The 144,179-nt window shown below is 33.6% G+C and overlaps 13 protein-coding genes, 6 long non-coding RNA genes and 2 pseudogenes across 23 annotated transcripts in view; 14 read left to right on the top strand and 7 right to left on the bottom strand.

Moving 5' to 3' along the window:
* Positions 1 to 2,185: 2,185 nt before the first annotated feature.
* On the bottom strand, positions 2,186 to 2,719 carry LOC146958927 (uncharacterized). Its single transcript, XM_085752797.1, has one exon. It carries the CDS (start codon positions 2,717 to 2,719, stop codon positions 2,186 to 2,188), a length of 534 nt encoding a protein of 177 aa, XP_085608923.1.
* A 4,465-nt stretch (positions 2,720 to 7,184) lies between these two features.
* LOC146958928 (uncharacterized) lies at positions 7,185 to 11,298 on the top strand. Its single transcript, XM_085740427.1, has 3 exons — positions 7,185 to 9,486; positions 9,709 to 10,248; positions 10,612 to 11,298. The coding sequence occupies exons 1-3, from the start codon at positions 7,185 to 7,187 to the stop codon at positions 11,283 to 11,285; spliced, it is 3,516 nt and encodes a 1,171-aa protein (XP_085596553.1). The 3' UTR covers positions 11,286 to 11,298.
* Positions 11,299 to 12,265: 967 nt separating this feature from the next.
* Positions 12,266 to 20,060, top strand: ABCG7 (ABC-2 type transporter family protein). Its single transcript, XM_085740429.1, has 12 exons — positions 12,266 to 12,624; positions 12,839 to 13,029; positions 13,133 to 13,283; positions 13,620 to 13,752; positions 14,591 to 14,792; positions 15,637 to 15,913; positions 16,438 to 16,569; positions 17,453 to 17,673; positions 18,579 to 18,791; positions 18,962 to 19,046; positions 19,451 to 19,745; positions 19,817 to 20,060. Exons 1-12 carry the CDS (start codon positions 12,355 to 12,357, stop codon positions 19,825 to 19,827), a joined length of 2,181 nt encoding a protein of 726 aa, XP_085596555.1. The 5' UTR covers positions 12,266 to 12,354; the 3' UTR covers positions 19,828 to 20,060.
* A 5,888-nt stretch (positions 20,061 to 25,948) lies between these two features.
* Positions 25,949 to 28,416, top strand: LOC146958930 (uncharacterized). The gene is made up of 5 exons (XR_015021969.1): positions 25,949 to 26,313; positions 26,420 to 26,689; positions 26,913 to 27,093; positions 27,399 to 27,764; positions 27,981 to 28,416. It is a non-coding gene; the product is annotated as an uncharacterized LOC146958930 (long non-coding RNA).
* Positions 28,417 to 29,485: 1,069 nt separating this feature from the next.
* On the top strand, positions 29,486 to 33,056 carry LOC146958931 (uncharacterized). The gene is made up of 4 exons (XR_015021998.1): positions 29,486 to 29,991; positions 30,325 to 30,388; positions 30,615 to 30,658; positions 32,718 to 33,056. It is a non-coding gene; the product is annotated as an uncharacterized LOC146958931 (long non-coding RNA).
* A 6,389-nt stretch (positions 33,057 to 39,445) lies between these two features.
* LOC146958932 (uncharacterized) lies at positions 39,446 to 40,283 on the top strand. Its single transcript, XM_085740430.1, has one exon. It carries the CDS (start codon positions 39,529 to 39,531, stop codon positions 40,126 to 40,128), a length of 600 nt encoding a protein of 199 aa, XP_085596556.1. The 5' UTR covers positions 39,446 to 39,528; the 3' UTR covers positions 40,129 to 40,283.
* A 1,723-nt stretch (positions 40,284 to 42,006) lies between these two features.
* LOC146958933 (uncharacterized) lies at positions 42,007 to 42,742 on the top strand (annotated as a pseudogene).
* A 10,553-nt stretch (positions 42,743 to 53,295) lies between these two features.
* Positions 53,296 to 54,259, top strand: LOC146958934 (uncharacterized). Its single transcript, XM_085740438.1, has one exon. The coding sequence runs from the start codon at positions 53,463 to 53,465 to the stop codon at positions 54,063 to 54,065; it is 603 nt and encodes a 200-aa protein (XP_085596564.1). The 5' UTR covers positions 53,296 to 53,462; the 3' UTR covers positions 54,066 to 54,259.
* A 1,312-nt stretch (positions 54,260 to 55,571) lies between these two features.
* LOC146958935 (uncharacterized) lies at positions 55,572 to 57,210 on the bottom strand. The gene is made up of 3 exons (XR_015024758.1): positions 56,924 to 57,210; positions 56,587 to 56,725; positions 55,572 to 55,902 (listed from the first exon to the last, which is right to left on the bottom strand). It is a non-coding gene; the product is annotated as an uncharacterized LOC146958935 (long non-coding RNA).
* Positions 57,211 to 59,385: 2,175 nt separating this feature from the next.
* On the top strand, positions 59,386 to 60,442 carry LOC146958936 (uncharacterized). Its single transcript, XM_085740440.1, has one exon. It carries the CDS (start codon positions 59,753 to 59,755, stop codon positions 60,332 to 60,334), a length of 582 nt encoding a protein of 193 aa, XP_085596566.1. The 5' UTR covers positions 59,386 to 59,752; the 3' UTR covers positions 60,335 to 60,442.
* Positions 60,443 to 62,965: 2,523 nt separating this feature from the next.
* LOC146958937 (putative RNA-binding protein C1827.05c) lies at positions 62,966 to 66,237 on the bottom strand. 2 transcript variants are annotated; one of them, XM_085740441.1, is made up of 9 exons: positions 66,046 to 66,237; positions 65,846 to 65,960; positions 65,673 to 65,728; positions 65,130 to 65,177; positions 64,939 to 65,036; positions 63,860 to 63,929; positions 63,655 to 63,765; positions 63,512 to 63,563; positions 62,966 to 63,156 (listed from the first exon to the last, which is right to left on the bottom strand). In XM_085740441.1, the coding sequence occupies exons 1-8, from the start codon at positions 66,139 to 66,141 to the stop codon at positions 63,516 to 63,518; spliced, it is 642 nt and encodes a 213-aa protein (XP_085596567.1). In that variant the 5' UTR covers positions 66,142 to 66,237; the 3' UTR covers positions 62,966 to 63,156; positions 63,512 to 63,515. The 2 variants fall into 2 exon arrangements, with proteins under 2 accessions (XP_085596567.1, XP_085596568.1); XM_085740442.1 differs by having other exon boundaries at positions 62,966 to 63,399.
* A 1,486-nt stretch (positions 66,238 to 67,723) lies between these two features.
* On the bottom strand, positions 67,724 to 71,247 carry LOC146958938 (uncharacterized). 2 transcript variants are annotated; one of them, XR_015024759.1, is made up of 2 exons: positions 69,785 to 71,247; positions 67,724 to 68,366 (listed from the first exon to the last, which is right to left on the bottom strand). It is a non-coding gene; the product is annotated as an uncharacterized LOC146958938 (long non-coding RNA). The 2 variants fall into 2 exon arrangements; XR_015024760.1 differs by having other exon boundaries at positions 67,724 to 68,377.
* Positions 71,248 to 75,094: 3,847 nt separating this feature from the next.
* LOC146958939 (uncharacterized) lies at positions 75,095 to 75,494 on the bottom strand. Its single transcript, XR_015022101.1, has 2 exons — positions 75,442 to 75,494; positions 75,095 to 75,366 (listed from the first exon to the last, which is right to left on the bottom strand). It is a non-coding gene; the product is annotated as an uncharacterized LOC146958939 (long non-coding RNA).
* A 17,873-nt stretch (positions 75,495 to 93,367) lies between these two features.
* On the top strand, positions 93,368 to 95,302 carry LOC146958940 (protein PIN-LIKES 2-like). Its single transcript, XM_085733996.1, has 2 exons — positions 93,368 to 93,524; positions 93,704 to 95,302. The coding sequence occupies exons 1-2, from the start codon at positions 93,409 to 93,411 to the stop codon at positions 95,115 to 95,117; spliced, it is 1,530 nt and encodes a 509-aa protein (XP_085590122.1). The 5' UTR covers positions 93,368 to 93,408; the 3' UTR covers positions 95,118 to 95,302.
* Positions 95,303 to 95,942: 640 nt separating this feature from the next.
* LOC146958941 (uncharacterized) lies at positions 95,943 to 97,849 on the bottom strand. The gene is made up of 2 exons (XR_015024761.1): positions 96,430 to 97,849; positions 95,943 to 96,341 (listed from the first exon to the last, which is right to left on the bottom strand). It is a non-coding gene; the product is annotated as an uncharacterized LOC146958941 (long non-coding RNA).
* A 3,235-nt stretch (positions 97,850 to 101,084) lies between these two features.
* RSW10 (Ribose 5-phosphate isomerase, type A protein) lies at positions 101,085 to 102,542 on the top strand. The gene has a single exon (XM_085740443.1). It carries the CDS (start codon positions 101,337 to 101,339, stop codon positions 102,141 to 102,143), a length of 807 nt encoding a protein of 268 aa, XP_085596569.1. The 5' UTR covers positions 101,085 to 101,336; the 3' UTR covers positions 102,144 to 102,542.
* Positions 102,543 to 102,690: 148 nt separating this feature from the next.
* Positions 102,691 to 108,858, top strand: LOC146958943 (exonuclease V, chloroplastic pseudogene; annotated as a pseudogene). Its single transcript, XR_015024762.1, has 2 exons — positions 102,691 to 106,116; positions 106,781 to 108,858. The product of XR_015024762.1 is annotated as an exonuclease V, chloroplastic pseudogene (transcript).
* Positions 108,859 to 109,622: 764 nt separating this feature from the next.
* On the top strand, positions 109,623 to 112,118 carry LOC146958944 (uncharacterized). Its single transcript, XM_085752807.1, has one exon. It carries the CDS (start codon positions 109,623 to 109,625, stop codon positions 112,116 to 112,118), a length of 2,496 nt encoding a protein of 831 aa, XP_085608933.1.
* Positions 112,119 to 128,913: 16,795 nt separating this feature from the next.
* On the top strand, positions 128,914 to 133,555 carry LOC146958945 (uncharacterized). Its single transcript, XM_085740455.1, has 9 exons — positions 128,914 to 129,272; positions 129,494 to 129,675; positions 130,447 to 130,625; positions 131,068 to 131,352; positions 131,437 to 131,495; positions 131,597 to 131,633; positions 131,738 to 131,809; positions 132,067 to 132,388; positions 132,912 to 133,555. The coding sequence occupies exons 1-9, from the start codon at positions 129,146 to 129,148 to the stop codon at positions 133,329 to 133,331; spliced, it is 1,683 nt and encodes a 560-aa protein (XP_085596581.1). The 5' UTR covers positions 128,914 to 129,145; the 3' UTR covers positions 133,332 to 133,555.
* A 107-nt stretch (positions 133,556 to 133,662) lies between these two features.
* On the bottom strand, positions 133,663 to 135,003 carry LOC146958946 (putative fasciclin-like arabinogalactan protein 20). The gene has a single exon (XM_085740457.1). It carries the CDS (start codon positions 134,853 to 134,855, stop codon positions 133,833 to 133,835), a length of 1,023 nt encoding a protein of 340 aa, XP_085596583.1. The 5' UTR covers positions 134,856 to 135,003; the 3' UTR covers positions 133,663 to 133,832.
* Positions 135,004 to 142,310: 7,307 nt separating this feature from the next.
* Positions 142,311 to 144,179, top strand: part of LOC146958947 (RING/FYVE/PHD zinc finger superfamily protein) — a 4,120-nt gene continuing 2,251 nt past the window's right edge. Inside the window, exons 1-2 of one of the 2 annotated variants that reach the window (XM_085740444.1) lie at positions 142,311 to 142,518; positions 142,995 to 143,344. In XM_085740444.1, the coding sequence (XP_085596570.1) occupies positions 143,099 to 143,344 (246 nt within the window). In that variant the 5' untranslated portion in view covers positions 142,311 to 142,518; positions 142,995 to 143,098. The remainder of the gene's footprint in view (positions 142,519 to 142,994; positions 143,345 to 144,179) is intronic. The other variant, XM_085740445.1, reaches the window with a different exon arrangement.

The raw sequence follows: 144,179 nt of genomic DNA on the forward strand, positions 1-144,179 counted from the left end.
AATGGTGTATTGAAGTTGAAAAAAAAAAGATGACACGGATAAAGTAAAAGAGATGGTTTATTTCGATTTTCATATATAAGCATCAGATTGACTATATCATTAGTTGTCGACATGTTTAAACAATGAACAAATTTTTGCGTTTAGATTGCGAAGGAGAAAAAAAGGTTCAAAACCGTTTGGAAAGAAAGGAAAAAGAATTAATTGGTTTTTAGAAAAGGGAGTTTAATATTGGATATCATGTAGTGAAGCCAAATGATATCATAAAAACAGTAAGTGGCTTGGTGGTTAAAATGTTTTGAAGTAACCAATATGTCATGGGTTCGAATCTTGGAGAGAATTTGTCATGGGTTCGAATCTTGGAGAGAATTTTTTTCATAAATAATTAGTTGTTGTAAATAAATTTTGTTTATACGAGTAATGAGATTTTATCAACTCTCTTGTGATCTTCAATCTTCATAAGAAGGAAAAATGATATTATATACGAGTAATGAGATTTTATCAACTCTCTTGTGATCTTCAATCTTCATAAGAAGGAAAAATGATATTATATTAAAATGATATTATATTGTATGTTATTTCTTAATTATTTATAAAAATAATATTGTATGTTATTTCTTAAATAAATTTATATTGTATGTTATTTCTTAAATAAAAATAATATTGTATGTTATTTCTTAAATAAAATTGTATGTTATTTCTTAAATAAAAATAAAAGATATTGTATGCTATTATTGATAAAAAAAATATAAACTAGAATATAAAAAAAGTTTTATAAGGGAATTTATATGGTTTTTTTAATAATTTAACCAATAAAATATACTCTAACAAAGTAACAATGTCTACTCTAACAAAGTAACAATGTCTTCTTGATCATAACTCAGTTGATAGAAATATTGTAATATGTAGAGTTGATATTTGAATCTAAATTCCTCATTTATTATTTCCATTAAGAGATTATATTCTATCCATTATATTAATTGGAAAAAAAATATACCTTAACAATTGTGCCAGAATAATGCGACACATCAGTAGTTGCTTTTTTTTTTTTGAGAGACACATGAGCAGTTGCTAGTAGTATGTTTTGCTTTGGAAATTAAAATGACTATGTATGTGTTTGGTTGGATTTAAAATGATTATGTATGTGTTTGGTTGGATTTTTTTTCCGCTGCAGTCATACGTCGGTTCAAGGGTGAAACGCCGTTAAAATTGTGAAGCTACTTTTTCTTGCAACACACGTTTTCAATTGGAGAAATGATATTTGTACAACCATTCGTGACAACTTTTTTGACAACTTTATCTTTCATACTCATATGATGTTCTTTTTCTCTCTATTCCTTTTTCTTTCTCCATTGTTTTTGAACAATAAGAAAAGAGAAAAACAAGGTTGTCATGAAAGTTGTCTTGAAATAGATGTCCATATATCACTACTTTTTCAATTGTTTTTTGAAAGAAAGACGCTTATAGCATTTCATTAATAATAACGTTTTCAATACAACGAGGAATATGATAATAAATGATGGGACTAGCTAATAATGTGGCTGCCCCTGCTAGAATGTGAGTCGTCTCATTTGCTTGTCGCCTGCCGAACTCAACCTTAGAGTTTGTAAAATGTTACTCTTTCAATTGTTGACGTGGAAACAAACAATAAGTTTAATGAGTTGAATTATGTTGATTTGTCTGAATAGATTCAATTTAGAAGGTTGCTTTTCTGACAATGAATACTTCCAATTGACACATGGAAATGACCTTAATGCCCCCAGCGGTTGTTAACTGCCGCTGGGAAACACGCCGGCTGTTAACTGCCGCTGGTACCCAGCGGTTGTTAACTACCGCCGAAGCTGAAGGTAGCGGTTGTTAACTGCCGCTACGTGCTTGCCCATTTTCCAGAAGCTCATTTCCATTTTCCTGAAGGTTTCCTAACCAATTTTCATTTTCATATTCATTTTCATCTAAAATTTTTATCAAATAACCAATTGAAAATTCTTCTAAATTTTTCATCTAATAATACCTAAACATATTCATCCAATATTTAACAGGAACATGGTAAAATTAAAACGCAAGAAATAATATAAAACGAACGAACGTACGTATATGTCATATAAATAGGAAAATGCATCGAACATGTCATAATAACACATCATGATCATCATAGTCAAAAAAATACAAAAAAAAATCCTAATACTAATCAGCCCTGCCTACCCTGCCTCTGCTGCCCCCTGCGCCGCCTGGAAATCTGATAAGTAAGGACGGGCTCAGTAGCACTAACTATCCGCAGGACCTCCTGGACAACCTCCTCTTTGGTCATCTCGCCATGCCTGGCCGCAATATCTCGGGCTATGTGAGCCACATCCCGGACGATGGTCAGTGTGTCAGGCATCTCCCTGGCATGCTCCTCCTCAATCAGCTGCTCCACGTTCGCCGGTCTGGGAGGGGATCCCTCATCAGGTGGGAGAATGCAAGGGTGAGAGACTGTGGCAAACCAAGCTATGTAGCCAGGAACATGATGCCATGGTGTCTGACACCCATCTACCCAACCACCTACTAACCATGCAGTAACGTCCATCAAAACGGTAGTCAGCATCTGTGTAGGCACCTGAGGGACAGCTGAAGGATGTATGGGAATGTCCTGCACAAAGGAGAACTGCCTCTTCACCCGCTCAGGCAAATGACGGTACACCCTCTCCTTCCCGCACATGAGCCATCCAGAGTAAGTGCACATCATGCTAAATGGGCGCACGTCTCTGCGATCACCATAGGTGCATTTTAAAATACTAGCACAATTAGTGTTATTTCAACATCAAATTCAACTACATTGAACATAAACCTACTCTAAACAACAATGCCAGCATAACCAAGCCTAAACAACATCTAATTCTATCATAATTTCCAATTTTCATACCTAACCTAAACCTAACCTAAACCCTAAACATTTTGCTAAAATTATGAAAACTAACAACCTAAACAGCCTACATTACATGTAAATAGGAAGAAAGTTACTTACTTGTGTAATTACTTGAAGAAATTTGCTTCAAATCCGTGCAATTGAATGTGGGATGAAGTTGGGTTTGTCTTGGTTTGAACTTGGTTGGAAGTCTGTGTTGTAACTTACTGGAAGTTTGCTGCGTGCTTAAGATGCAGAACTCAGCGGTTGTTAACAACCGTTGGCACTCAGCGGTAGTTAACAACCGGCGTGTTTACCAGCGGTTGTTAACTACCGCCAGGGGTATTAAGGTCATTTCCATGTGTCAATTGGAAGTATTCGTTGTCAAAAAAGCAACCTTCTTCAATTTAAACTAGGTGTAATGGACTATGACTTAATGTATTAGTAATTGATGAGAAGCTTGCAGCCATTGTATAAGAGTGTGAGATGACAAACCCCTCAATGAAAATGGCAATGGCCGAAAGTATAAAGTAATTTATTCCCAAAGAAGAAAATGTTGAAATTTAAGAACAATATTGTGAAAGAGTACTCGGAATCTGACATGTCTATTAATTGTGGGGAAAGGTTCATGTATATGTCAAATAAAAACTTATTTATGCATCAAATAATACTTGTGGTGTGGCTTAACGTGCCATTGTGTCAAGGAGAAACACTTGTGTGGACCAGGACCAAGAATTTTGGTTTGGTCACACACAAAGAGAGAAGAGAGAGAAGAGAGAAGAGAGAGAAAATGGAGAAGAGAGAAGAGAGAGAAGACAAATTCTTGTATGTGTGACCAAACCAAAATTCTTGGTCCTGGTCCACACAAGATTTTCTCTTGTGTCAAGTATTGTGCAGAGATTCATTTTGACCCAAACCTTAAATTGTTATCTCATCTCTATCTTATTCTTTTTTAGTTCAAAGATATTTTTCTCTTCGCATTTCTTTGGCATCTATTTTTCTCATCTCATTTTCTATCGTCACTCTCAATATGGGATTGTTTTGGCTTTGTATTGAAGCAAAGACCCACCCAATTGAGATTATGATCTACTCTCATTATATAAAAACACAATACTATCAAAATTACTTAACTACCCATACCTCAAACTTTTCCTTCAGGGTTATTTTTGTCAAAACGTTTCCACTATCAAAACCCACTTTACTAACCCACTTTCTCACTTTTCTTTATTTAATACTCCCTCCGGTCCTATTTATAAGAGAAAATTAGGTCAACAAAAGTTAATGTATTTGGACTGAATTTTTAACTAGATACATTAACTTTTGTTGACCCAAGTTTCTCTTATAAATAGGACCGGATGGAGTAATAAACTTTTCTCTCTCATCTTTCTTTATTTATAATAATAAATTTTTCTCTATCATCTTTATTTATTTAATAATAAACTTTTCTCTCACCTTTATTTTTTAATAATAAACTTTTATCTCTCAATCTCACTCTCCTCTCTTATCTTTTTCTTACCAACTTTCTTCATTTTTCATTTTCTCTCTTCATTTCCAACTCCATTTTCTCTACTAATTTTCAATTCGGTTTTACTAACAAGTTTTTTTTAAGAGGAAACTGACAAGTGTTGTTATAGCAGAATATGATTTTGTATTTTACGATAACACTATTATATAATACGTTAATTATATTTTTTCACAGGACGCATATTAATATTTTTCACACTCAAACATGTTAGTAAATAAAATCTGTGATTATTTTTATTTATTAGTTTTTTTCATATTGTCAATACTAAAACAAGAACAATATTATAATATACTATGATTAATCATACTTTAATTTTTTCTTTTTCTTTTTAAATGTATCACTAAAAACCCCATTGCAGTGTACAATTGTAACACGAGACTCATTTTAGTAACTACAACAAGTGATCAGTTTTAATTAGTATTTTTTTTTAATATCTCTAATTAAACACCGCGATTGTCTAAGTTTTATTAATATATTAATAAAATATATGTGAGTGTATGAATTATATATTAATAAAAATATATATGAGTATATGTTTGTTTTATGGGGATATTGTTTTATGGGGATATAGTAATAAATTCTTATTTCTGAAATATGGGGATATAGTAATAAATTCTTATTTCTGAAATTTAATGAGAACTATATATTGATAAAATACAAATGAGTATATTTTTTTTTGGTAGTGGCCGGAGTTTGAACTCCGGACCTTGCATATTTTTATGCATTGTCCAACCAACTGAGCTAAGCTCACGAGGACAAAATACAAATGAGTATATGAACTATATATTAACAAAAATATATCTCACTATATGTTTTTTTTACGGGAATATGTTAGTATAAATTTATTTATGAAATGTATTTTCATTTATTAGCTTTTTTAATATCGTCAATATTAAAACAAGAACAATATTATAATATAATATGATTAATCATACTTCAATTTTTTCCGTTGTTTTTTTTAAATGTATCACTAAAAAAATCATTGGAGTGTACAATTGTAACACGGGACCCATTTTAGTAACTACAACGAGTGATCAGATTTAATTAGTATTTTTTTAATATCTCTATTTAAACACCGCGACTGCTTAAGTTTTATTAATATATTCAAAAAATATATGTGGGTGTATGAACTATATATTAATAAAAATATATATGTGAGTATATGTTTGTTTTACGGGAATATATTAGTATATTCTTATTTCTGAAATCTAATGGAAACTATATATTGATAAATATATATGAGTGTATGGACTATATATTAATAAAAATATATCTCACTATATGTTTTTATACGGAAATATGTTAATATATGTTTATTTGTGAAATGTATTTTCATATTTTTTTAAATATCGTCAATAATAAAAAAAAACAAAAAAATTATAATATACTATGATTAATCATACTTCAATTTTTTCCGTTGTTTTTTTTTAAATGTATCAATAAAAAACTCGTTGGAGTGTACAATTATAACACGAGACCCATTTTAGTAACTACAAAGAGTGATCAGTTTTAATTAGTATTTTTTAATCTTTAAAAAAAATTAGTATTTTTTAATATCTCTATTTAAACACCGTGACTGCCTAAGTTTTATTAATATATTAATATTAATAAAGTATATGTGGGTGTATGGACTATATATTAATAAAAATATATATGAGTATATGTTTGTTTTATGGGAATATATTAGTATATTCTTATTTCTGAAATCTAATGAGAACTATATATATATTGATTTTTTTTGACAAGAACTATATATATTGATAAAATGTATATGACTGTATGGACTATATATTAAAAAAAATATATCTCACTGTATTTGTTTTACGGGAATATGTTAGCATATGTTTATTTATGAAATATATTTTACGATAACAATATTATATAATATATTAATTATGATTTTTCACACCAAAACAATATTAGTAAATAAAAACTATGATTATTTTTATTTATTAGCTTTTTCATATCGTCAATATTAAAATTTAATATATATTGGAGGTCTCATCAGATGCAGCGGGAGGAGTTGGAGAACCCCGTTGTAACTAATGTTACCAATTCGTTTCTGGATAGTGTGCAACACATTCATGAGAGACCTATGGAGCTGGGGGAGAGTCCTAAGGTTTCTAATGAACGCGGAGCACATTCATCCCCTCCTGGGCGTGAGGACGTACGACCTAACGGGGTGGATCAGACACATCAGACATCACGGGAGGTGTTGGAGAACCCTGTGATCGAAGATAAGTCTGAAACACTTCAGGATGGTGTGGAGCATGATCATGTGAGCCCACGGGAGCTGGAGGAGAGTCCCAAGGGTGCTCGTGATAATGTTCCAAGACCATTCACGGATGCGCATGATGACATGCATGAAGAGTTGGAGGATATACAGGAAGACCAAGAAAATTCAGCCCGTATTATTGATGTCACTGTTGAGAATTTTAATGGGTCTTTGGAAGGTACGGTTGAGGTTCCTATTTCTCACAATCCACCTTTGCCAACCGAAACAACTTCTAGTGTTTCAGTAGGGGGCAGCAGCGCAACACATGGCCAGCAGGTGGTAGTTTTACAAAGACAGGAAGTTCATCCCAGTAAAAATATCCAGCATGGGTTAGATTTGTGGGAGAAAGTTCGTGAGTATGATGCTCGTTCAGCAGCTGAAGCTTCGGAGGGTAGCATACAGATTCTCACTAGAAATCAGAAACAGAAGGTTAAGGTTAAGCAAGTTCTCAATCAGCAGTCAACCAAAACCCGTGCACGGGGAGATAGAAAACCGCCTTCCCAATGAATTTTCTCTATTGGAATGCTAGAGGTATCGGTAACAATGATACTCAGATTGCTTTAAAAAATTTATTTTTGTCTCATAAACCTGTGGTTATTTTTATTGCGGAGCCAATGGTCAATTTTGATCGCATTCCTTCTTGGTATTGGCCGTCTATAGGTGTTACAAAATATTGTATTAATAACAGGGGCCCCTTCTTGCCTAATCTCTGGGCTCTGTGGGGAAATGATTTTTTAGCAACAGTAATATTTGTGTCTGATCAGTGCATTGCTTTGGAGATATCTTGTTATCAGTCAACTGTTTTTATTGCTGCGGTTTATGCAAGTACCTATTATTTGAAACGGAGACAACTTTGGGCCGACCTCACACATCTTCAAGGGTGTTTTCAAGGACCGTGGATTTTTGTTGGTGATTTCAATGCGGTTTTAGGAGCTCATGAGAAAAGGGGCAGACGTCCTCCTCCTAATCTTTCATGTGACGATTTTTTAAATTGGTCAAATGCTAATACTCTCCATCATCTTCCAACATTAGGTTCTTTTTTCACTTGGACAAATGGCAGATTTGGTGACGATAATGTGGCTCTTCGGCTCGATAGGGCTGTTTGTAATGATGATTGGTTAAATTTTTGGCGGAACTCTACTTGTACAGCTTTGGTTAGACATCAGTCTGACCGCAATCCATTGTTGGTCTCGGTTGTGTTCTCAGTGGTTAAGCACGCAACTCCTTTCAAGTTCTTTAAAATGTGGGCTGCTCATGATGATTGTCGAAATTTAGTGATGGAGGCTTGGTCCAAAGGTGTGAGAGGGCAGGGCATGGCTCGTTTACAAGCTAAGCTTCGAAATGTTAAAAATGCTTTTAGAGTTTGGAACCGTACGGTTTTTGGTGATGTGGATAGACAGGTGAATCTTGCTGTGGATGAAGTGAATAGAATTCAGCACTTAATTGATTCCGAAGGGTTTTCTGATCAGCTGTATATGCAAGACTTGGAGGCGCAACTTATTCTGACGAAGGCTTTAAATTTACAGGAGCAATTATGGAAAGAAAAGGCCCGTGATCAAAACTTTGTTAATGGTGACCGCAATACGGCTTATTTTCATAGAGTCGCTAAAATTCGCGAAGCTACGAAGACCATTTCTTTTTTGCAGGATGGTAACAATGTTCTTACGGATTCCGCGGAGATAGAATTGCATGCTCTTTCTTATTTTCAGGCAATCTTCAGCATGGATAATAATTGTGTTCAAAATACTCTGGTGGATGAGGTGATTCCAACTCTGGTGACCGCGGATGAGAATGATATGTTGGTGCGGCTACCCTTGAGAAAAGAGATTAAAGATGCCGTATTTTCCCTAAATGGTGATGGAGCTCCGGGTCCAGATGGTTTTGGTGGGCATTTCTATCAAACATTTTGGGATGTGATAGGCGATGATGTGGTCAGCTCGGTTGAAGGTTTCTTCCGGAATGGATTGCTTCCAGTAAATATTAATTCTAATATGATTGTGCTGCTTCCGAAGTGTCCAGGGGCTAAGTCTATGGGAGATTATAGGCCTATAGCTCTCGCAAATTTTCAATTTAAAATTGTCACGAAGATTGTGGCGGATAGGTTATCTGTTATTACTTCGAGGATTATATCTGTTGAACAAAGGGGATTTGTGCGGGATAGAAATATTTCAGAGTGCATCATCCTGGCTTCAGAAGCGATAAATGCCCTTGATAGGAAACAATACGGTGGTAATATTGCTCTCAAGGTTGACATCTCCAAGGCATTTGATACGTTAGATTGGAATTTCCTGGTAATGGTGTTGCATAATTTCGGCTTCTCTTCTATTTTTGTGAATTGGATACTTGCAATTTTGCAATCAGCCCGTCTGTCCATTTTGATCAATGGGAAAGCAGTTGGTTTCTTCAGTTGTTCTCGTGGAGTTCGTCAAGGAGATCCCCTATCACCTCTTCTTTTTTGCTTAGCCGAGGAGGTGCTAAGTAGAGCTATTTCGGTTTCGACAGCAAGTGGTCGCCTCATTCCTATGTCATACTGCCGGGGTACTAATCTTCCAACTCATGTTCTTTATGCTGACGACATTATGATTTTTTGCACAGGGTTAAAGAGTAATATCCGTGAACTTCTTCATATTTTTCGCAAATATTCCGAGGTGTCGGGTCAGATTGTGAACAATGCTAAAAGCCGTTTCTTTACGGGTAACATGTCTGTAGCTCGTAAAAATATGATTGCTGGTCTATTGGGTTTCAATGCAGGGGCTGTTCCTTTTCTTTATCTAGGGTGTCCTATTTTTCAAGGAAAACCAAAGGTGGCTCATTTCCGAATGATTACTGACAAAATTAAGAACAAATTAGCTACTTGGAAAGGAAATATTCTCTCAATTATGGGCAGGGTGCAGCTTGTTAAATCAATAATACATGGGATGCTGGTTTACTCCTTCCATGTCTATCTTTGGCCTAGACGTTTGCTGCGTTTGCTGGACACTTGGTTAAAGAATTTTATCTGGAGCGGTGATGTGCTTACTAAAAAAATCTGCACTGTTTCGTGGAGTGTGATGTGTCGTTCTTGGGAGGAAGGTGGGCTGAATCTCAAGCCTACGAGATTGATTAATGAAGCGTTAATTTTTAAGTTGTCGTGGGACTTATTGGACGGCAATTCTCAATGGTCCATGCTTTTCAAACGGCGTTACTTCTCTAATGGTAAGCCTATTTTACGTTATTTTAAATCGTCGGTTTGGTCGGGCATCAAGGTACAAGTTGGCACAGTCTTGGCAAATTCTTTATGGATTATAGGAACGGGGGAGAATATTAATTTTTGGATGGACAATTGGCTAGGGGAGCCGCTTGCAGATTTGCTAAACATTGATAATAATCTTCATAGACATCTTAAGGGGACTGTTGCGGAAGCAATTGTAGATGGTAAGTTGGTGATGCCTCAATCGGTTTTTGATCTTGGGGATGTGCAGGAGCGAGTGCATGGTTTAGTGCTGCCTAGAGGGCAGCTGCAAGATGTTTTGATTTGGCCAACAGCTGCTGATGGCAAACTGAGTTCGAAACAAGCTTTTTCTTTTCTTCGACCAAGGGCCCCTTTGCTACCTTGGGCGGATTCTATTTGGAGTTCAGCAATACCGCCTTCGCATTCTTGTATTTATTGGAGACTTCATCATGGTAAGATGCCTACGGATGAAAATCTTCGAAGCCGTGGCTGCTACATGGTATCCATTTGTTTGAATGCAGAAGAGTCATCCGAACACCTTTTTCTCCGTTGCTCCTTTTCAATGCAGCTTTGGAACTAGATAGGCAACATGCTCCACCGAGTTATAGATCTTTCCTCGGTAGATTCTCTTCTTTCTTGCAGGCCGGCCACATGCTCTTCTCAGGTTTCGGATATTTTTTTGGCGGCTATTTTACACACGCTTCAGGTTATTTGGTGGGTTAGAAACTCTTTGAGATTTTCTTACTCGACGCCATCGTTGCATTCCGCCAAAATTCGTATACACTCCTTTATTGCAATGTCTGGAAATTTATCCAAAGGTAAGTGTATTCCTTCCGATATAACTTTTCTTGACTCTTTTGCGGTTTCTCCTAATTGTCGTCAAGTCAAAGACATTATTATGGTTTTGTGGAAAGCACCTACAGCACCATGGCTTAAAGTAAACACAGATGGCTCTGTAATTGGTGCGAATGCCGCATGTGGGGGGCTGTTTAGGGACACTCTAGGTACTTTCCGTGGTGCTTTCTCCTGCAACATTGGTTCTCACTCTGTGTTCTATGCGGAGGTCCTTGCCATTATTATAGCCATAGAATTTGCGGCCAGCAAGGGATGGAGGCATCTATGGGTTGAAAGTGACTCATCTAGTGCTATTTTGATTTTTTCAAATTCTTCTTTGGTGCCGATTAAGTTACGTAACAGATGGTATAACGCTAGACAGTTGGGGATTCAGGTTATTTCATCTCACATATTCCGTGAAGGGAACTGTTGTGCTGATAAGCTAGCTAATATGGGACACTCCATGGTAGGAGAGATTTGGTTAAATGCACTTCCGGCTGATCTCAAATATGACTTCTTTCGCGATAGATGTGGCTTACCAAATTATAGATTCCCCTAGTTGGTTTTTGTAGTTTGGCGGTTTTTTTTTTTTTATGTTGTTTGTAAATATGTTTATTTCCTTGGAGGGTTTTGGTTTGGTCCCCCCTCCTTTTGTATTTTTCCCCCTTTTTTTTAATAAAATTTTGAGTTAGGCGGTATAGGATGGAGGTCTCTCGGGGTGCCAACCTAGTTGGGATGTCGACGAGGCCTCTTGATGCTTGTCCTTTCTCCCGGTTTATCAAAAAAAAAAATTAAAATTTAATTATTTTATAATTTTACTTTACTACCGATCAATATATACATTATTATGCTTTAAATACTCAGGGCCGGCCCATAGCCCGTCGAAGCTGGGCTATGACACCGGGCCTCAATTATTTTGGGGCGCAAAATATTTTTTTTATATATACAAGGCCATAAAAATCGAGTTATATATGTTCAGTGTTGCAATGATAACAAAGGTTGCGCAGTGGTCCATCGGTTTTCTCTTTGTTTTGTAGCTTTATTGACCTGTGTTTTCAAGGCCTGGCAGGCTCCTTTTTTATAATAAATTTAGTCTTTTTTTTCGGCTAAAAATTTTATTTATTTTCAACATTTAACCCAATCAAAACCCTTTGTTTTTTGTACCCCAATTTTTTTTTTAGACCATCAATTTTTTTGTGCTTTTTATTTTGGGGCCAATATCCTAAATTATAACGGAGTCTCTAAATTGTTTAAGACGGTCCTGTAAATATTTTACATATTTTCACTATGGACAAAAAAAATCACTATGCTAAACGCAACCGAGACGCGACACGCGGCGGAGCCGCGGTCATACAGCGCGGCGAAGCGGCGCTACCCGTGCTTGTAGCACGTGTATCTCGACTAGTAAGGAAACGATAAAACAAAAAACAGTTCCGTTTATAGTTTTTTCTACCCGTCTTATCTATCTACCCACACAATTTGACACGTGTCACCCATGCTCTTCACTCACAAAACGCCGTCGTTTTTACTCTGATTTTTATTTTTCCTCATTCTCATTTCTCTGTTCGAAGCTCAAACTTCACTTCACTAGTCAGTAGTCACTTCAGAAACTTCAGAAGGAAACGATAATGGTGGTTTTTGGCGGGAAAAAGGTTCATCAAATCGTCACCGGCTTCGGCGGAAGCGGCCTTGGCCAGCTCGCCCTCGCCGTCGCTGTCTCTTTCCTTGTTCGTATCTTCTCTGCACCCGGTCCCGCTCTCTTGCCGGAGAACGACGATGACGATGACGATGCTTCAATCAACGACGGTGAAACTCCTCCTTCCACCGGAAAGGTTACTCCGGTCACAATCCGTTGGAACAATATTAATTGTTCACTTTCTGATAAATCCTCCAAGTCCGTGAGTTTCTATTCCTTCTCTTTCTGCAAATGCTGAATTTGGTTACTCTGACTGAAGGAAAAAAAATCAGAATCTAGTAAAAATCATTGTATTAACTTTGGATATTTATTTTATTGCTGCATGCACGTAGTTCTGTTACTTTATGGAGATTTTGATTATTTTATTGTAATTTTGATTTTGTTGATGATGGAGAGATTTGATTTGAAATGAATAGGTGAGGTTTTTGCTTAAAAATCTGAGTGGAGAAGCAAAACCGGGAAGATTATTAGCAATAATGGGACCTTCAGGTTCAGGGAAGACAACATTGCTCAATGTTCTTGCTGGTCAGCTATCAGCGTCACCTCGGCTTCATTTGAGTGGTCTTTTGGAGTTCAATGGAAAGCCGAGTTCCAGAAACGCTTACAAGTATGTGTTTGTTTAGTTGTTTGATACGAATTTGCTGTGATTTTCGTGATATATATTTTTGTAGTTTTGTTTGAAGATCGATTGAATTGTTGGTTTGATGTAGGTTTGCTTATGTGAGACAGGAGGATCTCTTCTTCTCACAGCTTACTGTGCGGGAAACATTGTCTCTTGCTATAGAATTACAGCTTCACAACATATCTTCTTCCGAGGAGAGGGATGAATATGTCAACAATCTCCTTTTCAAAACAGGCCTGGTGAGTTTTTCTATATCGTATAATTTGTTTCAGTCGCAAAGTAGTTGCTGGTTTTTAAGTAGGTTTTTTCAACAAACCTTTATATCTTCCTTGAAGATTGATGAATTTCGGTCCTTCAACCATGATTGACTACTGCTATTATATCCGTTTTATGCCTTCCATATTTGGATGCTTGCTCACCTTTCTCCCAAGTTCCAAAAATGAAAATTACTATCGAAGTTACTTGTGTAATTATTTTTAGCTTTCCTATATCAGATTCATGATTGAAAATGTGTTAGTCTCATTGGACAGTTCTATGTTACTTATCTTACTCCCTTTGGCATCTGTGTGCTTAAGGTCAGCTGTGCTGATACTAATGTTGGTGATGCAAAAGTTCGTGGAATCAGTGGTGGAGAAAAGAAACGTTTATCCTTGGCATGTGAACTGCTTGCAAGCCCATCTGTTATATTTGCTGATGAACCCACAACAGGTAAGCATGCACATGCAGCATTGCTTTGCATTGGATTCAAACTTTGATTATGATATAGGGCACAAAAGTAAAGAAGAAATCAATAAGAAATTCATCTTGTGGTAAAAGAATTTCAATTTGAATATGCTAGATTGTTTGTACACATTAGGAACCCACATGCTAATAGAGTAAAGAAAGGACTGATTTTATTTCTTGACTGAAAATGAACAGAATGAAGGGGAATATATCTCCAATGGTTCTTTTTTTCACAACTGAGCACTTGCATGGTCCTTTGAATGATCAAACTCTTGTCTCTTCATATTTGTTAATCTAAATAACCCCCTCTGAGTAACCAACTATTCCAACTGTCTAAATTAACTAACTCCTCCGTGATCCCTAAATTTTTGGAATGCTTCTCAAAAACTCCCTAGCAATTTAAAACTCAAAAGCTCATCTCTTCCAACTTACGACACTTCATATTGATTCCTTACAAAGGGTATTTTCCTGCATACCCAAGGGGTTGATTTTACACTAACATTGCACCATTTGATTTGTTTAGGGAGTCAATTTTTTGTGTTGAATCGCAATGGGTCTTTCTAACACTGACCTATACTGGAGGGGTTCCTTGTGCATCAACCTATATACTGTAATAATATATGCACAGATAGAACTTCCTTTCTTCTTTTGATGATTTTTTTTTGCCAAACTCTTGTTTTCTTTTATTAAGTGATAATGCATAAATGACTTCTCCTTGCCGTTTACTGCTGCCATGTGTGGTCAATTTTCAGAGAATTATAACCTCTCTCTCTCTCTCTCTCTCTCTCTCCCCCCACTAATTTTGTCATGAAGTTACTTTCAGGACTTGATGCCTTCCAGGCTGAGAAGGTTATGGAAACTCTCCGACAACTTGCACTTGATGGTCATACTGTAATATGCTCTATACATCAGCCAAGAGGATCAGTATACAGCAAATTCGACGACATTGTCTTGCTAACTGATGGTTCACTTGTTTATGCTGGTCCTGCTGGTGATGAACCATTGACGTACTTCTCAAAATTCGGGTAGTTGTCTTAACCTTATTTACGTTTTGCTGTCTTACATTCTTAATTTGGGAATCCTCTCAAGTGTTGGAGTACTTAAGAAATTATGGCCCAATTAACTTCATATACTATTAAATAACCTATTTCGTTGTGACCGATTTCTTTATAATAAGTTGATTACACAAGTTTTCTGTCTATTATTTGAGAATCTTTAATGAAACAGTAAACTCCTTGAAAAGCCAAGAAATCTAGATTATAGAAGCTTGTCAGAACTTCAAATATGTTCACATTCAACTTATCATTCCATCAAGTTTTGGCTTGATATTGATAATACCATTGTGGTAAACGATATTCTTGGTGTAACATTGTGCATCTTTAGTTATTCTACTTATCTTATTTGAGTCTCCTTATCAATATCTAAGGTTTACTTTTTGTAGTCAAGCCACAATTTTATGTGGTGTACGAGGGCTGAAGAGCATAATCTCAAAATTGGAATAGATATATTTCTAACTTTCTGTGAGGAGAGATTATTTCACCATGTTCTGCATTTAATTTCTGCTTAATACCTATATCTTGTGTAGTAGGTAATTCTGTTTTAGCTTTTATTTGAGGGGGTATTTGAAAAATATATTTTACATTAATCTGATGAACTTTTATTCATTATTATCTAATAAATTCAAGTTGAAAATCCTTCTGCATTTGTTCAGTCAACCCAAACACATGATTTCTTTCTCCATGCTTTTTATTGTTAAAATCTTACTAGAAGTAAGGGATAGTACATTGAAATGGAAATTTTGTTTAACATCTGTCATGGATTCTTGAATGTTTATTCTGAACAGTATGTTGATAATTTTTTATGAAACAGGTACCACTGCCCAGATCATGTTAATCCTGCAGAATTTTTGGCCGATCTTATATCCATAGACTACAGTTCTTCTGACAGTGTCTATTCCTCGCAAAAAAGAATCAATGGGCTTGTTGAGTCATTCTCATTAAGACGATCTACAATAATATATGCTACTCCAATTACTCTAGATGACCTCTCGAAAAGTAGAAAGAGAATCAGCAGGAGGACTGTAGCAAAAACGAAAGGGGGCTGGTGGAAGCAATTTCGGTTGCTTCTTAGACGGGCATGGATGCAGGTTTCTTTTTCAATTCATTGTCTTTCTACTTATTGAAATGGCTGAACTTGGGTATATTGCATGATGAGTAGTGCTAGGAACACTCCTCCTAACACTCGCTCTGTTATTGGGTATAACCACGTGGGCCCCACAATTTATGTGGGACCTACTTCCAAAATTGTGGGACCTGCATGAATTTCTTCTAATAGAAGACTGAGTGTAGAAAAGAGTATTACAGTGAGTGTTAAAGGAAGACTTATGAGGCTTGATTAAGTCTTGTTGCAAGACATAATCACAAAAGTGGTAATACTGTGTATTGTTTTCATATCTTGTATTTTGTGAAGTAAAGAAATATTTTCTGTGTATCAACTTCAACCATATCACCTATTGTCTTTATATTCTTTACCTCTGGACCCTGGTCACTAGATATTAGACAGCCTTATAGTTTTGGAACTTAAAAAGGGATGATTTATATCTTGCAGTCGGTGTATGGAGAATTAAACTTATTTCTCATTTATTTGATTCATGATTCTCTGTCTGACTAGGCTTCCCGTGATGCACCTACCAACAAAGTTCGGTCAAGGATGTCAATTGCATCAGCAGTTATCTTTGGGTCAGTTTTTTGGAGAATGGGAAAATCTCAGACTTCAATACAAGACAGAATGGGGCTGCTTCAGGTTTGTGATGTTCTTGATTCCTGCAAGATTATTTCTCATAGGCCTGTCATACGTATTATTATGTATATAAGTAGTTAGTATTATTATTAATTAAATATTATATATAGGTAGTTACTAGTTAGTAGTTTTATGGAGTTAGGAAATGGTGGTTAATAAACTACCTCTTCTACTATATAAATATGTACTGTATGTGGAAGGAAAATATGAAGAAATTAATAATGAAATTCTAGTCTTTCCCCCATTTCTATGGAGACCTATTCCTTCTCGAATTGGAGTAATTATCTGTATCATATATCTTATTAGTCTGCTGCTAATATGCATCGCGGAACAACTTTAAACTGTTTTAATGCTAGATATTCAATTTTTAATCTACTACGGCTGTAGAAAATAATACCCGTCTATATGCAAATTCGTACATCATTGGCTGTTGGGGAATAGTGAAATTTATCATGCTTATTAAATTGTTCTTCTACTAGGTAACGTACTAGAAGTCATTTTTAGATGCCATGCTGTGTGGCTTTTGACTATTATGCATTTGATTTTTTTGGTACAGACACCTTCTGCAAGTATGTATCAGTAATGTGTGTACCTTAGACATGATTTTATTAGACTCAAGCTCTTAAAATATTAGTGGATTTTTGATTATTACCCTAAGGTAAAACTGAAAATAATTAAATATTATGGGGACCATCAATTAATTGTGCTGGGATAGTGCTCTCCTAATCTAGTAGACTTGAGTTCCATCTTTTATTTTAATTATCTCAACAATCGTTTTGAAATGCTTTAAACTCAAAAATCTAATAAATCTTTTTATTATGTTATTAAAATGACAGTTTCACTTGGCTAAGTTTGCCTTCCTGAATTACATGGATGACATTCACAGGTTGCTGCTATAAACACAGCTATGGCTGCTCTCACAAAGACTGTAGGCGTGTTTCCGAAGGAACGGTCAATTGTTGATAGAGAACGTTCTAAAGGCTCCTATTCCTTGGGCCCCTATCTGTTTTCAAAACTATTGGCTGAGGCTCCCATTGGAGCAGCATTTCCATTAATGTTTGGTGCTGTTTTATACCCAATGGCACGTCTCCATCCCACTTTGATGAGGTTAGTTTACTTAGTTGGTCTCTGTGAGCTATATAGTTTGAGTCAGTTCTCGATTTCATTTCATTTTGTTTGTTTTTTGGGTAGTAGGTTGATTTTTTTGGTATTGCTTTATACAGTGTCGTGCAAGAAAGGTGCATGATTTGCCAAATTTTCGCATAATCCATAAAGGGGTTTGCTAACTTAGTCCAAGTTAGCAAAACTGCACCTTTTCATTTGGACAAAAATATCCTTCATCTTTATTATTTAAAACTAATAGCTTGAGGGTTACTTTAGTAATTTTCAATAAAACATATTTGTTTTTTTTTTTTTGAGCAAGTTAAAACATATTTGTTAACTTGCACCAATTTGGTAATTTAGACCCACTTTTATTTTATTACAAATAATATGAGGGATAATTTAGTAATTTTTCCGGAAAATTAGGGAATGGTTGTTGGATGTTTTTTTCTTGAAAAATAAAATTAAATGAAATTTACTAAACTATCCCTTACTTTAAATTGGTTTACGCTAGTGGACCTCCATGTTTTTTGTTGGTCTAAGTTAGCAAACCCCATCCATAAATGACTTTGTTTATTTATTTGGGCGTTGGATTAATACATTTTTCATTTCCAAGAATTAATTATTGTTCAAAATCCAAATGGCATAAGGGTATACATATACATAGGTGATGAAAAAACATTCTGTATAAGCAGAAATGACAAATTTTATATTTTTCATCTTTCTATTGATTTTTGACATCTTCACTATGAAAAGAACCAAAAAAGAAAATTGCAAGAGGGAAAAAAGTTCTTTCTCTATGTCGCTGTCTCTTTTCTCACATCTGCTTTGTGTCTTTGTCGTCGTGAGGATTTTATTTATAGTTGATTATTTCCATCTCATTATATAACTAATTTATTTTGACATTTTAGATTTGGAAAATTCTGTGGAATCGTCACTGCAGAATCCTTTGCTGCATCTGCCATGGGTCTTACTGTTGGTGCTATGGTTCCAACCACTGAAGCAGCAATGGCAGTAGGCCCCTCTCTTATGACAGTATTTATAGTATTTGGTGGCTACTATGTCAACCCTGAGAATACCCCAATCATCTTCCGCTGGATTCCTAGTGTTTCTCTGATTAGATGGTAAGTACAGTTCTGATTTATTAATATTCGAGGGGAGTAAAACTGTCAAATATATAACCTGAACTAAGAAACAGAACATTATTGAGTCAAAGGGCTAAGCATCATTGCAAATGTATGTTTGTCAGACTCTCATACTATTGGATACCAACTTAATTTATGCACACTTTCAGGGCCTTTCAAGGACTTTGCATCAATGAATTTCGTGGTCTTCAATTTGATCATCAGCATTCATTTGATATTCAAACTGGAGAACAGGTGAGGAGCCTCAATCTTTGAAATTTCACCTGGAACTAAGATTGTTTGATAAAATTATATAAAATACTTATATATTATGAGTTTTGACCAGGACGTATGAGTGAAGTGAATAAACTGAACCTGTGAGGCTATGAACTCAGTTTTTACTCAAGTTTTTATGTTTTAATATTACTGTAATTTAGCTGTTCCTGGAATAGAAATGCTTTTGCTCTTACACCGTCAAATAAGCGATCAATTTAGAAATTAATATATCCCCATTCAACCATTTATGTTGAGTTAAATTAAAATTAAACTATGATATACTGTCAATGTTTCTTGGATAATATAAGATTGGTTGTTTAATTGGGCGTGCTTTCTTGAATGCTGATCTGTTTCACTTGCTTGTCCATTTCTCTATTTCACAGGCACTAGAGCGTCTTTCCTTTGGAAAAAGTACAATTAGGGATACACTGCTAGCGCAAAATAGAATATTGTTATTTTGGTATTGTACCACCTACCTTCTTCTTGAGAAAAACAAGCCCAGATACCAGCAACTTGAAACAACCCCTCCTGATCACAGTAAACCACATTTAAAACTCGAGGAGTTAAATCCTGAACAAGTTGATCAGACACATGAAGCACCAGAGGTCAGCCAAGTTGGTACGGACGAGCCCCTTGAGTCACCTGAAGTAGACCCTATTGGCTCCTTTATCCTAGAAGGTTTGTAATCAGCTGGGCACTACTACTGTTCATATCAGACATTCATCTATTTAATAATTTATCTAATACAGGTGCTCAGTAGAGTGATATCTTTGCAAAGGATGACCTGCAATTACTGAGAAGTGAGCCTTTTCCTATAGAACAAGACCACAGTCACTGATTTCCACGATATCATTATCGGACATCCAAAAAATAATAATCATAAAGCTTATGTTATCAGATTCTTAGCTGGCTGTAATAGTAAACAGTGACAGTGGATCATTTGAAGCAGTTTCATGTTTGGTTCATTTAATCAAAGCAACTATTTTTTATTCAGTGATAGGAGTATGTGGAAATCGGTCTAATAAAAGAGTTTTTTTTCTTGATTGTGAATAGTGCTATGACCAATGATGTCTGAAAATTGAAGCAGGCAGGTTATTTTTTATGACCCTAGTTTAAAATTGACCTAGTGGACACTAAACCTTCTAGACTTTGCTATTTCTTGCCCAATGTTGGATCATTTTTAGTCATCTTTTTGGGTTGGAATGAGTGACAAGCTCACCTTTTCAATTTAGCATTTAGTAATTTTTTCAATTTGTTCCCTTTAGTCACTTAATTTATCTCTTAGTAATCATTAAAAGGACAAAACTTATGTGTATTTTCTTAGACACTTTTCATATGGATTCTTAACAAAAAAAATACATTTTTTGTTGTTATAACAAACTTTAAAAAAATTATTGATTTGAAAAAATCATACAATTTAGTCAAGTCGTATGAAAAACAACATATGCACATTGTCCTTACGAAAATACTATTTTTATGTAGTGACATCATGTTAAATAAATTAAGCAAGGCTACTAGTTATTTGACGTATCAACATTGTTTTTATATTGGCATCGTAGCGTTTGCGGCTTTGCCTCATGATAGTTATTTAAAATATTATATTTGTCGTCCAATATACTATGATGAGGATGATATCAGTGATTTGGACAGGAAACAAATCCAACGTGATGCAAATTGCAAACAGAAAGACAAAAAGAAGGTTCTTTCTTAGGCGTAAGGAAGATTCAAATTAATCGACACGCTTCCTCTAATTTCAAATATATGATGTGACGTGATCCACAATCTCTCTTTCTTGGAATTAAACTCTATTTTACGCCCCAACTTCCACTCCACCGCCCTTAAAAAGTACCAACAGAATACGCGCAAAATCATATCTTATATGGGTGGCAACTTCTTATATATATGCACTAACATAATCAGCAGCATAAAAATATTCAACAATACCTTCCAAATACAAATTGCAATTCAAACCTAGCTATTGCTTTCTTGCATTACAAACCTTTATCACTTTGAAGATTTTCAAGTCCCAGAAAATGCAAGCAACATTTATATCCTCGCATGTCCTTCTATCAAACCCTTCTTCAGGAAATATAGTGCGCCGAAGTGCACCATTCAATTCACATAATAACAAGAGTTTTATCTGTGCATCAAAAAGAGACCCATTTGGCCAACAATATGATGGCAAGTTGGTGGATGAGAACATGATCATTCTTAGAATGCGAATCCGTGAGATTGAGATGGTGGAAACAAAGACTAAAGCTCATTCTGATTGGACTGAATGGGAGAAGAAGTATTTTGAGAATTATGGTTCGGATGTATGTGATGCAGTTGGATTGTTGCAAAGAATGTTGATGAACACTAGACCTGCCTTGGCTGTGGGCATATTAGCTCTGTTTATGCTAAGCATGTCAATGTCCATGTCACTACTTATGATTCATCTCGTGGAGTTGGCAAATACCTCAGTGATAACTTTTTCATCAATCTAATTTGGAAACAACCAACGCCTGGTGAAGAAAACTGCCAAATGTGCCATATGGATTACTATGTCACAAATATTATTTGTTAATACTATCATTTCACCGATTCCATGTACCAATTACAGTAAAAAAAACAATTATCTTAGCATTTTTTTTCCCCTAAAAAATTTCTCTTAGCATTTTTAAAAATTATATGCAATTAATGTCGAATTCCCAAATTATTTGGAAGTAGCGTTACAATTTTTTTAGAAACTAATTCCCCGTGTCAAACTCTCTCTCTCTCTCTCTCTCTCTCTCTCTCTCTCTCTCTCTCAATAAATTCAATGATGCATTTCAAAGCTAAATCCAAACTTAAGACCTTAGAATAGTCTAGAAGAGATTGAAATTATCTCATTCGAACTCTCTTATGTCAACATGAATAAAACCTATGTTAATTATTGACAAATGCCATTTAGTTACTATTTTTTACACGAGTTACCTTTTCTTTTTGAAAGTGCCATTACTTACTTTAGGTCAAAATGAAATATTTTTCTTCACACACTAGATTGCTGACCCGTGCGCCGCACGGGTCTTATGAGCTAATATCATTTTATAATGTATTTTGTTTTGGGGTAGTTATATTGTAAATATGAAAAAATACTTAATACCCAATGAATGTTTCAATAATCAAGGATTATTTTTAGCTTAACAGACCCGTGAATCAACAAACTTTTCAATGTCAACTTCATACAAATTAAAATAATTTCTGAATGGTCAAAAAACTTAAGTAAACAACTTAAAAAGATATTGCAAAATGATCTGAAAGTTGAAGTTGAGACAATATGTGGCATTTTCTTTTGACATTTTCAAAATAGCAATGAACATAGTATCAAGGGTTAATTATGTTTCTAGTCCCTATAAAATAGCGACCTTGTAAGTTTAGTCCCTACTTAATTTTAATAGCATTTTTAGTCCCTATAAAAAAAAATTTACTTATAATTTTAGTCCCTGCTAAAACAAAGTTTGATTAATTATCCTTAAACTCTTAAATTTTTGAACGATTTTTTTGAGACAAGATTAGAACACTATGAAAGGTTCGTTTACTAAAATTTAGAATTTTCTGACATGAAATGAATTAAATATGAATTTTTTAAAACGACAAAAGTTAAAGATAAAAAGTAATAAAATCTGGATGTAGAAATCAAATTTTGCGATAATTTTTTGCGGACGAAATTTTAGTAATGTTCTAAACATGTCTGCAAAAAATTGTTCAAAAATTTAAGAGTTTAAGCATAAATTAAACAAATTTGAATTGAGTAGGGACTAATACTCAGTGCAGAAAAACAAAATTAGGGACTAAAAATGCTATTAAAATTAAGTAGGACTAAACTTACAATGTCGCTATTTTATAGGGACTAGAAACATAATTAACCCTAGTATCAATTGTTGCACAAAATACCAACTGTGGTTGGATAAACACAGCTGCACCATTCTTAAAAGTTATGTGGTGTTATAGTTTTGTGGTAAAAAAAATTAAGAGATTACCTATTAAAAAGTTAAGCTGCATAAACTTATTTCTAACTTGTACGAAAAAAACTATTATATTGATTGTAATACTCATTGTTGTAAGATTATAATCATCTGAACTTTTTTTTATTAGTTGTTGTTTGTTGAAAAATTTATCCGGACTAACTCTTTATCAATGTAGTTTCGATGCTGAATAATTTTTTCAAAGAATAGGAAAATAATTGAAGAACTTTGTCTTTAATGTGCATTATCATTTGTTTTTTAAGAAGCTTGGAATTAAATTAACAAACAACCACATCCCCTAAATGAACAATGCAGCACACCAAAAATTAGACAGCTAACAAACATGGTAAAAAATGCTGCTGCTCAATATTTTGAGAATTGTTAATTAGAATTATACAACCATAAGTGCGATAACTATCAAAATTTCTATTTAATTATTATAAACAGTCCCATCCAAATGTTTAAACTAACTATTTCTTGCATTTTGTGCTTCAAAAATCCTATTAAGACCCTTTCTATCACGACCTTAATATGATTTCTCTATTTAATCTTTTGCTGTCACTTCAATTGTATCTTAGAGAAGATGGCAGCGTTCACAAAACTTAAAAGATGTTACAGGATTCTAATACCTAAAACCAATTAATTAGTTCCACATGCCTACTTTGGTAAAAAAAAAAGTTCCAAATGCCTACATTGAACAATTTACTAATGAATTGAATATCTACATTTTTATGTGGAATGAGTTATAATTTATTTTTTACATAGTATCAAAGCCTCAATGACTTATAGTGACACAAAAAGGAATAAAAAATGAATAAAAGTATCACAGTAAGGATGCAACATGCCACATTATATACAACTCAATCAACTTACTATCAATGAAGCCTCACCAAATTAACCTCTCAACCAACAAAATCTTCCTTTGGATATATCAACTTGATAGCAGCCCCACATTCCTGTAAGAATCCAATCAAATTTGCAGGTTGCATGAAAATTTTATACTTCGTTCATGCCCCCTCCAAAAAAACACTTCTGGTAGTCGGCTCTAAAAATAACATAAACAGAATCTCAAAAGCACCAATTACAGCCAGGAAACAAAAATTGAAACTGGGAAAAAAAAAACACCATTCAAGACAGTCACAAAGATTAAACTACAATTGATGAAAAATCTGTTCGAAACACTTGAACATATCTGGAAAACGACAACTACAAATGAGTTGAAAGAGTTAAAAGACTAAAATTCAAATCTTAGTGAAAGCGGAAAACACTAACACTTGTTAATTGTTTATCCATAAATGATGCAGGAGGGTTTTATCAGTAATTTAGTAGAATTTATTATTTACCCAAATCTTAGTAATTTTCAAGAACTTTCTATTATTATTTTGTTTTATTTTATTTCGGCCCACGGGTTTGTTATTTCTTTCACTATATAAGCAGAACTCATGTAGCCTAAGAGGCACACTTTTTGATTCAATAAAATTAATCGAGATTTTCTCTCAATTATGGTGGATTCCGGAACCCTATTTTCACAAGTTTGTCGCTTGCGAACTTGTTCTTTTCTATCTAGGTTTAGCGCTTGCTAACCCTACGCTTCCGTACTGCGTCAGTTGGTATCATAGCAGGTTTCTCCTATTCTTTTCCTAACGGATCAGCCATGGGAGATCAACTGATAACGAGGGCAGAGTTTGCCGGCATAACCGCGACTCTTAACTCGACCATCAAAGCTCTGTTAGATCAGATGGTGGCGTGGACAGCTAAGGTTGACAACAACAACAACAATCCGAACAGAGGAGGACCAATTTCGGTTATTAGGGTTTGTAATAACAACCATACTATTGTTACGTACCGAAAATCAAAATATGCCAATGAATCTGATTTGGAATATTATGAGCGTAGATATTACAACAAGTTGACGGATGATTACTACAAGTTTAAAATCTCTGATTCGATATATCGTTGTCCGTTTTGTTACAACAAAGATTACTCCTTGTCCGACCTTTTGAGACATACTTCTAGAATATCAGGTAACTCACGTAAGCCGATTAAAGATATTGCTAGACATACTGTTTTGATTACATATATTCTAAGAATTCTTACCACGTTGAAAGAGGAGATTGATGTTTCCAAAGTGCTTCCGACGTCAGACGAAAGTGTTGCGTTCGTAGAAGCAGTCGAAGAACATTCGGCCACTGATGAATATGTCAAGGTGAAGAATTTAACAGAGGCAACTCCTGAAATTTTGTTCGTAGAGAAAGAAGTGGCAACAGAAAAGTTAGCAATTTGTGATTATGGTGGATTGGAAGGACCTCGAATTTGAATTGCTACAGGGATGCTGGAGACTTTATGTTAGTGTCAGCCGGTGCATCTGAATATACTTGACCAAAGATGTCGTTTTGAGTACTCCTATTAATGAAATACCTTTAGTTGGTGGCACATCAATTGAAAATTCCGAACAGCTAAATACTTTGTCCATGACCGAATCACTTAAGGAGGCATTATCAGAGTCATGTTTAATTGATGGGAAATATGAGAAGGCCTACTCATTGTATGCAGATCTTATGAAGCCAGAGGTATTTGATATTATCATACTTATCTTAATATATAATACTAAGGTTCACAATGCATGCTCATTGTGAAACCCTAAACCTAAACCTAATCCTGCCTTTTTTGAGTTAAAAAATCTTTCTGAAAAAAGTCTCTGCAGGGAGTTGAACTCACAACCCATAGCCTCCATCCAAGCAATTTAACCACTTGACCAGTGGCTGTTTTGGTGTTGTAATTTCGCTTCCACTAATGCTTATCCTGTACATCTAATGCCCTAACCCTAGATTCCCTTGCGGTAATTCCCTCACTCTAATCCATTTAATTCTGATTTTTGAGTCCTTTGGTTTTCTCCATTATGCAATGAATGCCTTACGGTTACAAAGGCTATGATTGAAATGCACACAGCCACAGTCCTTTGGTTTCTCTATTCTGCAATGAATGCCTTGCGGTTACAAAGGCTGGTTTCTATCAGTTGAGAGTTTTGCTCTCCTTTGCTACAACACAACGTATTGATTAAGAATTTGATTCCAAACAAAAAACAACAAACATAGACCTTGGTTCTTCTTATTTTCTGAAAGGATGTATTGCATCTTTCCAACACACTCCGCTCTGATTCCTCTCCATAATTCCAACCCCGTACTTGCATCAGCCGAAGACGGAGAAGACCTTTACAATGGTGGTTTTCAAAATCAACTCAAATAAAAATAAAATTGGAGGTATTAAATTCGTTCTTTGTCAATTTCATATTTGATTTTTTTCTTTCTCATTTCGATTTCGGTTAATGATTTCATTCACGATATTCATATTTGTTTTGTTTTGCAGTTACTTATTCACAGCGTTTCGGAGAACTCATTTATTCTACATGCCACTTTCTCAGATGATTATCAGTGTTTTAGATGCGTTTCTTTTAATTAAAAAATTGATGATTTCACCGGCGATTCCGTTGTTGGTTATACTATCTCAATTCGATTTTAGTTGATGATTCCTTTGATGATTTTGATTTTTGATTCGTTTCTACTTTAGGGTTTATAATAGATCGCATCTCACATGGTGTTGAAATGGACGGGAAGATCAACGCTGGAAGTTACAATTGTGAGTTTTTTGTTCATTTTTGTAGAATTATTATTATTATTATTATTATTATTATTATTATTATTATTATTATTATTATTATTATTATTATTATTATTATTATTATTATTATTATTATTATTATTATTCCATTCTTCCTTTAAAAAAATTATTCCATGAGTTAACATTGAATTGCTTAATTTTTTGTATTTTTTTCTAATGTGTAAACGATAATGTTGTCCAGAATTTCCAGTGACAAAAAGAATGGTGGGTTCCGGTCTAATCAGGATAAGTTGTTAAGTGACTTTGAAACTATGAATAAAGCTAAGTGTGTTTGAACATAAACACTTGAAGGAATTCAATTTCTGATTCGAATTCTCAGAAGAACGATTTTGACTCGAGTTGGCAACGGAAGAATCGCATAGGTAACAAATAACAAGTAGTAGACATGAATACCGATACTCATTATTCTGTGCCATGCCATGTTATTTTTCTGTCGTGTTTTAATCGTTTTTATGGTTTTTTTAGCTATATTTAAAAACAACAATCTATTTAGGCATTACAGTTTCAATGGTTTTTGTGTCCAAATCAAGTTCTTCATCTTACCTAATAAAAGGCACTTTAATATTATGTATTGTTATTAGTTCTTCATCTATTTATTATTGTACTACTGCTATTATAATTCGTCTTCTTCTGTGTTTATTTGCGGTTGCTTATGATGCTATCTTAGGAGGCGAAGGAGCGTCGGAAGGAGCGCGTGTCGGAGCCGGAGCGCCTACTGTATCAGATTCTGCAGGTCAGGCGACAGAATAAACCTGCTCTGCTCTTGATGGACGTGGTTGTTGTGCTGCTGGTGTCACTGCTGCAGCAGATGTGTCTCACATGCCTCCGGTCAGGCCAATGGTTGAGATTGAAGATCACCATGGCCTGTGAGTGCGATACTTTGTTGATAATGAAGAACACATTTAACTTCTTTCTCTGCTGAAGTGAAATTTGTAGTTAATTAGGTCACTCTTATCCATGGAGATAATTAACTCTGCTAATGTGTTGACTGTTCAAAGCTACCAACTTGAATGAAGAGACCTACTCTTGCCAAGTAATTCCAGCTTTTTATCCATTATTACTATGCTTATATGATTTTTTATTGTTTAATCAACCTTTTTAGTTTGCATATTCTAAAAGTTGTTTGCTAAAAAATCAAGGTCATTGTATATGCATGCTTCAATGTCCATGTTCATAGGGTCCCATGCATTCCCCATTGATCAATTCATTTATTGTCCTTATTGTTCACACTCTTCTTTTATTCTTGCAGCAAACTCCTGTTCATGGTTCTGATATCAACTAGATTTATGGTCAAAGAAGGATTTTGTGGGCTCTATTTTGTGTTGGCACGCTTCCTTTCTGACACCAATATGTTTTGATCCACATGGGGAATACATTTGCTGCCTTCAGTTGTTGGAAGAACAGACGGTATCCATTATTTTTTGAATCCATTTGTCTATTTGAGTTTTGATTATGTCATAATTCTTTTATTCTTGGTCTTATTTAATCTAAAGATTCTATTCAAAGAATGTAGTGGAGCTGGATTTTCAACGTTCAGTCATTGAATTTTTTCCTTACTATTTGGAAAGATAATTATCCGAACTTCATTTTATTTTCATTTAAAGCCATTTTTCCGATGAGACTGTTGAAGAAACACTTAATAATGTAGATCATATGACATTGATTGCTTGGCTACTTCACTTAAATATGGTATACTTGAAGATGCTCTCTTATATATTTTTTAATTTTTGTTCTCATTTGCTGCGTGTGAATGTTAAGTTTTGGCTCCTTTTTCATAGTTGATGATACCAAGCTATTTTTCTTGATGAATTATGTTTCATGAACAAATCAACAAATGGAATATGGTTATCGGTGGATATTGATTAACATGTAAGTAAAATAAAGTCTTCTAATAGTATGTTATGATGAAATTTATATGTTCTTTGTTGACTTAGTTTTAATTTCTTTTTTGTATTCTTTAAATTTTTTGTCAAATGAGGAAAAACTGGAAAAATAAATTCTGAAGGGATGTTACTTGAATAACTGTTGAAAGCTTTTGGCAAAAAACTATAAAAGACAAAATCAATGTAACTTTTAGTTGTCATTGACTTAGCAGTAATTTTTCTTTTTGTCTTTCATAGGTGTTGTAACGAGGTCTTTTTTTTCTCATTTTCTATACATATCATATGCGTAGAAATTTATCATATGCGTAGAAATTTACAAAAGTATGCTATTTTTTTTTCTTTCTTTGTCTCATCTCATATGGTTTTAGAGGTTTGGTAATGTGTTTTGGCTTTTAAGATATGGGTAATTGAGGAGTCATTTGTTAATTACTATTAGTAACTATTTTTTTTGAGCTGTGTATGTAATATGTCAATTTCTTTTTGAATGTGAATGTAAAACTTGCCACGATGGGGCTTTCAACAATACTTTAAATGTCGGTTACAAAGAAGTTTTTCGTAATTTATCATGAATTGAATTTTGTTGTGCCCCAATTGTATTAACTCACTTATAAACTTTGTGTTTCAAGGTTTGATACTTACTATTAAAATTGGCTTTTAGGATTTACACATATGCAATTTGTATGACCCGTGCGGCAGCACGGGTGCAGGGACTAGTTTCTAATATGAATAACATTGCTAACAAATTGTGTCAACCCTAATCCTAATGGTTTTGGCTCCAAAACTGTGCTGGCCATTGGATGCATCTTTGCAAATCTCCACGTGATCCTATTGTTCCCAATAAATTGGAACAACTCTGATTCTACCTATTTTGGCGCCTTGCATTTTGCTGTTTTTTGGAAACGCTTTGCTTCACCTCTTTTTTTTACGTCATTTTTACTAACACAGATTACAATACAATGATACATCTTTTCTAATATCCCTCCTTTTTTGATTGTTTTCAATGCATACATTGAAGGACTGTTATCGTAAAACACACGCCCACCAACTATTGCTATCCCAAACGTTATTCAATGTCTGGCAGTTTTCCTTTTGTGCTTTTCTCACACAACTCTTCTACTCCATCGCTCATTCATTCTTCTTTTCTTGCAAGAGTTTTATGAATGAATTTAAGATCTCATCTCTGCTCACTCACAACATTGAACCAAGTTTTTCATTTGCCTCTTTCATTTCCCGACCTTCTTCTTCCTCAGATATGTTCGGCAACGCCGTATTGTTCTATGGCTACGAGAACAGCGAGACTGAGAGCGAAAGTGATCAGATCGAGAAGAGAATCCCACATGAGCTCCCAATATCGAATCTCCTACATATTCATGAGTTGTAATTTCTCTGTTTTTATATTTAATTTTATGCTAATTTTGTTTGATTTTGCAATAAAAATCTGGGTGGTTCTGTTTCATTTAAGTTACGGGCAATATACTATTTTTGTATGGGTAGAAGATGAGGCTGTCGAAAAAATTCCCAGATTAATAGTAATGTTAATATGCTATAGAAGTAGTTGACATATAGATAATGGTTTTTAATGTGAAGATCGCATGTGTTCTGTTGCTCTTTCATTTGCGTATTAGGTAAACAAGGAATGAATTTTGTTTCTATATTTTTCTTTCCCAACATATCTATTTAATATATGTTCCATTTTTTGTTTTGTTTCAGCCTTGGCAAATTCTCATGAGAACAAGCAACAACCACTGAATGCGGAAGACATAAGCTACAAAAGGTGAATACAAATTCCTCTTTGTGAATAGGTTTTTCTTCTTCCTTTTGTCCACCACCTGTTTGATATATTATCTCTATGAATTTTCACCTGTAATTGGTTTTTTATTCAAAGTTTTAAAAGCTATTTCAAATTCAAAATACTCTCTATATCATTTTTAGTATATGCAACTGTATGTGCGTATTGTACTGAGAACTAATGAAACTTTGTGCGTTACTTCCTTATGCAGAACTAAAGTTGACATTGGGTTGTTTAGTCCAATTAGGAATTAAGGTATGGAGATTTCATGCTTTATTTTGATGATTTCCATTTCTACTACTTCTAATTTGAAGTTTACTAAGTTGTAAGTTGATGTTAAAATCATTGCACTTTGTCTATTCCCCTGTTGGAAGAAATTAGATATGTACATTTTATGCTTATACGATGTCACTTCCTACACACAATTTCTCATTACTTTTTATCTTCTAATGAGATCTGGTGTTAAGAAAGTATTCCAATATTAGGTATGAAAGTTTTTTTTTTTTTTTAAGGAATATTAGGTATGATAGTTCTATCAATAAAACATGTCCATAACTAAGCATAGATAAAATAGACATGTGTTTGACTGAGTTTTCCATAAAAAAAATGTGTGGACTATTTTATATTTTTATTGTTTGTTGATAGGTTTTCAATTGCCTAATATATCATAGCCTGCAATTAATTAATTCCTCCTCATTTTTTTGGTTGTTGTTGATCTCCGTTTTTGGAATTTATAATTTTATCACTGATTGTAGTGTTCTTCTAATGCTATATGTGTTCATATATATGAGTTATTGATCTCACTTTTATGTCCTCTATCTTGAATCGTTTCAATGCATTGGAAGTTTACAAGCTTTCAAATTCAGATTGGCTTTGTAAGGCTTTGAATCATATGTGAGGGACTTTTAAATTGTGGATGTCGGTGTATGTTATGCTGCGCTGTGTGGTTTGTTCATTGAATTTTTTTTCTGTGCTGCTACTTCAATTTCAATTCTGCCTTTGGTGTTTCTGTTTAGCCGTTTACGATAGAATTTGTTTGTTCAGTTTTACTATTTGCCTAATCGTTGTTGCATGCTTGAATCCATGACCCTCTTCTTTATGGACCATTTGTTTTATTTTGATTCACATCATCTTAAAATTACTTATATCTTTTCTTTTTGTCACTCTTTCTAAAACTTCTTTGTTTGGCCTTTTAATGGATTTGCATTTGCTAGAATTTAAGCCCCTGGTTTGGTTTTTTTGCTGACTATTTTCCCGGGATTATGTGATTAACGGAGCATAACCCTGAAAGGAGAATGGCAAGGTCCTGATACATTACTTTCCTTCTCTTCCTTGACTTTAGATGTTCGTGAATGTGATTGTTACGTGATTATATTGCTATAAATCCCAGGCATTTAAAATTGAAATTATGTAGGTCTATATAGAATCATCCCCAAAGTTAGTCTAATCACGTGTGTTGTTGTCTTTTTATATTGTAATAATTTATAGGCTGGTACAATGTTTGTAGCCATAATAAGGTTCATTTTTGTGTATGTTTAGTTGTTTTTTCATCTGGCTATGTTTTCTGTTTATATATGTTCTGAAATAATTGAGTTTACTAACAATGCTCAATGAATTCTTTCTGCTACTATCTAGGACCAGAAATAACTTATCATTATATCCAATTGTACTGAACAATAGCAAACCATGACACATGGTCTGCAACATTATTTTGTCCATATGAAGTTGAGTTTTTATGTATCCAATTGTACTGAACAATGGTGTTTTCTTCATAAAGGTAAATAATACATCATAGGATTTGCATCAGTATCCTAATCAAATGTGTATGAGCTCAATATTTTGTTAGTCACCTATAGTTGGAAAATTTTGCATTTTATTCATTTTATTTTGAGCCATAGAATACTTCCAGCTATAATATGATTTGTGTTTGGAACAATTGGGGTTAGCAATAGCATATTACATGAAGAACTATAAGGCATTCGGATCTTTAAGCCGTAGATGATACTACTTCTCCAAAAAAATATAATGTCACATAAATTGCCATAGATGTTTAACAACTGCATCTAACATCACTCTATGTTCTGTGTTTCATATTTTTCGACCACAAGTAACACTCTATCTTATATGAGTGTTCAAGGAACCCAAATAATTGTTTGGTGCGGTAGCGAATTTCTTTTGTTTCTATTCGGCTGCTGAGATTTTGTTGTATGTAGGGACTGCTGTGCGCTTTTGCTTTTGTTGCTGAGTTTTCTGCATCTCTTTAATGGGTTAACAAAGTTTTAGTTCAATATTTAGCTTTCTGGTGTTGTTGCAGGGTTGGACTATTTGGAATTTGTCCAATTTTTTCCAGCGGCTTAGCTTTGGTTCTGGATGTGAAGACCGGCAAGTGTCGAGTTTTTGAGCCTATCTTTGTTACTTAGTTTGTGGATCTGCTGCAGGAGGGTGTTCTTGAGAATCATTTTTGCTGTATTTTCATTTCTACTTGATTTATTCTTAGGTTTTTGGGTTTAGATTTGTTGTGTTTTCTTTTTGGGCTTTTTCCTTTCGTGTTACTGTAATTTTGTTTATTTATATATGTAGAAGTATAGATTTTGGCTAAATTTGTGTATAATGCTACTCTTGCAAGCTTATTTTAGCTAAAGTTTATTATCTTATCTGCATTTGTTTAAAAAAAAAAAACCTTTTTCGTTGCATGAAGAACAAGCACAATAACCCCCAAGCATATTCTAAGACCAACATAATTTCTAGACCTTTCAAAGTTGTTCATAAGTCAACTTTTTTACTAGATATATGTAGCTTTGATTAGTTTCTGTAAATCAGAAAAAACAAGGATAAAGTGCCTCAATAGTAATAGGAAAGTGAACTTATGTGTAACAGTCTAGCTTGCTATGAATTGCAGATCCAAAATTTTAACTTATAAAACAAGTGGCATATACCTTCCACAACCAATATTCTCGCATGGTCAACTTTATGTAACAATATCATGAGTTACATAAAGTAATGTTTTGAAAATTTTGATGTTAGATGAAGACAGTGTTTGCATTGATAGTACTTCTAATGTAGTATTTTAAAAAAAATTCCGAAATGTGTAGACACACTAAACTTAAATTATTGTTGTATTTAAAGTTATGGAGTTATGTTATTAAGTTGGGACTATACATATCATTTTGCTTTTGTGTAATATTTTTCCATTGTATATGACCCGTGCGATAGCACGGGTGGAAAGTCTAGTTGATAAACACAACCTACATGATGTAATTCAAGAAAAGGTTGTCCAACTAATGATGTTAGATTGCAAACGTGCAGTTCCTCTATATATACAAATTAGGGAATTAACACACGTCCACCTGAAGTTGTGAAGCAACTTCTAAACGCCGATAACAAGTCTGATTGCAAGCATTTTTTACATTTATATCTCCATTCACTATTTGAAATAAATCCACATGCTGGGAAGATTTCCATGATTTGCAGGTAGAACTCTATGCGGACTATGATCCAAAAATGTTACTGCCTACTACCTTTCCTTCGCAGCAGTCAACATTATACCCTTGAGAAGGCATACAAAATTTGCCTCAAAAGAGACTTGATGAGGGAGCAAGTCTTCATCTTAGGAAGGATGGGAAATGTAAAAAAGGACCTCGCTGTTATTATAAACAAATTGGGGGATATAGAAGAGGCTGTGGAGTTTGTTACCATACAGCATGATGATGTAGCTTCGGCGCGTGATTATGTTTTGTCCTTGTTCGGCAATGATGTTGGAGAAAATTCACCGAGTCAATTTCCGATTTCAACTACCCACAACTCTATGATTGATTTTCAGGTAACCCTATATTCTACACCTTCTGTGAGAAAGTGTTTGCTGGGATTGAAAAATGCATCCCCAATAGTTGAAAAACTCTCTACTCCCACACCAATTCAACAAGTTGCTGCCCAAAGCACCTGAGACATTACATGCCAAATTTAATCACTGGTTGATTGCACCTCCTCCAAAACCACCTGATATCATTCCGCTAACTGTCCTCCAATTGTTTGATGAAATGTCAAAGTGTCAATTGTTTGTTTGGAATGCCATTGTTAGTAGGTGCACTGATAATAGGCCTGAATTCGTTGATTTTTATTTATCAAATGGAATTAATATGATGTGCATTATGCCATGTAACTACTTCTTATTCAACACGTTGAGTTTGTGTTATTTGAAGTTTTGGTATTTTGGAAGACACACTCATTTTGTGGATGAAGAAACTTTACAGTTTCTTTTAGAATTAAAAGTTGTGAAAGATTTATGGTCTCTGCATAATAGCTATGGATCTTATCTTATGTTCTTTGAAGATTTAAAGGAAATTCATGTCAAGCACAATTCAATTCACTGTAGGGATTTCCTATCTTACACCAAGGTATTTCTAAAGTGCCACATGCTTGATGATGGTGGAACTTGCTTTGAGCTTTCTTGTGTTTGTATGATAACTAGTGTTAGACATGTAAAGAGCCACAATCAACTTGATTGAATATGGAAAAAAGTTATAGAGAATATGAAATTCTGGCAGGCTAGCTTTCAGATGTTTTATACGATGTTTCAACATCAATTACGAACATAATGTCAACTAAGATGTTTTAACATCGAGCTAGTAGGAAACAGACAGATCAAGACAATTATAACAGATGTTGAATTTTAGCGCGTTAGTTAAAAGCTGTTTTTGTATGAAGTTTCAAATCCAGATGCGCAGAAAGCAGATGTTCCGTTTAATGTTCCAACATCATACTAGCAGTAAGCAAAAACAAACAGCAAGATAAACAACAGGAAAATAAACGGCACAGAGAGTTTGTTAACCCAGTTCGGCACAACTCACATACATCTGGGGGCTACCAAGCCAGGAAGGAAATCCACTAGTGTAGTCCATATTCAATAGCTCTCAGCAAACCACGTTTGCACTATATGACCTAGGACCTACCCGTATAGACTTCAACCTAGGAACTCCTAGATCTGAGATCCCATCTCACTTCCTACAACAGTCAGTCACAGCCCCTGTGACCTATCAGATTACAGACTCAATCAAATATGAAGTTACCTTTAAAACAATCTACCTACAACCGTGCTTCAAAGCTTCGGTGTAGTACACATGAGTTTACAACTTGATCTAGGTCCTTAACATGTATCACAAACGATACAAGAAAGGCTCACAAATAATCAGAACTAAACTTGCATCGACAAACACAAGAGTAGAACACACAAAGACTCAAAACCCTAAAAGTCTACATTTTTAGTGCGGCGGCTTCATTGAATGAATTAGGTCTTGTAGTCTTCTATATATACTAAAGCAATACGGGTCAGAACAACTTGTTGGGCATCAGAACAATCGGTGATCCATTTCATGAACAACAGAACCAGAAAAGGAAACTCCTAATATGTAGGCACATAATTAGGAACGTCCTGATCACCTCCAAAACTTTCCTAATTAAATAGCACAATCTTAGGAAATCACAAACGATCTGATTCTGTACAGATATGCGAGTTGCTTAGCCCCCAAGATATGAAAACGAGGTTTCCTTAATAAGAAGAGGCGCGCGTACAAATAGGCATGAAACCAGGCACACTGAACCGTGCCAGGATGTTGGAACATCATATCCAACGTCTTACAGAAATGCCTAAAACATGTTGGACTTTGCATCCAACATCACAAACATGGATATTTGTTTTAGCAACAATGAAGCCAATACTCAAATACCCAACAGAATACTGTCAAACAACAGTCATCGTCAATCCATGTTTTCCCGTCAGTGTCATCTTTGTCACTGAAACAACCAGATCTTTAATCGCCACCGCTGCGGCCGAAGAAACCTCCAGATCGACATGTTGCTACAGTTATCGACCAACCATATGACTATGTTACTTTACGGAAATTCCCACCAATTACGGATTGGTCACCTAGTACCACGAACAAAGTCGAGGCTAACATGATGGATCTAAAAAGTATTCAGCATGCTACTACATTTCTTCAATGGCATAAAGGAAATTGTTATGTTTTTCAAATCAAATCATCTTTGTGTTTCACTCAATGGGATCCAGGAGGCAGTCTCTTGTTCATTGGAGGAGTCAACATGCATGAGAAGCTTTTTATCAGAATGAGAACTCGAGGTCGAGTTCTTTAGAGGTGGAGGAGACTGATGCAGGAGGGTTTTATTAGTAATTTAGTAGTATTTATTATTTACCCAAATCTTAGTAATTTTCTAGAACTTTCTATTATTATTTTGTTTTATTTTATTTCGGCCCACGGGTTTGTTATTTTTTTCACTATATAAGCAGAACTCATGTAGCCTAAGAGGCACACTTTTTGATTCAATAAAATTAATCGAGATTTTCTCTCAATTCTGGTGGATTTCGGAACCCTATTTTCACAAGTTTGTCGCTTGCGACTTGTTCTTTTCTATCTAGGTTTAGCGCTTGCTAACCCTAAGCTTCCGTACTGCGTCAATAAAAGATGTATTTTTTTTCGCTTAACGTTCCTTAGATGAAATAAGATTTTACAAACATCATTAGATCAGCTTTTAAGATTCATATAATGATTTTTTTTTTGAAACATAATAATTTGCATGTCAGTTTGTGTTAATAAAACAGTTTTTTTACAGGAAGTAAAACAGATTTTATTAACTAATGAAATAGTTATAATTACATTTTTGGTTTTGATCTGTCATTTTTATAATATTTCATAAAAGAAATCCGTGCAATACACAAAAAGCTTCTTTTTTTTTTGACCAAAGCCCACGAAAAGCTTATTAGTACACCGCATATTATTGATATGATATATGATCCTTTAGATATGATATGGTGAAAATAAAAACGCTGAGTTGAGGGTGTGAAAATTAAATATTGTTGGGTTGTAAAAAATATAAATTTAACAACAAAATTGTTTTCTATCATTAACAATTACAATAATTAGATTTTATTTACCAAAAGTGTTGACGAAATAAAATTTATTTTTTTTTGAATTTTTATTACATATAACAAAGAATATGGATTATTTTTATAAAAAATGTTAAAAATCTAATATGATTCTTATAAACAATAAAATGATGTTTTTTTCTTATAAAATGATGTTTCATAAAATATAAATAGATAAATAACTCTTTATTTCATAAAATGATCGTTAAATTATAAATTTTTGAAGTAGGAGTACCGATACACCTCAATTTGTGAGGTGTACCGTAGAAGAATGATTATACAAATATCACTTCATATTTTTAAAAGCCACATAAGATAAAGTGCAACAATTATGCATGGTCATATTTTCTATACCTGCCTCTAATAAACAAACATGCTAATACCAAATCAAGAAATAACTCACATGAAATTGAAAACTGACAAATCTCCTATGTATGTATTCATCAACTCTAAAAGTAACATATGACAAATTTAAAATAAAAAATCTAACGTATAAAACTAATAACGTGAATGGTAAAAGATTATAATCACTTGCTTATTATTTGATTGATTAGTTGTTTGACTTTGAAGAAATTTGATGGAGGTTGATTTGTTGGTGTTTGGAGGGAGAAGGGTTTGTGTTTGCGTTTTGAATTTTAAAAATAATGTTGTTAGTTTTGGGGGAAGAAGTGTCAAGTGTGGGAAATGTTGTTAATGTTCTGAAATAAGTCCGAAACGCAATGACAATTAACTATAATTGAGAACAATTAGCGAGCGACAGTTAACTGTCGTGGGAGGCGATCGACTATTCACTGCAAAATTACGGACACATGACTAGTAACAACAACAACAGACAACATGTGAGATTGAGTAACAAAATCATGATGATTGTTGTTCCCACTTCAGTTTTTGAGTGAAAACACATGAAAATTACACATTTAACCCCAATGATAGCTAACCACCATTCGGGAACAAAGAAAACAACATAGAAAACATCATCAGTTAGCTACCATTAGGGTTAAATGTAATTTCCATGTGTTTTCAAGCAAAAACTAGAGTGGGAGAATCAATTTTAAAATAATAGACAACTTCTGGACCTTTAAGGCCAACCACAACAAAATAACACAAAATACCATTAATTAAATTGCACCGTTTTTTACTCTTTCCATTTTGAGCTCTAATATCACATGGACCTCTGAGACACTGCGTTTCCAGCCAACCACCAAATTTGCACTATCTCCAACCTTCATCTTTTGGCCTCCTCCTACTACTATAATCTGATTTTTGGGTATAAATAGGAGCTAACATCAGAACAAGAGGATAGAGAAGGAATGCAACTTTGAGAAAATAGTGAGTGTAAACAGAAATTATTACATTGATGAACATTACCTTATAGTTCAGGGTCAGTATAATCTACACCAGTAAAAAGATTGGTCTAACTTGGACCAGTATAATATTGGCCATCAATATAATATTGATTAAACAAGATGGATGAGATCAAAAGTTGCATATTGTAACATTTTATTGAGTCAACATACTTATTCAAGCTTACCCACTCCATATTACCTTCTCTTCTTCGTCTGATTTCACTTCTTCTTTTTTCATAATAATTTTTTTTGTCAAACAACCTAGTGGCTAGAATTAATGGGATGTTCGGGGTTCAAACCCTGACCCCTACATATAACAATGCATAATAATCTCTTTATCTATACTAATAATGGGAATACAATATTTTGGACTGAATTTTTTTTTCTTTTCAGTTTTACTCATTCATGGAAACTATTTTAACATTATTATTAAAACTATCAATTAAAAAATTAGATAAATTTTATTAAAATATAAATAATCCACAATAATAAGAAGAACAATCCACATCAATCAAAATAATATTAGACAATGTCATCGTGAGTTTAGCTCAGTTAGTATGGACAATGCATAAAAATATAGAAGGTCCGGGGTTCAAACCTCGGTCACCACCAAAAAAATAATAATAATATTAGACAATATAAAAATCTTATATAAAAAAATATTGTATGTTGTAATAATATTTTTTCTTCCAATTTTACTATATTTTAATTATTATTTACCAGTACTCCTACCAAGTCCATGAGCGATTATAAAAAGAAGAGAGGTTAGCTAGTATTGGGTAACCCTAATCTGACAATACGGAATCGTTCATAGGGATCAGAACAAAGGGGTAACACTAAGAATGGCAACCATCATCGACCGTCAGCAATTTTCGAACTTCAGCAATTTCACCGTCAATGTTAACGGAACCAAGGTAACCGCCTTCGTTACAGCCTCCGCCTCCGTGGCCGAACAATGGATCAACAACACGGTCTCCCACGGCGCCGACCATCTCCGCAGGTATCGACTTGAAGTCGGCCTCAGCATGGATCCTGGTGCGAACACGTTGCATTTCTGCGTGGGTGTCCGATGCTTGATTTTCCAGCTCTCTCGGGCCGATTGCATACCGCCAAACCTCCATAGTTTCATCTATAGCCGGCAGTGCAAATTCGGAGGGTTCTGGAACGGTAATCATCGCCAGATGCTTTTATCCAAGCACGGTTTGGTGATGATCGTTGATCCTATGGATCTGAGGTTGTTAAAGGATGGTCTTGAAAATCTTTCTACGGAGGGGATCATTTATGAATGTCTTGGATTCAAAGTGGAGCTGAAAGAAGAGATCAGAACAAGTGATTGGAGTCAAGAAAAGCTCAGCGATGATCAAGTTCTTTATGCTTGCGTTGAATCTTACTGTGCTTTGAACTGTGGGGTCAAACTAAATTTGTGGTTACTTGGCTTCTGATCATGCTTGCTCTGAATCTTACTATTGGGGTTGGTTGATCTATGGATATGTGGGATTTTTGCTTCTAACATTTCTCTGGTTTTTATATGCTTATGATCAAAGTTGTAATCTGAAAAACCTACAAAATTGTTAATCAATTTCTTTTTACTGCAAAATGTTTTTTATATATGATCTTTGGTTTTAATTCTCATGTTGTTTATTTTATACAATCAGTCGAAATTCTGAATATAATGATAGTTGCAAAGCAAGTCTTGTTTATCACCTGGAATTAAACCATTAAGAATCCTAATCAAATCAAATGAAGCTAACTGTGGATGAAGTTATAAAAGCCAGACTGAGTGCAACAATTATATGACTGACACTATAAATAAGGGATCATTAAACATATTATTGACTTAAATTCGCATTCGCATATACATTGCTTTTTTTGGTTCAACAAGAAGATGAGGAACAAGGAGAGAGAAAGGAAAATAAATTAAAGGTAATTTGGACTGCTAGATACATCAAACAACTGAAAATAAATCGTACATTTTGTCCTGAAAAACCCTGCTATAGTGGATCATTATAGTAGTGTAAGTTAGACCAATGTAATTAGTGCTGCAAACTAAATGCACATGTTAGTTCATTAGTATTGTGAGCACAAACTATAATAAGATAGAGAAAGAAGCTTCACGTACACTTGCATTGTACTTGAGTGGTAAACCTCTTCACTTTGTATTTTAGCTTTTTTTTCATCTCTGTATGTGCTCTTATGTTTATGATGAACGGTATGAGAAATGCAACCTCACATTTTTTTTTTATCTCTGATTTCTCTATTCTCTTCATGTTGTGGGCCTTCATTCCTTATTTCATTTTCTTTACGAAGAGTCTTTAATTTGTATGACCTTAAGATCAAATGTATAGTATTTAGACACAGACTCAAAAGAATATTATTTTTAATATTAAAACATAACATTGATTTAATATTTTGAAAATAAGTGTTTCTCTATATATCTTTATATGCGCGACTAAACACTAATACTTTTGACGTTATGATCAAACAAGTATTCCTCTTCTTCGTGAGAAAATGTTTGTGAGCAAGAGACTCACTTTTTTTACCCCCTTTTATTTGTTTCATTATTATAATTTGCATGCTTTACATTTTATTTCAATTTTTTTACTATCCTCCTTTTATTTAATTTTACCCCATTGTTTCGGTTTATTCACTTTTTATATGATTCATTATTATTTAATTTCTTTATTCATTTCTTCTTCTTTCTTCATAATGATCTTTTTATCTATACCAATATATAACATGAATACAATATTTTGACTGAATTTTTTCCCTTTCAGTATTACTCAATGCTCATTCATTTAAACTATCAATTAAAAATTTAGATAAATTCCATTAAAATATAAATAATTCACAATAATAAGAAGAACAACCCATGTAAAAAAATATTAGACAATATAAAAACCTTATAGAAAAAAATATATTATGCTTTGTTATATAATCTTTTTATTTTCAATTTTACCTTAACTTAATTATTATTTACGAGGAGAAAATCTTTCATGGATACAATCACAAATTAATATTGTCAGGCACATCTTTACATGAAATGAAATATTATTAAAAGCATTTAATCATATCAATTTTTTTTGTGGTGTCCGGGTTTCGAACCCCCAACTTTGCATATATTATGCATTGTCCTTTGCAACTGAGCTAAGATCACGGAACATTTAATCATATCAATTAACATTATTCAATTTTGTTGTGTGTCATAATATATTTCTATTGATACCGGTACCTATTCCGAGTCAGTCGGTGAACGACTATGAAATGAAGAGAGGTAGTATTGAAGGACACGTGAGGGCTGACACTATAAATACGGGATCATTTGAATCAGAACAAAGGGATGACACCAAGAATGGCAACCATTGTCGACCGTCAGCAATTTTTAAACTTCAGCAATTTCATCGTCGATGTTAACGGAACCAGGGTAACCGTCTTCGTTACCGCCTCTGCCTCAGTGGCTGAACAATGGATCAACAACACCGTCTCCCAAGGCGCCAACCATCTCCGCAGGTTTTGACTCGAAGTCGGCCTCAGCATGGATCCTGGTGCGAACATGTTGCATCTCTGCGTGGGTGTCCGATGCTTGATTTTCCAGCTCTCTCGGACCGATTGCATACCGCCAAACCTCCGTGGTTTCATCTATAGCCGTCAGTGCAAATTCGGAGGGTTCTGGAACAGCGATTATCGCCGGATGCTTTACTCCAAACACGGTTTGGTGATGCACCTGGGTCCTCTGGATCTGACGTGTTTAAAGGATGGTCTTGAAAATCTTTCTACGGAGGGGATCATTTATGAATGTCTTGGATTCAAAGTGGAGCTGAAAGAAGAGATCAGAACAAGTGATTGGGGTCAAGAAAAGCTCAGCAATGATCAAGTTCTTTATGCTTGCGTTGAATCTTACTGTGCTTTGAACTGTGGGGTCAAACTAAATTTGTGGTTCTATGCTTGAGTTGATCAAGTTCTCTTTGCTTCTAATATTTCTCTTGTTTTATATATGCTTATGATCAAAGTTGTAATCTGAAAAACCTACAAAATGTTAATGAATCACTTATTCTTAAAGCTTATTAGGTGTAGCTTATCACTAAACCTAATTTTTCCCTCTAATAATCTTGCTTTAATTACTAGCTTAACTAAAACCTAAGAAATTTCCCTCCCTTTTATTCCCCTTTTGAATTTCGTTGGTATCTTTCCAATAATTTTTGTATACCGTGCTGTTTATAACCCTTCTGTTTTCCATGCATTTTTTTTTCCAAAGTTTCCCTTGCTTGATACTATAACCGAAGAAAATTAAATAAGGGCCATTCGACTTCAATTTAGAAAACCACAAAAGTTGCTCCTCAATTTCCCACGCAGATTAACTCATTCATCAAACCTATTCCTCCTGTATAAATATAGATGCAAGATTCTATCATTAGTCATCTTGCTCGTCTTTTTTAACATTTCTCCCATATTCTCAAACTGTACAATGGCTGCCCGTAATGTTGAGTTTTTTCAAAGGGTTCCATTCGATACTTCTGGTTGTGTTTTAAATCCCTGCCATGGCTGACCCAACATCGAGACCTTGCTGTCAACCGCAACTGTATAACTATCATCGGTTTCTCCCCACGTCGTAGTTACTGTTGTCGACCATCGCCGTCGATGTTGTCACCTTCACTATCTTTGTCGTTTCAGTTGTTGTTGCCATCACAGTCAACTCTCACTGCTCGGTGGAGGTAAGGAACAAAGCAGGTTTTGGTGTTCAAGAAAGCTGCTGCCGTCACTGTTATCTTTGTATGTTGACCTAAGATCCTGCCTTTTTTTTTTTTCATCCAAACTTTTATGAGTTATGGCACCCATCTGTTATTGCTAAAATCCCTTATGAAATGAAGTGTTTGTTTCGCTTTAATCATGGTGCGCCGTTTGCTTTAATATATAACCTGCATATCGTTTTCTTTCATTAGTAAAAGAAGTGAATTAATTGGTTTTTGCACTTATCGTAAACATGAATTCTTGAAAGATAAAACAAGTAATTATCATATTTTATATAGATAATATTTAATTGTGGGTGAAACATTGATATGTGTATTATTAAGCACATCTTAAGGGAATAGACTTGGTATTGCTTGAAACTTTGTTGAATGGCAGGAATCGACCTAATTGTAACTAATCAAAGAACCAACCTCTAACAGGTCACGTATTTTCTAAGTAAATTTTTTTTATGGTTTGTTCACTTTATTGTTTTGTGGAACCTATAATAAAAGAACAAGGTGGACATATATCAATGTAAGAGTTTTGAATGTTATTATCCCTGGCAAATATTGGTTATGAGTGTGGACAATCAAGTACTGGGACAATTTCCTGCAATGTTATTTAACATTAGTATTAGAAGTTGTTTATATGTTTGGATGTCTAAAACCAATGATACTGTGTCGCTAAAAAGAAGTCGTAATTGTAACTTCTATTAATAGGCAGCATAAACTGATAAGAGGTCTTATGATCCAATGGAATGAATTTTGTTTTATGTTATAATCCAATTGAGCAATTTAATTATTTGATTGAATTCTGTATGTCACAAATCTGTATACAACCTAGCCAAAATTATTTAGTGGCAATGAAATGAATCTTTATGTAATCACTTACTCTTAAAGCTTATTAGGTCTTGCCATCATTTAACCTAATTTTTTTCCCTCTAATTCTATTGCATTAATTGCTAATCACTTTAACCCTAAAAATTTTTCCCTCCCAATGGCCTTTTAGTTTGAATTTCACAATAACTAGACTTTCCACCCGTGCGTTGTAAATGTAGTAGATAAAAAGAAAATATTAATAGCACAATTCAAACTTATAATTTTAATGTCTTAATTTCGACTACAAATTTAATAGAAGTTTCTCATGTCCACAAATTTCGAAATACTTCTTTAAACACTACATTCGAAGTACTATCGATATAGCAGCAGCCCATACACACGACCACTATGCAGTTGATACAAATGAATATTTTGTTTACTATTAAAACATATGAAAAACTAAAGGCATGCGCAAGAGCCAAACATGATAAAAAAAATTCAAAATCATCATCCAAAATTGTATGCAAACCTTAAAATTTATTCATTTATGTATATATAAATTTCGAAAGACTATAGTAATCAACAACTGATGAAGTATTAAGCAAGTATACCATTCTCATTGAAATACTCACCTCAAAATACATATTAAAATTGAAAGCAAGAGATAAGAAGAAAAAATATAAAATTTCGAATATGGGAAAAAAGAGAGTGAAATCAATAACTATTTTCAGCCACACAAAAAAGATAATAGACAACAATATCAATATTAAAACCCACTTCATATATATTGAACAGAAAGCAGAGAAAACACTTACTAAAAAAAAGATGTAACTTCCTTCAAAAAAAAAAAAGATGTAACCAAAATGTAGAAAGAAACGCAAAGAATGCAGTAAATGCAGCATGTGGATATTCTTACCAAATTGGACCAGTGAGGCCAATGCCATAAACAAATTGTCGTAACAAAAAAAAAATCAAAAAAGAAAAAGTTTAGTTAAGCACTCAAATTAATTAAGAACTATAGTGTGTATGTGTATCTAAAACATGGTCTATGAAAAAGAGATGGGATCCTTTTGTCAATATTCATGAGTTTGGTCATCATCATATATTGTTGTTGTGGCATGATATTTTACTAGGTTTTTAATCATCTGGTCTATCATGAATTGGTTTTATCAAATATAAGCTCATACCTCACAATGTATTGTTGTGACCAATCTATGAAGTAGACTGGATAAGATTTATAATGTTACATGATTGTATCATTATCCCTGTAGGTGCATGTTCCAATTTCATCTATAATATGTTGCATTGTTTTAGCAAAATGCGAAGATCAAATGTGTGGAGGATATGAGAGCTTCCAATTTTTTTTTTTGATGATAGTGCAAACTATTTTGTTTTATTGATTTCTTCTTTGCCTTTCAAGTTGCTATTCTTTGCATTTTCAAATTTTGACAGCTTGATATCGTAACCACAATTAATAACGTCCCTTAGTGTACTGACATTACACCAACAAACTTTAAGAGAAGGTTTGAAGATACCGGTCACGGATGAAGATGGTGAAGATTCTGATTTTACATCCAATGTCGTCTATGACGAAGTATTCCGTAATGTTTAATGTAAATAATCTTATGTACGTGATTATTTGACTACACCGACTATTTGTTATATTTTAGTGACCAGTACAATATTATATAATGTTGTGTTAATTTATTTATTTTAATTACTGCATTTTAATTGTTAGCGGATGTTTCTTAGCTCATAAGACCCGTGCGGCGCACGGGTCGGCTATCTAGTTTCTTTTTATTAATATCGCTTTGGTTTTAATTCTCATGTTATTTATTTTATACAATCAGTGGAAATTCTGAATATAATAATAGTTTGTTTATCACCTGGAATCAAGCCATTAAGAATCCTAAACAAAATCAAATGAAACCAACTGTATGGATGAATTTATAAATCCAGACAGTGTTGGATAATAAACTTGATTTGATCCATTGGACTAATCAAATGTTAGGCCCAATTAGCTAATAAGTGATGTAGCCCATAGAAAGTTCTAGAGTCATGTAGAACTAGATTGGTAGAAATATCATTAAGTGTAGTTGAGAGAAGAGTGTAGAACTCTCATGAGAGAAGTGTGTAGAACACTCTCTTGAAGTGTGTAGAAAGTTATCCTAGGATGTGTCTAGAACTCTCCCTTGGAGCCTATAAAAAGAGGAGAGCTTGTCATTTGTAAATCAAGCAAGCAAACAAGAATCAAAGTATCCTTTCAAGTAATAGAAATTGTTCTTCTCTCAAATATTCTCCTCCTAAATTCCTCACAAAGTTCTCACCATAATCTTCTCCTATTTTCCAACAAAGTGGCATCAGAGCTTAGGTTCTGAGAATAAATTATTCCATAGTTATGGCGGTCAATGGAGCGGCATCCTTCTAAGTTCCACTTCTCAAAGGGAGTACCTATGATAATTGGTGCATCAAAATGATGGCTCTTCTTGGAGCACACGATGTTTGGGAGGTTGTTGAAAAAGGCTATACGGAATCACAAGATGAGGATTCCTTAACTAAAGCACAAAGAGACACTTTGAAGGATTCAAGAAAGAGAGACAAAAAGGCTCTCTTCATCATCTACCAAGCATTGGATGAAGATGAGTTCGAGAAAATCTCAAATGCAACATCCGCTAAGGAGGCATGGGAGAAGCTTAAAACCTCTTGCCAAGGAGAAGACAAGGTAAAGAAGGTACGTCTCCAAACTTTAAGAGGCGAGTTTGAATCCTTGCATATGAAAGAGTCAGAGTCTATTTCAGAATATTTTTCTAGAGTTATCTCTATCTCAAATCAATTAAAAAGAAACGGTGAAAAGTTAGAAGATGTTAGAATTATGGAGAAGATACTCCGATCATTAGACCCCAAATTCGAGCATATTGTTGTGACAATTGAAGAAACCAAAGATTTAGAGACTATGACAATAGAGCAACTTCAAGGATCTTTGCAAGCTTATGAAGAGAAGCACAAGAAGAAGAAAGAGATCACCGAGAAACTCTTCAAGATGCAACTAAAAGAGAAAGATGAAGGTCAACGAAATGAGAGGAGCCAACAAAGCCAAGGTAGAGGTCGAGGACGAGGTCGCGGTCGAGGCCAATTTGGACGTGGCTACGGTGCGCGTAGTTCAATTTTTTCTGGAAGCAGTTACGAGAAAGGAGAGACCTCAACTAGAGGACGTGGGAGAGCATACCCAAAATCAAGGTATGACAAATCTCAAACTCAATGCTACAATTGTCACAAGTTTGGGCACTATGCTTCAGAGTGTAGATTCTCCAAGAATCTAGTAGAGGAGAAGATCAACTACGTGGAAGAAAAAGACGAGAAATTTGAAACAGTGCTGCTAGCACGTGGAAGTAATGAAGGCATCCATGAAAATTCATGGTGCCTTGACACTGGTGCAAGCAATCATATGTGTGGGAAAAGGAGCATGTTCGTGGAGCTTGATGAATCGGTGCATGGAAATGTCTCATTTGGCGATGATTCTAAGATTCCAGTGAAAGACAAAGGTAATATCTTAATTCGCTTGAAAGATGGAAGACATCAATTTATTTCAAATGTCTACTATGTCCCTAATATGAAGAGCAATAGTTTGAGTCTAGGGCAACTGTTAGAAAAGGGTTATGATATTCGCATGAAAGATTCAAGTCTTTCCATCAAAGATGAAAAAAAATAATCTCATCACCAAGGTACCAATGTCAAGAAATAGGATGTTCTTCTTGAATATCCAAAATGATGTTGCAAAGTGTCTCAAAGCTTGCTACAATGATGCTTCATGGCTTTGGCATCTTCGATTTGGGCACTTAAATTTTGGAAGCTTAAGCTTGATGGCAAAACAAAATATGGTGAGAGGTCTTCCATCTATCAACCATCCAGACCAATTGTGTGAAGGATGTTTACTTGGGAAGCAATTCCGGATGAGTTTTCCAAAGGAGTCAAACTCAAGAGCCAAGAAGCCGCTCGAGCTTATACATGCTGACGTATGTGGACCAATCAAGCCATGCTCACTAGGTAAAAACAATTATTTTCTCCTTTTCATTGATGATTTCTCAAGAAAAACATGGGTCTATTTCTTGAAGCAGAAATCAGAAGTCTTTACCACCTTCAAGAAGTTTAAAGCTGTTGTGGAGAAAGAAAGTGGTCGACAAATAAAAGCTATGCGGACTGACCGAGGAGGAGAATTCACATCTAAAGAGTTTCAAGAGTTTTGTGAAGAGAATGGAATCAGACGTCCATTGACAGTTCCAAGATCCCCCCAACAAAATGGTGTGGCGGAAAGGAAAAATCGAACAATACTTGACTTGGCTCGAAGCATGCTCAAAAGTAAGAAACTACCAAAAGAGTTTTGGGCTGAAGCTGTGGCATGTGCAATCTATCTATCTAATCGATCTCCAACAAGGAGTGTGTGGGGAAAGACACCACAAGAAGCATGGAGTGTAAGAAGGCCATGTATCTCACACTTGAGAGTTTTCGGGAGTGTAGCCCATGTTCACATTCCAGATGAGAAAAGAGTAAAGCTTGATGATAAGAGTGAGAAGTTCATCTTTGTCGGTTATGATCAAAGCTCGAAGGGCTACAAGTTATACAATCCAAACAACAACAAGATTGTAATTAGCCGAGATGTGGTCTTTGATGAAGAAGGAGAATGGGACTTTGGAGCACACAAAAAGGAATACAATTTCTTTCCCGAATTCGAAGAAGAAACGTCTCAAGAAGTTTAACAAGTGCCCCATTCACCAACATCACCCACTGCTGAAGATACAAGTAGTGAAAGAATTACGGCGCGCACACGGAGTCTTCAAGATCTTTATGATAACACGGAGCCACTATCACAACGAAGGCTTGAAGATCTCTATGAGGAAACAGGAGAGACAGATAACATCACACTATTTTGTCTCTTTGCAGATTGTGAACCCATGAACTTCGAAGAAGCTACACAAGATAATAAATGGAGAGATGCAATGGATGAAGAAATCAGATCCATAGAGAAGAACAACACATGGGAACTCGTATCCCTACCCAAAGGGCATAAATCCATCGGTGTCAAATGGGTGTACAAAGCAAAGAAGTATTCAAAGGGAGAAATTGAAAGATATAAGGCAAGACTAGTCGCAAAAGGCTATAGTCAAAAGGCGGGGATTGATTATGATGAAGTGTTTGCCCCAGTCGCTCGTCTGGAGACCATAAGACTCATAGTCTCCCTAGCAGCTCAACAGAAATGGAAAATTCACCAGATGGACGTGAAATCTGCCTTTTTAAATGGAGTTTTAGAGGAGGAAGTGTACATCGAACAACCTTTGGGTTACAAGGTGAAAGGACAAGAAGATAAAGTTCTCAAACTAATTAAAGCACTGTATGGTTTGAAACAAGCCCCAAGAGCATGGTACAGTCGAATTGATAACTATTTCAAAGCAAACAACTTTACAAAGTGCCCACACGAGCATGCCATGTACGTCAAGATCAAGAATGGAGATATCTTGATTGTTTGCATATATGTGGATGACTTGATCCTCACAGGAAACAATCCAAATATGTTTGAAGAATTCAAGAAAGCTATGATCAAGGAATTCGAGATGTCTGATATTGGGCTCATGTCATACTATCTTGGCATAGAGGTAAGGCAGAAAGAGGATGGAATCTTCATTTCCCAACAAAGATATGCAAAGGAGATGCTAAAAAAGTTCAAGATGGACGGTTGTAAACCAATTAGCACACCAGTGGAGTGTGGATTGAAGCTATCAAAGTTTGATGGAGCAGAAAAGGTGGATGCTACCAACTTCAAGAGTTTACACTACAAGAAACATTACATTTTGCTAGGGGCAAAATCCCTGGCAAAAGGGCGGAATCCCTGGCAAACTGGACGTTTGTGAGGGAATTTCCCAGGGGCATAAGCCATCGCAAAACCGCTCATCGCAAACCTTTTCCCAGGGGTTCCACCCCTGGGAAAAAAATAAGGGCCATAATCCCTGGTAAAAGCCCTGGCATTTTCCCTGACATAAGCCCTGGTATTTTCCCTCACTTTATTCTGCAACCAGACTGACTTTGACTCTGACTCTGACTGACTCAAGTCAATTCGAAAAATACCAGGGACATGCGAGGGGTTTAACCCCTGGCAAACGTCCATTTTATTTTTTTTAAAAAATGTTTTATTTATAAAAACGTATTTTTTATTAATTAATTAAATATTTTAAAAATAATTTTAATTAATAAAATGTATTTAAATTAATTAAAAAAATCGTTTTTTTTAAAAGTTGTTTTTTAAATACAATTAAATGGCTCAAAAATCATTTTAATTAATAAAATTTCATTTAGATAATAAACAAAATTGCTTTTAAAATATAATTAAAAGGCATATAATTAAAGCAACATCACACATACAATATTAATTCTAATAGGCATGAAATTAAAAGAGTCCTTAAGTAATATTACAAACCGTGAGGGGAAAAAAATTGTTTCGGGAAGCATCGAAAACCTCCCAAAATATTACAAACCATTAGTGAAAAGAAAATAATTAGAACACACGATATAACAACCATCATAATAATCTATCCTCTTCCTCGTCCTCCTCGGTCCCGACATCGTCATCGTCTTCACCAAACACTTCAAACAGGTCGACATTATCATCATAGATAGGAGCTCTCACATTTTGCTGTCCATCATAGTAAATTGAAAAACAGATTTTAATTTTGAATACACTAAGTTAAAAAACTGTTTTCCAACAATAAACCTTTTTAGTATATTGTTTTTTTATGATTTTTTTTTAAAACCATCTTTTTAATTTCAAAATAGATTTAGTTTAACAAACAGAAAAAAAAAGTCAGATTTTTTACTACAGAAATTTAAAAAACGAATTTCCATAATATATAAAAAAATTTAGCTCTTGAAGCTTGATAATAACAAAATAAAAGGTATAAATAAAAATTTAGCATCATATATATCCAAAAAAATTCGAAACCAAACTTAAAATTCGAAATATATTTAAAATTTAAAAAAAATTCGAAATATAAAAAAAAATCTGAAAATAAAAAAATTTAAAATTCGAAATATCTTTGCACAAAATTAAAACAGATCATGAAAAAATTTAGCATCATATATATCCAAAAAAAACAAACATCATAAATTTCAAACTACTAAAAAACACTAACCTCTTGAAGCTTGATAATAACAAATCCAGAAACCAAACTTAGCAAGGAACCACAAGAGGAGGCAAGTTCTTGGACACTGATATGCAATACAAAATATGAATAACAAGTAGTAAAACATAAAAACACAAAATAAAAGAAGTGATGGGAGATCTATCAAATTATAGAAGTTAATTGATGTTGAATAAGAGTAGAGTGTATAAAGGAATGGAGGAGTAAAATATATATGGAGAAAAAAAAATTCCAAGTCTTAAACACTTCTTCATGATGCCTACGGTTCACATATATATATGCAAAGAAATAAACCCAGGGGTAAACCGAGGGGCTACCCCTCTCAAAAATAGTCAAATCCTAGCTAGGTTAGGTGGCAGATAGGTGTGGCAGAACAGTAACATTGGTGCCCATTTGCCAGGGCCTATGCACAAATCCGAGGGGTTAAACCCCTGTCACGACAGCTTTTTCAGATTGGTGCAGTGCATGGTCATTTCAACTGGACTTTGGCCAGAGATTCTCTGCTTTGAGGGGCAGTCCCTGTTTAATTCCCTCGGTTTTGGTCTGAAAAAGCTGTTCCTTATCAGCTTGTTTGAATTTGAATTTCGCGGTCTCTCCAAAGCCAGGGGTTATGTATTTTTGTCAGGGGTGAACCCCTGTGTAATTGTAAGTGGTCCCAGCTTTCCTTAATTCGTTTTGTGAGGGGTTTTCCTTGGCATTTTCCGTGGCAAATTTGCCAGGGGTTTCATGCCCCTGGCAAATGGGCCTTTTTCTTGTAGTGTTAGTTGGGAGTTTGAGGTATCTGACATGCACAAGACCTGACATCCTCTATGCTACAGGGATCATCAGTCGACACATGGAGAATCCAACTATTACCCATCTCAAGGCTGCAAAAAGAATTCTTCGCTATATCAAAGGTACAACCGACCTTGGCTTATGGTTCTCATCAGATAAGGACTATAAGTTAGTTGGTTATAGTGACAGTGATTGGGCTGGAGATGGCGATGACCGGAAAAGTACTACCGGATTTGTGTTCTTCATGGGAAACACATCTTTCACTTGGATGTCGAAGAAGCAGCCAATTGTCGCACTTTCGACATGTGAGGCAGAATATGTAGCAGCTACATCATGTGTTTGTCATGCAGTTTGGCTTAGGAATCTATTGAAGGAATTGGGAATGTCACAGAAGGAGCCGACCACGATTTTTGTGGACAACAAGTCATCCATCGCTCTTGCAAAGAATCCAGTATTCCATGATCATAGCAAGCATATTGATATTCGCTACCATTACATAAGGGAGTGCATCGAAAGAAAGGATGTACAAGTTGAATATATGAAGTCTTAAGATCAAGTAGCTGACATCTTCACCAAGCCACTCAAGCATGAAGACTTTATCAAGTTGAGAGGTTTACTAGGGATGACAAATCAAGTTTAAGGAGGGATGTTGGATAATAAACTTGATTTGGTCCATTGGACTAATCAAGTGTTAGGCCCAATTAGCTAATAAGTGATGTAGCCCATAGAAAGTTCTAGAGTCATGTAGAACTAGATTGGTAGAAATATCATTAAGTGTAGTTGAGAGAAGAGTGTAGAACTCTCATGAGAGAAGTGTGTAGAACACTCTCTTGAAGTGTGTAGAAAGTTATCCTAGGATGTGTCTAGAACTCTCCCTTGGAGCCTATAAAAAGAGGAGAGCTTGTCATTTGTAAATCAAGCAAGCAAACAAGAATCAAAGTATCCTTTCAAGTAATAGAAATTGTTCTTCTCTCAAATATTCTCCTCCTAAATTCCTCACAAAGTTCTCACCATAATCTTCTCCTATTTTCCAACAGAGTGCAACAAGTTTCTATACTTGCCTCCTGTGTGTGTACACTCATGAATGAATTTACTACCTTATATGTCGTTGGCCACTGTAAATTTGTTGCTTTATATGCATTGTGAAATGAATGGAGGTATTGAATGACACGTGAGCAGAAGGAGTAAACCCTAATTTGACACAATAAATACGCAACCGCATCACAAAGTTTTCCCATCTCATCTCATACTCATACGCCGTTAACCAAAACAATGGCAACCGCCGTCGACTGTCAGCGCTTTTTCAACTGCAGCATTTTCACCGTCAACATTAACGGAACTAAGATTACCGTCACTGTTACCGCCTCTGCCTCCGTGATCGATGAGTGGCTTAACACCACTTTAATTCGCGGCGCTGACGATTACCGCCGTCATAAACTCAGCTTCGGCCTCGGCATGGACCGTGATGTGAACACGATGCATCTCTGCGTCGGTGACCGATGTTTGATTGTCCAGATCTCACAGGCCGATTGGATACCGCCGAGCCTCCGCAATTTGTTCTATGACTACGCGTGCAAATTTGGAGGATTCTGGAACGGCTGGCATGTGGACAGGATGGCACGCTCGAAGCATCGTTTGGTTATTTACAGGAATCCTTTGGATCTGAGGTTCTTAGAGGATGGTCTTGAAAATCTTTCTGTGGAGAAGATGATTTATGAATGTCTAGGATTCGAAGTGGAGCTGAAAGAAGAGATTAGAAAAAGCAGTTGGAGTGGAAAAGATCTCAGCAATGATCAAGTTCTTTATGCTTGCGTTGAAGCTTACGCAGCATTCGCCATTGGGGTCAAACTAGAGATGTGGCTACTTTGCTTCTAATATTTCTCATATTCTTGTCATCTGAAAAACCTATCCAAGGATGTATGTGGGGTCTTTGCTTCTAATATTTCTCCTATTTTTGTTTTATACAATCAGTCGAGATTCTGAATATATAATGGTAGTTGTATGTCGTTGTTTATCCCATCTGTTGGTAAATAAGCCATTTAGAATTACATAAAAAATCACTGTATGCATGGGTCGAATTTATAAACACCAGAGTTAGTGCAAATTACAAGAAATGAAAGTAATTCCGACCGAAAAATTCCGAGGAAACTTGGTTTCTCGCTAAAATAAAGGTTTTTCGAGGAACAATTTCCTCGGTATGCACGTGTCACGAATCTCTACTGCATTGTCTGCGTAATCAGTTTAACACGGTTTTCAAGATTACATGCCGAGGAACTACCGAGGACAATGTTTCTCCGAATACATGTTGTCATTGTATTCTCTATTACATAATACAATATTGAAATTTAGAAAGAAAAAAAGCTGAACGTGCTCCATCATCTCTCTTAAGTGCGACACCATGCCTCTCTCACCCATACCTCACAAAACCTCCATTTTTGAGCAATTGAAGGTTTGAATGTATCTTTTTCTTCTCAAACCCTTTAATAGAAGCTAAAAAGAATCAAGGTGAATTGACATTCTTCAATTTTGGTTTTTGATTTTTTGCTGAACCTACAAAACCCTTTTTCCCCAAAATTTCATTTTTCCCTTTTAATTGAATCCCATTTTTCCCTTTTTGATTTCGTTTTTTAAATTGGGTATTTTTTGTTGCTGTTTCTGAAACATTCAATTATCTGAATTTTGTAAAAAGAACGATTTTTTTTAATCCATATGGATGCACAAGCGGGTTTATCTCTTATTTGTGGTGGTAGTTCTTATCTTAGAGAATGGGATTATGCAAGGTTTTGGAAGATTGTTGATAAATGTGGAGTTGTTTTGACGTGTGACAAATGCAACATAGTCCATTTCATTACTGTGATATTGTTACACACTTCAGATTTTTTCATTATTTGTGTTGCTATTACACACCACTACAAGAATTTTGGTTATTATTGGCAGAAATAATCCCTCAGTAGTGTATCATATCCCTCAGTAATACACATTACTAGTCCCTCAGTAATACACATTACTGGTGGATTTGTTGACGAAAACGATCCCTCAGTAATACTGGCGTCAGTAATGTTATTGGCGGCCTCAGTAATGTTGTGTATGTTCTGACGAAACATTACTGAGGGGATTATTCCCTCAGTAATTACTGGCAGAACAATTCGTCAGTAATTACTGACGGAATAATCCCTCAGTAATGCTTTGTCAAAACCACCTCTTCATTACTGAGGGAAAATTCCGCCAGTAATGATTATGCAGATTTGCTTTATTGAGGGAAATTTCCACCAGTAATGAACTTCACACTTTTTTTTATCCATTCCCACTTTTTATTTTAATTAAAGAAATAAATTAAATAACACAAATAAATTAAGGAAATAAAATTTAAAAAGACACAAATTAATTAAACGATATATCATCATAATTTCATAAAATTTATGGAGTTTTCGTACAAAATCATAAATATTTCAATAATATTCATACAATCCAGAAAACTAATAAAATAAACTATTTGTGTAAATCAACAAATTTATTAGATACCAAGCTTGCACAAGACGTGCAAAAGCTAGCAGCAAGAACAATACAAAAGCGCCGCCCATACGCGTAACGCCCAAGACCAAACAAAAAGCTAAGAACACAGCCAGGAGCTCCCGTAAAAACTCCACACAGCTAACACAATTACCTCTTAAAACAATCCTCTAGGAACCAACTATTCATGTAACCGTGGTTGCTGCACAAAGTAAATCTTACGTTAGTAAACCATAGTTGTTGCGCAGGGTAAATCTACATTAGTAAACCATAGTTGCTGCACAAGAATTTAACTAGAAATTTTCAAGATCTACTGCATACTAAACACTAATCATATCAATATCAAAACTATTTTTATTACTTTCCCTTGAATGTATTAGAGGGTTGTGCTTTAATTATTATTTTAAAAATAAAATCAATTGGAATACTAGCCTAAATTAAAACATAATGTTTTTATAAACATGTTATAGATACCAAGTATTTACTTTTGTTTAACAACAATAAGGAGACTAATCCTTTTACAATTGATTTTTTTCATATAAAAGAGCCAAGAATGAAGCTTTTGAAAACTTGTTTGAAGTGTCCGAGTCTCTGATTTGGATTTGCTTTAGTCACAAATTCACGCATTCACATAGTTAACTTGGATCGAGATCAGACGAAATAGAAAACAAGCAATTTTTTTAACTCTAAATACTGATCTTGATCTAACAAATATCAATATGTTGAGTGCGTGAATGTGTGAGATTTGTGACTGCAGACAATCTAAATCCCTCGGTGTCTTACCACTCGGACAAACCACATGTTGGTAACGATGTAATTTGACCAATTTGAAGGGATTTTGTTTTCAAGATAAATGGGTATGAATGATGGCTAAAAAAATTAGTACCTGCTGGAAAAGACGCAAAGGATTTAGCACAACCCTCTTGTATAACATTAAGATCATCAGAGATCCCAACAGATCCATTGTCTGCAATACCCTAGTACAACTTCAATCCACTATCAGAACCCTGCATAAACTTTAGCATCTGAACCAAAATGAATTTAACTTATGATAATATTAATGAAACAAAACAAACAAAGTCATGGCAGTAGCAAAACAATTCTCAATCCCTAATCCCCATTCCCCAATTCTAAAACCTAAAAAAAATTCCCAATTCTCAATTCTAAACCCTAAAACAAGCAATTGGAGAATGAATGAGAAATTAGAGAATCAGTTGGCTTACCTTGGCTTAAGGTGAGTGTGAACTGAGAGAGAGATGCTGGGTTTGAAGATCATAGTTGAAGATTCAGCGAACTGAGAGAGAATCAACGACTGGGTTTGTTTGTTGTTGTGACTAAAGCTTCCACTTTGTCACATAAACACAAATCACTTCTCCTCTTCATACAAACCAATCGCCGGTGATTCTCTCTCAGTTGGCTGAATCTTCTCACAAACAAAGGATGTGTTGCATCTCACAAACAGAGGATAGAATAGAAAACACGCGTGATGCATCTCTGAGAAAGTAAAAGCAATATTCACGTTAAACATTACTGGCTGAAATAGCATACTACTGACGGATTTGTTGTTTTATTTACCGGCGGATGTGTTGAATTTTTGACGGATATTTAATTCATATTATTACTGGCGGATATCTACGGTTATACGCGGATTTGATACATTACTATATCTGTCCGTAAAGCAAAGGCATGTGTGGGCTGTCTAGCATTATCATTATTGGCGGAAAATTTCCGATAGTAAATCATGGTAGGTTCGTTATCGTTATTACTGACGGATTTATCCGTTAGTAATGTAAGTCTCTGAATTATTGAGGGTTTTTTTATGTTATTGAAGGTTTGTTCCGTCAGTAATTATTGAGTGTCTACATCCCTCAGTAATGCAATTTTGAATTGGTTAGTAATTGAGGGAATTCTTGTAGTGCACATCTTCCATTTTGTTCCGATTTTGTTCATTATCTATGTTGATGTTACAAACTTCTTTGATTTTGTTTCGATTATGTTCAATTTTGTGCATTATGTGTGTTGTATTGTATTCAATCTAGAATAACTTCAATTTTTTTGTGTTTAATCATGTTTTTCTTTTTATGTATTGTGTAATTGATGCTGCAAAATTTGTGAAAAACTAAACAATAAATTCCTGCAAGTGTGAAAGTGGTGAAAAAATATATTTTTTTTAGTATGAAAAATTAGTAAAATTATGTTGTTTGAGTGTTGAGTTGTTTGAAATTTGAAAATAAAAATAAAATTGGCGCTTTTTTGAAATTTGAAAATAATATTGGCGGTCTTTTAAAAATTTGAAATTCAAAAGTTTTGGCACCCAAAAAAATAATTATATTTTTTTTAAAATTAAATACATTCCGAGGACAAAGTTCCTCGAAAACACTAGTCAATTTAGTGTCAACTTTCGCAGATGTGTCAATCTGTGGTGCAGTTGTCAAATCAGTATTCCGATGACATTTTTCCTCGGAAATTTCCTCGGTAATAGGATTGCAACCAACTATTTTTCCAGGACATGAGTTCCTCGGAAAAAATTGGCATTCCGAGGAGATATGAACGATTTCCAAGGAGTTTTGTGCCTCGGAATTTCAATGCTTTCTTGTAACTATTATGCACATGATAGCACATGGTCATATTCTATATTTGCCACTAATAAATAAACAAAAATTCTATATTTGTTTTCCCTATTTTGATAGTTGTACCAAGAAAAAAAAAACAAAAATGCTGATGCCAAATCAAGAAATTGAATCTCCTATATTCAGTTAGACAGGAGTGTTTTTTTGTTGGGAGAAGAGCAATTTTCCCCATTTAATTGTCCAAATCAAGTGATCATGTGATTTTCCTTAATTTGGTGAGACATAATATCACCATATTAATATCTTAATCTTAATAATTTCAAGCTTTTGACATAAAATATATATTTGTCTTCTTGCGTGAATTAATATGGAGAAGTTGTGATTCATGGATTGTTCTTAAGAGCTTTTTTAATGAAACAATTCTCACAAAAATCATTAGTAAATAATAAGATGATTTATTTTAAATATGTTTGTAATCCTTAAAACATTTAAAGAGATTTTGCTTCAACGCTTACTTCTCACTAATAAAGGTATTTACATATCATTCACCAAAGATTATTAGAGATTACTCAGTTTCATCATTATGCTAATGAACTAGAGATTATTAAAGATTTCATGAAGAAAGATTGGACAATATCTCTTCATCACACCTTTCGCGAAGGGAATGCTTGTGCAGATGTGCTAGCAAAGTTGGGAGCTACTAACGTAGATCCTCTAATTGTGCTTCAAGAACCTCCTTCTAGTTTATCGTTAGCTTTGCTAGCTGATGCTCATTGGGTGTCCTTTGTAAGGACGTAATTTCTTTTTCCTTTTCTTTTTACTTTTTTCTTTTTCTCATGTCACCAAAAAAATATCATTCACCAAAGATATTTTCACGTTGGCAACAAAAGTTGAACACATAAACTTGCAAATTAGTCAACTCATTTACCAACCGAGTCAACCTTCATTGGTAAGTACCTAAACCCTTTCATTTAATAAAATACGGTTCTGACGCTCTTTTTATTTTTTAGGAAAAACTACATTAAGGACCATTTAATGTTAAGTTTTTGTAAAAATATTGTATTCAGTGCATTGGGTATATGTTACTCCCTCCGTCCCGGAATATCTGACCCATTTTCTAAAAAAAAATGTCCCAAAATAACTGAGTCATTTCAATTTTCAGTACAACTTTCATCATTCCCAATACAATATAACTCTAATTAATACTACTTTCATCATTCCCAATACAATATATTCCACTTTCCCCTTTATTTATACATTTTTCTTAATCTGTGTGAAAAACCAAACTGGCTCAGATAAAACGGGACGGAGGGAGTATACTGTTTGACTTTATGGAAGAAAAATTTCTAAAGTTGTGATCCTTAAAAAGTGTCAAGAGAGGTTTTATTTTTCTTAATAACTAGATTCCTTCTTAAATACTTCTCCCCTTTCCCAAATTATTAACGTTAATAAATTAATAACAGAAAATAGAACCTTCCCAAAATGTTTATATTTATCATACATGATTGCTCTTTCCTTATACCAGTCAAATTAACATTCCAAACAAGACAAAAAAAGAAAAATTGGACACGCTATTTTCAAGTCACAAACAATATCAATATGCAATCCATTTCTTTGATGAATTCAACCCCAATATTCCACCAATTTTCATCAACCAAATCAAATTGTTTAAATTGCAGAAAAGCAATATATTTTACTCCAATTATGGCTTCCAAAAGAGACCAGAATTTTGGTGGCAGATTGGTGGATGAGAGTATGATATTCCTAAGGAAAAGGATCCATGAGATGAACATGATTGAGAAGAACTATGAGGCACCTTCTGATTGGATGGAATGGGAGAAACGTTGTTATACAAACTATGATTCAATCATTTGTGAAGCAATGGGAGTTTTGCAGACCCAATTGATGAATACTAGGCCAAGTGTTGCTCTTGGAGTTATTGCTTTTGTTGCAATTAGTGTCCCAACTTTCTCTGTTGTTGTTTTTCTTCATCTCTTGGAATTAATGCAATTAGTCTGTTTTAGCTGGGATTCATATTGCTTAGCTAGTTTGTGTTGTGGTTAATTTAATGCTTTGAATCAATGGTTTGTTATTTGGAAAAAGAAAAGAAAAATTTGGGATTAAATAAATATTGTACATGCTAACTTTTTTGCAAAAGTTATACATACTAAATACTAATTGTTGTTGCTTTTAATTTGTGATATATTTGAAAAATCTCATCATGTGCTCATTTTATTTGACAAATTCTCAAAAAATACATTAATTCAGCTTTCTTGAAAAATGTTGAACAAGGATGAGGGGCAATCCACACAGGATAGTTTATTGCTTTTACAAATGTTATATTTCTTTTACTTGCATAAAACGAAATAAAGAAAAAGAAAGGGAGTGTTTATTCCTTCCTAATTTGGATGTGCGTGTACTTTGTGGGTGAGAAAACCCCCACCAAGATGAATACTCTAATCATTATTGTTAAGTCAGACCCAGAGCTTTCATAGAAGTTGGATTTACATCTTAGATCTTCAGATACAATTTAATTGTCTTCAAAGGTCTGGCATATGCATTTATATTAAAACATATTCCCCAAAGTTTGTGTCTATAACCGGTAAGCATTGCGAGAACACATGTTCAATTCAATTTTTTGTATGTGAATTAGATATTCGCTACATACAACCGTAGAGATTAATCATTTGAACCAGATAGAAATTCAATATGTTGTCACATATTCAAATTTGATTAGAATATTTGTAATTTAACTTAAATCATCTGCCCCAAGCCATCACCTAGCTGACCAATTATGAGCTCATAGTTGTCTGACCCTAATCTAACTGATTTACAACAACAAAAAAAAGTAACAATGAGATTAAAATGAAATTAATTAATTTTTTACATTGCACGATATGTTGATATTAACATATCTCAATCAAACATTAATTTTAAATAATTTTTTAAGATCACCAAATAGAATGAGGAAAAAAAAATCCAAAAATCTAATCATAATGAAAAACTGGTTTGTGTAGTAAAAAAGAAAATAATCTAATTATAACTAGTAGAGTGTGAGAATAACAAAATCACAATTTTTATCATTGTAAACATTAGATTAGATGACAACAAGACGAAATTCATATGGTAGATGCTGGAAATTGGGGATGGTTTCGATGTGTCGACATCTCTACTTTGCAGTTTTGAGACGTGTATAGGTGTATCATTATCTAATCATAATGAAAAACTGTTGTGTGTAGTAAAGAAGAAAATAATCTAATTATAACTAGTATAGTGTGAGAATAACAAAATCACAATTTTTATCACTGTAAACATTAGATTAGATGACAACAAGGCGAAATTCATGTGGCAGATGCTGGAAATTGGGGATAGTTTCGATGCGTCGACATCTCTACTTAGCAGTTTTGAGACGTGTATAGGTGTATTATTAAGATGTATAAAAGAGAAATATTATTTGAACAACCATTGTTTTGGTCTTTTGGATAACTTATGGAACAGCCAAAACATACACACACACACAAAAAGTAAATATTGGCACAAAATCTAAAACAATAGAGAGAAAAAGTAAAAACAATGTGAATATAAGTGAGAAAGTTGTCACATTGTTCAAATAGCATTTCTCTATAAGGAATAGGAATAACACCGCCTTGAGAAACTTTATTGGGGAATTAGTCACTTTAGTCCCTGAATGGGGAACGATTCGTCAATTTAGTCCCTGAATGAAGATAAATTGCAAAATAGTCCCTGAATGTAGACTTTGTTAGTCAATTTAGTCCCTGAATGCAGACTCCGTTAGTCAATTTAGTCCCTGAATGTAGACTTCGTTAGTCACTTTAGTCCCTGAAATTGACCATGCAGGGACTGTTTTGCATATTATCTGCATTCAGGGACTAAATTGACGAATCGTTCCCCATTCAGGGACTAAAGTGACTAATTCCCCAACTTTATTCTATTCACTATATACACTGCAAAAAGGCAGATTTGGCTCTAAATCTCGGCCATTCATCTGTGATCAAACGGTTAAGATTGAAAACAGTGGCTTTTAATTAAAAAGATTTCAGCCATAAAATTTTGATCGGACGGCTGATATTGGTTACAACACCTTGCTGTAACAGCAAAGAATCCTATTCCCAAAAAGGCGGTGTTACTTTGCTTAGAGAAAAGTCCATAAAAAAAATTGTCAAAAAAAAGTCCATTAAATTGATGTGGAAAAATAGTGTGCATGTTACACTTTTGAAAGAATTTCAAGAATTTCACAATGTTGTGCGCTAAACTCCTGTATTTCATGCGAGTTTGTCCATAATTTAAACCTCGTCTCTATCTCTAGAATAGATACATACTGACATGAGCACAACATGACATATAGATGGCACAAGATAATTTCAGCAAACACTATAGGTACGGGACCATTCTCCATTCATCAACTTAACAGCTTAACCCGAGCACAAGATAATTTAAACAGATTTGTTAACTATACTTTGCAAGTTTTTACTTCTAGTACATAATAAATCAATCCATTAAACGAGCCATACTTTGAGATATATAATTTTTACTATCAACAAAGTGTCGACAATTATCGAACTTCAGTATTGAATTCCAATAAACTGGCCATCTTGTACTTACTAACAACCTACATTTTATGCAGATATGAAGGGGATTCAATATTTCCAACTTGTCATAATTAAGGTGTTTAACTGACACAAAAACTGATTAACATATGGAATGGATAACGCTTCTACAAATATTTTCATAATATAATGTTCAGAAAGTCACAAAACTCGAGGCTCTTGCACCTACATTGAGGATAGTTCATTACTAACTTTTAAAATTCTAAAAAACATTGTTTCTTGCAACCCCTCATGACAAGGTAGACCATCCGCCTTCATCTAGGGAGAAAAAAAAAAGGTAATAAAACCAAATCAGTTACATGTGTACACAAAATTCAGGATATTCAGCAAAATCATCTGTTCTGTTGAAAGTTGAACAGCAAAAATACATCAAGAGAAACATCTATCACAACATATGCCATAGGAAAATGGATCCTCCCATTAACATTCCACTCCAACATTTTATATTGATATCTCTCTCTAGATATCCATTAATTTTGGAAAGAGTTCACTCCTAAAAACCTTTAGACACGAGCAATAGACACACAATTTCAACATTATTAGGTCATCTAAAATGAAGATCAAGAAACATGTTGAGGTGAATGACCAAACTTTTAAAGAAGAAGCATGTTACCTACTCAGTCTTCGAACTTTATCTTCTTTGGAGCAGACTGGAGGTTACCCACCTGCAACAGCAATTAGACATAGCATGAGAAAAGATCAAGAAATGGACTATCAAAACAACTAATCAGTCAAAGAAAGGCAAAAAAAGCTCACAATCTCGGGACACTCATAATCAATGCCAGCAGCCTCTATCTTTTTACGTCGCTTTTTGTCACGTTTCATAACTCTATCAACCAACTTTTTGTGCTCTTCCAATGTTCTTTCCTGAAATAATAACAATAATTAGTACATTTTCTTTTTATACAGAATACCAGACTAACAAAATACAAATGATATACTTCCTCATCACACTAGATACCTTGTCATGTCGCTCTCGTTCAATTTGGATAGTGTCCAAGGGCTTGTAGCGGTAATTGAATCCTTTCCATCTACAAAGAAAAATCCCACCTTTTAATTTATTCTTCTTGATTATGTTAAGAAAATAAACAAATTATTTAACCTCAGGCATGGCATTTAGTATACCATTAGTTCCAAAAAAATTAAAAATAATTCTGCTACATGCTTCTATTGTTTTCAAATGACTGATATGTTGGTTTATAATTGTTTTCTGTACAGTACATCATTATATAGCCTTAGGCCTTAAGAAAACCGACTTCTGATTTCTTTAAGTGCTTCAACTGGCTAGGATTATTTCGTTGACATAATTAAACAGTTTCAGGTGTGCACAAAAGCGAATCACTGTTCCTTTTATCTCTAAACAAACGGTTGCTTCTGTATCAGCTTTCAGTCAGCTAATTCAAATACAAATAGTGTTATATTGGAATTTCTCTTGCACTTTCCCTATTTTCCTTCATGATTTCAAACAAACTGACTTACCAGATATGTCAGCTTACATCTTATATTTTAACACTAGGTTGGAAAATGCTCGAGAGCTTTGCTCTTTTTCAGGCATGTGGGGTATTTGGTTAAAAGGCAGTGCTAGACATTTCCTTCTGAACATTGCGCGATATGATAGTTTCCCTAACTACTATTTGGGTATGGTGTCCTCATCTATTTCATAAGCCTCTAATTTATTTTGGGGAAGAGATCAAAATAAACATGATGGATGAAAGCATAACCAACCTAGAAGGCCCCACAATCCTACAACTTTGACAGTATCATCACGCTGTGGAACCATAGCCATAATCATGTTAATCTGATATTTTGAGGGATAGGTAAGTTTGTGAGCTGATTTACCTTTCCTATGATTCTAGAAAATCCCCCCACCCAAGGATTGTTGATCCTCTTAAAATTTCTTGTTTTCTCATAATAAACTCTCTCTTCCAACATAAGAGAAAAAAAAAAAAAAACTAGAAAAGAGAATATAACAAACAAATTACGAAGCCTTAAACAAAAATACATATGGATAACGAATTAACAAGTTAATTAGTAACTTACATTCTAGGATGAACATGTTCTGAAGGTACCACAAAAACCTGTAGTAGGTGTTCAAAAAGCAAATAATTGTGCATAGTATCGGCAACAATTTTTGCCACCTACAAAACAAAACCAAAAAATATCAGCACAAACAAGAGTTTATACACCAAAAATCAAAATCACAACACAATAATCAGAAAAACAAATTTTACCTCGGGAGATTCAAATTCTATGAACCCAAAATGTCTTGATTTTCCGGTCTGTTAAACATTAAAAAAAAAAATGTGCTATCAATATTAATCAAAAAAGGAGCAATATATATCAATGAAGATGGAAGGTAGTTAACTAACTAAACATTGTTGAAATCGAGTATTCTACTAAAACAAGTAACTCGAAGGCACAGGTGTCAAAAATCAAAGATAACAGTCAAGAACCAACCAAATAAAAAGGATAGAATTCCTGATACACAAAGGCTTTACCTCTGAGGAAACAGGTGCTAAAGGCGAAGAACTATGTATCATGAGAACTACATAACAACAAATTTGAAGAATTTGCAATGTGCATAAAAAATATTAATTAAAATTAAAAGGTAACAAATATACATTAGAGTGAAACATTCTAGAAAAATTATCATCAAAATTATAGTTCTCATGGATGAGAGAGTAATTCAATATAGTAAAAGCAAAGTCATAAATCATCATCATCATGTTGATACAAGTCTAAGCATACAACGAAAAGAAGTGTAGGAGCTTAACCTTTTTGTTTCTGGAAATTCTCAATCTCTTGATGGTTCCAAATTGTCCAAAATAAGCTGCAAAAACAAATTAATTCATAAACACATATTCTCTGAGTTAAATTAAATAACAATCTAGAAATTAAGAAAACATAAAGATAAAAAAAAAAATAATCTAAAAGTATAAGAAAATACCTTCCATCTCCTTCTCATAGAAGCCATGTGGAATCCGACCAATATACAAAACAGGGGAAGAATTCTCCAATGGTTTAAGTTCAGGAAGTTTGCGACCAGGACCACCTTCCAACGGCTACACCAAAATCAAGCAACAAATAATCAAAAACACCATCAACAACAAAAAATTGAGAGAAAAAGTGTTATGAACAATAACATACCAAAAAATCAGCAGCATGCTCAGATGGTTTATTGTTAATAGCATTGACCCTTTTCAAACTCTTCTTCTTCATAGCTTTCTTTGCCTTCGTCCCCATTTTCGTATCAAAACCCTAAAATTGTATCAACAGGATTCAATTTTCACACCAATCACCCAATTGGATGTATAGCTTGGAGCTTAGTTGTGTGAGCTCAGAAATCCTAAACCCTAATTTACGAGATTTTTGATATAATAAACCGGGCTGACCCGCTCCTTTGCGAAACCCGTTAATTAACTGGGCCGAACCGATTCGACCCATACACATGTTGTAACTAATATTAACACCTCCATGGTCTACACCCTAGACTTTTATAAAGCATATGAAACTTTTATCCTTAACATTTATCCTTTCAGGATGAAAAAAATTCATGAAACAGCTATAAATTTATTCCGACAAAAAATTATATTAAAAATGAAATATATTAAAAGCCGAAAATGAAATCATAACCAACACAAAAAATACGAGGAGGAAAGGATTCAAAAATTGTCCATGAAAAAAGTTACAAAAAATAAGAGACCAGCTGAAAAATCACACAAACTATGTAGCAAAACTTAGACCAACAATGGGATTATGCCACCATAAAAGAACTCAAAACAAGTCTTGTCAAATACAGATTGATTCAATATATTATGTCTAATTATTATCATTATTTGTGTACATCTCCATTTATTTCTTACAAGTATCCTAAGCGTGCATTCTTTTTTTTTTTTTGGTAGTATCCTAAGCGTGCATTCTAGACACACGAACACATGCACGAGTGTCTTTGTAGTATATAATATGTATACAATATTTTATTAAAAAAAAATATAACTATGATCCTTCTATGATATATATTCGTGAGTATATGCGAAGTATCGGTATTTAATGTGTGTGATTGTATCAATATGAATGTAATCTTCAATTTGAGAATAACTGGGTTTCATAGCTCCATATATTATCCAATATGTATCACAAATTAGTTGTTATAAAATGTTAAAACATTCTTTCTTTCAAAAAAAAATTGTTAAAACATAAGAATATTAAAAAGAAATCAAAATCTACAATAATAATAATTCTTATATCCTTATTTATTAATTTTGTTACGTCTGCAGCAACTTAACCTAATTTTTTCCCGCTCATTTGCTTTACTAGGTTTGCAATTATTTAACCTAATAAATTCCATCTAAAAAAATGCACTGCACACCAATTTCATTCCTATCCGCTTGCCTTTTTTTTTGTTGAAGAAAATATTTTCTACCATATCAATGATCATGTATGATCTTTCTATTTTATACTTTTTTTTTTCAAGAATTTTACACTTTTTTTTGGATTTTTTTTAATTTCATGCTTTTTTTTTTGAGATCCTTATTTATTAATTTTGTTACGTCTGCAACAACTTAACCTAATTTTTTACCGCCCTTTTGCGTTATTAGGTTTGCAGTTATTTAACCTAACAAATTTCATCTAAAAAAATGCATTGCACACCAATTTCATTCCTATCCGCTGCCTTTTTTTTGTTGAAGAAAATATTTTCTACCATATTAATGATCTTACAGGTTAAAGATTATTTATTGATCTCTATTATAGTCGAGAAAACTCGTGCGACGCACGGGTCGAAAGTCTAGTAATTGCATTATTATGGTAAAATATGATATACATCTTAGTAAACATTTATTTCTTTGAAAAGAAAGAAAAAACATTACTTGACCCACCAAGACTATATATTCATTGTCCTTCAGATATTTTATCTTCTTTTTTTAAGCAAAATTGTTAAAGCAACACCTTCCCCATCAAGATACAACACAATTAAGATACACTAAATTTACTCAAAACTCATATACATGTCACTAAAAGGTGACCACACCAATATGAAAATGTGCATCCTGGTATGCTTCCTTCCGTCCAAATAAACCAACCCCAAATAGGAACCTAATATTTGTGATGACCTCACTAATGTTGGCACCCTTCCCTTCGAAGATCATCTTATCTCTTGTTGTCCAAAGAACCCAAGTTACTGATATAGCCATATGATGTGTCGAATTTACACCTCGACATTAAAGGCAAGAGCTATGCTATATATCGTGAACCAAAGTATCGCAAATGGACATTAGAACAATAAATGGTTGCAAGCCTCCTCAACATAAATTTTGATGGAACTGAACAATTCCACAACAGTTTCTAGACTCTCCACAACCACGTCGACACCAAATTATGTGAACACTGATTTTGCAGCATTGAATATGCAGATTTTACCGAGAAACCAATAGCTGCGTCGTGTTTCCATATCCATTTATCGTCAGTTCCTGCGTTCAAACTTCAAACCTCCAATTATTATTGCCTAAAAATATTTATCTAATTTTGATTATAATATAAACCAATACATTTTCTCAAAATCTAAATTATCATCATATTTTTAATATAAATTATTATTAGTCTTATTTATGAATCTTAATCGATTGACAAACTGTCTTATTTTTTTAATTCTATATCTAATATAAACTACTACAACATTGCAGCTATTTGAATATTTAGTCTTCTATTTGTTAACTGTATTATATAATCTTGTGTCTATTTTTTTTATATAGTTTATCTATAGATTGTTTTTGAAGTTTTAAATAAAAGATTTTTCCTATAATTCATGTTTGTATTTTTTAAGGTTAATTAAATAAAAGATCCCTTAAAATATCATAATTTTGTTTTTAATCAATCGCACTTTTTAGTAACCGTAAACTTTTCCATCAATATTTATAGTTCCTAGAAAACTTGTCATTAACGTATTTAGTCCTTACAAAAAAAAACTTGTCAATGCTTTTGATCCATAAAAAGTTAAAGAAAAATGATACATAGATTAAAAAATATGATTTTATTTTGTATAAAAAGTTAAAGAAAAATGATACATAGATTAAAAAATGTGATTTTATTTTGTAGGGATCAAAAATAAAATTGTTAATATTTATAAGGAGCGTTTCCTTAATTAACCCTTTTAGATTTCAATTTCAATGAAAAGCTTACTTCTTCCGAAATATAAGGTAATGTTTTGAGAGTAAATGATTTCAATTAAAAAGTTGGATAATATTTTTTTAATAATACAAATGATTAGATAACCTCAGTATGTGTAACCAAAAAAAAGATTTTTTTTTTTTGAAGTAGTGTAACCAAAAAAAAGATAATCTCAATATGTCAAAATTATATGCAAGCTATCATAAATAAATTGGAAAAAAAATCACATTATTTCATTTATTGTAAGATATAAAAATGATTAATGGCACATGATAATATAGGAAAATAAAAATGCAATAATTTTGATACTGATATAGGAAAATAAAAATGCAATTTGTTTTTTTTTTTTTTGAGAGAAAAAAAATGCAATTTGTTACTAACTTATTAATATTTGCGCATCATAATTCCATATTTTTTATAGAAAGTTAACTAATTGATAATAATAATTCAATAGAAATGTTGCTTTTAAAAAAAAATTATCAATTTGGTTAAAAAAAATATCAATAGAAATAAAATTGTTATCATTATTATTTCAAAAAAAATTGTAATTATTAATTTACAAGTATGATCTATAATAAGAGCAATGTCTAATAGTCTATACAATCTTTTTGAATGTGAATTCATATCTATACCATGATGGCTTTAGTACCTATAACACCATGTTTTGTTACTTTGTTTCGGACTTTCGGTGTTAAAAATTAAAATTGATGATCATACGTACCCTTTTGTTTTAAAGGGCTGTTCTGATTCTTTGGATATTGACAATGATAAGGGTATAGGGAGGTTCATAGGGTTGTGTTTAAGCTTGGTTGGAAAGAAAATAATGCATTAGCCACAACTTTTTCTCTCTTCATAAATACAATCTTTCTCAAACTCGTTCTCATTTTCAACTGCTCATTCATCCCCAAACACTAGTTAGTCTCTTCTCTCTTCCTCTTACTCTTCTTCATCTTCTTATCAAAATGGAATTTTTCCTGCCAAGAATGAGTATATACCAGAAAATAAAGATTATAAATATGTTGTACATCATGTAAAAAGTAAGATAAATTTAGGCGATAGTAGTAATCTAGAAAAATTATTTTTTTTTTTAATACAAACTGAAGGTTTTCTTTAATTTCATATACAACATTGATAGTGCAATTTAGTGAAGAGAAGCACTTACACTTGGGAATTAGTGTACATGTTCTAAAAGATCATACACAAAGTGACGCTTCATGATATATCACACGCTGCAAATTAAACAATGATAAGAAATATCACATAAAGAATAAACTATTTAAAAACATACTAATATTAGAATTAGAAGGTAATAATTATGAAGATATAGTTGCTGGAGGCGATGAAGAGGCCCCTTCAGTCCAAGACATGACAGTGACGACTGGAATGCAGCTCCCGCATCGTTGGATCAGAAGCACACACGTTGACACTATACATGTTGTGAGCTATTGAACCAACGAGTCAGCAGCTGAGTCTCAGCCATCTTCTACCGTCTCGGACTGGACTGAAGTGAGCCCCTTCGATCCTCCTTCCTTCCCTCCATAATTACACCACTGTCCATTCCAAGAAGCTATGAGAATTGAACTAAGCAGAGAACATCTTTTGCCCCTTGTTGGTTATAGAAGCTGTTTAACGTTGTTACATATCAATGAATAAAATATCTGTGGTTAGAAAGAAACCCTCTTTGTTTAGCTAGGGCAAGGGTATGTTGTGAGAGATGAGAGAAGTAATGGTTTGGGGTTGTTAAATAATATAATAGTGAGAGTATGTTATGTGATAATAATAGTATAGTACAATAATAATTTGCAAACATGGAAATCTAAATGCAGAGTGAGATAGAGATTTTGGAGCAGGTATGGAATGATAATGGTGTTGAAATTAATTTATTTGAGTGATGCCTTTTCAATTTCATTTCAATGACAAGAAGACAAGTCTTATTGCGCGCAGTAGCTAGGTAGTGCAATCTAATCAAACAGCGAAGATGCTTAGCATTATCTGTGCAGCAATGCCAATATAATAGGGTCAAGCTAGCCCAGCTGTCTCACTTGCATTGTATTTGCTTAACTCTATACCTAGCTATTAATTCCAGAAATATACTATTTCGTATCCCAGTTGTTGCTTGGTTCTCACTTCTCTCTCAGACCCTACAATTTCTGTTCAACTGTTGTACTTGATTTCCACTGTTGTTTTTTTGGTAGTATCCGAGGTTCGAACCCCGGACCATGATTTCCACCGTCGTTTAACTCGTACTAGCTGGCTGCTTTGGTAAATATCAGTATACTACATACTAGAAATATGTATAGATTTAAGATTTAAGATGAAGTCCTAGGTCGTATATGGTTGTACAGTATTGAATAATTGAATAATAAAATGGAGACTATTTTAGTTCATGATGAGGTAAAACTACAAGACCCAATTTAAAACATAAGAAAAACAAAAACAACTTTTTAATCCAAATATTATATAGTCATGTTTAGAGAGTTGAGAAAGAAATTAGATGGCTGGTTATAATAGAAGCATATGAAACAAAAATTTAGCAAAATATGAAACATTTCTTGCACAGAATTTAAATATCATATCATAGAAGTCATACAATTTAAATATTTCAATTCATTATTATACAAAAGTATAAAGAAATTGATGTATTTGTAATCTTCCAATTCAAAATGGGTGATTGGAGGTGGATCTTACTTGTTTTATGTGATGCAAAAATAGCATTCAAATTGAAGAGAAAATTCTTTATAGTCAATTGTCATACTTACGATGTTGCATGAGACATTGCGTTAGCAATAAAAATTTAACATTAGACGAGAATAAAATTAAGTGTGTAGTTGATATGAGAATACTCTTTTGAATGTATGATAAAAACTAGACAAGATTGGATTATAAGAATGACCAAATCAAATAAAAAATTGGGGTAACATCTATTGTAGAAAATATGATGAAAGCAAACTTATGTGATTTAGTCACATACGTTGAAATAAGACTTCTAGACTATAAAGGGACAAATGAATACCTAAGAAAAACTATAAAGAGACATCAATGAGTTGGATGATATACATAACACAAAAAATTGACGTGTTTGATCTAGGAAGTCGTCCATACTTATGGTGATGGTGCTCTTCTCTTCCTTCTAAAATCTTCCATCCAAACAAATATTTTCTCCTTTCACTGTTATAAGTAAAAAAATATTATTTTTTTAGGATCATTGAGTAATTAACGTGTGTATATATATATATATATATATATATATATATATATATATAAAACTATCCCTTTTAGTATTTTTGGGTTGAATTTTTTCTTTCCAAAAATACCCTCAATTTTTTTCTTTCTAAAAATACCTTCAATTTTAAATACAAATAACATATGTAACAAATAGATAAGAATAAATTTAAATATTAAAACAAATGTAATATATATTTTTTTGTTTTTTTTCCTTCATCATTTAAAAAATGTAACAAACTAGATGGGTATATTTATACTTACTTTTTCATCATCCAATTATACTCTTAAACAAGACAACCATGATTAGTTTGGTTTGTTATAAACAAACATTTACATTTTTAGTATTAATCAAAATTTCATAAAAAAATACCATTAATAGTTTTCAAACTTTAACATATAAAAAGAGCGAAAAGACGGGTACGTTTCGCTAGTGGTCAATAATATAAACCAAATACAAAAGTTACTTAATAAACTTAAAAAATTGTTATTTGTTTATAATAATGATCGGAGTAGTAATTATTAAAAAAAACAATATTGTTATTGTAATTTCTTGAGAAAAAAGGTAGCTAGTTCCTTCCCAACCTTATACTTAGTTACTTACTTGTGATCCTTAATGCTATGGTTACAATTCCTTTCAAGTAATTTGTAAACCGAACTTAGTCAAGTTCCATCACCTGGCAATTGCATTCAGTTTGGGAGCTGAGACATAGTTTACTTGATGAATTAACACGCTTTTGGTAAAGGAAAAAAAAACAAGTACATTTTTACCATGTTGGTGTTATTTGTAGCAATTGATGTTGTAGATGACTTGTGAGGGTGAGGCAGTGTCACTCACTCAGTATTATGGTGATCTGTACTTATGATTGATTTAAGAATTCAAGGGAATCATTTTCGTGCACACGACTTGTCTTTTCATCACCTATCTATGTTCCTCTCCTCCCTCTTCATCCAATTGCTTTTTCTTTCATCTCCCTCGATTACTATTTTTATGGCATTCATTCATCTGCAAACGAGGTACGCTGATCAGAGTTTACAATGACACAGGTATAGTATTTCGAATTGCGTGTTGTTATTTTTTTTGGGAAATTTTTTTATTTGTGCCCTACTTTTTGCCAAAAAATCCAAAACTACCCTACTTTTTCGAAAAATTGCAGAAATACCCTACTTTTTCTAACTTTCTGGTACCACTCCACTTCGAGTTGCGGGGTACCCTAAAAAGTGACAAAATTTTTGTCCTTATTGTACCCCTCTACTTGGAGTTGAGGGGTACTTTCCTATTTTTTTTTCGAATTTTTTTACTACCACTCTACCTGGACTTGCGTTGTATATATGGCCTTTTTTAAAAAAAATTTAAATACCACTCTACTTGGAGTAGAGTGGTATAATAAGGACAAAAAACTTTTGAAGCATAGTTTTACGTTAAAGCATGCATAAAAAGAAAATACTCCCTCCGTCCCATATTAGATGACCTAGTTGACTCCGACACACGTACCAATGCATATATTTTATCTTTGATATCTTCAATTCTCTGCTAAAAAAAATTATGAAAAATTTAATATTTTAAAAATATTCATCGAGACGAATCCATGCGTAGGGCAAAGAAAGGTCGTCCACCAATTACTCGCATTAGGACCGAGATGGACGATGTGGAAACTGAGAGAAGATGCGGCGTTTGTAGGATGCCTGGTCATTCCTGCAAAGATTGCATTAATATTAGACATCAGTAGAAATCTAATCTTTATTTCATATTTATTGTATTTCGTATGTTATTTATTTTATAAATATTATGATTATTATTATAATTACTTTTTTATTAATGCCTAAATTTAACATTATTAATATAAGTTGAAATGGTGTGATAAATTGAAAAATGAAAGGAAGTATTTATAGTAGATGAAATAATACATGTTTTATAATAATTGTAGATTTTATGGTATTTTATTTGTTATATAATTTTAATTAGTTTTTTTTAACATTTATAATAATTATTACTCCCTCCGTCCCTCAATAGATGACCTATTTGACAAAAAACAATATTGACTTAACACACTTTGACCATATTTTTCTACTAATTCACAAAGATAAATAATATTATGTAAGATATTGATGGATTCGTCTCGATGAATATTTTTAAAATATTAAATTTTCATAATTTTTTTTAGCAGAGAATTGAAGATATCAAAGATAAAATATATGCATTGGTACGTGTGTCAGAGTCAACTAGGTCATCTAATATGGGACGGATGAAGTATTTTCTTTTTATGCATGCTTTAACGTAAAACTATGTTTCAAAAGTTTTTTGTCCTTATTATACCACTCTACTCCAAGTAGAGGGGTATTTAAATTTTTTAAAAAAAAAGGCCATATATACAACGCAAGTCCAGGTTGAGTGGTAGTAAAAAAATTCGAAAAAAAAATAGGAAAATACCCCTCAACTTGGAGTAGAGGGGTACAATAAGGACAAAAAATTTGTCACTTTTTAGGGTACCCTGCAACTCCAAGTGGAGTGGTACCAGAAAGTCAGAAAAAGTAGGGTATTTCTGCAATTTTCTGAAAAAGTAGGGTAGTTTTGGATTTTTTGGCAAAAAGTAGGGCACAAATAAAAAAATTTCTTTTTTTTGGCATAAGTAAATTAATCTTTCACTAAACTTCAAGAAATTAATGCAGAACCCAAATTAATTGCAGTGAGCCTATTTTCAAATTTCAGTGGCAAACCCAAATCTGTTTCAGTGGCAAACCAAGTACGAAACCTGTTTCAGTGGCAAAAAAGCCTATAAAATCATTACAAAAACCTCTAACAAGATAATTAAAACTAAAGCTTCTAACAAGCTTAGAACATCAATTCTGTCTAAATATTATTACAACTCATATCCAATCCAAATTCAAAACCAACAAAACCTCTCATAACATCTAGTTCTTTCTAAATATTATTACAACTCGAAACCAATAGAACAATAAAGGATTCCAAATCATCAAAAGTCACACCAACAAAAGTTCCAATTGAACAAGTTAACTAAAGATCATCATCTTCAAGACGGGAGATTGCAACCGAACTAACGTCACTTATCGGCGGTTCACCTATGTTGAAAAATAAAAGTTAGAATATAAACATTTAACTTCACAAATTTAATACAAACTTTAAAGAGAATATACCTTCATCATCATCAGACTCCAATTCAGTGAGTAAAATAGCATTAAAATTACCTATCAGCTACTCAGTTACTTTTATTTTGTAGTATGAGTATATTCTTCATCCAATTACTATCTTTTGTAGTATGAGCATTAAAATTACCTATCAGCTACTCAGCTACTCAGCTACTCAATTACCTAGTAACTATTATCTTCTATAAGCCCCAATTACTTTTATTTTGTAGTATGAGTATATTCTTCATCCAATTACTATCTTTTGTAGTATGAGCATTAAAATTACCTATCAGCTACTCAGCTACTCAATTACCTAGTAACTATTATCTTCTGTAAGCCCCAATTACTTAAGCCCCAATTACTTTTATTTTGTAGTATGAGTATATTCTTCATCCATACATTTAAAGTTAGACACTATCAGCTACTCAGTTTTATTCTTCATCCATATCCATTGGACACCTAAAATCAAATATTCTAAAGGTAACACCATCACATCGGCAATATGTTTTAATTCTTAAACAAGTAACAAACTAAAGGTAAAAACATGCTGATAGAGCACATTAAGAAGGTGTTACTAACCCTTCAATTAGGAAAATGAAACTATAAAATAAAGTTATCCCATGATGGACTCCTGTAACAATTGTTCTTTCTTTTAATTTCAAATTGCATCACCACCAGAAAAATAAAACTTCAATCTGCATTATACCTCCATTGACATAATCTTGTAAAAAACATATATAGTATGAATAAAAATATCAGTAGCATTATTTTTAGGAGAGGAGAGAGTGTCTAAGAATTGGAAATGGATCTGAAACAGCTTGAGCACTAAGAATTCAAAAGATACATTTGTTTCAAAAGTTGATCTGAAACATATCACACTCTCACATATTACCATCAACCAGTATACTGTATATCTTAAGTCACATTCATTTATTATGAAATATATTGCTAAGTTGTTGATTCATTGTTTTAATCTATTCTTTATTGTCCTAAATAAATCAATTAATCCATTATTTTATATTTAAGTAATATGGGATTATAGCAATTGAGTATATTCCCTCAAAAAAAAAAAGCAATTGAGTATATGAGAGCCTCTATTGTAAAAAAAAAAAAAAACACGAGACTTATACTCTATTTTTAAAAACTCGGTATCTAACTTGAGGATTGACTAATTCGCAATCAATCTCACCATCCATTAGCGCAGGATGAGACCTACATTATTTATTTTTAAATGTCATGAATGATTATGAGTGCATAAGTGTAAGTGCAACATCTATTTTGATCTCATTTTTCTGATATATTATGCAAAAATCAAGATCTAACTCTTCTTCTTAATTTGTGATAACTTCTCTGACTCTTCTGAATTTGTGATGACTTCATAGTATATTTGATCGTTGTATATAAGAGCACTAATATCGGTTGACTATTGGTGTGTCTTCACTTATTCCAAAGACACAATATCAGAGTGGCAAGGGTATTTAACTTTTAGGCAGTGGTATATTGTTGCAATCGTTGCTTTGTAATGCTATGGTGTATTTGAGTTTTGCTGAAGTTATAAGCTAATATAAAATTATTTAGAGTAAATAGTCAATTACCCCCTGAAATTGTAACTTTCGTCAAAAACCCCCCTGAATTTTGCAAAACGTCAAAAGCCCCCCTGAAATTGTCTAGCGTCTGTCAATTACCCTCCTCCGTTAATTTCCTCCCATGTTATTATTTGCTCTTCTTCAGAATAATTATTATTGGATGATGACCATCTCAACCTTCCAATTTCATTTTTGAACAGGGTTGCCTAAAACTCTACGAAAATATCAATATTCATTTAGCTTACCTTTTCTATTTTCTATTTTGTCGTTACCCTTTCCATCTTTCAATTACTGGAGTTCAATAACATGTCTATTGCCCTTAAGATTTTTACTTCATATTTTCTCGTTCTTTGTCTCTTTTGTAAGTATATAGTCCACCTTGCTTTTTTGTTTTGTTCCTAATTCTTGTTCTCAATCATAAAAGTTAATTAAATATTCCAATGCACTGGTAAATTTCATGTGTCAATTTGATGATAAGTTAATTGCTGAAAAACTATAGGGGGCTTTTGACCATTATTGATAAACTACAGGGGGGCTTTTGATCGTTACTGATAAACTACAGGGGTTTTTGACAGAAAGTTAATTATTTTTTCTTTTCAAAAATTAATTATGAAAAGAAAAAAAAAATCAGATTTTTTTCAAAAAAATAAAAAAAACTTAGTCAATTACCCCCTATGACGTGGCATGACTTTTCTGACCATGTGGCAGTTAACGGCCACATCAGCATGTTGGACGGAGGAAATTAACGGAGGGGGGTAATTGACAGACGCTAGACAATTTCAGGGGGGTTTTTGACGTTTTGCAAAATTCCTGGGGGGTTTTGACGAAAGTTACAATTTCAGGGGGGGTAATTGACTATTTACTCAAATTATTTATGATATCAAAAGGATGCTATATATTAATGTAAAATATAATTGTGGTGTTATATAAATTGTCTACACTCCAAACTTTGTCATAAAAAAAATGATTGAAATAAAATGAATTTTACAGAGTATGTAATATATCCAAAATAATACTAACATTTTATAATATTCGATACATCTTCACCCTGATTTTGATATGAAAAATCGTTTAATCTTTTCTAAAAATGATTTTGTAGGCTGCTTAGTAATCCATAAAAATATCTGTTGTTTTAACTAATACTAGCAGTAGTTATTATAGCAAAAGGCAAAAACAATATGACAAGGTTAACAAACACCCAGAAAAAATTCGGAGTTTCTTTTCCCACCCTCCAAGCTTATCGCGTGTCTTTTTTTTTCAGATGCTAAAATCCAAAAAATAAACAGGTTTATGGAGGGTTTTTGAAAGTTACACCTTTTAGAATATGCAATCCGAAAAGTTATAGGACACGCAAGAACTCGTTAGGGTGGGAAAAGCAACTTTCAACATTTTTAAGGATGGAAATAAAATATTGAAGATAGTCATGCATAGCCCAATTCCTCAACTTGGGCCACAATATTGTCTACTCGTCGATAACTTGTTCTTTGAAATTCTTACTCCACACCCCCTATATATTATGAATCCTACGGATTTCCCATTTTATCACAATCGAATTCTACAATCCAAATCAAAAAAATACGCTTCGGATATTACTATGAAAATTGCTTTTTTGACATAGAAAAATTCCTATTGACACAAGTAAATGACCAAATTACCCAAGTGGTAGTTAACTACCGCTGACATATGCGCCGGCAGTTAACTGCCGCTGGCTCCTCCAGAGGTAGTTAACTACCGCTGGCTCCTCCAGAGACAGTTAACTGCCTCTGGCTTTGCTGTTTTTTATTATGATCTTACGCGTTTCGGTCGAAAAATCAAAATAAATCGAAACTTACTCAGAATTCTACGAAACTTTACAGACACCTCTATAAAAATACATATAGATGATGTGAAAAGTTTCGTAACATTCCGAATAAGTCTCGATTTTTTTAATTTTTTCGACCGAAACGCGCAAAATCGCAATTGAAAAAATAAAAAAATCGACACTTATTCGGAATGTTACGAAACTTTGCACATCATCTATATGTATTTTTATAGTGGTGTCTATAAAGTTTCGTAGCATTTCGACTAAGTCTCGATTTATTTTGATTTTTCGACCGAACCATGCAAAATCGCAATTTTTTTCAAGTCCGAGTCCGAAAAAGTGTCCTAGAGGTTGAACTTTTTCACGCTTTTTTGCATTCATGTTTAGAACAAAAAAATAACATCTCCCACAAAAAATTTGAATTTTTCGACAAGGGACGGATTAAATATGAATTTTTAACGCGCCTAAAATTAAGAAACGAAAACATCAAAACATCAACCTGAAAATTGAATTTTGAGCTGTTTTTTTGCAGACATCTCTATAAAAATACATATAGAAGATCTACAAATTTTCTTAGTATTTCGAGTAATCCTCAATTTATTTTGAATTTTTTACTAAAATGTGTAAAATTGCAATATTTTTCCAACTGCGCGTCCGGAAAAGTTAAATAGAGGTTGAATTTTTTCATTATTTTTTGTACACATATTAAGAACATAAAAAAACATTTCCCGCATTCGACAACGGATAGATTAAATATGAATTTTTAATGCGCCAATAACTCAAGAAACCAAAACATCAAAACGTCGACCTAGAAATTGAATTTTGATCTGGTTTATTGCAGACAGCTCTAAAAAAATATATATAGAGGGTCTGTAAAGTTTCGTAGAATTCTGAATAAGTTTTGATTTATTTTGATTTTTCGACCGAAACGCGTAAAATCACAATAAAAAGCAGCAAAGCCAACGGCAGTTAACTGCCGGCGCATATGTCAGCGGTAGTTAACTACCGCTGAGGATAATTTGGTCATTTACTTATGTCAATAGGAACTTTTCTGTGTCAGAAAAGCAATTTTCTATTACTATTAGAGCCTGAACTCGAAACCAGGTCAATATAAAAAGGAGGGTGATTTTAGTTTGGACCACCTCAAGTATTGGTCCAACTTGGACCACTTTTTCTTACCACTAGATTAAATTAGCCCACTAGATTTTATCATGTTCTACCTACAGGAAATCTCTCTCTTGTTCTTTCTTACGCTCGTCTCATTGCTTTCAGAAGGCTATGAAAATGTCAATAAGGAGACAAGGGCATTGTTTCTTCCTCCCATAGGGATTATCGAGCCTGAACTCGAAACCAGGTCAATATAAAAAGGAGGGTGATTTTAGTTTGGACCACCTCAGGTATTGGTCCAACTTGGACCACTTTTTCTTACCACTAGATTAAATTAGCCCACTAGATTTTATCATGTTCTACCTACAGGAAATCTCTCTCTTGTTCTTTCTTACGCTCGTCTCATTGCTTTCAGAAGGCTATGAAAATGTCAATAAGGAGACAAGGGCATTGTTTCTTCCTCCCATAGGGATTATCCAACCAGTTATAAGCAATTGTCACCGCTGTTTCCCTCAATGACATGTAACCAAACAAACAATCTTAATTTTAATCAAACACTTTTAAAATAAAACAATCAAAAGCTCTCTTTATTGTTCCTTAAATCTTAATTGGTCCCTTCAATTTCAAATTCCTCAAATACAACCACCGTTTCATCACCACCAGTTCATTTATTTCCCCTTTATTATTTATTATCATCATAATTTTTTTATCCATTCAAATATTCTTTATATTATAGTGTACAAACCCATCTTTCTCAATCTTAATTAATTATTACCATCCACACAAAAAATAATAGACATATTTATTAATTGATCATGTGTGTGCATGAATTAAAAAAAAACTGAGTTAATTTTGTTGAATAACTCAATCCTATGTTAGGGAATGATAAGCGGTTCACCGTCAATGCCATCACGACGTTCTTCTGCTTCAATACAATACTATCAAACATTTGTTTTCTTTCTATTCCACCGACTTCTCTCCTCCACATGCTTTGAATATGGTGCGACGGCCGTGGAAGGACCTGCAACTCATTCTTCTGTTTTTTTGGTGGCGACAAATCAATTAGATTAGGAGAGAGATAGTGATTTGGTGTAGTCAGACCATGATAATACTTGTGGACTTATTTAATCTAAAGGTAAAAAAAGTTGGTCCAACTTGCACCCATCTATTAGGTGGTGCAAACTAAATGCACCCTAAAAAGGATAATGCTCTTTAGTACAAAACGTAGACCCACGAAAGCGAAGAACACTGCTACTAGTTATCCATGATTTCCGCCAACAACTTTAATTGCACTTACTATTTAATAGTAAAAATATACTAGACCATTGACCCGTGCTAACGCATGGGTCATATCGAAGGTAATATTTGACGATAAATAGGTAACAAAATAATTTATTTGAAGGTCAAATATTAAGAAGCATATACGTTGGTACTGTACCATAACATAATATTTCCATGACATCGTCCTTGGTACTGTAACATAACATAATATTTTAGAAAGTAAATATTTGACATTAAATGCAAAAGTGTGTAGGGAAATTAGGCGAGAGAATTAGGTTAAAATTAGGTTTAATTTTGCGAGACAGATTAAGATTTATAAGTAAGAGAAAAAATAGGACTTAATTTTCGCATGAAATCCTTATTTATTAATTTTGTTAAGTCTGAAGAAACTAAACCTAATATTTTCCCTCCTAATACTAACTCTAATTTTTTTAGGTTTTGTTATTTTTACGTTTTGTTACATCCCTCAAATATATCCTTATTTATTATTTATTAATTTTGTTACGTCTGCAACAATTTAACCTACTTTTTTTCCGCTCATTTGCTTTATTAGGTTTGCAATTATTTAACCTAACAAATTCCATCTAAAAAAATGCATTGCACACCAATTTCATTCCTATCCGCTTGCCTTTTTTTTTGAAGAAAATATTTTCTACCATATCAATGATCTTACGGGTTAAAGATTATTTATTGGTCTCTATTATAGTCGAGAAAACACGCGCGACGCACGGGTCAAAAGTCTAGTTAGAAACATAATTTGACTGTAGATAAACATTAAAATGCAAAAGTGTGGAGGGAAATTTATTATTTATTAATTTTGTTACGTCTGCAGCAACTTAACCTACTTTTTGTCTGCTCATTTGCTTTATTAGGTTTGCAATTATTTAACCTAACAAATTCCATCTAAAAAAATGCATTGCACACCAATTTCATTCCTATCCGCTTGCCTTTTTTTTTTTGAAGAAAATATTTTCTACCATATCAATGATCTTATGGGTTAAAGATTATTTATTGGTCTCTATTATAGTAGAGAAAACACGCGCGACGCACGGGTCAAAAGTCTAGTTAGAAACATAATTTGACTGTAGATAAACATTAAAATGCAAAAGTGTGGAGGGAAATTAAGCGAGATAATTAGGTTAAAATTATGTTTAATTTTTGCGAGACGGATTAAGATTTATAAGTAAGAGAAAATTGTCAGTGGCTTAGTGGTGAAATTGTTGAGATGAAGCAATTAAGACCCGGGTTCGAATCCCTGCAAAGACTTTTTTCAATAAAGATTTTTTAGATTAATTGCGTGAAGAAAGGAGGGAAATTTTAAGATTTAAATTAGGGTTTAATTAGGGTTAAGGATAGCTTAAGTTAACATTTATAAATAAGAGATTTTCAATAAGGATTTTTTAGATTAATAGCGTGGAGAAAGGAGGAAAAATTTGAGATTAAAATTAGGGTTTAACTAGGGTTAATGATAGCGGTTAACATTTATAATATTTAGGCTTAAACTAGACCATCGACCCGTGCTAACGCACGAGTCATATGAAAGGTAATATTTGATGGTAATAGGTAACAAAATAGTTTAGATGAATGTCATGATTTTCATCTAGTATTTCATAATATTAAGAATCATAGACGTTGCTACTGTACCATAACATAATTTTCCATGACATCGTCCTTGATACCGTAACGTAACATCATATGTTAAGTAGTGCGACGAAGCTAGGTACTAATGAAAAGGGGCAGCCGCCACCCATGAAATATATAGGACCCCTATAGGACTCATGTGCATATTAACCGTTCGCCACCCATGCTTTCATATCCATTTGGTTCACTTATACTAAATTTTATTTTTTTAATTAAAGGTCCACTCATGTTCTCTTTTTTCTTACCATCCACTCATATTATTTTATAATAATAAATATAGCATATTGAATTGATCATTCTATTAAGTTTTATTCCTATTTCCAAGTAGAAGCCAACAACATTTGGGAAATTAGGGGTGATAGAGACACCCTAAATCATACACTCAAGAACAATTATATTCTAAAGTTGCAATTTCTAAAAAATTCAAGTACCGCCACACCTCAAGATTTAGTAGTATATATATTTGTTATTGTTTATCTTGTAAACAAAGTAGGAGCAGGGAAACAAAATAGGAGGAAACTGTTATAGGATGGACTCCGTTTAGTAAAAACAAAGTAGCAACGATGAGTTGAAAATAGGAGCAACGATTATAGGATGAAACATTTAGCGTCCGGGTTAAATTTAATAAATAAGAGATAAGAGATCTCTCCGTTTGAAAATAAGATTTTGATTAAATTGATTAAATTAATTAAATTAAATAGGTTTAATTAAACAGTGGTAATACAGTAAAAGTAAGCGTAGAATTTAGGTTAAAATTAGAGCAACAGTTAGCGTACAGGTTATCTTTAATAAATAAGAGATAAGAGATCTCTCCGTTTGAAAATAAGAATTTGATTGAATTAACTAAATTAAATAGGGGTAATACAGTAAAAGTAAGCATAAAATTTAGGTTAAAATTAGGGCAACAGTTAGCGTCCGGGTTAACTTTAATAAATAAGAGATAAGAAGATAATAATAATAATAATAATAATAATAATAATAATAATAATAATAATAAGAAGAAAAAGAGTAGGAATCAGATAAGGTTAAACCAGAAAATAAGCATTAGGTTAGTAAGTCTATGCAATAGGTTTAGGTTAAAATTAGGGCTAAAATATTCACCCGGGTTAACTTTTATATATAAGAAGATAAGAGATAATAATAATAATAATAATAATAATAATAATAATAATAATAATAATAATAATAATAATTTATACCAAAAAAAATAAAATAATAATAATAATAATAATAATAATAATAATAATAATAATAATAATAATAATAATAATAATAATAATAATAATAATAATAAGAAGAAGAAGAAGAGAAAGATTAGGAAGCAGATAAGGTTAAACCAGAAAATAAGCATTATGGTTAAAACAATAAATCTATGCAATAGATTTAGGTTAAAATTAGGGCTAAAATATTCATCCGAATTAACTTTTATATATAAGAAGATATTTGCTTCATAAAAAAAAAGGCAAGAGGATAGGAATAAAATTGGTGCGACACATTTTTTTAGATGGAATTTGTTATGTTAAATTGCAATCGTAAAAGTGTAGAAAATATTTGTTTCAAAAAAAAAAAAGGAGGATAAGAATGAAATTTGATAGGTTAATAAATAAGGATTCGGCTGGCCAAAACTATAGCAAAACAAATTTCGGATTTAAGTGAATTGATAACAAATTTCGGATATGGACAAAATTATAAATATGGATTCGGCTGGCCAAAACTATAACAAAACAAATTTCGGATTTAAGTGAATTGATAACAAATTTCGGATATCGCCAAAATTATAGCAAACTTGATAACAAAATTCGGCTAGCATTAATTAAGTAAGATGATCAATGGCTAAAATTGAATGGCGCCTAAATATGCAAGATCCAATGGCTCAGAAAAGTGGAGGGAGAAATGGGGGGAAAATATTAGGGTTAGAAATAGCTTTAGGGGTTAAGCTTTATTGTGTTTGATCCTTGCACTTTCATTATTTTTTGGGATTGGTCCTTACACTTTTTTTTGTTTGGTTTTAGTCCTTGCAGTTTGTAAAAAAATTGGTTTTGGTCCTTATGTTAGTTCTTTGTTAAAAAAAAAAAAAACTAAAACTAACGGAGTGCCATTTGGCCAAATTATATCATGCCACGTGGCACCCCACAAGATAAAAATTAAAATTAAAAAGAATTCAGATAATACTAATTTAAAAACAATTATTTTATCTGAATTCTTTTTAATTTTAATTTTTTTCTTGTGAGGTGCCATGTGGCATGATATAATTGAGCCACGTGGCACTATGTTAGTTTTGTTTTTTTTTTTTTTAATATTGAACTAACAGAAGGATCAAAACCAATTTATTTACAAACTATAAGGACCAAGACCAAACAAAAAGAAGTGTAAGGACCAATCCCAATTGTGTTAACAAATACACTGTCTTGAAATTTTCTTGATACATTTTGTCACTTTATCTATCATTTCTCTTTTTTTTATGAGCTATGCTATACATAGCGAAAGAAACGTACACGAAACTTTCACGAATGTGTAGTATATTGGTTTTTTTCATCAAACATGCTCTGTACACAACACAACTCTCTCACATATGTGAACCTGATCTGAATATGGCCTGCCTAACACTTGAAAGCCTACTGTGATGATGGTTGATGTTGAATGCCCCGGCAACAGACCGCTCCACCAGCTACCTTAGTGGAGTTCATTCTCGTCGACGTCGGTGGAATCGATTTCTTCGACATGAGTTTGTTTGACGTTTACAACGTGCCTGTGTTGATGGTTCCACAAGGAGGCTCCGGCGATAGCTGCACAAGTACCGGTTGCGTTGGGAATTCCCTCAGCATGTGTCCTTTAGAGCTTAAGGTTACGAGCATGGATGGAAAATAATGTGTAGCGTGCAAAAGTGCTTGAGTCATTTGGATCAGTGATGTTTTGTTGCATCGGTGCCTATGGTTCTCATTTAGAAAAAGGAATAGTATAAGGTTGGCCGTAAAAATAGTGATTCGTGATGTTGTCACGATGATAATTCTCGCGACATTTAGCATTTCTGTTTTTTTATTTCTTCTATTTCCCATTATAATAATATTTTTATCTTAAAAGGATAGTGCACTCATGTATTTTTTTATAATTTCATTGTAGATTATGCACTTATTTTAATGAGTATGTTATTAACCGTTCTTGTGATTTTCCTTGTTAGCATTTTCCCAAAGAAATACTTATAAAACTTAGGAAAATGATTCGTAAACACCCCTTTCCATACCACTCCTTCATACACCTCCTAGCTGGCAGGTATTTTTGTAATTTTGGAAGAAAGAAAAGTTTTAAACCTGTTCTTACAAAAACCGGCCTAAAAAGTCTGAAATAAAATATATGAGGAAACATTGGTATATTCAGAATCCAAAAGGAAAAGTTATCATTCAACCTTGGTATTTAGTTCCAAATTACCAAGATATTACAATAGTAAAAGTACAAATTAGATGGTGCGAAGATACAGCAATATATTATTTAAAAGAAAATTTCAATTATTTTCTTTTCAAATACTCCATAGAAGTAGCTGAGGCGTTAAGAATAGAACTCAAAAGATTAGCTAGATAAATCATGGATGGTCTTATAAATCCATTTGGAAAAATAATACCACAACCATTTATTTTGAAACCTAATTATAATGAAATTGACAAAGTAAAAAACCAAATTAATTGGTGTAGAGAAACATCATATTGGTTTCTAATAATTGAAGAAGATTATTCTACATACTGGGAATATGAAAATTTAGCAAACCTGTTAAGTCAAGAAATACAAAAGTTTGCGCATGGCTAATAAGGGTGTAAGTGAAAAAATACAAGATATTTTTGAAAATCTAACAATACTTCAGAAACAGCTAGATAAAATAGTAGAAGTTCTACTAGAAAGAGAGTTTGAAGAAAAACTCAATGAAAAATTATCTAATCTGGAAGAAAACCAAAGATTGTTAGATGAAAAACTTTGTACAAAAATAGACGATTTAATCGATTTATTAAAACTCTTACCTATAAAAGATAAATGTCTAACCCTAAAAGAATTACAAACTTTTGTCAAAAAAGAAGGGGGAGATATGGTAGAAATCCCTGAAAAAACTGAAAAATCAGAAAAAGAAATTCACTTTTTTGCGCCATTACCCTAATATGGCCGAAACAGAAGAAGAAATAGCTAATCAGCTAAATGAATTACAAACACTAATGGTTTCTTTAGACATTAATAGAAAAAATCAAATAACAGAAGAGTCCGACGACGAAAACAAAATTGTCTACGACTTTGGATCAGAAAGTTCTTTCAGTATGGAAGAAGAACCACGAGTAGGACTTGTGAAAACTGATGAACAACCAGAATCATCATAACAAGGTCGTAAAAGAGGACGTCAAGAGGGTAGAGAAGAATTTATTGATCAACAAATCATTCAAGACATGATGAACGATAGAAAATTTAAACAAATACCATCTAAATATATACCTACAATAAATCGCCACAAAGAAGATAATATTTTAAATATTGACTGTAGTGAGGATATTAAAAAAGAACTAAGAAGTTGGTATCATGATCACATGGTAACAATCCAACTAGACCCTACACTAGGGAAACTAAGTCCAAAAAGTATTTTTAACTATTTAAAAACAAAAACTATAGGAAATGCTTGGAGTTTTATATCTGAAAAATCAGATTCAGAGCTTCCATCAACAACTGAAGAAGTGATAAATCATGTCTATTCAATTTTGAAAAAAGAATTTGTAGGTTTTGATGCGCCAGAAGCAGAATCAGACCTAGAAAACACAAACATTCATAGAATCCTTAATCTAAGAACCTGTGATATGTGTTATGTTGAACCATTTATATGTGAGTTTAGTAAATATTATTATGCAATATCTCCACAAAAGAGACTACAATACAATCTTTTAGGATTATTCTACAATAAACTTCCATCATCCGTAGGAACAATAATGGAAAAAGTAATCCAAGAACACTTAGAGGTAATCGTAGGATTAGACGATACTCTAGGAACAAGGATAACTGCATTAAGGAAATGGATATCCGAAAAATGCATGGAAAAAACTGCTAAAAGAGAAGCAAAAATAAACGTTTGCTGTGATAAAATTCGAGACAAAGTAGGAAACTACGGTTGTAATAAACCTAGAAGAAAGAAAAAGAAAAAAGTTTTTAGAAAAATAGATCATTCTGAATATAAAAGAAAAAAGAAATTTCCTAAGAAATTCAATAAACAAAAATATTTTAGAAGAAATAAAAAATATCCTAAAAAGAATTCATGTCCCAAAGGAAAGAAAACATGCACATGTTGGTTGTGTAAAGAAGAAGGACATTATGCAAATGAAGAAGAAGGACATTATGCAAATGAATGTCCTAAAAAGAAAGATTCTAAAAAAGAAACCTTGAAATTAATTTGGGAAGTAGGTTTTGAGCCAATAGAATCAGATTTAGATTCCGATGAAAGTAGTATCTTTGAATATACTACTGAAGAGGAATTCGAAGAATGAGTAGGAAAATCTTAAAAAATGGAAATCCTAATTCAACATTTATTCAGGTTATCTTGAATAAAAAGAAAATCATGAGTTACATTGATACTGGTGCAACTCTATGTTTTGGAAGGAAATCTATATCCAAAGAATGGATTAGATTAAAAAAACCAAAAGAAATAATAATTGCTGACAAAACAAAACATAAGATATGGTTTGTTTTGAAAAATACCTTCATAAAAATCGAAGATAGATATTTTTATGTAAGATCAATTTATGAACATGATTCTGGAATAGATTTGATAATAGGAAACAACTTTTTAAAGTTGTATAATCCTTTTATCCAAGAACTTGACACTATAACATTAAAATGGTTTAATGTTAATAATCCAGAAGAAAGTGAATTTGTTACAACAAATATTATAACAAAAAATAAAATTTTGAGAGCAATAAAAGAAAACCTCAATGTACTTAGATGTATGTGGGATAAAAGAAAGTTTTACTTAACTATTGAACAAAATCTAGGATATCATCTAGATCAAGTTTGTTCTGAAAACCCATTAGACTCAATAGTAAATAAAATACAGGATTTAGTTGTTATAAAACTTAAAGATCCTAAAAAGGAAGTCAAAGTTCTATACAAAATCCCTTACTCAGCAGAAGATAAGGAAGAATTTAAAAAAGAAATAGCAGAATTATTAGAAAAAGGTCTAATAAGTGCTTAAGTCCACATTCAGCGCCAGCTTTTTATGTTAGAAAACACAATGAAATAAAAAGAGGAAAAGCTCGAATGGTAATTAATTATAAAAAACTTAATGAAATGACTATAAGTGATTCTTATAAGTTGCCAAGAAAGGATTACATTTTTGAAAAAATAAGAGGATGTAATTGGTTTTTATCTTTGGATGCAAAATCTGGGTACTGGCAGTTAAGGTTATCAGAAGAAACAAAACCATTAACAACTTTTAGTTGTCCAGAAGGACATTTTGAATGGAAAGTTTTACCATTTAGTTTAAAACAAGCACCATCAATATATCAAAGATTTATGGACAACACTCTTAAAGGTCTTGATCATATTTGCTTTGTATATATTGATGATATATTAATCTTTACCAAAGGAAGTAAAGAACAACAAGTTAAAGATGTTATGACTGTTTTAAACAGAATAAAGGATAGAGGAATTGTTCTATCTAGGAAAAAGTCAGTACTTTTGAAACAAGAAATTGAAATCCATAGCCAAAAGCTAAAACAGCTCTCTTCAGAGAGGGGGGAGATGATTAAAATGATTGAAAGTCTAACCAAGATCATAAATGTTGAAACTCCAACAACAACAAAAGAAGAACCAACAAAAAAGACTTTGAATGAACAACAAAGTTTTTCATCAACATCTTCATCAGGTTCTTTGCCAAAGGAAGATACGAAAAAGTCATGGGCTGAAAAAGTTGAACAAGAAGATGAAGAGCCAAAAAATGGTTCAGATCAAACAAGCGATGTCGTAGATCCACAACCAGCAAAGAAGGTGTATGTCATCTTTGATGGTCCAATGAAAGGCATCTACAATAATTGGGCAATTGCAAGCCTCCACATCAATGGCAAAAATGTCAGACATAAATCCTATCCAACAATGGAGGAAGCAAAAGAGGCTTACAAAGCCTCCTATAAAGAAATGACCATTGCTAAAGAAATTGGCCAACCATCAAAGATGGAGTCAAAGAAAAAGATCTCAGTGGGATCCATAATAAATCTCCAGAAAGAAAAAAATAAGCCAAAAACCCTTGATGATTTCATGGGAAAGTGGAGATGGCTAGCAGACTTCAAAGAAGAGTTAGCACTTGAATGTTTTTACCCAGTCAATACCACACATGGGGTAAAAGCTAATACGGTTCCAGGAATATCCAAGGAATTGATTAAAGAATTTTATGACTATGGAATGCTTAAGACCGTGTATCTTGAAGAAGGAGAAGGTCGTAGATTCCAAGAATTGGCTGATCTTCCAAAAGAAATTGGTGATACAGCAAAGAGATTTAATGACTTCCTTGCTAAAGGAAGAGAAATATATCTCCAGTTCGAACAAACCTATCCATGGTTTTTTGAAGAAAATAATTTTATGGCTGTAAAACCAAGAACAGTCATCAAAATAGGAATTTCAAATAAAATTTATCTACCTCCAAATTCAGAAAGTATTGGATGGACAGTAGATTCGTTCATTTATCAAATGAAACGTTTTTATGATAACCTTATTAGATATGGTTCTACCATTATTAATTATAAGGTCCTCTACACTACAGAAACCTGTCTCATGGTCTGTGATTCAAAGAGGAAGGTTTCAGAGGAACACCTCAAGCAAGCACTCCATTATGAAGAACTATTCTCAAGATTTGAGAATGCTCTTAGCCAAATCCCAGAAGAAGTTCAACAGGAGTGCTGTCAACACTTCTCGAAATACAAAGGGCATATCTGTAAATGGTGTGCAAAAAAGAAAGTGTCGGTAGAAGAAGACAAAATACCGACAATCACAATACTTGAAGATAAGGCAAAAGGAAAAGTCTAAACACGTGTCATGTAGATGACCGTAGGAACAAAGTTGTAATAATAGAACCTTATCATCTGAGTTAGATGGGGTCCATTTAGTTGAAAACCTTATCACCTTATGTGATAATGCTTTTACTTTTTCCTTTACGTGTTTTGTTTGTTTTTCTTTTTAGCTGGAAGGAAAGTGACATGTGACCTACTCTGTAAGTCCTTTCCTCCTATAAATAAGAGCCTCGATGCTCACTTGTAAATCACAACTTTAATCAATGAAGTAAGTACCTTTAGTTTGTAAAAAACATTGTGGGAAAGGACTTCGCAGGATTTGAGGTTGTCATAACCAAATCGAAAGATTTTAAATTTTCAATATCAATAATCGAAAGATTATTTCAAATCCAAAGGATCGAAAGATCAGAATCATCAAAGATCCAAGACAAAGTCAGGTATGATTTTAAATATTTTATAATTTTTACATTTCATAATGGAATATAGTATGATAAAAGAAAATTCATCTGGTTTTATGGCAGATGTATTAATAGATCATATAGAAAAGGTAGATTTTACCTTAAAACCAGAAGAAAACTTCAAACAGAAAAGTATTTTTTCTTTAATAAAAGAAAAATTATCTAGAGAAAATATTCTAAAATATGGAATGATGATAGGAGAAGTTCCTGTACCAATGGAATCAACATATGGATCTGTTGTAATATCCATAATAGACGAAGAACAAATTAATAATAGATTAAAACATCTATCGTTGGAAAAAAGACAGAAGATAGGATATATCCATATATCAACTATCCAAATAATTATAAAAAGTACTTTTATGAAAGGAGTAAATTTAGAACTAGAACTTTTTATAGAAGATGCTAGAATGAATAAAAAACATTCATTAATAGCCGAAGGTGAAGGAAACTTAATAGGTGGAAAAATAAAATTTGATATAAATTTACAAATAGGCTTGAGTCTAAATGATATAGATCTAGACAGATCTTTAGTAATTCATTATAAACTTAAAGATCAAGATCTCATGAGACCAGGAAACCATCCTTTTAGTATAAGTTATAAGATGAATTATGCACTAAGTAACTCTCATTATAGTATAGAATTTAGTGGAAAAGTGAAAATACAAATAGATGAACTATTTGCACCATTAGTAAAATTAGAATCACCAATTCTAAAACCACTAAAAAGGTCAAAATCTATTATGACTATAGAAAGAACACCTCTTCTAAAACAAGAAGAAAGTACTAGTGAACCAAAGTTTCTACCAGCAAGAACTTCATTAGATAGTTATGAAAAAAGAAAGCTTAATAAAGCTTTATCAGAAATAAAAACTGAACTCTTAGGTATTAATAGAAAATTATAATGCCAGGAATAACAATAAAAAATGAATTAAGATTATTCAGAATAAAACTAGATAGCCTAGTTAACAGAATAGAAGAAAATTTCTTCAGAATAGAAATGAAAAACACACTTTAGGGAATTCATGATTTAATGATTTTACAGATTTCATATATAGATGAAATGATAGAAGAATTAGAAGGGACAGAAAATATTTCTGTTACACAAAAAGAAAGAGCCACAACCCTGTTATGGCCATCTCAAAAATTAATTGAATTTGAAAAATCATTAGAAAAAATTCAGGAAAGTTCCTCAAATTCATAATGCCTGGTTTAGGCCTAATAACAGAATTAAAACTTTTTAAAGAAAGATTAGAGAACATAGTCTCTGATATAGAATTTTATCACAGAAGAGTTGTTTTAAGACAAATTCTATTTCATTCTAAAGAATTTGTAATTTATCATATAGAATATATTGATGATTTTCTCAGAGAAATTGAAGATTTAGAAAATTTTACCAATACACAAAGAGAAAGAGCAAAAACCCTCTTAAAACCATTTCAAGGATTAATTAAAATCGAACAAATGTTAAACCAAGTTCGACAACAAAATTCCGCTGGCGATTCCGCCCCCAACCTGGTATCAGAGCCAGTATTACAATCCTAAGGGATGAGGATAAAAATGAAAATAAAAATAAAAATCTTTTATTTTCAAAAAAGACAAAAGTCTTTTAAAATCGCTTTTTTAATTAACCGACTTAAAAAGTTAAAAGGTGTACAAGGTGGTATGCCACGTAAGGTGGTTCACCTATCACCACTCTTAAACTTACTCTCTTAATAAAGAATAAGTGCAATGAAAATAAAAATGAAAATAAAAAAGTTGTATCTGGTTGATATCGATCGGTTCATTAACCCCAATCGAATGATCGTGAAAACATGAACATATGGCAGATTCAGATCAATTTTCATGCTTTCCAACAACAACAAAATAAGATAAATTGCCATGCTGTGAAGTTAGCGAGTGTTGTTAAGATTTTCGTGAATTCAAAACTTTACACGGTTGGCCGCAGCATGACATACGTGAAACTTTTCTATATTAATATTTTTCCACAAAAGTGGATCCTAAATCTTGTATAAGTTATCTTGTGTCACTTCTACTTCATTGTTTTTGTTATACACGTGTCATTGTTGTTATCATAATATATTATGCTATATATAGTATATGTTACATGTACATGCTCAAAGTCTTACTATCTTAAACTTATCACAATCATCCTTAGTTTTAGTCTTTGTTGCGGGAATTCATATATAGTAATATTCAGGTAATCTTTCTCACAATTTTATTAGTTTAGCTTCCATGTGATGATTATGAATATTGGTGTGTTATTGCAATCTACTCTGGTTGTCTCATATTATTAAATGTCACGTTTTTGTTTAAAAAATGAAATATTTGTTTTGTCTTATATTATTTGTTTCTCTTTTCTTATGAACTCAATTGCAGGAGATTTTGTTATTCTTCAGTCATGTTAGAAGATTTGCATGAAAATAATGATAAAATGAGGTCTCACAGTGAAGACATTAGAACTGCTCTGCAGCCTTTGTTGAAGTTAATCTGCCTTACACTCATAGGACTACTTCTTGCAAACCCAAGAATGAAATTAATTCCTAAAGCCACATTTAAACTCCTAAGTAAACTTGTATTTGCACTATTTTTACCTTGCCTAATATTTAGTGAACTTGGTTCAAGCATTACTCTTGAGAATTTTAAGGAATGGTGGTTCATACCAGTTAATGTGCTTCTTAGTACATTTTTTGGATGCTTACTTGGATTCATAGTGGTTACTATATGTCACCCACCTCAAAGGTTTAATAGATTCACAATCATAATGACAGGATTTGGAAACACCGGTAATCTTCTCATTGCTGTAGTTGGATCTGTTTGTCATACTCAAAATACTCCTTTTGGAAAACAATGCAATGCAAGAGGTGTAGCTTATGTTTCTTTATCTCAATGGATTTCTGTGATTCTTGTTTACACTTTTGTTTATCACATGATGGAACCTCCTTTTGAGTATTATGAGATTGTTGAAAATGAAGCTGAAATTAGAGAAGAACAAGAAGAAACAATACTTAACGATATTAGTAGACCGCTTCTTGTAGAAGCTGAGTGGCCTGGAATTGAAGATAAAGAAACTCAACATTCTAAGACACCCTTTATTGCTAGAATCTTTAAGAGCTTTTCCGGTATTTCCTCGTCCATTATTCCTGATCCTGATTTCGATTCATTATCAAGATCAGTAATGGCGGACGAGGAAGAAAGTAGTGAAAATAATCATATGTCTATTAGGTGTTTGGCTGAGCCTAGAGTTGTTAGGAGGATAAGAATTGTTGCTGAACAAACTCCAATTCATCACATACTTCAACCACCAACAATTGCATCTTTGTTGGCTATTATCATTGGAACAGTGCCCCAGTTGAAAACATTTTTCTTTGGAAATGATGCACCAATGTCTTTTATGACAGATAGTTTGGAAATTTTGGCTGGTGCAATGGTGCCTTGTGTAATGCTTATATTAGGGGGTATGCTAGCTGAAGGACCAAATGAGTCAACACTTGGAATTAAAACTACAATTGGGATAATTGTGGCAAGACTTGTTGTGCTTCCTGTTATAGGAATTGGGATTGTTGTGTTGGCTGATAAGTTGAATTTTTTGGTTGAAAATGATGCTATGTTTAGATTTGTGCTTTTATTGCAGTATACAACACCAAGTGCTATTTTGTTGGGAGCAATTGCTAGCTTGAGGGGTTATGCAGTTAGTGAAGCTTCAGCAGTTCTATTCTGGCAGCATGTGTTTGCTCTTTTCTCACTTTCTTTGTACATTATAATTTACTTTAGAGTAATTGATTACCTTTAGAGTTACTGCATATTTTACACCTCTAAACATTACATTAACTAGTTTTTCCATGCCAATGGGGTTTATCCCCTAATGTTGGTTCATACTTATAGAACCAAGAGTTGTATTTAATATTTTTATTTATCATTAGTAGGATGCTATTATGTGAATGTATTTAATTTGTATATACATACATATTTTGATGATTTTTTTTTTTGAGGGAATAATCTTTTTTATAATTTGTAATCTTTTTTATAAATACATAAAAAAAATACATCCAATTATATCTCACTGTATATATATTTATAGAGATATTTATGAACTAACATAATAAAGAGACAAAACAATGTGATTTTATAAACACAGATTTAAGAATAGTTTACGGTATTAATATTGCATAGCAGTTAATATACACACAATAAAATTTTAATCTGATCCTTAAATTATCATTCTCTCTTATTTGGACTTTAAACAATACAAATGTAATAAATTGTCCCTAAACTATTTTCAATTAATCAACTAAAAAGGTAGTACTTTTTTTTAAAAAAACAGGAGAGGAAAACATTTAGAATTCTGCTCTTCTCCCAGCACAAAACGTTCGCGCCAACTGAAATGCCGAAAATACCCCTGCGTTAGTTAAGTAACGCAATTGTTAAAATCTACGCATCTTAACATGCGCTGCGCAACTTAACTCACGCTGGAATTAACACTTGCGTGAGTTAACTCACGCTGGAAATTAACACTTGCGTGAGTTAACTCACGTTGCGTTACTTAAATAACGCAGGGATAAATTGGTAATTTCAACTGGGCGCGAGTGTTTTGTGTTTTTTTTTTTGACGTTGAGTGTTTTGTGCTCGAGCCGAATTCAAACTTTTATCAAAAGAATTTATCAATTTACAATTGGTGTTGGATGGATCATCCTCAATACTGATCTAATGTTTCATGGGCCAAATGGACTAACATATGGGCCACCTTATTACTATGAAAATTGCTATTGCTATTCTCCCATACAAAATTGCTCCTCCCATGTAAACTGACCAAAATAACTCCAACGTAACTCACATTGGTTTACTCATGTGATTTATTTATTGCAATAATCATATGATTCTTCTCTTTTACTGCAAATACACGAGGGTTTAATTCTCCAAGTGGCTCTCCCTTATATCGTTGCATCATGTGCGCACCATAAATATGAGGCAGCCTTTGGAATGGATTTATTGCAATCAGAATGTTTCTGGTATAAGTCTGCCATCGAAATTAAGAATATAGGTAACAATTTCTGCATTGACTAACTTCATTGGATCTTATGGCATCAAAGGGAAGAAAGTCTTACATATATTTTATTCAATTGATATCTAGCTTTGAAGTTCTGCAGGACTCCAGACTCGTGCAAATAGGACAGTTTATTCATATCATCCACTCCACCAGGAAGAACTTTCGTATCCTTAGGAAGTATTTTTGATAAATTTGCAACAACCTTGAAATGGACAAATTAGTAGTACATGTAATATAATTCAGATGTAATTTTTGGCTTCAGAAGTTAATGAAACACTTTTCACTTTTACCAGTCAGCAATACAAAGCATGAGAAAGAACTAATACTACACCAAGCAATGGAGAAGAATCATATGACTATTGCAATAAATAAATCACTTGAGTAAACCAACGTGAGTTCACGTTGAGTTCAGCCTGAGTTAACTTACGTTGGCTCAACGTAGATTAATCCACGTTGCTGATACCTGAGTTAACTCGTGTTGAGGTTATTTTGATATATTCACGTGAGAGCGAGCAATTTTGTATAGGAGATCAATTTTCTATTACTATCTCTCATAACATTTTGAGACCAAGCATTATCAAGATTCACCATTTTTTTTCTCATGACTCATCTGATCATATGACCTCGAGTGTGTCTAATATTACCGTTACCATAAATCCCTTTTATCAAGGTCTCACAATCCGATTGAATGATCACGTTCCTCAAACAACAATAATGAGCAAAATCCATTGCTTGAAGCAAGGCTTTGATGGTCTTCGTCTCTATTGCGATGTTGTTCTTGATCTTCTCAAAGTAGCAACTGCGATCAACTTGCCTCTTTCGGCTCGAACCACCGCTCCAAGGCCTCGGCGACCTTTTGTCTCTAGATTAGCATCATATTTCACCTTATAGAAATTTGAAGGAGTAGGTACTACCAATATGTGTATGTATCATTTTAAAAAGTGTACATATAATCTTATGGTGGAGTGTAACTCCAAGGGTTTGGTAGATAGTGCAATAGAAAGTTTTATGCTCAAGTCTAGCTAATAAGGTAAGTATAAATATATTCTTTTTAATCCAGAAATATTTTGGGTGCAAGGTAGATGTAAATATTTCTATAAGCATTATTTGAATTTGATAAGTAATTTTCATGCATTAAATTAAATTAAGATTATGGTGTGGAGTAGATAATGTCTCCCCCTTCCTTTACCACCCAAAAGTCCCGATTCCCAATATCAAATCAAAATCACAATAGTTGTTTGTTTTATTTCTGTACCGCAGAAAATGCATGCAATGCATATAGACAAACCTGACCAACTGGAACAAAAGTGAGACGAAAGCTGCGGAGCCAAATCATGGACCATAAAAGGGAGGTAAAACCAGAAAAATACTAAAAAAATGAATAAAAAATACTTGAAAAAATGCATAAAACTAGTATGATTTCTAAAAATGAATTAAAAAACTAGTATGAAAATACATGAAAATAGAAAATATTTAGAGGTGCAAACTTGTTTTTTCATGTATTTTTAATTGAATTTTTTTAGTATTTTCATTGTTTTTCTATTTTTTTGGTTTTTTTGTTTTTCTAGTTTTCTTTTTATTTTTTACAGAATTAATATTTTCTAATCGTTTCTTTATTTTTCTAGTATTTTTTGTTCTTTATTTTAGAATAGGGGGAAAAATCCTGAAAAACGTAAAACAGTGGGGGTAAAATTCCGAGTTTTAAAATAAAGGGGGAAAAATCCAAATTTAATCAAAATAGAGGGGGTAAAATTCCGATTTTTAAAATAGGGGGGCAAAATCCAAATTCAATCAAAATAGGGGGGGTAAAACTGCATTTAAGACTAAAACTTTTTATTTAGTTAATATAATATACAAATTATTTCCCTAAAAAAATATAATATACAAATTTTTTGTTTTAATCCTTTGAAAAGATTTCTTTGATTTTTAGTCTTCTGAAAGTTTTAATCTTCATTTTTGGTTCATTATTTTAATAAATTTATATGTAGAATTCATATTTTTGAATAAAATTTTGCAAAAAGCTTATTTTATTATAATTTTAAATAATATTTTGCAGAAAATTTTATAATATTATAAGAATCTCTTCCATATAAAATAGAATTTTTTAACAATACATGAATGAAATATGATTTTTTTTATTTTTTGCTGTTAAAATTTATATTTAATTCAAGTTTTGTTAAAAAAATTTAAGAAAAATTTGGAGAGATTTTTACAATATTATACACATTTATGCACAATTTCATTGAGAAATACAAAGGATATACATAATTTGACTTAAAAATAAAGACAAAAAATGGTGATTTAAAATTTTATAACCACTAAAAATCAAAAGAAATTTTTAAAGAGATTAAAACGAAGAGTTTATATATTTATAAGGAAAAAATATATTTAATCCTGTTATTTAATTAAAAAAAAAAGTATTCATCCTTATAATAAGAGCTAAGCAAGTTGCACATGCATCATATCGTTATCAGACAAGTAAGTTTCCCTTGGCTTCCTCGAGGCTCGAGCCACTACACACCACAGGCAAGTAGGAAAAGAATCTTTTTTTTTAAGGAAAGTAGGAAAAGAATCTTATTGAGGATGGGAGAGCAAATACAGTAATGGTAACATACTTGGTTGATTTTTCTCCTTAAAAAAAAAAAACGTAGTTGATTTTTCAACATTTTATAAATTAGTATGTAATTGTACTTTTTAGGCAGATAATTTGATTACATTTTTTGAGGGAAATAATTGTTTATTAATTCACTTTAAAATATTAGAATAATATTAATAAAACCGGAATTCTCCAACAAATTGTAGATTGTGTTTGCATAGTCTTTTGTAATTTTTTTCTTTACTATATTTTTTTTAATGAAAAATTGCGTTGACATTAAAACTAAGATGTATTTGGAATCCAAAAAAAAATGTATACTCTTATTAAAAGAAATTAAACATATTTCATGAGAGAAAAAATGACGAAAAAACAAATGGTAGACGATTATCAGAATGCACCAGCGTTAAAATTTCTTGTGTTGGTGAGAACTCAACTTTATCAAAGGAGATAAATGACGAATCTAAGTAAGAAACGCTCCTTCAACGATGTTGGTGGCCATCATCCATGGAAGAAATGATTCCTGGTAGCAAAGGTGTACTTGTAAACACTTTGACGTTTAAGTATATGATCGAAGTATGTATAAGTTTAGAATAAGGCATTGCTTGATATGTGATGGTGCAAGGCTTATATATAGTTTAAAGGAGGTGATATCACGCTTGGGTCAACTCGAAAGTTCACTCCATAACATTTTTGAAAGAGAGTTTTGTTAATTTTATTCAACTTAAAAGATTAGTCTCCATCAAGATGGAAAAAAATGTACTAATTTGCCTCACAATCATAACAAATCGACTGGAAAAATGCTAAAGAAAAAGATAGCAAAATAAAAATAAAAATTGTTACCCCAACGACTAACTTGTCCGCCCCATCACAACCCTATTCCTTCAGATGATTAAATGAAGTAAACTAACTTGAACAGTCAAAATAAAAACATCAATTTATCTCATCTAAAATAGCGGATTAAATGAGCTTATTCGTCAAACTCAACTTGTTTTGCTCCGGCAAAATCTCACAATTACACACTTAGAATATCTGATTTGAGAGAAGGAAAGAAAAAACTATTCCATATGATATAGTAATATTATAATATGATACTACTATCCATTAAAGATAAATATGTGGAGATTCGGTCGTAATAAATGCAAGCCTCACACCTTGTTTTGCACCACATCATTGCTAAGAATATACTCTCAAATTGTTAATGGTGGCGCCACTCATTAGGAATTCAGCATATTTATTTCTAACCGATCAATTGTGTGGTCCATTCAAAATCAAATCCAAAAAAGGGGAGAGCTTAGCAAAGGGCTCCCAAAGACTTTTAATGTTGACTAAACTAATTGGTTGAATATTTTCAACATACCCATAGGTTTGAAAAGCAACGAGACCGATCTTGGTTGATGGCTTCGGGACCGGGTCCTATCCACGTTAGAAACATTGAGAATGGCGGAAAGTCACTGTGACCTTGGACTCTAATTAATTTACGTAGTAAGTACAGTTAATCGCATGCAAAACACAATGATTTAGTGTGAAAAAAAAAAAAAAAGAAATTGCTTGCTTAGATATATTGGGTTATCAATGATATTAAACGAACAATGAATTATGCCCAAGACTAAAAGTATTTGAATATTGTCCCTTTTTTTTAAAGATTTTCTAACAAATTTTATGGATAAATAAATTTCTAAATAAAACAATTCTTGATTATATATTTTTTAGATTATTATCTAATCGGTACGACGCTCTAAAAAGAAAAATGTTATCTATACAAATTTTAATAGACACAAAACCATAGATCAAACCCCGACCACTTCAAATCCCGTAGCATTTGGATCAATATATCATTGCTGACTAACCGACTGAAAAACAATTTATCATTTTTGGGTGAATTTATTATAGTATGTTATAAAATGGAATAATAAAAAAGATATTCTTTTGTTTTGCGTGAGGTAGGAGATATGAACTAGGATTTGGATTGGAGATAGAGATCCGATACCCCGCGAAACGCGTTAATTTAGCTTCAAACCAAAACGCAGTGTTTGAATTAATTGAAATTACTATGCTTATTCCACCACCCTTCCCTCTTTCCCTATATAAATAATCCCCTTCTCCCTCCGCAGCCAAACATTCCCTATCTCTTCTTTCCTTCTAATCTCAAAACCCTACCCTCTTAATTCTCACCCATTCCATTCCTTCACCACCACACCTTACCCTAACAATTCTAACTTATTTTTATAATCACTTATCTCTTCTATTTTTTAGAAACCCAATTCAATTCAATTCAATTCATCTCATTCCCCTAAAACACTATCCCTCCCCGCCGCCGCCACCTTCTCTGAGCAAAAGCTTCCACCTTTACTCTTTTTCCGACAACCCAAATGGCAATTCCTTGCCCCCATTTCATCTCCTCCGCAAAAGCCGCCATGGAAGCCGGTCTCCTAATCCCTTCCTCCCCATCTTCCTCCGTCTCCGTCATCCTATCCCAAGACGATTTGAAGAAAATCGCCGCCTACAAAGCCGTCGAATACGTCGAATCCGGTATGGTTCTAGGCCTCGGAACCGGCTCAACCGCCAAACACGCCGTCGCCAGAATTGGAGAGCTTCTCCGTCAGGGAAAACTCAAGAACATAATCGGAATACCCACTTCAACCATAACCCATGAACAAGCTGTGTCGCTTGGGATTCCTCTCTCCGATCTAGATTCTCACCCTGTTATTGATCTGGCTATTGATGGTGCTGATGAAGTTGATCCTTATCTGAATTTGGTCAAAGGTCGTGGTGGTTCACTTTTGAGAGAGAAAATGGTGGAAGGTGCTTGCAAGAAATTTGTTTGTATTGTTGATGAATCAAAACTTGTTAACTATTTGGGTGGTAGTGGTTTAGCTATGCCTGTTGAAGTTATTCGCTTTTGTTGGAAATTCACTGCTGGTAGGCTTCAGAATCTGTTTGAGGAATCTGGTTGTGTTGCAAAGCTTAGAACTTTCGGTGAAAAGGGAGAACCTTATGTTACTGATAATGGGAATTATATAGTGGATTTGTATTTTAAGAAGAGTATTGGTGATTTGAGGGTTGCAAGTGATGCTATTTTGAATATTGCTGGAGTTGTGGAGCATGGAATGTTTTTGGATATGGCCACTACTGTTATTGTTGCAGGTGAACTTGGATTAACGGTGAAGAATAAGTAGTTTTAAGTTTAGTAGATCAATAATTTAGGTTTAATTATTGGTCACGGTTTTGATAATTTGAAATGGGGTTCTAACTTTTTATATGGGGTAGTACTGAAGATATTTAATTAGTGAATCGATTAGAAGAGTTGGTTCATGTTTTTGTTTTGTTGGGGATACTTTCATATTATCCTTAATGGATTGAATTGTTGGAGAAATTATCTTTATTATCTGCTAGTTTAGTTTAGTTTTATATTGAATTATCTTTATTATCTGCTAGTTTAGTTTAGTTTTATATTGACTTTGATTTGAGCTAGAAGAAAAAAAAAATTGAGACTTGTTGCTAAGCTGAATTATTAAGCTTAAATAAGTGCTGTTGTGTGGTAATGAGTTTGTTATCCACGCAATTTATTGTTGAAATCACGGTGTTTATCATATTGAACTTATCTAATTCAAGTTTTGTTCATTTTTTCGTTTGGTTTGCTACCATTGAATCGTGTTTTTGGTACTTGGTCATTGTCTATCCTTAAAAGATGTTTTCTCTTGTATTATCAAAAGTTTGATCAATTCAGAATTCATTTGTCAATTACGTAAGCTTAAATGCTGTGTGGATGTATGATAACCCGGTTAATCTTTGAAGTCTACATCTAAAACCTGAGTGGAGATACTCCTGTCAACATAGTTTGCAAATATTGGAAGTTCTTTCTTTATATTTGATTTGTATTTATTTAGTTTGTTACTTACGTTTGCAATTAGTTAGTTGTAGGGGTCACTCTATTGAGGAAGCTGACAATTATCCATTCATTGACTTTTACAAGGACTCATTGACTTTTATATTTGATTTGTCTTTATTCAAGTAATGCTCTCTAATTACATTTATATTTTAACCTCCATCAAAAGGATATCTCAACTGTATAAATAAGTAATAACTATTCCCATGTTTGGTTCTGCTTAAACATGGGAAAATACCTCTAAATTTCTATTTTCAGCTTCCAAACTTTCATGGACAGTTATATTTCAGCTATCTGTTTCAAATTGTAGGAAAACATGCATTGTTTCTGGTGAGAAATTGTCATCCAAATACCAACTAGCTTACACTCTATTGATGTTTTTCTGCTAAAGTATAAGTGAAGGCAATTATTGCAGAATTTGGAAGCTGAAATACTTACTAGTATTTGAAAAGGCTATAGAGCCAACCATAAAGTATTGGATTCTTCCCTGCCAGAATAAAAAGTATTGGATTGTTCCCATAATGAGACGAATGAAATCACGCATTAAGCAATATAATTGGTTTCGAAGCTGGTCTTTTTTTCTTCATCTTTTAGTACTGTGTAGCAGGTAGATCTTATCTAACCAGGGCAATTTGTCTAAAATTTATAATTAGTTTGGAATATTGGTGATTTGAACGTTGCAAGTGATGTAATTTTGGATAAGGCTACTAGTGTTATTGTTGCAGGTGAACTTGGGTTAAAGCTGAAGAATAAGTCGCTGAGAATTCAGAATTTAAGTTTAGTAGAAGAATAATTTAGGTTTAATTATTGGTCAAGGTTTTGATGATTTGAAACGGGTTTATAACATTTTATATGGTGTATTACTAGATATTTATTTAGTGAATCAATTAGAAGACTTGGTTCTTGTTTTTATTTTGTTTTGTTGGGGGTACTTTCATATTCTCCTTATTGGATTGGATTGAATTGTTGGAGAAAATATCTTTATTATCTGTTAGTTTAATTTTTGTATTTTGACTTTATTTGGGCTTGAAGAAAGAACATTGAGACTTGTTGCTAAGCTGAATATTAAGCTTAAATTAAATAAGGGCTCTTGTGTGGTATACTGAACTAGTTGCCCACACAGTTTATTGTTGAATTCATGGTGTTTATCATATTGATTTTGTTTAATTCAAATTCTGCTCGTTTTTTCATTTGGTTTGCTATTACTGAATTGTGTATTTGGTACTCGGTCATTATTTGGCTGCAAAGCTGCTTTCTCTGGTGTCATCGAATGTGTATCAATTTAGAAATCATTTTTGTTGATTGCATAAGCTTAAATGCTGTTTGGACATATGATAACCCGGTTAATCTTTGAATTCTATATCTGAAACCTGAGTGGAAATACTCCTGTCAACATAGTTTGCAAACATTGGAAGTTCTTTTGTTTTTCACGGAGTATTTTATATTTTCTTTGTCTTTATGTAGTTTGTTTCTTACGTTTGCAATCAGTTAGTTGTAGGGGTCACTCTATTGAAGAAGATGACAATTATCCATTCATTGGCTTTTAAACAGATTCGTTGATTGCCGAGTCTTATATTTAATGTTCTCTGCTTAAATTTATATTTTAACCTCTATCAGAAAGAGATCTCAACTGTATACATAAGTAATAACTATGCCCTTGTTTGGTTCTGCTTAAACATGGGAAAATACTTAAACATTTCTATTTTCTATGTTTGACCACATGCAAATTTGTCACAACTCATAAGTCAACTGTGTTAGTAAATGTAGTAGTACTTCTATTCACATGACCAAATTCTGCAATGGTTTATTTCACTTGTTACTTTATCAGAAGAACATCAATATAATGCAAGCTAGCTGGTATTTGGATGACATTTTCCTCACCAGAAACAATGCATGTTTTCCTGCAATTTGACACAGATAGATGAATGAAGTATAACTATCCATCATGAAAATCTGGAATCTGAATTACTTATTATTTGAAAAGGCTATAGTGCCAACTGTAAAGTAATCCAAGGGTGCAGTATAAGGTATTAGATTATTTCCTGTAAAAAAAGTATTGGATTGTTCCCATACCGAGATGTTAAAATTGAGCATTCTTTCAAAGGATTGAAAGGATTCGGGCCAAGCTATAATTAGATTGAGAGCTGGTCTTGTTTTAATTGTAGTACTGTTTAGCAGGTAGATCTTATCTAGTCAGGGCTATTTGTCTGTGATTTCTTGAATCTATATGCACCCTATAGCAAAAGATACCTTCTGTGTATGTATGATGTGCAAATACATGATGTAAATTTTTTATTTTGTAATCGATAATGAATGACTGAACCATACTCCATTAATGTAACATTGGGGAAATTTTCGTTTCATGTTCAATATTTATACACTCTAATTCTTGTTACTGACACTTACAGATTGTTCCTTCTTTTGATGAATGCCTTCTAAATATTCAGTGTTGTTAAATAACGGCTATATACCATTGTAACACAGTGGAATTTAGACAAACCTCAATTGTTCTGATATGCTCTTAGTATGAAATATTGTCAAATAACATTTATAGTAGCGTCATAGCCCTGTTGCATAGCAGAATTTTAACATTCCGCTATCCGCGATTAACACCAAGGCTACTATTGGATCGGTGACAATTATAAATTGTAAGGTTGTTGTTTTTGTTTGCTATTGATGTTTACTATGGGTTAGGTGGCAGGAGTGTTCAGTTCTGATTCTTTAGAGATGTTCGTTTGCCTGTGACCCACTTAACTGATGCATTAGTAAGTAAGCTGCAAAACTTGCTTACTGTTAATTTTTGTATACTTAAAAAAATTAAAATCATGTTAGTATCAAAGTTAATGAACTTGTGTCTCTTTTTGATGGAACCTTGCTAGTGTGTGGAATTATTTTGTTTGAGTTCAAGATTGTTCTCAATTCCTTCGGGAGTTCCTTGCCCGCCCCTAAGGATCAATGTATTTTTACTCGAAGCTAATGCAAAATTGAACACTAAATTGATTTCATACTGTTGTGGGTTGTATGGAAAATTGAATGTAATAGCTTACATATTCCCCATGTGAATATACACTTTATGGTAAAACTTGTTAATTCAATGATATGGACTGTCCTTTTCCAAATTAGCAGTCTCCAACTGGAAGTTGAGATTTTTTGTTGTTGAATCTTCATCAGTGTGCTTGACCATAGGCAAACTGGTATAGTCATCAGCCATGTTCAAACAATTGTTGGGAATTTTCCTGGAATGGGTGCAAGTTAAGGCTAAGGTATGTTGATTTTTTTTTTTTTTGAAGTTTTTTTTTTTTTTTTTGGCAGAATAAGATAGGAGGCATTAAGAGTGACTTCATAGTTCATCCAATTCTCAAAGATTAGCCCATAAGGTCCTTGAATTCTAGAGTTGAACTAATAAATTAAATGAAGAGTGGCTACAAATATACTCTCTAACACAGTCTCTTCTTTTGCTTGAAATTAATCTAGATTCCACTATATTATTTGGGTTCTACATAGATTTTGTAGTACCCACATGCCATAGCAATTTCAACCAATAGATGAGTGTGTTTTAGAGATTATGTTGTTACTGCTGCAGAAAAATTCAAGTTAAACCGCGTTGACTTGACTCTGTCACGTTTTTCGGAATTATATACTGTCTCGTCATGATTGTTGTATCAATCTATTACTAAAATATGGCCCAGTAGACACATGTCATTTCTGTCTCCAAAACGTTTGTTTAATGTTTTTATCAGGTTTCACAGTTACTATTTTTCACTCAAACATGTTTTAAAAGGTTTCTTTTTATGTGCATTAAATTTGTGAGGTACATGGTTAAATAGATAGCATAACAGTGAGGGTATTTTTGGGCCATTGTTTGTTTCATCTAGTGACTTGGTAGCAACTAGTGCATGACTTCCTTTACTATATTCTGTCTTGCAGTAAAAAGCATTTTATGAAAGTTGACACTGTTCTGGAGAAAGAGTAAAGGATAAATGATACTCAGTTCCAAGCTTGTAAGTATCCAAGAAGTAATGAAATCCAAGCTAAAAGTAAGAAATAGCGAGCGAAAAAAAATCTCAACAGCAAAAATTGTTAGAAAGATAAAAATGCTGGAGTTGGAGGTGACGTGTTCAACAAACAGTCTCTAAGTGTGAAACACATATTTTCTTTCCTGTTTGTATCTCTATTCTTCTGTTAACGTTATTTCCCTCTTATCGATTGTGGCCCCCATTAAGGTGTCCACCATAAAACTTGCTTTGTTTTTCTATTTTTTATGCTTTTTCTTTTGTGTTTTCTACTTTCTTTGAAGCCTAGTGCATGTACTGAGATTCTTTCTTTTCTCCTGACGGCTTTATTTTCTTGCTGGTTAAGACTTCAAATTCTTACTAGCTCCCTTTGATAAAATTTCAATACGTTACAAAATTAACCCTCTATATATGAGCTGGTGCAGACGTAATAAGATACTCCAACCCCAATTCTAAAACTAGCTGGATCAGCTACCAGAATGGCAGAAACATCCTACAAAATTCCAGTTGAGATCATAAGTGATGATGAGATGGCTTCCATTGATGCTGCTTTAGCTTCTGCAGCCTGTTCTCCTGTCACTCCTGCTGCTGCTGTTCCTGCTATACATTCACCAATATCAGCCTCTTGGAGTCGCAAAATCGGCTCATCCTTTCAGTCAGTTCCAGTGCGAGCCAAGAGAAGGTTATTCTCGTGTTCCGAACCCGACATAGAAGACATTGGCAGTTTTTTAAGTGCTAAGAAGAAGAAGTCCAGAGCAGATAACACGTTACTGCACCGGTTTAGGAGCAAGAGGGGCTTGTTTGTCACCGATATCACCAAAACAGAGTGGTGTGACAAGCAAATGGAATTTTCGCTCTTCTTTGAAGAATGGAAGAACCATGAAGCCAAACCGGATTTGGCCTTTGTTTATGGAGGAGGAAGTTGGAAGAGTAAAGCGATGAAAGCTGGTATAGATCGGCATTTTCAGCTTGAACAAGAGGTTCTGGAACCAGTGGAAGTGAATGTGAAGTCATCTGAAGACTATATGGCATTGAAACTTGTTAATTTCATCAATGGTGTGAATCAACTGTTGTTTGAAGGACTAACTCGCGAGCTTCCTATAATAAGCTTTGATTTTGCACAAGGTATTTGGATGGTGGGGAAAATTGATGAAATTCGGATGCCTAAGGCAAAAAAAGATCATAATCCGATGCTAGTTGAAACTAAGACTCGTTACCGAGATACAGTTCCTGCAGAATCACAAAAAAGAAACGGGAGGATTCAACTAATGTGTTACAAGTATTTGTGGGACAATTTAGTTGTTCGTGACTTCCCTTCTGAAAGATTGTTTGAATATTTCGAGTTAAATCCTCGACGTAATTTATGTAAAGATCTACGAACAGCGTGTGTTGATTCTGGAATCTCAGCATTGACACTTGCTGATGTGGTGGTTTGTTACCAAAATATGTGTAAGATGCTGCCCCGTGCTAATGATAAGCTAGTGTTGAGATACGAATCTCAGAGGGATCACTCACTGTTGGAAGAAGAAAAATTTGTGTATGATGGTAGGTGGATAAAGAATGAAATTAGGAATTGTCTTGAGTTTTGGCTTGGAAAGAGAGAAGCCAGTTATGTTGATGAGGAAGATCAATGGAAATGTGGATTTTGTGATTTTACTTCCCAGTGCCCTGCTTACATTGGTGATTCTGAGAGCACAGAAACCCTTTCAGAGTATGATGACTCAAGTGACTGTTGAAGTGTTCAATAAGTTCTGTTATGGTTTCTGCTGGAATGGTTAGGATGTCAATGGATATCCACAGACACAGAGAGATAATACTCATTTGCTATCCGCGCGGTTGGAGGGGCTCTTTGATTGTATTTGTTTTAATGTATAAAAAATTTATAATGCTTCTAGTGAGTTATTAAGCAGAGCAATTGTGTCAAGATTTAGTCATGAAGTATGTTGATTCTATCCATAAGATTACACTAGAAAGTATGTTGATTCTCTATCATTGCAATGTCCAGTATTATTCATAATTCAGTAATATTTTTGTTACTGTCCTTCTAACAATTTAAAATTAATTCTTACACAGTCAACCACATGGAAAATTTGGCTTGGACTATACTGGACATAGAGAGGGGTATTGGTAATTGTAGCCCAGTAACTGGGGTGTATCCCTGTATTTTTCATTAGGAACAAAAATACCCCACTATATTTTCTTTTCCCTTACGAAAATTGAAGTTTAATGTATTGATGTTTTTTTTTTTGGTCAGGTAGCCTAGTGGTAATGTATTGATGTTATCACGTTAATATATGATAATTGGTGTGTTCTCTCAAAAAAAAAAAAAAAAAACCGTCAAAATTGAAGTTTAATGTATTCGTATTGATATATGATTTTTTTTATTTTTTATTTTTTCCCTTCAAATTAAAAGATAATACTAAGGTTCTATTTGGATTGATGGTACACAAAGCATAGCAGAGCGAAATGGTGCAGAGACTCCATTCCATTGTTGGAGTGTTTGGAAATTAGACGGAATGAAACAAATCGGACTAAAATATATTATTGCTAAAATCTTATTTCCTTCAACATGGAATAAAAAAACCGAAATAAGACACAACTTGCAAAAAACTGGGAATGACATCTAAATAGTATTAAAAATAAATTTATATTTTAATCAAATAATCATCTCCATACAATTTAACAAAAAATAAAATCTCCAAATTACCCATTCAAGTACACCAATCGCGTCGGAGCGTAGGAGAGACATGAGAGACATGAGAGACTTTGAGCGTAGGAGAGGCGGGAATCCATGGAATAGCTATGGGCAACCGCGTCGGAGCTTTTCTCCGGCAAAGCGTCATCATGGGGGGGATAGGGGTCCAGCCGGGGTGGCAGAAATTGGGGGGGATAGGGGAGATTGGTCTGTGGTGCGGTCTCGGAAGCGGAAAGCGACGGAACTGGATCAACGACGACGGGATTGGTCAAGAGGATCAGACGGGTATCGAGGAGCGTCGACAGGTATAGGTCAACATCAGTTTCAGGGCTCTGACAGGGGTTTCAAGGAAGGTTTCTTCGATAGGCAGCAGAAGGAGGCTAGGGTTAGGAATGATGGCAACAAGTCCAGCTTTGTGGGAGGTCGAGTGGTATCTGCAGAATGGCATTCAACAGAGGTGGCTTTGTCTGACATTATAACCGGGTATAAAGCTTCTTTTTATGTTACTAATTTCCCGGAGAATATACCACTGTTTCGTTTACGTCAAGCTTTTGAAGTCTGTGGGATTTTATCTGATTTATATGTGGCGCGACATAGGAATGCTCGAGGTCAGGAATTTGGGTTTGTCAGGTTTGTTCATGTGAAAAATAAGATTAAATTGAAACAAGCTTTGAACAATGTTTGGGTGGGAGATTATCGTGTCTGGGCAAAAGAGGCGAGGTTTGATAGGTTTGCACATAATGATGCGTATGTTGTTAATCCAAATATTGTTGTGAGGAAGGAGGGTGTGATGACTGGTGCGGCAGTGTCTAGAGAGGACGAGGGTGTTAATCTACAGAGGAAGGGCGCTGTGGCAGTGGTAAAGCGGGATGAAGAAAGGATGGTAACTGTTGGGTCGGTCGAAGTGCCGGTGGTGGGTTTGGAAAGGAAGAAGAAGGTTCGGCTGGGTGAGGATCTTGGTGATGGAATGGGTTTGGTGAGGGAGCAGGCCAATAATGTTACAGAGAAGAAGTTTTTGGTTGCGGGAGAGGGAGTATTGGAGGGGAAGCATCGGTTAGAGAAGAATTCAACAGCTGGTGTGTCTGTACTTGCTTCAAAAGTCATACAGCCATCACAGTTTATTCCAGTTTACAAGTCTAGCTTGGAAGATAGAGCATGGGCACGTTCAGGCATGGTTGCACAAGTGAAGGCGGGGGACTCAGCATTATCTTTCCAACAACGTATTGAAGATGCCGGGTTTCTTAATGTGGTTGTTACTCCGTTGGGGGGCGACCGAGTTTTTTTACATTGCACCGACGATGAGGACTTTTCGAAATTGTTTTCAAGGGCACAAGATTTTTTTGGGATGCTATTCTCAAATTTTCAAATATGGTCTGAGGCATCGGTTCGGTATGAACGTGGAGCATGGCTGCGTGTTTATGGAATTCCTATGCATGCATGGAATGATGTTTTCTTTCGGCTTTGTGTATCCGGTTTGGGCAGATTTCTTTTCGTCGATGACTGTACTGCAGATAAAGTGAGACTTGATTTCGCTCGTATTCTTATTGCGACTCCAGATATTGAGATAGTGAACAAGACATCAAAATTTGTCATAGATGGGACTGTTTATGCTATCAAGATTGTGGAGGAATGGGGATGTAATTTAGGTGAGGATGCATTTATGTCGGAAGCGGAAACTGATACTTTAAAGGAGGCAGCACCGCATTTTAATAATCTGTCTGGTATGGATGAAGTTCAAGGCGAATGGGAATTGGATGATCTAGTTAATGATTTGCGGGATGAATGGCGACAACATGAGAATAAAATTATTACACAGCATCAGTCAACTGAACCGCATACAAATGAAGTCAAGGATAATCACAAAGAATTTTTTACAGTTAGCTTGTCTCCTGTTCTGCAACCAGTAACGCAGCCAGCAAGTTTAGGCCATGCTTCTTTGAAAGGTGAGCAGCTGGATAATGTAGAAAAGGCGCAAGGTAATCACAAGCAAGGACCTTGGAGTATTGATTGGATGGATGCTCAGAAAACTATCTCAGAAGGAGGTGTTGTGTTCTCTTCTTCTTGCAAGTCGGCCAGTGGGAAAGATAAAATAGTAAAGACAACTTTAAGCAACTCAAATTCATCTTCGAAGAAGTCATCATCTAGTAAGCGTGGAGTTGTTTTGCAGTCAGTTGGTTTTATGAAGAAAATAGCTCGTATGCCGGCTAATGATCGTAAACAGATTATTCGAATCTTAAAGAAACGAAACCGCAAGAAGAAGGTCAGTGGTGTGCAGCAAAAATCTAAGCCAGCAATAGGTTCAACTTCGGATTCTTCAAAAAATTCAAATTCTTCCGTTAATAATAATGACTGGGAGAATTGGTTGATTCTCAATGGCAAAGCAGACAGGGTTCAGAAGGAGGTTCGGGACTTGGGTAAAATAGTGGGGGTGGAGTTTAATTGTGATACCACAAACAGCTTTAACTTGCTCTCGAGGGAGGGGAGGAAAAAATTGAGGGCAGCAGGAGGAGGTGAGATGAGTGGGTTGGGGACAGAGGGAGTTGGGGGTGAGGCTTGAGGTTGGTGGTGGTTTGGTGGGTGGGGGGCGAGAGGTTCCAATGAAGGTCATTACTTATAATGCGAGGGGGTTAGGAGGGGGTGAGAAGAGGGCGGAAATTCGAAGATTAGTTTATGAGAAGCGTCCTATGGTACTATGTATACAAGAGACTAAGCTGGAAATGATGAATGATCAGCTGGTCAAGTCTTTGTGGGGAGAAGGGACGTATAATTTTTCTTTTAAACCATCTGTTGGGGCGTCTGGGGGCTTGGTCACGGTGTGGGATGCGTCCCAGATTGAAGTGTGGAGTTCCTTCAGTTTCAACCATGTTCTGGCTATCAAGGGTAAGGTTATTCTTACAGGTGAAGAATTTATTATTTTCAATGTGTACGCTCCATGCGACTTGGAGGCAAAAAAAAATTTGTGGGAGTGTCTGTCTGCGCGAGTTGTTAATAATGGTGACCTGTGCATTTGTGTCTGTGGAGACTTTAACTCGGTTAGAGGTTGTGAAGAAAGGAAAGGCAGGGCTGTGGTCTTTCGACAAGCGGATGTGGATGTGTTTAATAAATTCATTCATGATAGTTTCTTAATTGACTTGCCTATCTGTGGTCGATTGTTTACTTGGTATCGGGGGGATGGAATATCTATGAGTAGACTGGATCGCTTTCTACTGTCAAACAAGTGGTGTCAAAAATGGCCAAATAGTATTCAAGTTGCTCACCAAAGAGGTCTATCTGATCACGTGCCGGTAATGTTACATGTTGATGCGTCCAATTGGGGGCCTCGACCGTTGAGAATGTTAAAGTGTTGGTCTGAATTGCCTGGTTATGCAGATTTTGTCCGCGAAAAATGGTCTACTTTTCGTTGTCAAGGGTATGGCGGCTTTGTGTTACAACAGAAGTTGAAATGGATTAAGGCAAGTTTGAAGGAGTGGCACTCGCAACATGTTCAGAATTTGGAAGGACGAATTTTAGACATAAAAGATAAAATGTCCGATCTTGATGTTAAAGCTGAAAATGAAGTGCTCCAGGCTGATGAGGTTTCTGAACTTCGTGAATTATCATTATCTTTACACTCCTTGGCTCGTTTGCAAACTAGTATGAATTGGCAGAAATCTCGTTTGAATTGGTTGAAGGAGGGGGATGCTAATTCGAAGTTTTTCCACAATTATATGTCTAATCGACGACGTCAGAATGCTATTAATATGGTGTCTGTCGATGGTGGTATCGTTGAAGGAGTGCATAATATTAGAGCGACTGTGTTCCATCATTTTTCAAGTCACTTTAAAAAAAGGGGTGCAGATCGGCCTAGTATTGGGGGGCTAAATTTTCGAAAGCTTTCTTGTGCTGAGAATGGAATTTTAACTAAACCGTTTTCTTTGGAGGAAGTGAAACAAGCAATATGGGATTGTGACAGTTATAAGAGTCCAGGTCCTGATGGTGTCACTTTTGGTTTTATAAAGGAATTTTGGAATCTATTAAAGGATGATTTGCTTCGGTTTATGGTGGAGTTTCATCGTAATGGCAAGCTGACTAAAGGTTTAAACTCAACCTTTATAGCTTTAATTCCAAAGGTGAGCAGTCCGCAACGGTTGAACGATTTTCGACCCATTTCTCTGGTTGGAAGTTTGTACAAGGTCCTTGCTAAGGTTCTGGCTAATAGACTTCGGGTAGTGATTGGAAGTGTCGTATCTGAGTCTCAGTCAGCATTCGTCAAAGGGAAACAGATATTGGACGGTATTCTAATTGCTAATGAAGCGGTGGATGAAGCTAGACGTTTAAACAAAGAGTTGCTTCTGTTTAAAGTTGACTTCGAAAAAGCGTATGACTCTGTTGATCTCAATTACCTGGATTCTGTTATGGCCAATATGAATTTCCCAAAAATTTGGAGAAAGTGGATTTTTGAATGTGTTGGAACAGCAAAAGCGTCTGTTTTAGTAAATGGATGTCCGACGGATGAGTTTCCTTTGGAACGGGGTCTTCGTCAAGGTGACCCCTTGTCGCCTTTTTTGTTTTTGTTGGCTGCCGAGGGCTTTAATTTGTTAATGAATGCGGTGGTAGGTGCGCAACTTTTCTCAGGGTATGGAGTTGGTAATGGTGGTGAGGTTCGGTTGACACATCTTCAATTCGCGGACGACACTTTAATTATAGGAGAAAAGAGTTGGTTGAATGTGCGCACTATGAGGTCGGTGTTACTTTTATTTGAGGAGCTTTCGGGGCTTAAAGTAAACTTCCATAAAAGTATGTTGACGGGAGTTAATATTCCTGCTTCTTGGTTGTCAGAGGCGGCGGTGTTGATGAATTGTCGAAGGGGTAACATTCCTTTTGTTTATTTGGGGCTGCCTATTGGAGGGGATTCTCGGAAACATTCTTTTTGGAAACCTGTGATTGATCGTATTGTCTCTCGCCTGTCGTCGTGGAACCATCAGTTTCTATCTTTCGGCGGTCGCCTGGTCCTTCTGAAATCAGTCCTGTCGTCTCTTCCGGTTTACTTTCTTTCCTTTTTCAAGGCCCCTACAGGTATAATTTCTTCTATCGAATCTATTTTTAAAAATTTTTTTTGGGGGGGCGGTGAGGATTTTAGGAAAATTGCTTGGACTAAATGGGAGTCGGTTTGTACTCCAAAGGAGGAAGGAGGGTTGGGGGTTAAAAGGGTTGGAGCTTTTAATGTATCTTTATTGGGTAAATGGTGTTGGAGGATGCTGGTTGATAAGGAAGGATTATGGTACCGTGTTTTGAAAGCCTGATACGGTGAGGAGGGTGGTCGGTTGAAAGAGGGAGGTAGAGTGTGCTCGGTTTGGTGGCGGTCTTTGTGTAGGCTGCGTGAAGGGTTAGGTGAGGGGATAGGCAATTGGTTTGATAATAACATTAGGAGGGTTATTGGTGACGGAAGGAAAACTTTTTTCTGGCATGATATTTGGGTGGGGGACATTCCTTTAAAATTAAAATTTCCCCGCATTTTTGACTTGTCAGTGTATAAAGATTGTTCTGTGGAGATGATGAGGAGCTTAATTGGGGCGGTTGATGGGAGGGAGAGGTTGTGGCGTCGTCGTTTACTGGCGTGGGAGGAGGAGTGTGTGAGGGAGTGTTCCATGTTACTTTTGAACACTGTTTTGCAGGTCACCGGTGAGGATACTTGGAGGTGGCTGTTAGATCCCATTCATGGATATTCGGTGCGTGGGGCTTACCGCTTTCTCACATCTTCAGGACAAATGGCGGGTAGTCATCAGGTTGCTGACATTTGGCTTAAACATATTCCATCCAAGGTGTCTGTGTTCGTTTGGCGACTTCTTCGCAACAGACTTCCTACCAAGGATAATTTGGTGCGGCGGAACGTTCTTTCTCACAATAATGCGTTGTGCGTGTCCGATTGCGGGAGTAGTGAAACAGCAACACATTTATTTTTGGATTGCAATGTTTTTGGGTCTTTATGGTCTCATGTTTGGCTTTGGTTGGGTATCTCCTCGGTTCCACCTGCTGATCTTCCTCAACACTTCTTTCAATTCACTAATATGCCGGGTTTGCCTCGATCCACACATTTGTATTTTAAAGTCATTTGGTTTACCTCTGTTTGGATTATTTGGAAGGAAAGGAATGATCGTGTGTTCAACAATAAGGTATCTGTTCTTTCCATTCTCATTGAAAAGGTTAAACTGACATCTTTCATGTGGCTGCGATCGAATCAGGCATCATTTATTTACAGCCATCATGACTGGTGGAATACACCGCTCCTTTGTATGGGCGTCCACTTATAATTGTAATTTATTCATCTGTTTTGTCCTTTTGGTTTGTGCTTTGATCTATTCAGCACCATTTTTGTACATACTCTTTCGTGATTCTCCCTTGCACGCCTTGTGCGGGGTAAATCACCGTTGTTAATATATATCATTTTTGTTTGTTCAAAAAAAAAGTACACCAATCGAATTTGTCTAAAAATATATATACCTATAGAAAGTCTATAAAAAATAAAGTTGTTGGGTAATTTGATCCTATATATATCTTCTACTTCTTCAGAAAAATATATATTTAATTTGCTACCTAGTCTACTATTTTGCACAGATTAGCAAACACAAAAATTACGACTCTGACCATTATTTGTATAAGCAAGCTCTTGGTTTTTGCCTACAGTTAGCTCTTGGTTTGAGTTCAGGGACATATAAGCAAGCTTTATGTTCATTAAAGAAGCTTATAACAACGGCATGCCGAATAAAAAATGAGAACGAATGAATTGGACTATTGGAGTAAGAGTCGATGGTATAAAGATAGGGGAAAACAGTAATATTTTTATGGGGAATTAGTCATTTTAGTCCCTCGATAGGCAATGAGTAGTCACTTTAGTCCATGAATGCAGAGAAATTGCAAAAGAGTCCCTGAATGTAGACTTTGTTGGTTAATTTTAGGGACTAAATTGACTAACGGAGTCTAACATTCAGGGACTAAATTGACTAACGGAGTCTGCATTCAGGGACTAAATTGACTAAAAGAGTCTACATTCAGGGACTATTTTGCAATTTATCTGTATTCAGGGACTAAATTGACGACTCATTTCCTATTCAGAGACTAAAGTGGCTAATTAAACAGGGACGGATGCATTAAGGGGATATGTGGGGGCTAAAGCCCCACATCCAACTTCCTTGTTTTTTTATTATTATAAATAGGGTAATAATTATTTTGGTTCCTGAATATGTAACGGATAGTCATAATAGTCTTTTAATATACTAAAATTTTAAAATAGTATCTGATTTTGCACTTTGTTAGTCAAAATAGCTCTGAAGTGACAATAAATAAGTATATTAAAAGACTAATATGACAATATTAACAAATTATTTTAATGTTAGAAACTATTTTGACTAGCAAAATGCACAATCAATGACTATTTTAAAATTTTGATACGTTGAGGGACTATTATGATTACTTCTTACACATTCAAGACCAAAATAATTAGGGAAATTCTAACTTGAGCCCTCAAGGCACAAGTTAAGAAACCAAAGATAGACACATTTTGTTGAAAATTGTGCATTCAATATTTTAATTTAAAATCTTATCTTTTCAAGACAAAATTTATGATTTAATTCCATTTTTAGATTCTTAACTTGTGCCCTTACCCTAAGGGCACAAGTTAACACTACCCAAATAATTATTACCCCTTATAAATAAAACACAATATGTTTCCCTAAAAAAAAAAACACAATATGTTAAGAATAAGACCAACAAGTCAACAACCTTGTGCAAAATTTGTAAAAACAAATAAGTGCGACATATTTTTTGAAGTTGGTTTTGCTTTTATCGGTAGCAAATATAAATGTTAGCAACCTAATCAGATTTTAGCCTTACATGCATCAAATGTTTTGATCCGTCCCCGTTATTAAGTGACTATTGTTGCCCCATTTGTGAAGACTTAAAAGAGTGATAAAAACAAGAGAAAGTGGTCTTGCATTGTACACATTTACATTCTCGTGGACTGTGATGTGAGTTGGAGTGGAATTGTTCAGACTTTCAAGTACCTCTTATAAGAAGAAAAAATCAATTTTTAAGATTTATTTAGTAAATGATGTATTTAGTCTATATTAAAGAATAAATACATTATTTAATACATAAATCTAAATAGTTAAATTTCACTTACACTAAAAATTAGAGGGAATAATATTTATGCATTGGGGTACTTCGTTTTTTTCCTTACATTGTTCAGACTTTCATTTGAAGTTTTTTTTAAGGAATAATGTGAATTTTATACGTTTGGCAAGAATCAATCTGAATTTAGAGTTGTCTTACATTCTGTTTAAGGTCCTATGCAAGGCATAGAATGACTAATTCATCCCAATTCTTTTTAGTTGGGACCAAGGGCGGACCTGAACAGGTCCTGGTGTGGCAAGTGCCACACCAGCCCAAGCTAATTTTTTTCAACATTTTTTTCATATAGGAAGACAATGAACTAAAACAATAAATTGAAATTAAATCCCTCAATCACAAGCAGAGTACAAGTGGTAAAGAAGAAGAAAACATATGCAAAAATCATGGAATCTTCAAGTAAGAAAGGAAAAAAGATGAAGAGAAGTGTTGAAGAAAGAAGCAAAAGAGAAAAGCAGTAGAGCGGCGGCTGTGTTAATGCCATTGTTATTGGAATTTTGCTCTCCACCCAGCACGTTTTGCTCGCACCCTGTAAGCGTACCAAAAACGCCCTTGCGCAAGTTAACTTGCGCAAGTGTTAATTTCTGCGCAAGTTAACTAACGCTACGTTAGTTAACTCACGTGGCGTGTTGTCTTAAGCATGCAGACCACCTCATTTCCTCATTTCTCATCTAGAATCTCAAAAATCTCTCTCAAATCACCCAACTCCAAAATTCCTTCAAGTTCAAATCAAACAACACTCCAATAACAAGTAAGTTCTCATGATCAAACACCATTAACCTTTTATGTTTGCATGTTAGATTTTTTCTCTTAAATTAGAAATTTTTTAGATTTAGAGTTTGTTTAAATTTTGGTGTTTTAACTAGGAAATCATACAATGTTAGGATGTAAATGACTTGTGTTGCTTAAATGTTTAGATGTTTGCATGTTTATGTTGATTTTTTTAGAAATTTTTTTTAGAATTAGGGTTTGTTTAAATTTTGATTTTTTTTTGCAAGATATGCTAGAATGTTACATGCAAATGAGTAATATTGCTTAATTATTTAGATGTTTGCATGTTTATGTTGTAGTTATCATTTTTAGGGTTTATGTATAATATGCACACCAAGTGTTTGATTAAATGTTTGAATGAGTTTTTCATTGATTATTTTTAATTTCTATGTGCGTAGATTTGAAACAATGGCCGGGTGGATCGACGTTCATGCAACATTCAACGGCGGAGAACCTCAGAGGTTGAAGGTTCGGTGCCTTGATGTAACGCTAAGAGATCTCAAGGATCAACTGAATGAATTCAACCAAGGAGTCAACCCAAGAGACACAAGGAAGGTGCAAAATGTTTGATATAAACGTCCAAAACTCGACGAGGGGAGCGTATCATTCACTTGGGTGGAGTTAAAGAACGACGAAAATGTGACGAATATGTTTTGGGAGCACACCAAGTTCCAGTGGATCGATATGCGGGTGATGTTGCTAAGATCAACTGAAGATATCATCAACAGCTTGATTCTGCCAGAAGATCGTCATTAGTTAGGGTAAGGTGCATTCAAACTACAACATTTGTCTCACCTCTGAAATAGGGTAATTCGAACTTGCCAAACGGCGAGGACTCAAGCATTTCGCTCAGCCTTCATGTTTTTCCTTTGAAAAGATTAAATTTTTGTTTGGCTGGTTTAGATGAAGGTATTAAGTGTCAAGGAATGGACCTCATTTCGGTGGCACTGGAATACATTCATCTAAATCAAGACTAACAAAAATTTATTCTTTTCAAAGGAAAGCATGAATGCTGAGCGAAATGCTTGAGTCCTGTTGTTTGGCAAGTTTGAATTTACCCCATTTCAGAGGTAAGACAATTGTTGTAGTTGGAATGCACATTCCAACTACAACAATTGTCTTCCTCTGGATGGGGTAATTCAAACTAGTTAAATGGCAGGACACCGGCATTCGACCGGGAGTGTTTTTATTCCATTCTAAATGTTAATTTCTGGTTGGCTTCGTTTAAATGATGGTATCGAAGTGTCAAGGTCTGGACCTCATTCCGTTGGCTCTTAGATTCTATCATTTAAAACCAAGACCAACTAGAATTTAACATTTAGAATGGAATAAAAACACTTCTGGACGAATGCCGGAGTCCTGCTTTTTAGCTAGTTTGAATTGACCCCATTCAGAGGTAAGATAATTGTTGTAGTTGGAAGTTACATTTCCGAATGTAATGTAATGATAGTTGACGTACATGTCTTTTACGTAATGTAATGTAATGATACCACAATGTAATGTAACGTAGATGAAATTATATCTAAATAAAATTGTCTAAGAATTAATGTTGTGTACTTATCGAATTTATTTATTCAATACGCCATTTTTATTTGAATTAATGTTGTGTACTTATTATAATTTACTTATTCGATACGCAATATTTATTCGAATTCACGCTATCGCAATATTTATTTGAATTCACGATATCGCAATCTTTATTTGAATTCACGCTGTCGCAATATTTATTTGAATTCACGCACTCGCAATATTTATTCGAATTTTATTCAAATTTATTTTATTGACTTTATTCTTCTAATTTTTTTTTTTTACTTTATTAGAAAAAATATATTGCGTTAATTAAGTCACACTGCATGACTTAACTAACGCACCATATAAGCTGTGCGTGACTTAAGTCACACACGTTATAAGCTCTGCGCAAGTTAACTTGCGTAAGTTGGCCGGTTCTAAAAACTGAAGCACAAACGTTTCTTGGACGGTAGTTAATGGTCTTCAATGGTTTTTGCACGTTTTCCTTCACATTTGACCACGTTTTTTGACTCATTAATTGCTATATACCTAATATCCCCTATAAAAACCCTCGCATACTTCATCTTTTCCTCACATTTTCTCATCTCACTCTCCCCCCTCTTTCTCTTCTTCTTGTTCTTCTTCTTTGTTTCTTATTAGTTTCTAGGGTGGTTATACCGCTTTAGGTATATATCAATGGCTTTTGGGGGAAGTAGTGGTCGGTCCGGTCGGGAAAAGGGCATCTTGATGTCGTTTTCCCCAGGACTGATCACTATTTCCCCCAGGAGCTATTTGGCATATACCGAAGAGGGTATCAAATAAGTTTTTACCTCAAGAGGGCATAAAAAAAAAGAAGTAAAAATCAGTCTTATTTGCGCGACTTAACTCGCGTATTGCGTGACTTAAGTCACGCATAAATACAATGTGCGTTAGTTAAGTCACGCTGCGTGACTTAACTTGCGCAAGGGCATTTTTGGTACGCTTGCAGGGTGCGAGCAAAACGTGCTGGGTGGAGAGCAAAATTCTTGTTATTGAGGATCAAATATTTAGGGTTATGTGTGTGTGGTGTTATGGGCTTGGGCCTCATATTTGCATATGTTATTGAAAATTATTCTTCTCATTTTTTAAAATCACTCATTTACACGCGAAATTTACCTTAATAACTCAAATGCAAGTTAACTGTCGCTCACTACAAACGACTCACGCTCGGTACATATGTGTATGTTTTATTTAATTATTTGACAAAAAATTTGTGCCTCACCAATTTTATAAGTCCAGATTCGCCTCTGGTTGGGACTAATTGTATGTACATGTTTTGAACAAGTAGTTGTATATACATGTTTTTTTTTTTTTTGAAGGAGTTGTATATACATGTTATTTTATGTGAGAATAAACTATGCCCTAAATTTGTTTTGATAGAATATAATATAATGACCCTAAAATAAAAGTGGGAGCTCAATGGAATCTCATGGAAGATAATAAATAGGCTTAAGTGCAATTTTGCCCCCCCTATTTTAACTGAATCGGAATTTTACCCCCCCTATTTTAAAACTCGGAATTTTACCCCCCCAATTTAATGCTTTTCGGAATTTTACCCCCCCTATTTTAAAACTCAGAATTTTACCCCCCCAATTTAATGTTTTTCGGAATTTTACCCCCCCACCACATTACCTTATTATCCACCTAATTAATTATTTAAATTAAATAATTTTTAATTACAAAAAATAAATAACTTATTAAAAAAATGGAAAAAACTTTAAAAAATACCTTAAAATGCAGAAAAAAAAACTAGAAAATAAAGATAAAATGTAGGAATTACAAAAAATAAATAACTTTTTATAAAAATCGAAAAAAACTTTAAAAAATACCTTAAAATGCAGAAAAAAATACTAGAAAATAAAGATAAAATGTAGGAATTACAAAAAATAAATAACTTTTTATAAAAATCGAAAAAACCTTTAAAAAAATACCTTAAAATGCAGAAAAAAATACTAGAAAATAAAGATAAAATGTAGGAATTACAAAAAAAAATAACTTTTTATAAAAATCGAAAAAAATTTAAAAAATACCTTAAAATGCAGAAAAAATACTAGTATTTTTTCTGCATTTTAAGGTATTTTTTCTAGTATTTTTTCTAGTATTTTTTTCTGCATTTTAAGGTATTTTTTCTAGTATTTTTTCTGCATTTTAAGGTATTTTTTTAAAGTTTTTTCAATTTTTTTAAAAAGTTATTTATTTTTTGTAATTCCTACATTTTATCTTTATTTTCTATTATTTTTTAGAATTTTTTTTCTGCATTTTAAGGTATTTTTTAAAGTGTTTTTCGATTTTTTTAAAAAGTTATTTATTTTTTGTAATTAAAAATTATTTAATTTAAATAATTAATTAGGTGGATAATAAGATAATGTGGTGGGGGGTAAAATTCCGAAAAACATTAAATTGGGGGGTAAAATTCTGAGTTTTAAAATAGGGGGGGTAAAATTCCAAAAAACATTAAATTGGGGGGGGCAAAATTCCGAGTTTTAAAATAGGGGGGGTAAAATTCCGATTGAGTCAAAATAGGGGGGGCAAAATTGCATTTAAGCCTAATAAATAAATGTATTGGACCCCGACCTATTTCTTGCCATTGGTCACGTGCTTAGCCAGTGGCCATGCAATGACAAAGCCATAACATTTTATTTAGCAAAAACATTGCTTTAGAAAAGATATCTCAGGGCTCCACAACCTTTCACTTCACCTAATCCAACGCCAAAGCTAACAGAATGATGGTATAGTGAACCTAATCCTACTATATCATGTTTTTTCTCGGGCGTCATCATGCATTCATTAATTATTCTGTGTTTGATAATAAAACCACATCATGATGAAACCCTAAAAATCTACTCCCTCCATTTCAAAATGAGTGTCGTTTTAGCCAAAAAAATTGTTTCAAAATGAATGTCACTTTCAGTTTCCAATGCAATAATAACTTTTTCTTTTCAATTGTATCCTCCAATTAATACTCGACACACTACTTCCAAAGTATTACTTTTAAAACTAATCAATAGTTAATAAGGATAATTTTGTAAAATAATCATTATCTTTCTTTTAATCATTGCATTTCTTAATATGTGTGTAAACACCTAAAACGACACTCATTTTGAAACGGATGGAGTAAATAAAAAAAATCCCCCCACTTGTAAAAATAAATAAATAAAAATTATCAAAATATAAAATCAAGGTACCAGTTCCTTCACACTCTCCTTGGATAAGTTACGTACGTAATTACATTATTTTTGTGTGTTTTTAAACAATAATCTCTTTTCCATTTTTTTTCATTGTTTTTTTCCTAATTTTTTATACAACAATCAATAATTAAAATTTATCTCCCACTCAAAAAAATAATTTAATTTAATTTATTTATCATTTTTCTATTATAACATTAATATTTGCTATCATATTTCAACTTTTTCTCTCTTTGCGCTACATAACTAAAAATATCATTGGGTGGGTCCACAAGTCATAGTTCAACTGAAAAAAATACCGAAATTATTAGGCCAAATTTCTTGATCGGTGTTGGATAGTTTGGAGAGAGTTGGGAGCAAAAATGGGCGAAACATCCATAACCACATTAAGAGACTTAAATACTACATCTCCAATCAAAATCTTTTTTTTTTGACTAAAATAAACTTATATTATTTCATTCATAACAATAGTTGTAATACAAGATGGAATCAAATCAAAAACTTGGCGGCTAGCATACAATTTTGACGCCCTAGCTAGTGTATGAGCAACAAAATTTGCCTGTCTCCGGACAAAACTTATCTTAAAGTTTGGAAAATGAGTTAAAAGTGATCTACAAGTTGACATGATGTTGCCAAATTCAGCTTGGTTGTTGGTTCTATCCACTATGCCATCCGTCACTAGCTTACAATCTAGCTCAATATGCACATTCGAGAGTCCCAATTCACCAAGCCATAAAATGGCCTCTTTCAAGCCCAATGCCTCTGCTTCTAAAGGAGGAGGAGTACATTCAAACCTTCTTGTTAGTGCTTTGAGAAAATGACCCCTAGAGTTCCGTATTCATACTCCAATACCGAAGCATTTCTGATCACCAAACAGTGCTGCGTCGACGTTACATTTGACAAATCCTTCCTCCGGTGGCAGCCACCTGACATTATGTTGTTGTCCCTGATGTTCCTGCTGCTGTTCGCCATATTTTTGGTGTTTTCAGACATTCTCCCACGAATAAATAGCTTCACGCGCTAGCTGGACAGCCACACCAACATTTTGAACTTCGCCCTCCTATACTTTGTCGTTACGGCGCCTCCATAAACACCACAACATAGCTACTATGTCCTTGCATAATTGATTTGGCAGCCTGCAGAAAATAGAAAACTAATGTGCTGCCAGTCCTGTTGCAGTACCAATACCTGCTGCTACCGTATCCCATAATCCAGCTTCAATCCAAACTTGTTTCTCCGCTTCACATCCAATAAAAATGTGCCAATCATTCTCATAATTGGTCTCACAATGGGGGCAGCAGTCCGAACAAGGGACCCCCTATCTTGAAGTCTCATACGCGTAGGGAGAACACCCCTCAACAACCTCCATAAAAAAACTTTGATCCGTTGAGGAATGTGCAGATTCCACATCCTCGTCCAATCTCCCGGAACTCTATACTCGACATTATCAATGAGAGTTTCCATAGCATACATGTACGCAGACTTCACTGTATAATGCCCTTTGTTATTGAATTTCCATATTAACTTATCTGCTCCGTCTGAATTGGTTAATGCTAAGTTACATATTTCTTCTCTATCTCTCTCATTAAATAATAGATCAATATCCTCCCATTTCCAATTCTTACTTTCCGGACATATCAGATCTGCTACTTTCCAATGTTCTATACCTGATATCTGCGGACTTGAAATGTAAGATTTATTTATTGACCGCAGCCAAGGATCCTGCCATACCTTGATGCTCTCGCCATTTCCAATGCACCACCGCCGGCCGCCTCTAACCAATACCTGAGAAGCAATGATACTATGCCAAATAAAGCTTGGGTTATGGCCTAGACGGGCCCCCAAAAAATCAGTTCTTGGAAAATATCTAGCTTTGCAAATCCTTGTAACAATAGTATCTGACTCGGTTAGTAACCTCCAACCTTGCTTCCCTAGCATAGCTAAATTAAAACCAAACAGATGTTTAAATCCCATACCTCCATACTCCTTTCTCATAGTTAGTTTATCCCAACTAAGCCAATTAATTCCTTTTCCTTGTCCTCTATTTGTTCCCCACCAAAATGAATTAATCATCTTCTGAATCTCCTCCCCTAAAGATGTTGGTAACAAGAAAGTACTCATACAATATGTTGGAATTGATTGAGCAACCGATTTTATCAACACTTCTCGACCAGCTTTGGATAAATGCTTTCCGAACCACTGTTGTATTCTCTTCCATACTCTATCCCTTAAATAACCTAAAATGGCCTTCTTGTTCCTTCCCACCATAGATGGCATGCCTAGATACTTTCCGCTGCCCATGCTCTCTGTAACTTGCAAAATATTCTGAACATCACTTCTATCTGCTTCCGAAGTATTTTTACTGAAGAAGATTTCAGATTTTTGAAAGTTGATGGCTTGTCCAGACACGGCTTCATAATATATGCATTAGATATATGCATTCTCCCCTAAAAAAAAAGATATATGCGTCCTTTCTCTTATATATCTAATGTTTCCTTAATTTCTAGTCGATATGAGACTTAACTACCCACATTTGAAATCCAACAAACATGATTCAAATCAAACCCCAACACATTCATGTGTATGAGTTTACAACAACTTTGTCATTTCTTCCATCTATTAAAATAAAAATACAGTAGAAACTCTTTAAATTAAATTAATACTCGGTAAATTAATAAACTCTCTAAAATAATAAATTTGTCCGGTCCCGACTCGAGCCAATGTAAAAAATTGAAAAACTCGATAAAATAATAAGATAATAATTTTTCGGGAGATCCCTTTATAATTTTCGGTCCCAAGAAAATCATAAATTAATAATTCATAGAAACTAAAAAAATATTACACTCTATTGAAATATGATTCAATAGTTGTCCGTTTTCCTTTAAAGTTCAAAAGTCATTATTGATTTCCAATGCATATGAACACAGTAGTTACTGATTTACGTTGAGTCCCAAGGTTCGCTGCAACGTAATTCTAAGAGGCATAAACTAATTTGCCTTTTTGTTTGGTATGTATAGTATAATTACTTAAAAACTCTTTAAATTAATAATTATTAATTTATCGATAAATTAATAACTCTCTAAATTACTCCCTCCGTCCCGAATTATTTGACATATTTGGAATAAATATTTGTCCCATAATACTTGACCTACTCAAATTTTTAAGCATAATTTGACAAGTTTACCCCTCGTAAAGACTTTTTGTGGTCTCCATATAAAAAAAGTGTGTCAGTTGCAAAAAAAGTGTGTCAGTTGCAAAAAAACTGAAAAATAAAGAGCAAGTCTCGTAACTTCCACTAGCTTGACAGCAAATAACCAATAATATTGTATCTCATAATTAAGCATCTCTAGCATGCAAATATTAACCAATGACAATGAAATGCAAAACGGCTCTTCTAGGAATACGATCAGAGATTGCAAAAATAAATAGTGCTGGAAATACTCATCCCATTCATAATCTTTGCAAAAAATACTCATCACACAAAGTAAGAAATACTTATGTCAACTCAACTAGAGATAGATAGTGCTGGAAATGAAGAGCACGAACACTTTGGAGAAGAAATAGTGGAAGACTCTTTGGATTTGGATATGGATATTGAAGAAGATAATGAAGATTTGGAAGAAGAGTTTGTGGAAGACTCTTTAGATTTGGAGAGTGATATTGAAGAAGACATTAATGAAAACTTGGAAGAAGAGAGAGTTAAAAATAATAATAAGGGCAAATTAGTAAAAATATCATTCTTTTTTTTTCATCTTTACACTTTTCTTAATCTGTGTGAAATGACCAAGTATGTCAAGTAATTCGAAACGGAGGGAGTAATAAATTTCTCCAGTCCTGACATTATTAATGTATAGAGTTTCTACTGTATTATTGAATATATGGTCGGAAGAGGCAACGATGAAGTGATAATGGTGGTGGTCTTGAATTCCTTAAAAAAACGGTGCCTTGAATTCAAATTTAACATGAAGTAATATTAATATAGTAACAAATTAACATAATAACGACTTTAAAAAAAACTAAACTTATTATTGAAAAACTAATATTTTTGACAAACTAAAAATATGTTAATTCATAATTTTTTTTTTTTAAATTAATGGAATTAACTTAATTATTAGTTTTTAAGACAGTATTAATTTCTATTCCAAAAAAAAAGACGGTATTAATTTCAATAAAATTTTATAAATTTTAATTTTAAAAATAATAGCAGAATGTAACATCTTTTAAATTTTAACATATTTCGTTTTGAACAAATGTTATAATTTTTTTTTAAAAGTATAAAATGAGATTAATTACCTTTTAAGGGATGTAAACTAATTTTGTATACTTTTTTTTAAGGAATAATTTTGTATATTTTTTAGGGGAATAATTTTGTATACCTTTTGTTTTTTTGAGAGGAATAATTTTGTATACTTTGAAAGAAATTTGTATACTTAAACAAAAATAAATGTAAGATGCTTAAAAATTTGTAAGATGCTTAAAAATGCTCTTAAGACAGTGATTGAAAGGATAAAAATAAATGTATATTAAAAAATAGTGAAAAGTTATAAATTTATGTTTTTAAAGTTAAAATATCATTGAATATCTAATATATATTTACTAGTAGTACTTTTCATTTCATTAACAAAATCTATAACCCAAATAATTTTTGGGGAGAAATTATGGCGTAGGACATGGCACCACTGTGAAATTCCGCGGTGGCCAGACTGACATCTCCATTATGGCCCACCACTCATATTGTCCTTTGCTTTGTCCTACTACTTTCAATTTACTAGTACTTGTGATTTTACTTTTTGACAATTTACTCGTTATCTTTTACTCCCTCCGTTCCGGAATAACTGACCCATTTTCTAAAAAAAAGTGTCCCAAAATAACTGACTCATTTCAATTTTTAATACAACTTTCATCATTTCCAATACAATATAACACTAAATAATATTACTTTTATCATTCCCAATACAATATATTCCACTTTCCCCTTTATTTATACATTTTTTTTAATATGTGTGAAAAACAAAATTGTGTCAATTAAACTGGGACGGAGGTAGGATCTTATTATGATGGCTACATTGAGTTAAATAACGAAAATCAATCTCTTTACAAAATCTTTATCTTAAGATTTCAAGCATGTATATGGACATAACTAGTTATTCCACAATTTCCAAATGAGAAATGATATTTTGACGACTTTTGTACAACTTTTTCTCTCATACTCACATGATATTGTTATCATCTCTCTACCTTTTTCTCTCTCCATTGTTTTTGACAAATAAGAAGTGAGAAAAACAAGATTATCAACCAAGTTGTCAACAAATGAATGTCAAAATATCATTACTCTTTGCAAATAACGTCACTTCATCTAAAAGAAGATAAAAAAGTAAGTGAGTCCACATCAACATAACCAATCAAACTACTTTACTTTCTCTCACCACTAACCTAACACAACACAAGTGTATGTGAATGTGATTGTCGGTATAGTACCTAAATTGGATACTTTACAATACTAAATTTATTTATTTATAAAAGTAACATTTTGCATTGCAATAGGAGTAAGTAAAGTCTACAAAATTAGTCAACAAAAGAAGCACACGCATAATCCAAAACATTATTATTGGACCAAAATTAAAGTGAACAACACGTAATTTGCGCTTAATTAAAATGACACCCGCGTTTTTAGTTTTGTTCTTTGTAGTTGATTAGATCTTTTATCACTACACACATTACTACCACCCCACACCCATGTGACTTTTATAATTTCTACATGTTCACATTAATCTCTAAATTTCCGTTCTTCACTTTCTTAGATCATATAGGTATATGTGTAAGTAACCTCAAAATAAAGCACAAAAGTGAAGAAAATTGGGTTCATAGAGTCTAAAATGGTGCTGTTGAAGTGAGTTTTTTGTTGCAAGAATCCACAATGAAGGCTCATTCCTTCAATGGGTTTTCGTTTTTCTTGTTCATTTTTGTTTTTCTGCTGTTTTTGAGCTCGAATTCAGCTTTATCTTCAACTGGGTCGATTGATCACCACATCAAGTTTATCATAGGTTTGTGTTTCTTCTTATTCATTTTTATTTGTGATTTTCTGTGATGGGTTTGGTTTAGATCTTTTAAATCTTAGGGCTTTTGTTGGTGGGTTTCTAGAAATTTTCATTTTTTTTTATTGTTAATTGCACTAATGAAATTTTTGATACCTTTCATTTCTCTATGATATCGTTGGATTATTATTCGGGTTTTGGTTGATCTTTATTTGATTCCACTTTTTCAGGAGGAAGAGGAGTGAATATAGGTTCATGGCAAAATGAAGTTACACAAGTGGCTCCAGCACCAGGGCCACTAGGTGATAATACTCTTATTCTGGCGGCAAATAGGACCAATAGACCTGATTTTCTTCGAGGATTTCATCGTTATCACGGTGGTTGGGATATTTCAGATCGGCATTATTGGGCTGTAAGTGCTTTGGTTCCTCTGCTCATAGTCATTTTTCTAGGTTGGATGGATTGTTTATTACGTTCTCAGTGCTAATTCTATTGTGAGATATGAAATTCCAGCATGATGTCATAGATTTGTTATCGAGCATCATAGTCTATAGATCCTTGCTGCATTTAAGTGGGAAATGGCAAATGCTCTCACTCAACATGTTTTAACTGTTTGTCTACTTGTGTGATATCTATATTGGATTTATATGTTATAGGAAATGTGATATGGTGGTGAGTTTTGAAACTGATGAATACATGATGTTTACTTTGATCGTAGTTTGTATGTATGCTTAATTACCATCGTTGTTGTTCTCTGTGCAATGAAATCATGGCCATATTGCTGCATAATTGACATCTGAACTCTGAAGATGTACATACTCCCTCGGCCTTAAATATAAGCAAAAAAAGTAAATGTATTTAGTCCAAATATTTAAGGCTAGAGGGATTATATACCCTTCTCTGTTTTTCTGTCTTTAGCTATAAGTTTCATTTTGTTTTCTTTATTTTTGTTCTCCTTGAAAATATAAGCAAAAAAGTACATGTATTTAGTCCAAGTATTTAAGGCTAGAGGGATTATATACCTTCTCTGTCTTTCTATCTTTAGCTATACGTTTCATTTTGTCTTCTTTATTTTTGTTCTTGAAAATATGTCTTGTCGAGTTATAAGTTAATTTTTCTGTTATTTTGTTGTCGAGTGAGAAGATTGGTATTTTCTGACTTAAATCAACTGTTATATTTGCAGTCAGTTGGATTCACCGGTGCCACGGGTTTCATTCTTGCCGTCTTATGGTTTGTCTCATTTGGCTTGGCACTTGTGATTCATCTATGCTGTGGATGGGGGATTAACATAAAGGACAAAGGATCCAATCGTTCACAAAGGATTTGTCTTATATTGCTTTTAATATTCACCTTTGCTGCATCGTAAGACTTTTTACTTCATTCTAATGTTCAGCTTTTTATCTTCTACTTTGGATGCTTAATTCAGATTTTTATCTTCTTCTTTGGATGCATAATTTGCTAAAAAATTACCCCCCCCCCCCCCCCCCCCCCCCCCTCCTTTCATCATAGATATAAAAGCATGATATCTAATCACTCTGTTTTCATGGTTAGTTATCACTTATCAGGCATTTTTCTCTATTTGTAATTGAAAATCTATTTACATGCCGTGGATGTTTATAATAGTTTTCCATGACTGAATTGCAAAGGATGCTAGTTTGATTAAAACATCATTTTATTGATTTAAAATTTTGAGAAATAGTTTTCATTCTGCTCAAGTTAAATTTCTGGATATGCTACCTCAATGTTTTATTCGTCAGAAATATATATGTCGGTAATAACATGTTGCAATCTCTCAATCACACAGGACTGGATGTATTCTACTTTCTGTTGGGCAGGATAAGTTTCACGGCGAGGCCTTGGATACCCTCCATTTTTTTGTCAATCAATCAGACTATACAGTGCAGACTCTGAGAAATGTCACGGAATATCTCTCCCTTGCAAAAACCATAAACGTCAACCAGATACTTCTTCCATCTGATGTCCTGGATGGTATTGATAAGTTGAATGTGGAACTAAATACTGCAGCGGATACAATTTCCGAAACAACAGATGAAAATTCCGTTAAAATTAGAAGATTGTTCAATTATGTGTATGCAGTCGTAAAACCTTGACCTCTAAATTCTGCATATTTTGTACCATCATAGTATGATGCTAAACTCTGCTTATTTTGTAGGCGCACGGCCTTGTTTGTTATGGCAGGAGTAATTTTTCTCTTGGCTCTAACTGGACTAGGTGTGTGTTGATCATAACTTCTTGAATTGAGCTAATTTTATTTTTATATCTGAGAATTCTTGTTTATAATGACATCCTTTTAATTATTTTATTTTCGGCAGTCCTGTCTCTCCTTGGATATCAACATGCAATCATCTTGTAAGTAATTTTTGCTGTCTATTGACATGACCTTTGCTATGCCTAGCTATCTGAATGATCCTTTTTTTATTTATTTTTTAGACTGATTTAAAAATGTTTTGCAGATTTGTTATCACTGGATGGTTACTGGTTGCAACCACATTCATTCTTTGCGGAGTGTTCATGATCGTTAATAAGTAAGCAAGCCATTATATCTAACAGATTTCAGTTTTAATATATTGATTTGAACTGAATTCGTTTTTTTGGCTCCCTTTGGCCATTTACCCTTTTACTTCAATTCAATGTTTCAACTTAACCCATAACAAAACCTGAAATGAACCAGTTATATTGAATTGAGATCCAATTATCTTTAAATTTTGAATTTTTTGTCTTTATGGTAAAAAAGGTCATAGTAACAACTTAACCTGATACGAATAAATTAATTCTATTGTAGTACAATTTCTGATACTTGCATGGCTATGGGAGAATGGGTGGAAAATCCACACAGAGAATCTGCTCTTAGCGACGTCCTTCCATGCGTTGATCAAAGAACCACAAACAAAACACTTTTTCAAAGCAAACAAGTCGTCACCAATATTGCAAATATTGTCAACACGGTCATCTATACGACTGCAAACGTAAATGCAACAAAGGGTCATCCAGGTTTTTACAATCAGTCTGGGCCTCCAATGCCGCCACTATGCTATCCCTTTGACAATCAATTTCGAGAACGCCAATGTACAAATCAAGAAGTTTTATCTGCCAATGCTTCAATGGTATTATTTTCTTCCCTTAATTTTATATATCAAGCTTTGCTAGATGGTGATCCCAACAAACTTGAGTATGTGTGTTTGTTACAGAAAGAAATATTAGTTCTATCTGTAATTTATAATGAGTGATTGGTTGATCCAAATAGGGCCTTCAGCCAAAATTCAAATGGGTTTTCACTTGTATTCAACCAGGTGAACCGAATGTTGCATGGTGGTTAGTCTCAAAGTTTCTTATCTTGTATTTGTGCGTGTGTTAGACATGACCTACCGGCATTTAAAACATTGACTTGTTGGTGTTTCTGTATACATGATTGACTCAGTGTACTATACTTGGTACTAAAGGCTATAACTGAAAACATATAATAGAAGATTTCTAACTATTTTGATTTGCCAATCAGTTAGCTGAGTAAAAAAATATCAACATAGGGAAATTGGATTGAAAGAATAATCTCTAAATTTTGTTCATGGTTTCGGTCTGTGAATCGTAAAAGGAGGATCTCATTATATTCATTTTGTTTAAATTTTTCAGGTTTGGGAGAATTATGTATGCGAGGTATCTGAATCGGGTATTTGCACTACAGTTGGCAGGGTGACCCCAGAGATTTACTTGCAGTTAGCAGCTGCAGCTAACGAAAGCTATGCATTAGAACATTATGCTCCACTTCTACTTAGCCTTCAGAATTGCAATTTTGTCAGGGATGCATTCACAGGAATCACTACAAATTACTGTCCTCCATTAAAGCATTACCTTAATATCATTAATGTAGGACTTGGCCTCATTTCAGTTGGTGTTCTGCTTTGCCTTGTTCTATGGATACTCTATGCGAACCGCCCCCAAAGGGGAGAAGTGTTTGTGATGCTATCCTTAAAAGAAAAAATAAAGAGCAGATTTAACAAGAACCACCAGAGCACAAATTTAGCATTGCCAAATGCAGGCAGTGAAGTATAGATTGTAAAATAGAAAAATTTATCGATAAAGAAGCAACCTATTATTGTTTTACTGCACTCTATATACTAAAAGGAAGAAACCAAGGTGGAGCGAAGCTGCCGCCTGAGTTCATAGACAATAGCAAAGCTAGTGTACTGCATATTTTGCCCGTGTATATGTAAATACTCATCGTTTTCATTTTTACATCGCCAATATAGATATATAAATGAGTAATGTTTTGTTCACATTTTTTTACACTAAGATACAGAAAGATAAACTATATGCTGTGGAAAAATTATTGCCAAAAAAATGAGTATAACAATATAAACTGAAAGTAATAGAACAAATAATCTGAGATTGCAAGCTACAATGTTCAACCTTGCATCATATTATTCATTTCAACAAGGTATATCTAAACAATCAAAGAAATGTTTCATTTGAAATCACTATACTGATCATAGCAGAAACATATAGAGTAATGGAAAAATTGACAGAAACAGATAGGAGCACTTGGAAACAACTTCAAAATTCACCAGGATCAATCAGATTCTGATCTCCATCCGTGGAAACAGCAGGATCCACAGCCACACTAGTATCATCTTGCACTGCATTGGCAAGAACATCAGTCACACCATGAACAACAAGCCTATCATTGAAGAACACATCCGGAAAGAATACCGGCACGCCGTTAAGAATCAAAACGCCACCGGATCTTGTAATATTGATACTAAACCCTTCCAAAAACGTCGGCAACTGCGTGCCGTCACCAAAATCCACCAGATCGTTCCATAGAAACTTGCAAGGCACCACATGTCGACGAAAGAACGAAGGATAATCTTCGAAATCACCGATACGGTTCATCACCATCTCATCCTTGGGAGCAAACACCGTTATTCCGTTCTGGTTTATATTACCGGAGAGTTGCATTCCGAGAAACGAAGCCATAACAGAGTAACCGCTAGTTTTTAGCGTTTTCACAGCTTGTTCAAACGAACCGGATGAGTTCACAGTGAAATTCAACGCAGAACACGATGAATTGGAATTTGAATTAGGTTTCCGACTAGGACCAGTGTACTGAAAATTAGGATCGAAAAATCTATCGATTCCGTAAACAAGAAGAACTCCATCGTCGTAGATCGGCGCTCCGTTGATCTTGATATTGTTAACAGAGGTCACGCGATCGGAGAATGATGTAGTGACGGTTAGCGACTGACCGGTGAGCATCGTCGGAAGCTTAGCGCCGGCGGGAAGACGGCGTAAGCTTTGCTGCGGAAGCGGTAACATGACGAAGTGGAAACGAAGAAGATCGAGTGAAGGTTGACCGGATTTCTTGAACGCGGAATCGGAGGGAGCGAAGACGGTGGCGGAGTGTGACTGTTCCAGAAGAGATTCGGCGACGATTTCGAGAGTTAGGGACATGGAGACGAAGCCTGAATCGAGGAGAATGTCTGCGGCGTTGAAAATGGTTTCGCGAGGAAGAGCAGCGACGGAGAAAGAAAAGAAGAAGATAATGAAAGACGAAGCAAGAAAGAGTGAAGACGCCATTGTTGGAGCTTGAGATTTAGCGGGAAATGAAAGATTTAAACGTGGCGTTCTCTTATTGGAGTTGATTATGAAGTTTGTTGAAGAAATCGTTATTCCTTTCCATTTAAAAAGACAGAAACACCCCTTCTATAAAATGGAAGACTATTGTCATTGGAGTGGGTATCTTTTTGTTACCACGTTGGTATTTTTGACTTCTCACCATAAAGTTTATTTTTTTTTTGTTATTTTCGCGCAAAAATTTCACATTAAATTTCAACAAAATTTAAATAGCTAACATAGTTCAATTATGAAGTTTATTTTTTGTAGTTTGAACGTGAATACGTTATTAAGACGTATAAGACGCACTTTAAAAAAAAAATTTCACCCCGATCAATATTATAAGCAAAAATTTACTTTTTAAATATATTAATCACAATTTGTGTTCAAATATACATTTGAATATCGTTGTTTTATTTTGAAGGATTAAAAAACGTTGTTGATGACCGTTGAAAATACTTAGTTTATTAATAAAAGAAAAACTTAGTTTAAATTTTTCGAGCAGGGCACTTTTATGCATTTCTTATTTAGGCTTCTGCATGCCAATTCAGTGTGTTTTTCTTTAGGCACACAATATCTCTAAGACCTCATAATACACATCTGATAATTATCTATTGGATGCATGTTTTTTCCACTCAAACACACATTCGGAAGATGACTCTCGAAATAAACATACTTGTAAATAACTGCCAGATGTGTATTTAAGAGACCCTAAAGATATTGGGGGACCTAAAGAAAAACATTTCCAATTTCTTCTAGCTTGAGACTCATGAATCCTAATCTTTTAAATTGAGGGTTTTCTGGTTGTTCACAAAATTTAAATTAATGGAAGTTGAGGCATATTTAAAACCTAATAATTTTTTTTCCTCATTCTTTTTTTGAATGATAAATATTAATAATTAGTTATTATATTAGTTTTTCTTCTTCGTTTGAGTTTAAACCCAAGACCTCAAACTCCTTAATCTTTAACTGGATCCGGTTGAACTACTACCAACCCCCTTCTTCTCTTTCAATGCTTCTGATTTTAACGACGTTCAAAACCACAATTATTAATTGTATTCAGTAAATTGTTAATGAACTGAAATGCCTTAAATACATTTCTATGTGTTAGCGTTAACCATCTACTATCCGATCCGATCTCAATTATATGTAACATTACACTTTTTAGATTCATTGAATCACTTATATATTTGATCTATATTATAGACCAAATATATTGTATATTGAATAAATTTATAAAAAAATTAATTTTAACTTATAATTGAAACCGGAAGGAGTAATTTTTTATATCAAAATTTTAGGTAGAAGAAATATTATTTCTTAGATAATTATACTTATAAGTCAAACCCACCACTTCTAATAAATAAACTCTTCCGATAACCTAATATAAATACATCCATTAGTTTGGTCGTTCACCTGCACGCTAATAATAGGAATCTGATAGCTTGTACGTAGCTTTAAGATATACATGATCCTCCATTATTAGAATGGGGCAACGCAAGAACCACAACAAACAAAACACTAGTACTACTATATGCATTTGCATGTAGCTAGTGAGAGGGATAGATCTTATAGTGTTTAACTAAGGGGATACAATAGACATTTATGCATGGGAAAGTCCATATTCTTTGACCTTTCCCAACCTAATAGTATCATAATTGCAGTGGATTAACCTAATTCTCGTGTTCTTATGATAATGATATGATGATTATAGTAATGACGTGGTCCAAGACTCAAGGTGTCATTTGATTCCACACGATCAGATTGCTTTTAATTTGGTTTTTTGGATTGCATGCAATGGTTGAAACCTTTTTAATATTGAACTCCTTCAGTTTGTTAAATGTTTAAATTTAGAACTATCAAAGTATTTCTTGATTTAAATATAGAAGGACCACCCACTACCTCGTCACTAATCTAGGTGGTAGATGAATAAGAAAGCGACGGAAGAGAGGATGACAAAATGGTGAAGAACCCTCAAAGAAAAAATATGGGAAGGAAGAATATTTGCTAAAATTGAAACTCGATATATATATTTTTTTGGTAACTCTACAACAACAACAACACTCTTTTTTATAATTTTGGATAATATGTAATCATAATTCACACATCATTGGTTCCTTTTTGGTTCCAATTGTTTTCATCCTAAATATTATGTCAATTCATAATCTCATAAACTGATTATATGATCTCTAAATCAGCCCATACATATTTTACGATGAATCACAATGTTCCGTCGTTTAAACATATTTTCTTTCGAAGAATTTTTTTATCGAATACATTATTGAACCCGTGCAAAGCACGGGGTTCGCACGGGTTTGTAACTAGTTATACTTATATAAGTCAAACCCACCACTTCTAATAATAAATAAATTCTCCCCGATAACCTAATATAAACACATCCATTAGTTTGGTCGTTCACTGCACGCTAATAATAGGAATCTGATAGCTTGTACGTAGCTTTAAGATATACACGATCCTCCATTATTATTAGAATGGGGCAACGCAAGAACCACAACAAACAAAACACTAGTACTACTATATGCATTATTGCATGTAGCTAGTGAGAAGGAGAGATCTTATAGTATTTAACTAAGGGGATATACTAGACATTTATGCATAGGAAAGTCCATATTCTTTGACCTTTCCCAACCTAATAGTATCATAATTGTTGTGGATTAAAACCTAATACTCGTGTTCTTATGATAATGATAATTATAGTAATGACGTGCTCCAAGAGTCAATGGCTCAACAATGACTCATTGTGTCATTTGATTCCACACGATCAAATTGCTTTTAATTTGGTATTTTAGATTGCATGCAATGGTTGAAACATTTTTAATATTGAACTCCTTCAGTTTGTTAAATGTTTAAATTTAGAACTATCAAAGTATTTCTTGATTTAAATATAGAAGGACCACTACCTCGTCACTAATTTAGGTGTTAGATGAATAAGAAAGCGACGGAAGAGAGGATGACAAATTAAAATGGTGAAGAACCCCTCAAAGAAAAAATATGGGAAGGAAGAATATTTGCTAAAATTGAAACTCGATATATATATATATATATATATATATATATATATATATATATATATATTTTCCTTTCTCACCACTTGGGTTTTGTGAGAGGTACACATATTGGAAATCAAACTGCTAATGTCCTATTCGAAATTAAAGGAAAATATTTTAACAAAAAAATGAAAGAAAAGAAATCCAATGTTTATTTAGTTCAATCTTCAATTTTGGCTTTTTACACCCTGTTTTCTTTTAAGGTATCTTTTGTGCGTTGAAATTCGAAAAAAAATTAAATTTTGAATATTTTAAAGGGTTTTATCATCTAAATTGCAGAATTTTATATGAATGAGCAAGATATGACCCTATGACCACACATTTAAATGACTCTGGCCACTTATACACTAATTTGTAATAGCTTTTCTTCATAGAAGATTATTATATTCTCAGTCAGAATTAAGTTTATCTATTTTAAAGAATATTCTCTCAATTACTCTTACTTACTATTTTTCAATAAAACTAATTAACGTTATTTGAAAAACTCAAGTTTATTTGATTTTAAATAAAGTTTGTTTTTTTTGTTACCTATGATAATATAGTTTCAAGAATAGTTTGTTGGAACAAAATGTGTTTAACAAAGAACCTTAGAGTTTTGATGATAACAAGGTATTAAAAATTGTAAATTGGACTAGCTAATATTTGTTCAAGTGTACAGGACCACAGTTAAAAAGTTACATCATTAATTGGTTCTGAATGAACAAATAAAGAGCAAAAGAAAATGAAGCTTAGACGCTTCTGAAGGCAATACGCTCCTGAAGACGGAAAGCGCTCCTGAAGTCAAGCTGCTCCTGAAGAGAGTAAAGCGCTCCTGAAGAAATGGTGCTCCTGAAGATTACTGCTTCTGAAGGTCCAGAAGCCACATCATCAGAAGCTGCGTTATCAGAAGCTGCCTCATCAGAAGTCATTTCACCAGAAGCTGAAGATCAACTGGTTTTGCAAAAGATTCAAAGATTGAAGAATCAACACTGCAAAAGCTGTCTATTGGATTCGAAAACATAGCAGAAAATTAGTGGAACATTGCAACGGTCATTTCAAAGGTGTTTGAAGGCATGTGCTTGCAATTTGGATGAAAGCGTTGACATTGTACTTTGTACGAACTGTACAACCACCTTCTCCACTACTCTGTTTTGTGTCCACGCTACAAGACAAAAAAACAGCTCCAGAATACGGCTTCGCCTGCATAGATGTTCCTTTGGATAAGGAATGAATTTCAAATTGGTTCTTCATAGGACAACAACCAAATCAGGCAAAAGATCATTGGTGAAAGATCAAGCTTCAACAACGACTCTTTGATGTGCTGGCAATTTCACAAAGTCTCTTTCACACCTCTATATAAAGGAGTGAAGACTTAGAGTTTTGGCAATTCTGAACAAAAGACTCACAACATTATTACAAGTGTCAAACCTCTGCTGAAATTGTTCTGCATTCACTTAGAATTTCTGTGTCTCAAAGTCATATCTTAGAAATTCTTAAGTCATTGAGTCTGTATCTGATTTGTATTGTGAGCACCTCTGATTGTATATCAAGTGTTCAACCTTAAACAATTTTCTGTGTAATTTTGTTTAGTTAGAAGTCTCTTGCAGTTGTGCTTGAGCAGGGAAGTCTCTTGATTGTGTTCTTGAGCAAAGGAAGTCTCTTGCTTGTGTGCTTGAGCAAAGGAAGTCTCTTGCTTGTGTGCTTGAGCAATTATAATCAGATATTACTCTTAGTGAAATCTCCTTGGAAGTGCAAGGGGGACTGCACTACTTCCGGATTGTGGAAGGAACCAGTATAATTGCTTTGTGTCGTTCTTCTTCTCTCTCTCTGTTTTATTCCGCTGCATTTAGATTCTGATAACCACTTCAGAAGCTGTTTCACTTAGCTTCTGACCAGTGTGTTCAGTTTTTAGGAGAAACGAAGAATTTTCCAAAACACAATTCAACCCCCCCTTCTTGTGTTTTTCTCACCTTCATAGTTAATTTTCAAGAAGAGTTAAATAAAATTCAATAAATAAAATGAATAACATTGTTAAAAATTTCAAATGTAAAATAAATGAACAATTCTAATGAAGAAAAATAAAAAAAATGTATGTAAAAAAATAAGAATCGGTTGGAGAGAGTAACTAACAATTGTTTCTAATGAGAAAAATATATCACATTAAATTTATTAGAAAGAAAATAAATATACAAAAAAATAAAAATTTAGTTGTGGATTAAAATAAATGTATAATAGAAAAAAAATCTAAAAAAATCCGCTTTTCTATTCGAATTTACTATGAGTAATTAATATTGTGAATTTACTATGATGACCGATATTTTAACATTCACTCTATCTTGGAGATGGTTTATTGCGATGTAGTAGAACGTTAGAGCGTATACCTTTGTGGATTGGTTGAATAATCCTCTTACTTGTCTTAATATTGGTTAAGGCCACTTTGTTGTAACAAACTTAACTACTCCTTTGTGCTCATATTAATTTGTTTTTTTTTTCTTTTCAAATTTTTAAATACGAGTTTAATTATTTTTTCTAGGTCGATGATAATAGCGGATAGTGAAAACTAAGACAAATTACTGTGTTTGTTTATGTGGTGAAACATATTGATTTTACGAAATTTATTATGGATACAATTGAGTTGATTTGTATTTCAATACATTTTTTCATAAGCTTTGAATGAATTTATACAACTACATGTCAACGATTATAAAACTATCAATCAAGCTGCACGTAGAGAATAAACTAGAGTCAATTCTAATTTATAACATTCCAACATGATTAAATCAATTCTGCATTTCTAAAATCAATTTTAACTCCTCAAAAGTGAAACAATGCATAAAGATTTAATTGCACTCTTGATCCCATATTTTATAAACTTACAAAAATGATTCCTTTATTTTAAAATTAAACCTTTTGGGCAATCTATTATCACATTTAGTACAATATATTTTGGTTCCAAGCCATGTTTTTTCCCCTAAAAATAGTGAATTTTGGTGGAAAAAAAGAAGCCGATTTATTACCCCCTAATGACACGAGACTTGAGATTTGTTTGTTTCCTTGCTGGTCCATTCAATTAACTCTTGTGTCCACACGAATAATACATTTTCCATCCTTTTTGTTTTTGCTAATAATGAACAACACGAACAAATACAAGCAAAGCATGCAAAGCATTCACCCCCTCGATCCGCTATGATTAGTATAATTTGAAGACGCCATTAGTTATTTGTTGAGTTACAAGTGCAGCAACGTATTGTTGAGTATTCAATTATACTTAGTAATAATACGATAAAAATTAAGAAAAGTATTTTATAATCTTAATCATGCTTGTATAGCATTTCTGTAACCATATCCTCACACGCTATATGTTATATTATACAATACAATAGAGTAACGTTTTGATCTATAGGATGCATGCCTCACGTGCACGAATAAATGCCTTCCATTAGACCCAATCATGTACAAAGCTTTTACTACACCAAAGTCGATCCTTTTTTTTTTTTTTTAAAAAAAAAACTATGAAAAAGACGAATTTTTGTTCGCTATGACAGAAATGGATGTTTTTTTTTTTTTTTTGTTAATGCGGGAAGTGAAACAATACATTCCTAAGTACGGGAGCAGATTCTCTCCTGTAACTGGAGAGTCGCTATTCTATACGGGGCCCTCAATTTTGAAGTAATTGAATGATATTGATGTTCATCGCACTCTCCCCATTGAAAATTTCACTGGAGGGGATCTGCACCCCCTACATACCAGGGAAAAAGAAAATAACTCATAAAAACTAGTAGGGTAAATTTACATACAAGTATTTTTTTGAAGAAAAATGTTAGATCCTCTCTAGAGTTGTTACATTCTACATAATTATTTTAGCTCTTACTGCAAAATCATTTTACATAAATTATTTTATGCAATTTTGTATATAAAAATTGGTTTTTTCGCAACTTGGATTGTCTAAGATAAAATCTTGACACATCACATTATTGACACATTTGTGATCGTTAGATTGAAAAAAGATACTCAATTCAACCATCACAAATGTTTCAACTATGTAAATGCTCTAAAAAAAAAACGGTATAAATGCCTCAAAATTTGAGTAGAAGATTTTATTTTTGATTTTTGAATGGTTTTGGGCACGTTTATATTAGTCTATTGAGTTAGGTCATGTATGTTAATGGGCAAAGGCACATCATGGTCGTGGTAGTTAGACAAAGGATGAAATGAATGAATAACGGTGAATGAATGAATGAATTATCGTGGCCGTCCTTAGGCTGCAGTTACAATCACAATCACATTCTTCTTCACAATATCTACCCTTAGAATTGAATCATCATCATCATACAGTACATATATATAACACACACACACATACCGCATGAATAGACCATAGACATCACATTACCACTCACACCAACGAGCAAAAATCGCATCTCTTCTTATTCTATAACACTCTATCTCTTGCTTCTTTTCCAAACCTTTTCTTCTCTTCTCTTATTCATATTCATATTCCCCCCCTACTTTCTACAAACGCAAAAAAGGTGTAAGCTTTCTTCCCTTCTCTTCAACAAAATGCGATCCCCTTCCTTCTTGTAAGATTCCTACCCTTCTTTTTCTACAACTTTTCTGTTACTAAAGCTCTTTCCTTTTTGTTCTCTTGTTCCCTTTTTTTCATCTGGGTCCGTCTATTTCAATTTTCATCATCCTTTTTTTCTTCTATGTTTTTAGTGTCTAAGGAATGTTTCTGCATTTGGGGGGTGTACCCTTTTTCTAAAGTTGAAATTTTTTCACTATAAATTAATATGCCACATCATTTTCTTATTAATTGCTTTAATTTATTCAGTTCAATTTGTCAGTTTCATTTGATGTTTGCATATTTTTGTGAGCTTCGATTAACTTTTTTATTGTGCATTTATTTGTTTTTTAATTGGAAATTGGAATTTCTGCATGAAGATAAAATTTCCTAATTTATTATGAGCACCCAAAAAGAAAATTTGGTATTTTTTCCATATATGATTTGCTGACATGTTATTTTGTTTTTTCCTTGCATGTGGTTTTTCATTTCCAGAAATTCTGAAAGAACTTTACTTGACATAGAGGATTAGGTAGACTGAATTTAGAATTTCATTGTTTGGGAGATTAAAGTGAATTGTGGTATTTAATTGTGCAAAGATGGGGGATCACTTTGATTTACTCGTTGATCGGTTGCTCACTGAATCGACATTAGAAGCTGCGATTGAAAGCAGAAAGCGTGCGATGCAGGCTGCGTCCTCGGAGGTGACTAGCATAGAAGTCGATCATTCTCTGTTGAAGATGGGTATCAAATGTTACGGGAAGCTTGCAGAATGCAGGATATGTCATGATGATGATGATGATTCCAATATGGAGACACCCTGTTCCTGTTGTGGTAGTTTGAAGGTTAGTTCTATACTATGAAGCCCGGATACTCCAAAACGGAGACGTACCCGTACCGGATACGTATCGGATACCGATACTCCACGGATACTCGCGGATACGCACCCACGAAGTATCCGAATTAATTATTTAAATTTTTAAAAAATATTTTAACGGATACTTATCCGATACTCCGCAGATACCCAATGATACTTATAAGATACTTCACAGATACGTATCCTAGAAAAAGATGAAGAGTAAAAAAGTGAGACAATGTTGTAAACATTCGGTGGAGATATATATGATTCAATTTTAGATATGAATCACTAGAATTGTTTCTCGATGAACCGCTTAAAATTATACTTCTTGTGAATGAAGGTAACGAGAAAGAGATGATTCAGTTAATCAACATTAGATAAAATTTGTGTTGATTTCTTTTAATCAATGTTTATTTTCTTAAATTATTTTACATACATATAAGTTTTAGTATAAAATTTTTGTTGATGTATCCTAGCCGTATCGTATCCTAAATTTTGAAAAATTTGCGTATTCCCGTACCCGTATCGTATCGTACCCGTACCGGTATCCCTATCTGGGCTTCATAGGTTCTATACTAGCATGTTTGCAACCACATGTTTTGATATAGGAAATGATTAAGCTTTTATATTCTTGTAATTTGTAAGAATTTGTGAGGCATGTTGATGAAATTTGTATGTTAAAGTTTAATGGCAAACCAAATATGTTGTGATGGACACGGCTTCGTGAAGAACTTCAAATATAAATATGCTAATTCTTACTGGCGTATTTTATTTCTGTTGGTGGGATAACTTTTAACCCCTGAAAACATTTATTCAGTTTA

This window comes from Medicago sativa, chromosome 1, assembly GCF_051527215.1.
Source record: "Medicago sativa cultivar Bolivia chromosome 1, Bolivia_mono, whole genome shotgun sequence".
Taxonomy (NCBI): Eukaryota; Viridiplantae; Streptophyta; class Magnoliopsida; order Fabales; family Fabaceae; genus Medicago; species Medicago sativa.

Excerpts from the sequence above, each read along its gene's own strand:
- LOC146958927 (XM_085752797.1), bottom strand. The coding sequence starts at position 2,719 with ATGTGCACTTACTCTGGATGGCTCATGTGCGGGAAGGAGAGGGTGTAC.
- LOC146958928 (XM_085740427.1), top strand. The coding sequence starts at position 7,185 with ATGAATTTTCTCTATTGGAATGCTAGAGGTATCGGTAACAATGATACT. Across the intron at positions 9,487-9,708 it reads TTTTCAAGGAAAACCAAAGG|TCTGCACTGTTTCGTGGAGT; the intron begins TGGCTCATTTCC and ends TTACTAAAAAAA. Across the intron at positions 10,249-10,611 it reads GAAACAAGCTTTTTCTTTTC|TTAGAAACTCTTTGAGATTT; the intron begins TTCGACCAAGGG and ends TTATTTGGTGGG.
- ABCG7 (XM_085740429.1), top strand. The coding sequence starts at position 12,355 with ATGGTGGTTTTTGGCGGGAAAAAGGTTCATCAAATCGTCACCGGCTTC. Across the intron at positions 13,753-14,590 it reads TGCTGATGAACCCACAACAG|GACTTGATGCCTTCCAGGCT; the intron begins GTAAGCATGCAC and ends AGTTACTTTCAG. Across the intron at positions 14,793-15,636 it reads ACGTACTTCTCAAAATTCGG|GTACCACTGCCCAGATCATG; the intron begins GTAGTTGTCTTA and ends TTTATGAAACAG.
- LOC146958932 (XM_085740430.1), top strand. The coding sequence starts at position 39,529 with ATGGCAACCATCATCGACCGTCAGCAATTTTCGAACTTCAGCAATTTC.
- LOC146958934 (XM_085740438.1), top strand. The coding sequence starts at position 53,463 with ATGGCAACCGCCGTCGACTGTCAGCGCTTTTTCAACTGCAGCATTTTC.
- LOC146958936 (XM_085740440.1), top strand. The coding sequence starts at position 59,753 with ATGTTTATATTTATCATACATGATTGCTCTTTCCTTATACCAGTCAAA.
- LOC146958937 (XM_085740441.1), bottom strand. The coding sequence starts at position 66,141 with ATGGGGACGAAGGCAAAGAAAGCTATGAAGAAGAAGAGTTTGAAAAGG. Across the intron at positions 65,729-65,845 it reads CTATGAGAAGGAGATGGAAG|CTTATTTTGGACAATTTGGA; the intron begins GTATTTTCTTAT and ends TTGTTTTTGCAG. Across the intron at positions 63,564-63,654 it reads ATTATGAGTGTCCCGAGATT|GTGGGTAACCTCCAGTCTGC; the intron begins GTGAGCTTTTTT and ends TTGCTGTTGCAG.
- LOC146958940 (XM_085733996.1), top strand. The coding sequence starts at position 93,409 with ATGCTATATATAGTATATGTTACATGTACATGCTCAAAGTCTTACTAT. Across the intron at positions 93,525-93,703 it reads TCATATATAGTAATATTCAG|GAGATTTTGTTATTCTTCAG; the intron begins GTAATCTTTCTC and ends ACTCAATTGCAG.
- RSW10 (XM_085740443.1), top strand. The coding sequence starts at position 101,337 with ATGGCAATTCCTTGCCCCCATTTCATCTCCTCCGCAAAAGCCGCCATG.
- LOC146958944 (XM_085752807.1), top strand. The coding sequence starts at position 109,623 with ATGAGAGACTTTGAGCGTAGGAGAGGCGGGAATCCATGGAATAGCTAT.
- LOC146958945 (XM_085740455.1), top strand. The coding sequence starts at position 129,146 with ATGAAGGCTCATTCCTTCAATGGGTTTTCGTTTTTCTTGTTCATTTTT. Across the intron at positions 131,634-131,737 it reads TATCAACATGCAATCATCTT|ATTTGTTATCACTGGATGGT; the intron begins GTAAGTAATTTT and ends AATGTTTTGCAG. Across the intron at positions 132,389-132,911 it reads TATCTGCCAATGCTTCAATG|GTTTGGGAGAATTATGTATG; the intron begins GTATTATTTTCT and ends TAAATTTTTCAG.
- LOC146958946 (XM_085740457.1), bottom strand. The coding sequence starts at position 134,855 with ATGGCGTCTTCACTCTTTCTTGCTTCGTCTTTCATTATCTTCTTCTTT.